Consider the following 144,179-nt stretch of genomic DNA (forward strand, 5'->3'; position numbering starts at 1 on the left):
TCACAGCAGAAGAGAGTAAAGGCGGTGGAACAATGAGATAAACTCAACCTAGTTTATCTCTATCTATTCCTGGAGACGTGAGTATTTCTCTGCACGGCACGGAAAGCAATCCTTATCTTCACCGACCTGAGATTAGAGAATTTAGCTATAAATAGGTCCTCTATTTCTCCAAGCTATCACGATCTTTCTCATAACCTTTCAGAGCAATTCTTCTTCAAACCCTAGAATTCTCTGATCTCTCTCTTCGTCTGCTTCCCTCCCTAAGACCAGCCCTAACCTCTTCCATGTGACGGAAGCAACCTTTGAATGGCCATTGTGCGCGGTTTAGGCAGATACTGCTTGCTCAACCTCCCATATCTCACTTTCAGAAACCCTAGAATCCCACTTTTAGCCTCTCTCAGATTTTAGGTAACTACAAGTTGTTACCAAACAGATTCTTCCTTTGTTGTTTGGAATACGATCCAAGGGACTTATTATTCACGTACGTGACTCTAAAAGTCGAAGGCACATGGATACTGAGGGAACTAATTAGTTAGGGGTAATCTGCTTGGTCTCAACTATACGAAGTTAGTATTAAATTTTGTATAGAGGCTTAATTCTGATATTCAAAACTGGACTAGGTCCCAGGGTTTTTATGCATTTGCGGTTTCTTCGTTAACAAAATCTCGTGTCGTGTTATTTACTTTACTTCCGCATTATAATTGTTTTATATTATAATAAAGTAAATACACTTGTGCGTTAATCCTAATCACTTTATTGATCCTATAGTAAATCGGTTTCGGTCTGTAATTATTACCAAGTGAATGTCAAGTTTTCGTATTGTCTCGACTTAGTCCATAGACGATCACACTTGGTATCGGACTCATAGGTTGATATTTAAAATATTGTGGTGTATTTGGGTACCCTGGTCTTTACAGGATAAGCTTTTAGATAAGACCAAGAAAAGAGACGGTTATAAAAGGGATTGCACTAATCAAATTAAGCTTAATTCTCTCCATTTTATCATGTCATATTGTTATTAGTGTTAGAGCATTGCTCGGTCGAACTCGCATGCTTTGCTATCTCAAGCATGTTTGTCAATGTTAGTGATCAAAACTATAAGTCTTGATTTCTAGTCTATTATAGCTAAGTCTCGGACTAGGATAGAAAGTGTAGTTGACCTCAAGGACTTCATGGAGATTCATCATACAAGTAGAAGAACTACTCAAGGAACCGTTGGAACTTCTCGAAAAAAAGGTATGTGAAGACTTGAACTTATCTGTCACTCAAAAGTCTATTTACTCTATCTCCTACTTCTTGAGACAAAAAGTCGTATGCTATATATATACTTAGATTATACACATTTTGTATTTCGAGCCGAGTATACCTCGCCTATCTATATCTCGAGATATGTGTTGGTAAGATTTTCGCTTCAACCAAGTTTATCTTTACCTAGTGAAGAAAGTCATGATATTTTTCAATCACTTTGAAAATTTCTTTGACGAGAAATGGTGTAACAACTATATAACGTCCTCTAAGAATGTTTCAATGATTGGAATGAGAGTTTAGATTCCATAACCAATGATGGACATAATCGTTGTTGTGGAAACACATTTATGTATAAGTCCTATTCCTTGAACCAAAGTTTTCGAACTTTGTTGATCAAGAGAAACCGGAAGAATGGCTTGTTGCCAAGTCCGCGAAATGCCGAAGTTCTCAAACCCGAGAATTTCTGCTGGAGTTGACAAACTACTTGCGTGATCTAAGTTTGCGAACTCAGTCCGCGAACCGGCGAAGTTCTCATCCCGAGAATTTCTGCTGGAGTTTGTAAACTTTGTCCGGTGTCTTAAGTCCACGAACCTAGTCTGCGAACTTGAGAAGGTTATATATCTGAAGATGATTTTTGAACTTAAACTTTAAAAAGACTAAGGAATGCAGTTTGCAAACCGTGGATATAAAAGTTCATGAACCGATTCAAGTGAATCAAATAATATTTGCTTCAATTGTGTCTTGTGCAGTTACATAAGATTTCCTTGCAATTGAACAACTCTCTAACTAGTTCATTTGAGTCATTTGAACTAGTTATGGTGAAGAAGAACATGGTTGATATGAAACGCTCATATGACTAAACTTTTGGTTAACTATTGTTGAACCAACAATGTACACGTTTGGGTACGGTTAACAAACCTAGAAGCGTGCAGTTCATTTGTGTATAACAAGATAAGTTTTCGATCTAACGGTCGATAAATATTAGCTTGAATCTAAATCAGGTTTTCATCTAACGGTGAATATTGATTGCTTTGTTACCAAGGAAAAACCATGATTTGAAAGATTATATAAAGGAGACATCTAGTATTGTGCGAAACTAATCCCCACACCTTACGTGTGATACTTTGCGTACTAGAGTCGGTTATCCTTTAACCTTGATTTTCTTCTTCTAAAACCAGGTTAACGACTTAAAGACTTCATTGGGATTGTAAAGCCAGACCGATACTACTTTTATCGTAGTTGTGTGATCTGATCTTGCATCTTCTATCGTACGAGTACAATCAGATTGATTGGCTTGAGATTTGATATCTCCGATAGGCAAGATATAAAAAGTAATCACAAACATCTTCGTCTCATTGTTTGTGATTCCACAACATCTTGTTTCGCTACCATACGATTAAGATTGTTGTGAGGTGACTGATAACTCTAGGCTGTTCTTCGGGAATATAAGGCCGGATTATCAATTGGTTCTTGTTCACCTTGATTATTATCAAAAGACGGAACAAAAACTTTAGGGTTTTTCTATGGGAGACAGATTGATCCTTTGATAGACTTGTCTGTGTGAGACATATTTGTTTATTGTCAAAGCCTGCGATTTTGGGTCGTAGCAACTCTTAGTTGTGGGTGAGATCAGCTAAGGGAATCAAGTGCGCAATATCCTGCTGGGATCAGAGGCGTAGGGAGTATAACTGTACCTTGGATCGGTGGGAGACTGATTGGGGTTCAACTACAGTCCAGTCCGAAGTTAGCTTGGAGTAGGCTAGTGTCTGTAGCGGCTTAATACAGTGTGTGTTCAATATGGACTAGATCCCGGGGTTTTTCTGAATTTGCGGTTTCCTCGTTAACAAAATTTCTGGTGTATGTGTTATTTCAATTTCCGCATTGTATTGTTTTATCTTTATAATTGAAATAATACAGGTTGTGCGTTAGATCAATCAATTGGAGAATACGACCTAACGGTTGTTGATTGATATTGATTGACACTTGGATATTGGTCTTTGGTACCATCCAAGTTATTCCTTGTATTTGATTAGTACTCGCAGTTTCTGTTTGAGGAAATTAAATCAGGAGAAAGATATAAACTTGTTGATATACTTTTAATTGATTGAGTCTTGTTGATTCTCTTAAAAGTATATTCGAGTTTGTCCATATAGATTGCTAAGCGAAATATTGGGTGGTATTGTTAGACCCCCGTTTTTTCAATTGGTATCAGAGCAGGCAAACACGTTTAAGACCTCACAAGTCCGTGTTTGTGGCGATCTGACTCTATGGACAGAGGTGTTATCTCTATTAACGTACCACCAGTCTTCGATGGCTCTAATTACATAACGCAAAAAAGCTGGACAGTACCAAAGACCAATATCCAAGGATCAATTAACTACAATCAACAACCAAAAGTTGGATTAGAGAAGTTGATGATCTTAACGCACAACCTGTATTATTTCAATTATATAAAATATAATGCGGAAAAGAAATAACACAGACACCAGAAATTTTGTTAACGAGGAAACCGAAAATGCAGAAAAACCCCGCGACCTAGTCCAGATTGAATACACATTGTATTAAGCCGCTACAGACACTAGCCTACTGCAAACTAACTTCGGATTGGACTGTAGTTGAACCCCAATCAGTATCCCACCGATCCAAGGTACAGTTGTACTCCTACGCCTCTGATCCCAGCAGGATACTGCGCACTTGATTCCCTTAAATGCTCTCACCCACAACCAAGAGTTGCTGCAACCCAAAATCACAGACTTGATAATAAACAGATCTGTCTCACACAGAAAAGTCTATCAAAGGATAAATCTGTCTCCCACAGATAAACCCTAGGTTTTGTTCCGTCTTTTGATATAAAATCAAGGTGAACATGAACCAATTGATAATTCGGTCTTATATTCCCGAAGAACAGCCTAGATTAATCAATCACCTCTCTATAATCCTTCCTGACTACACAAGCGGATTGTCGAGGAATCACAAACAGTGAGACGAAGATGTTTGTGACTTCTTTATCTTGCCTATCAGAGAACTCTCACGATCTCAAGCCAATCAATCGATTGTACTCGTACGATAGAAGATATAAGATTAGATCACACAACTACGATAAAGTAGTATCGGTCTAGCTTCACAATCCCAATGAAGTCTTTAAGTCGTTAACCTGATTTTAGAGAAGAAAATCAAAGGTTATTGGAGATCGACTCTAGCGGGCGCACTAGTAGCACAGACGTGTGGGGATTAGTTTTGCACAACGCTAGATGTCTCCTTTATATAGCCTTTAAATCAGGGTTTTTCCTTAGTTAAAAAGCAATCCTTATTCACCATTAGATGAAAACCTGATTTAGATTCAAGCTAATATTTCTCAACCGTTAGATCGAAAAGCCTAGCTTGTCACACACACTTGGGTATACGTTTACTGGGTTTGTGAAAACCATGCCCAAACATGTAGATGTATGTTGGTTCAACATAGTAACCCAAAATGTTAACCATATGAGCATTTCATATTAACCTTGTTCTTCTTCACCATAACTAGTTCAATTGACTCAAATGAACTAGTTAAAGAGTTGTTCAATTGCTATGAGATCTTATGTAACTACACAAGACACAATTGAAACAAATATGATTCGATTCGATTGAATCGGCTCATGAACATTATAGCCACGGTTTGCATAAAGTATTCCTTAGTAATTTAATGTTTCATGTTCAAAGCACATCTTTAGATCATAACCTCTTAAGTTCACAAACAAGTTCGCGACTTAAGTTAATCGGTTGAGTTTTCCAAACTTAGCAGAAATTCTCGGAAAGAGAACTTCCGCCAGTTCGCGGACTGGGTTCGCGGACTTAGCACACAAACGAGTTTTGGAAAATCCAGCAGAAATTCTCGGTCGAGAACTTCTGACAGTTCGCGGACTGAGTCTGCGGACTGGGTTCGCGGACTTGGCAAGCCAATTCCACAATCCTCCCGATTTCTCTTGATCAACAAAGTTCGAAAACTTCGGTTCAAGGAATACATGGTTATGTAATCTAAACTATTATTTCAATCATGGAGACATTCTCAGAGGAAGCTTTGTATTCGTTATTCACAGACCGATTCACGTCAGAGCAATTCTCAAAGTGATTGAAACTTTTCATGACTTTCATCACTAGGTGAAGATAAACTTGATCAAAGCGAAACGCTTTACCAACACACGATTTCGAGATATAGATAGGCGAGATATACTCGGCTCGAAATATCAAATATGTATGATCTAGTCTATATAGCATACGACTTTTGTCTCATAAGAAGTAGGAGATAGAAGAGATAGACTTTTGAGTGATATATAAGTTCAAGTCTCCACATACCTTTTTGTTGATGAAGTTCCACGGTTACTTGTATAGATCTTCGTCGTTGTATGATGAATCGCCATGAAGTCCTTGAGCTCAACTACACTTTTCTATCCTAGTCCGAGACTTAGATATGTAGGCTAGAAATCAAGACTTATAGTTTTGATCACTAACATTGACAAACATGCTTGAGATAGCAACGCATGCGAGGTCGAACGAGCTATGCTCTAACAATCTCCCCCTTTGTCAATCTTAGTGACAAAACTATTAATACATATGGAATACAAAAAAGATAAACTTTAGTGGCTCCTATTCCATAGTCTAATCTTCAACGTCCTTGAAATCTTCGTCCTTCCAAGTACTCCAATGATCCCAAAGGTTGTAAGTTTAGCACCATCGTTGTTGAATATCCGTAGCTATAACAATGAGAGAAATCGAGATTCTCGATCATTATTATATAGTGTCATAGTACTATTATGTAACATCAAAGTCCAATTGTATCATGACTTTAACAATAATCCTACGGTGATATGTATCACTCCCCCTTAGTCAATACTCCATCTCGATCATGGAAACCACTCCCCCTTACACAATAATCCGAAAACCATATGTATTTGTAGTGTGAACTACAATATTTCTCCCCCCTTTTGTCAATAAAAATGGCAAAGGTACAAGAATGGGATCATAATGAAATTTCCACAAGAGACGTTTCATGACCAAAAGAAAAATACATACCAACTTAATTTAGATGCAATCTAATAGCCGAAGCTAACATCATTCATCAAGGAGTTTTAAGATACAAGATAACCCCTATAAAATTCCACAGCCGCACTCCCCACAAGATATTACCATTAAGCACAAGTTCAAAAGAACTCTCCCCCATTTGATGTCATTCCCGAGAGAACAACAAGAGCGACCTTAATTTCGAAAGAAAAGAAGGATTTTTTATTGGACACCAAAAACCATGAGAATGATTTTCTATATCCAAAACTCAACCAAATTAATCACAAGTAAACCCATGAATAATTCAATTGGAATACACAACTAAATCAAACCACAAAAGTGATCAATTTAATTGAAAGTGCTCACCATAAGTAAACTCACGGAGCTACGACTAAGTCAATCATACGGAGATGGCTAACTTAACCTTTCAAATACTCAACATAAGGAAAACCTTACGGAATATATGACTACATTAACCAATAGAACATGATAGTGTAGCCTTTCATATACTCAACACAAGAACTTGCGAAATATATGAAAACTCAACTAGATTAATTACAAGAGAACCTATAATTAATCCAATTGGAATAAAAATAACCAAACTAATCACCGAAGTAATCAATTTAATTATTTTGGGCTAAACATAAGAGAACTTATGGAACCCCGACTAAGTTCATCATAGAATATGACAACCTTAACCGTACATATACTCGACGTAAGAAAGAAAGAAAACTTATGGAGTACAAACTAAATAACCAAACTAGTTGATTAATTTAGTTCCTAATGCTCGACATATATCATCTCATGGAACAACCAACAAAGCCAAGGTAAATCGACTTAGTTGTAAGGTGCTCAACATAAGACACACAATGGAGCCTTCAAGGTAAAACATAATAAAATGGATCAATGAAGATCAATACCGTGGATAACATACAAGGATCTATTCTATTTTCCATCGTAACGACATAATAGACTTTATCCTCGTTATACAAAAGATTTCATCCTATTTTCCATCCAATACATGACTACATAGGCATAACTTTTGTATATGTCAAAAGTCCATTCATCCTTTCATCAATACGAATACCGATTTATGAACGACTTTACTTTTGACAAAATATGGGACCTTCAAGTTCACGGACGCAAACAATACATATCCCATAAAAATATTGCAATATATGAAACCATTAAAATACTGCAATAACATCATCCTCCAAATATTTTTAGAATTTAAAACCAATAAACCTAAAAAATAACATAAGAAGATGAAAACAAAAATAGCTATGTGTAGTCACAATCATCGCTATTCAAAGCACTAGTTATTCTTCCAACTAATCCAAAAAGAAGACATACTAGGTATCTATACCTCTTAACAATCATTTCACTTACCTTGAATATTCTTCTCGTATTCCCTATATTCTTCAAGCTCATCTTCGATTAGGTCAATCCTTGATTCAAGACTATCCATTTTCTCCTCAAGTTTTTTGGAAGACACTTCAAGTTCATTTTCAGAGCACAAACTTGTTCCAAAACGAGATTCATGGTTAAAGAGAGCTTATCAAACTGAGAGACAGAAGGGTTCTCATTAGAAGAAGAGACATGTTTGTCATAGCACATCTCATTGTCAGAAGAATCGAAACGAATCTTCTTTGAGGGAAATAAAACTGTCCATACATCACTTTCTTTACTTGAAAGACTAGAGGAGGACATGATAGAGAGGATGAAATGAGAGTGCTGAAGAGGTAGAGCCTTTTAAAAGGAATACAGGTGTAGAATTCCCAGAAACACCCTTTTTACCAAACCCTAACAGAAGTTGGTTATCCAAAAAGCTGAAGCCGTTCACGAACAAGACCTGGTAAAAGCACAAAAAAAAAAGATTATATTACAGTCCCCTTGTATATTATGATTCTTGTATAAGAGGAAGAGAACACAAGAATCATTTTTCAACAAGATCACTGAGCATAAGGCCTCCAATCCAAGATTGGACTGGGATAATCTTTGCAAAGAGAGAAACCACCCATTTCACTAGGCTTATCCTTATCCATTGTGATCAGAGTTTTAGAAAACTTGACTGCATATCTTTGCAAATTCTGCATCGTTTTTGAAAACACCTTTTGATGAAAGGTAGGCTTCCTTTTTATTTTCAGCATACTACGGTTAGCCAGGAAGGACTGTTTTGATTTGACGTGCTAAGATGATCCTGAGGTGAACTCAACTGAACGGAGTGATTTGGTAGAATCTTTTCCGATAAACCTCTGGAGTTCAACACAAAATCAGAAGAGGTTTGCTGATCCAACACAGACGGACAAGTCATGAAGGAATCATGAGAATGATTTTCAGCAAAAAGACTGAGAGAGTAATCATAGATTTCCTCAGGACAATAATCAAGAGTATTCATCCATGGTTTAGTTATATCTCTTATCTCCGTTTCATGATTTTTCGAAGAGGCTTGAACACACATAAGACCAGTTTCATTAGTACGGCTCTTCTTGGTATTCTTATCCTTTATATTGACTAACGAAGTTTCCTTTTGAGACTTTCTTTTACTACATCTGAGGATCTTCTTAAGTTTTTGTATAAACAAAGACAACGTAGAAATAAAGCAATTCTCACTTTTCTCTTTCGTCAATTTTGGATGACAAGATTTATGATCAGGAGAGGTGACACGGTTTCCAAGCAAATGATGATCGTCTCTTACCATATATTCGCGATAGAAAATTCTAATTTTTCCGAACAGTGTGTTTCGTGAAAGAGTATTAAGGTTATTTCCTTCAACGATGGCATGTCTTATAGATTCGTATCTGGATGGCAGCGATCGAAGGATTTTCATCACAATTTCCTTTTCAGGAATGGTCCTACCCAATGCACATGATGCATTAACAATTTCAGACAGTTTGTGATAAAAATCGTCGAACGAATCTTCTTCGCCATAGAAAGGTCTTCCCATTCGGAATTAAGGTTTTGAAGCCTAGCTTCCTTTTCACTGGGGTTACCTTCAAATACGCTTTCTAAAGTATCCCAAGCTTCTTTAGACGTAGTGCATGAGACCACATGATGTCTAAGGTCTGGGGAAACAACATGTAGGATGGCGTTCAACCCATCGGAGTTTTTCCTTGCAGCAACTAACTCGGTAGTATTGTACATACATAAATATTTTGGTACAACAACATCTCTTTCCATAACAACGGGAGTCTCATAGCCATTCACAACACATATCCATGATTGGAAGTCACACGGCTGAAGAAAAGTGCGCATAACAACTTTTCACCATAGATAGTTTGAGCCATCGAGGACTGGTGGTACATTATTAGAGATAGCACTTCTGTCCATAGAGTCAGATCGCTACAAACACAGACTTGTTAGGTCTTAAACGTGTTTGCCTGCTCTGATACCAATTGAAAAAGTGGGGGTCTAACAACACCACCCAATATTTCGCTTAGCAATCTGTATGGACAAACTCCAATATACTTTTTATGAGAATCAACTAGACAGTCAGACTCAATCAATAAAAATATATATCAAAGAGTTTATATCTCAATCTCTCGATTTGATCTTTACTCAAGCAAATAGAAATCTGCGAGTCTTTATCACAGAGAGATAACTTGGACGGTACCAAAGACCAATTTCCAAGGATCAATCAACTACAATCAACAACCAAAAGTTGGATTAGAGAAGTTGATGATCTTAACGCACAACCTGTATTATTTCAATTATATAAAATATAATGCTGAAGAGAAATAACACAGACACCATAAATTTTGTTAACGAGGAAACCGCAAATGCAGAAAAACCCCGGGACCTAGTCCAGATTGAATACACACTGTATTAAGCCGCTACAGATACTAGCCTACTGCAAACTAACTTCGGACTGGACTATAGTTGAACCCCAATCAGTCTCCCACCGATCCAATGTATAGTTGTACTCCTACGCCTCTGTTCCCAGCAGGATACTGCGCACTTGATTCCCTTAGCTGATCTCACCCACAACCAAGAGTTGCTGCAACCCAAAATCATAGACTTGATAATAAACAGATCTGTCTCATACAAAAAAGTCTATCAAAGAATAAATCTGTCTCCCACAGATAAACCCTAGGTTTTGTTCCGTCTTTTGATATAAAATCAAGGTGAACATGAACCAATTGATAATTCGGTCTTATATTCCCGAAGAACAGCCTATATTAATCAATCACCTCTCTACAATCCTTCCTGACTACACAAGCGGATTGTCGAGGAATCACAAACAGTGAGACGAAGATGTTTGTGACTTCTTTATCTTGCCTATCGGAGAACTCTCACGATCTCAAGCCAATCAATCGATTGTACTCGTACGATAGAAGATGCAAGATCAGATCACACAACTACGATAAAGTAGTATCGGTCTGGATTCACAATCCCAATGAAGTCTTTAAGTCGTTAACCTGATTTTAGAGAAGAAAATCAAAGGTTAATGGATATCGACTCTAGCGTGAGCACTAATAGCACACAGGCGTGTGGGGATTAGTTTTGCACAATGCTGGATGTCTCCTTTATATAGCCTTCAAATCAGGGTTTTGCCTTAGTTACAAAGCAATCCTTATTCACCGTTAGATGAAAACCTAATTTAGATTCAAGCTAATATTTCTCAACCGTTAGATCGAAAAACCTAGCTTGTCACACACAGTTGGGTAGACGTTTACTAGGTTTGTGAAAACCATGCCCAAACGTGTACGTGTATGTTGTTTCAACATAGTAACCCAAAAGGTTAACCATATGAGCATTTCATATTAACCTTGTTCTTCTTCACCATAACTAGTTCAATTGACTCAAATGAAATAGTTAAATAGTTGTTCAATTGCTATGAGAACTTATGTAACTACACAAGACATAACTGAAACAAAGATGATTCGATTCGATTGAATCGCTCATGAACATTATAGACACGGTTTGCATAAAGCATTCTTTAGTAATTTAATGTTTCATGTTCAGAGCATATCTTTAGATCATAACTTCCTAAGTTCACAAAAAAGTTCGCAGACTTAAGTTAATCGGTTGAGTTTTCCAAACTCAGCATAAATTCTCGGAAAGAGAACTTCCGCCAGTTCGCGGACTGGGTTCGCGGATTGATTTTGCGGACTTAGCACACAAATGAGTTTTGGAAAATCCAGCAGAAATTCTCGGTCGAGAACTTCCGACAGTTCGCGTACTGAGTCTGTGGACTGGGTTCGCTGACTTGGCAAGCCAATTCCACAATCCTATCGATTTCTCTTGATCAACAAAGTTCGAAAACTTCGGTTCAAGGAATACATGGTTATGTAATCTACACTCTTATTTCAATCATTGAGACATTCTCAGAGGACGCTATATAGCCGTTATTCACAGACCGATTCACGTCAGAGCAATTCTCAAAGTGGTTGAAACTTTTCATGACTTTCATCACTAGGTGAAGATAAACTTGATCAAAGTGAAACGCTTTACCAACACACGATTTCTTGATATAGATAGGCGAGATATACTCGGCTCGAAATATCAAATGTGTATGATCTAGTCTATATAGCATACGACTTTTGTCTCATAAGAAGTAGGAGATAGAAGAGATAGACTTTTGAGTGATAGATAAGTTCAAGTCTCCACATACCTTTTTGTTGATGAAGTTCCACGGTTGCTTGTATAGATCTTCGTCGTTGTATGATGAATCGCCATGAAGTCCTTGAGCTCAACTACACTTTTTTATCCTAGTCCGAGACTTAGCTATGTAGGCTAGAAATCAAGACTTATAGTTTTGATCACTAACATTGACAAACATGCTTGAGATAGCAACGTATGCGAGGTCGACCGAGCTATGCTCTAACATGAAGAAGATTGAACGGGTTGGCGTTTAATTTTAGTTTTGAAGCTGATTCAGTGATGAATCGAAGAACTAGGGTTTCTGGTTTTGGGTTTGAAATTCAGACAATGAATTAGTAGATGAATTGATGGTTAGGGGATTGAATTAACAGTGGGTTTGTTCTTAATTGAAGCATAGATGGATGTATTGAGATTCTAAATCAGAAATTAGGGTTCTTATGGTATGGGAGATTTAGGGTTCTTGAGTTGGGTTGCAGGTGGAACAGAGATACGTATGAATCGGAATTGGAGGGAGGCTAAGCATCTGTAAAGGATAATGGGTTGTGTTGAAGGTAATTCTTCTTCAATAAATTGAGTTTCATTAAGATGTGTTATCAAATTGAAGTGAATGTTGTTTTAGTGCTAAATTGATGATTGATGTTGTTGATTTCGATACTCTAGGATGTATGAGTTGATAGAAATTGTAAATGATGTTTGAAATTGAGGTTGTGATGAATTGGGTATTGCTCTGTTGATGCTTTGAAGTTTATGTTATATGATATTGAATTTATTTGATTGTCTACATATGGATTTTGACTGGAAATGAAGAACATGGTGGTGTTGATGGTGATACCGTATAAAATGGAACTGTCGGTGTTGGTGCTCACTGGTGCAGGGGTGGCTTGTTAATGATTATAAGAATTGGTAGAAATGGTGATTCTAAAGTTTGAATATGACTCTCAAATGGAGTCTGGTGCTATTTTTATTGTGTGTGATGGTTGAAGTTATTTGGTAGTTATTCAGCTGGTCAGTGTAGCTTGAAATTGAACCACAGTTGGGAGTAATAAACTGAAATGGTGGTGGTATTAATCTGGTGGAGAAGTATATGTTGTACCATGAGTCTTGGTGGTGTTGTTATAATGGTGGCAGATGAGTTGGAGGTAGAGTTAAGGTTTTGGTGGAGTTTTTAATGGTGTTGTGATTCCATATGAATTGCAGGGCTGAAGTTGTTGGTGTTATGTGAGTTATTGGTTTTGGCATTGTAATTGATCTATGGGATTAAAGTTTATTAGTGAAGTTTGTTATAGCTAGTGGTGTTGGAAATCTTACAAAGAAGATTGTGGGAACAGTTATTGACTTGGAGTTGTAGTTTCTATGTAGATTATTGTTGTAGCAGGATGTAGGTAAAGTGTTGCTTAGAACTGCTCTTGCAGGTAATCTTAATTGAGTGTTGTATTTGGTTTATGAAGTTGTTTAAGATAATTATATTGTTATCGGATTATAGTTAGAGTTTTGATGTTGCACAATGTTTGTGCATTGGTGTGCTTTGGCATGATCAATTGCTCTGGCCTCTGCAAGAGTTTTGGCCTTGTGTCATTCAGCCTAGTCAGACTGTCATACCTTAGATGACTCATAATCTGACTGAGTTAACTCAGTGACCAGACCTGACTCAGTGAACCTTGATTGAGTTGGTTTCTTTGACCATTGACCCTGGACTTTGACCTTTGACTAACGTTGGTTGTTAATTGACTCAGTTTGACTATTAGTGACCGTTAGTTGACTCTACCTGGGCCTTAGGTTAATAAGCTAGATTAGTGGACTTGGGATTAAGGTTAGTTATCCTATTTTGATGATTTGGACCTCTTATGGATTGAATTAACCTTTGACTTCTTTTACAAAGTTGTAGATATTCATAAGACTTAGAAAAGGGGCAATGGAAACAACCTATTTGATTTAGTAGACCCTAGCTATGCTAAAGTTAGAGAATGAAAAGGTGTAGAACCATAAATGGGCTTAGAACCATTAGATAGAATTGTATGATTCTTGTATGAGCCATTTTGGCTAGATTCTTAGAGTTCTTATGTGATTAACAGTTAGTTATTAACAACGACCGATTCAAAGGATGAACCAGTGGATCGTGGATCTCGAGGTGGGCGTGGCTTGTCATCAAAATATGTGGGAATACATTTGACTCTTTTCTAACCATTATTGTTTCTTTTTCCAAAAGTTTATGTTTAACAATCATGCATTGTTTGTTTATGCATTTCATGCTTTATTTAAATTGCATTGTGATGATTCTGTTGATTTGTTAATCTTTCCATTGTTTGGAAAGGACTTGTATTCATTGTTTGTCATATGAATTGTTAAGGGAAATGAGAATTTCCACGTGTGGTATATAGGATACGCTCCTTCATAATTATATCTACATGAATTCAGCTTTTATGCACTATATAGGTCATCAGTTTGCGAGTTCAGAATTGGTGATATCAATAGCTATATAGGTGTGATTTGCGAGTTCGGAATTACAATCATATTATACATTGTTTGAAGAAGGAGTTTGTCCATATACATGTTTGTTTATTTGAATGACTTGGTCACTTGTTAATGCTTGGGAAAACATTCTTGTTTTCCAAATCTTGCCTATGATTACTTAGAAGTTAAATGTTAATTATTCCCTCTTTCAGTTTCAGAGACAGACCAGAGTTGCGCAACGAAAGCTTCAAGGGTTGATTTCGTTAGTTAGTTAATTTTTTTTACTATGTTTATTGTATTTGTAAACCAAATGACTATTGTATATATGTATCGTTTGAGAGGAGTTCTTGTATATATATATATATATTTCTGAGCAGGGCTAGTTTTGGGTTAAGTTTTGTAGCCGATTTCTTAATTGAATGTTTAAGTAAATGATTTAGTTTTACCGTCTCTTATTTAGTTAATCTCTTGGATTAGTCAGCTGCTAGCTTAGGGGGCGCTACGTTTGTTGGTATCAGAGCTCACTATTAGATCTTATATAGGAAAAGATATATATAGCCATTGCCAGTTAGTGAACTAGATTAGTTTAGAAATGGGTTGGGTTGTGAGATAAATCTTAATAACTAAAATCTATCAATAATTAAAAGTTTCATTTGATTGATTGATTTGTTGTTCGATTGTTTGTATATGTAATGAAGTAAAAAAAAATTATAGGGTACACCAATAGCTTCATCTAATAGGGTTTTGAGAATAATTAATCTAAAAAGTATGAACACGTAGACAATATAATACTATATAAATAGTGAGATTAGTATGTTGATAGATCTTTTAAATCACATAGAAACTTACTGAACGCATTGACTTATGAAAAGTAAACAAATTATAATTACATAAATGTTAATAATGTTTTTGGGACTTGATAATTAATAATATTTTTGGCATTTAATAATATTGTAAGGGTAGTTAGAATAATACTTCGACCATCAATGTTAATAGTAAAATATTATAATAGTAAATAGATGATAGTCAAAGTAATAATAATTTAACAAAGTAATGATTAGCATTATCATTAGTACCATTGTGAACTTAGCTTAACTAAAATTTCATTAAAGATACAGAAATAGAATTATGATTAAATAGTTATTGAAGATCTAACAATGATTAATATTAATAATTGTTAGTGACGAATTAAATTAATTACAAATTAGGGATATATTATTTTGTTTAAACTAGATAATTAATATAATACTTGTTAGGCGTTAGACTTAAGAAAGCGATGATATAATATATAAATAAAAAAAGACTCAACTTGTTAGTAATCTTGTAACGAAGTCATTTTTAATCTAACAAATGATCCAGTAAAACTTCTAAAATGAAACAAATACACATGAAGTAGTAATAATAGTATTCGAATGCTTAATGTAATATTAGGATTATCTTTAGTCTAACAAATCGTATATTGTTAGGATTCGTAAATAGATTCAATCATCTTTTGAAATGGAAAATTAGTACGACGAATTTAAACTGTTAGAATTTAGATTAATAATATATTGAGCATAACTTAAATTAAAATCTCATTAACAAATATATAGCGATTAAATAATGATTAGGATTAAATAGCTATGAAAAATTATTAGTGCTTATCTACGATTAAGTTCTGCAAAGTTAACTAATAACAAATTAGAATTATATGTTTTGTGTTTAAAAATCAGATAATTAGTATATGACTTATTAGGTAGGATTAAGAACATGAAGTCATGTAATGCGTAAAATAACGACTAAACTCGTTAACGATCTTCTACCCAGATTATTTTTAGTCAAACAAATGACTAACTAAACCACTAAATTATATACATGAAGTGATATTTATAGTACTTGAATGCTTAATACAAAATTAGACTTAAAGGAAAATAAATTTGTCTATTAATAGGATACGTTATACCAATAGGAAAATGTGAATTATATTAGGATGTATATAATTTTATGAAGACTCACATTTAGGTTTTATTAAATTACCAACGCCAATATTTACCAAGATATAATACACAAACTCAATCTGGATAAACAAAATCTATTATATCAATCCTTACGTGGAAGTAGAATTATATTTACATGATTAGGACCTATTAAAATTAAACTAAGTAGTTTTTCTGGTCATATTTTAGTTATGCTAGTAATCAAATAGAAAAATTGATAAAACGATAATGAATGATAACATAATTAAGACAATTGACTTTTGTTAAGATAAGCAAATAATAATGCCATATATTACTGATTATTATAAAATTTAGAATTATTGTAAATATCATTTGGATAATAATGATAGGATGGTATTAGCAAAATGTAATTTTTACTGGTAGTACAACTTAAGGATTACTTATCAATAATATAAATATTAAGGAAATAAAGTTAGATCAAATCGAATCTAGTATTAATAACAAAATTAAAATTAACATTATGATTAATTGATTACGATTAACTTTTATCGGTCTAAGAAGTAAGAAATAAATGTAATGATAATAATAAAATATTATTATCAAATAACTATGAAAAATTATTAGAGGTTATTTACTATATATCAAGTCACATAATGAAAAAAACAAATATATACAACATTATACAGTAACGTTGGGATAATAATTATAACATTCAGTTATTCTTTAACAGTACATGAATTTAAAAATTATTTAGTTATAATAATATAGTTTCGTTTGGAACTAAAATTCGATTGCATTAAAATAAATAATAATATTAATAATATTAATAAATAAAAATAAAATAAAATAAAATAAAATAAAATAAAATTGGATGATTAAATTGTTTAAAATGACGTGAACTATTTATATATTTTACGAAGTAAATTTATAAGACTTACACCAATTACGATAAAAGTTTAGAGATCAATTAATCTTAGTAAATTAATACTTAGTTAATCCAGCACTGGGGAATAGTGAGGTTGGTAATTCTGATGTGTTCAGGTGATACTTGTTACATAGTAGGCACTGTCGGGAGTCATGCATCTAGACAGGGCAACTGCATTCTTGTATCACTAGGCATTGAAGGGGGACTTGCTTCTTTTAGTGGAATGATAGATCCCAAATTTTACTTAGAAACTTATTTATAGAATATTTTCTCTCGTAATTAGAACCAGTAACTTATTGAAATGGAAATTTGTATTTTGAACCTAGAGCCACAAATTTTAGTTGATAGAAGCCATATAGGTTTGTGCTTTATTTCTTGTTGTTTGCACTTAGGCAAGAGATACAATTATCCTTTAAGGTGGGGAGTTTTTGAAGACTTTAAGGATGATGTGATTTTCGAGGATGAAAATGAATAAGGTGGGGAGAATGTAAAGGCCCTCAAGCTCGTCAATGCTATTAGACTAGTCAAGAGACGTCTTAGTCGCTAATTGCTCTATTAATGTAACTCGAACGTTAATTATTAGAAATTAATCTAACAACGATCTAGATACGACACCAGTACCGTTAGATAGAACTCGAGAAGTTATGCGAAATAGACTACTTGAACGTGGCTTTCAGACACTGGATGAAGAAGATATCACCGGATGAGTATGAAGGGAAGATTAGGCATTTATAGACAAACCGACTTGGCAGTCCTTATCCATGGCGTGTGTGCCTCAGTATTTTGGTCGGCCTTATCAACTCAAACCGAGAGGATACACTCTCATTTCTTCTTTCTTGTTCTTCTTTCTTATTTTCTTTCTCTTCCCCCTGTTCTTCATCTGTTGAGAGTTTGAGAATTAAAAGTGAGGATTTTGAGATCGAATCAAGAGTACAAAGATCAAGGAAAGTTTACTGGAGGTGGTGATGGTGTTGTGGTAGGTTCTGAGTTAAAATCACTGACGAGTTAGAGAAGATTAAGTTAGGGTTTTCTGAAAGATGAAGATTGATTCAGGTTTCGTGGAATTGATTTGTGTATTGAGTTCCTGATGGAAGAAGATTGAACGGGTTGGAATTTAATTGTAGTTTTGAAGTTGATTCAGTGATGAATCGAAGAACTAGGGTTTCTGGTTTTGGGTTTGAAATTCAGACAATGAATTAGAAGATGAATTGATGGTTAGGGTATTGAATTAACAGTGGGTTTGTTCTTAATTGAAGCATAGCTGGATGTATTAAGATTCTAAATCAGAAATTAGGGTTCTTATTGGATTGGAGATTTAGGGTTCTTGAGTTGGGTTGCAGGTGGAACAAAGATACGTATGAATCAGAATTGGAGGGAGGCTGAGCATCTGTAAAGGATAATGGGTTGTGTTGAAGGTAATTCTTCTTCAATAAATTGAGTTTCATTAAGATGTGTTATCAAATTGAAGTGAATGTTGTTTTAGTGCTAAATTGATGATTGATGTTGTTGATGTCGATACTTTAGGATGTATGAGTTGATATAAATTGTAAATGATGTTTGAAACTGAGGTTGTGATGAATTGGGTATTGCTCTGTTGATGATTTGAAGTTTATGTTATATGAGATTGAATATATTTGATTGTCTACATATGGATTTTGACTGGAAATGAAGAACATGGTGGTGTTGATGGTGATACCGTATAAAATGGAACTGTCGGTGTTGGTGCTCACTGGCGCAGAGGTGGCTTGTTACTGATTATGAGAATTGGTAGAAATGGTGATTCTAAAGTTTGAATATGACTCTCAAATGGAGTCTGGTGCTATTGTTATTGTGTGTGATGGTTGAAGTTATTTGGTAGTTATTCAGTTGGTGAGTGTAGCTTGAAATTGAACCACGGTTGGGAGTAATAAACTGAAATGGTGGTGGTATTAATCTGGTGGAGAAGTATATGTTGTACCATGAGTCTTGGTGGTGATGTTATAATGATGGCAGATGAGTTGGAGGTAGAGTTAAGGTTTTGGTGGAGTTGTTAATGGTGTTGTGATTCCATATGAATTGCAGGGCTGAAGTTGTTGGTGTTATGTGAGTTATTGGTTTTGGCATTGTAATTGAGCTATGGAATTCAAGTTTAGTAATGCAGTTTGTTATAACTAGTGGTGTTGGAAATCTTACAAAGAAGATAGTGGGAACAATTATTGACTTGGAGTTGCTGCTGCTATGTAGATTATTGTTGTAGCAGGATGTAGATAAAGTGCTGCTTAGAACTGCTCTTGCAGGTAATCTTAATTGAGTGTTGTATTTGGTTTATGAAGTTGTTTAAGATAATTATATTGTTATCGGATTATAGTTAGAGTTTTGGTGTTGCACAATGTTTGTGCATTAGTGTGCTTTGGCATGAGCAATGGCTCTGGCCTCTGCAAGAGTTTTGGCCTTGTGTCATTCAGCCTAGTCAGACTGTCATACCTTAGATGACTCATAATCTGACTGAGTTAACTCAGTGACCAGACCTGACTCAGTGAACCTGGACTGAGTTGGCTTCTTTAACCATTGACCCTGAACTTTGACCTTTGACTAACGTTGGTTGTTAATTGACCCAGTTTTACTGTTAGTGACCGTTAGTTGACTCTACCTGGGCCTTAGGTTAATAAGTTGGATTAGTGGACTTGGGCTTAAGGTTAGTTATCCTACATTGATGATTTGGACCTCTTATGGACCGAATTAACCTTTCACTTCTTCTACAAAGTTGTAGATATTCATAAGACTTAGCGAAGGGACTATAGAACCAACCTATTTGATTTAGTAGACCCTATCTATGCTAAAGTTAGAGAATGAAAAGGTGTAGAACCATAAATGGGCTTAGAACTATTAGATAGGATTGTATGATTCTTGTGTGAGCCATTTTGGCTAGATTCTTAGAGTTCTTATGTGATTAACAATTAGTTATTAACAACGACCGATTCAAAGGATGAACCAGTGGATCGTGGATCTCGAGGTAGGCGTGGCTTGTCATCAAAAGAGGTGGGAATACATTTGACTCTTTTGTAACCATTATTGTTTCTTTTTACAAAAGTTTACTTTTAACAATCATGCATTGTTTGTTTGTGCATTTCATGCTTTATTTAAATTGCATTGTGATAATTCTGTTGATTTGTTAATCTTTACATTGTTTGGAAAGGACTTGTATTCATTGTTTGTCATATGAATTGTTAAGGGAAATGGGAATTTTCACGTGTGGTATATAGGATACGCTCCTTCATAATTATATCTACATGAATTCAGCTTTTATGCACTATATAGGTCATCAGTGTGCGAGTTCGGAATTGGTGATATCAATAGCTATATAGGTGTGATTTGCGAGTTCGGAATTACAACCATATTATACATTGTTTGAAGAAGGAGTTTGTCCATATACATGTTTGTTTATTTGAGTGACTTGGTCACTTTTTAATGCTCTGGAAAACATTATTGTTTTCCAAATCTTGCCTATGATTACTTAGAAGTTAAATGTTAATTATTCTCACTTTCAGTTTCAGAGACAGACCAGAGTTGCGCAGCGAAAGCTTCAAGGGTTGATTTCGTTAGTTAGTTAATTTTTTTTACTATGTTTATTGTATGTGTAAACCAAATGACTATTGTATATATGTATCATTTGAGAGGAGTTCTTGTATATATATATTTCTTAGCGGGGCTAGTTTTGGGTTAAGTTTTGTAGCAGATTTTTTAATTGAATGTTTAAGTAAATGATTTAGTTTTAGCATCTCTTATTTAGTTAATATTTTGGATTAGTCAGCTGCTAGCTTAGGGGGCGCTACAAGTGGAGTCATGTAAAAAGTGGTGACCATCATGTTTCCATCACGAGGGAAGACTGGTCATCCTTACACCCACTACTCACTTACTGCTCATTAACCGTCCGCCTTTTCCTGACACTTTCTCGTAATGGGCGGGTTGCACGCCGCATGCTGACCAATAACCCAGTGAGTATCCCCTCAGTTTGTGACATGTTTGATGTCTCGAGTATTTTCGTGGAAAATACGCAGCAGATTGCTGAGTGGGTCTTGTGTGCAAGACCTAGCTCTGACCAATCACGTGCAATCTAGGCGGCAGGTGATCATGTGTGGCGAGCTAAGTCATGAGACTTGCTGCAAGAAATAGCGTGTGACGCTATTAAGTTAGTTTGGTTGGTCGCCTGAGATTTAATCTAGGTCTGTCAATTCGGATGGCGAAGTTGGAAGACGGAGATTGTAATTTATGGAAGAGGGTGGTCGTTGATTATGACCACATCTCGTTAGCGCCTGCCAGTGGCTTAATGGCACGGCCACTATATCTTGGCATGTTGGTGTTAGATCCAAATATGACCCAACAATATTGGCTCTAGTTGTCGTATCAAACTTAATACCTTAGGTGGCATTATTTGGCATGAGACGGCATAACGGTCTTAACCAAATTAGGGTTTGGCATGTAAAAGCCCTAATTAGTGTGTGTGGCTATGTTGACATGATGACCACTAGGTGTTGACGCGGTTTGGCTTTATTTGATGAATGTGGCGGGTTTAGAGCGACCTGATTGGTCGATGGAAAGGGAGCCGGAAAGCGGCATGGGGACGGCCTCATTCTAAGGCGTGTGGCGCATTTAGAGCGACCTGATTGGTCGATGGAAAGGTGGCCGACAAGTAGCATGGGGCCGTCCTCATTCTAAGTGCGTGTGGCGCATTTAGAGCGACCTGATTGGTCGATGGAAAGAGGGTCGGCAAGCAACATGGGGCCGACCTCATTCTAAATGCATGTGGCACATTTAGAATGACCTAATTGGTCGATGGAAAGAGGGTCGTCCTCATTTTAAATGCATGTGGCGCATTTAGAGCGACCTGATTGGTCGATAGAAAAGGGGGCCGACAAGCAGCATGGGGCCGACCTCACTCTAAATGCATGTGGCGCATTTAGAGCGACCTGATTGGTCGATGGAAAGAGGGCAGGCAAGCAACATGGGGTCGTCCTCATTCTAAATGCATGTGGCACATTTAGAGCGACCTGATTGGTCGATGGAAAAGGGGGCCGACAAGCAGCATGGGGTTGGCCTCATTCTAAATGCATGTGACGCATTTAGAGCGACCTGATTGATCGATGAAAAGGGGGACGACAAGAATTATGAGGTTGACCTCATTCTAAATGCATGTGGCGCATTTATAGTGACCTGATTGGTCGATGGGAAAGGGGGGCCGGCATGGCAATATGGAGCGTGGCTATCCGGCTACAGGTGGTGCCTGCTAGGGCGAACTGGCCAGCCATGTGTCGCGGCCACGCCTCATCTTGTTGCTGCTCCTATTTTCCGCAACTCCTCTTTTATTTATTTCTTTCTGATTTTTGGTAGGATTTTGCTCCTACTAGTCCATGGCGGATTAATTTCCTAGCTTACCTAGGTTAGGTCTCGACCAATAGGGTTCGAGATATTGCGTAGGGCGCAAAAACCTAAGTTTTTGCAAATTGATAAATTAGATTAAAGAACTAAATTTTGCGGGTTGCCGCAAAATCAATCAATTTTGGGTGAATTTTGCACACTTATACAAAAAATCACTAATTTAATATCAAAGGGCAGCATAACTTTGCGTGCCTCTGATTGAGTACTTCCACAGACATCTTAATCCTGACACTTCGGGAGATTCATGCTACTCGGCTGGGAACGAGCATTAGTCGTCATGTCATGTCAGTATGAAGAGTTCAACTGGGGAACATGGCATAGAATAAATACTCATAAATTTACAGAATATTTGGGGTTGTTGCTACACGCACCATTCTGAATAAATTTCATATAAATATGTTGAATTGCTCAATACATATGTAAGTAAATAGGCTTGCGAATTCATCTCTTTTAAATGGCTCAATCTTCTTTGCAGAATGACGACGCATTAAATACAAGGTTTTACAATTTTCGCCCTGAACTAAAAACCACCATCAACAAAAATCAACTGTCATTAAGGAAGAACAAACTGAAGTTTTAAATAAAGCATCGGACGAACAAAACACAACAATTGTCCGGAGCAAGGATCAAAAGGAAAGATTAAAGTCAACAATAATACAAAATAGACCATTTCAAGAAGAGAACAACTTCTTGAGAGTTATGTATATCTCCTTATGGTCTTAAAGAGGATACACATAAGGAAATGTTCAAGTTGTAATATGATGAGCATGAAGCTCATCAAGGGTGTTGATATTTTCCTTTTCTCTTTATCAACAAAGAACAGAAGTATTATGAGAAATATCAAAAGAATTAACAAGAAAAGGATAGGAGTTACTTGAAACAGCTGCTTTCCTCGTCTTCTTGATCTTGCGCTTGAGACTGTTGATACAAGTCTTGAGTTCCGAAGCACGATTATTGATGTGAATATAATCAGGAACACCCATATTGGGAAAAAGATCATTATTGAGGGGAAGAGAGGAGTTTGGAGATTTTTTCTTTCTTCGAAAACATTTTCTCTTTATAGGCCTACCAGAATTATCAATCATCCATATAACATTGTTCTTTTTACAATTGTAAGTAGAAGTTGTGTTATATTCACAATCAGGAATTGACTCATCACATCACTTTTCTTGATTGTGAGATGGACTTCTGAGTGTACACTGAGAAAAAGGTTTGATTACTTCTTTAGACATCCAGACAAGAATGTTATGAAGTTTTTCATTTTGTAAGCAAATATGACATCTCCTTTCGATGTGACCCTTTTTTCCACAATAATAACAATGGTATGGAATGTTTTTGACTGTTCTCCTATGACCTGTTTTTGAAGGTTGACACTTTTTGTCCTTAGGATCATCATCTATTGAAGATAGTCTTTCACTTTTGATAGCAGTGAAATTTTTTCACTAGGAAGTTTACCATTAGCACAGACAAAATTGATCTTACCAGCACTTGGAGCGTCTATTCTTTTATAGCACGGACCACGTGTATCACGATGTTCTTTACATGCTCCTAGCATACTGGATAATTTTGTATAACTAGCATTGAATCTTTTCAGATTTTCTTCCAGTGATTTGACCTTCTCAAGAGCAACAGCTAGATCAACCTTCAATTTTTTGTCTCTTTCTTTAAAGCATTTTTGTTGAGAGCCATATCTTGCTTCACTTTCAGCAAGTCTATCTTTCAACACAAAGAGATTTCAACGAAGATTATCACATTCAGAATTTTTTGAACGCACATCTTCTTCGTGATCTTTAAGAAGGGATTGTAAGAGTTTTTAACCACAGTCATACCCATTAAAGAGTTTTCTCAATTTCCTATTTTCTTGACAGGGAGGAGACATATATTTAGCCAAGCACGCTGTTGACTTCTTTTTCTTTATGAGATGGTCAAAAAGCTGGATATATTGAGAGACTTCCTCATCAAGATCTTGTCCCCCTTCTGAGTCACATTCATCTGAAAGCTCATCCAACCGTTCATCTAGGAAATTTTCCCCGTTGAACGTTGTTTTTAACAATGGAGAAGATGTGAGGGATTTCTCAGGTGACTCAAGGCTTTGAACCAAATCAGAGAGTTTCTGAACTGGTGTTGCGTTGCCAGAGATAACACTATTGTTCATAGAGTCAGATCGCTACAAACATAGACTTATGGGGTCTTAAACGTGTTCGCCTGCTCTGATACCAATTGAAAAAGCGGGGGTCTAACAACCACACCCAATATTTTGCTTAGCAATCTGTATGGAAAAACTCCAATATAATTCCAAGAGAATCAACTAGACAGTCAGACTCAATCACTGGAAATATATCCAAGAGTTGTCTCTCTGTTTCACAATGTAATCAGCAAATCAAACAGATAGAAATTCGTGAGCCTGATTATTATGTGAAACAACTTGAACGGTACCAAAGACCAATGTTCAAGTGTCACAACCAAAGGTTGGATTCTCTAATTGATTGAACTACGCACAACCTGTGATATTTCTATTATATAACAAAATATAATGCGGAAAAGAAATAATACAAATACCAAAAAAAAATTTAACGAGGAAACCGCAAATACAGAAAAACCCCGGGACCTAGTCCAGATTTGAAGACCACACTGTATTAAGCCGCTACAGACACTAGGCTACTCCAGGTTAACTTTGGACTGGAATGTAGTTGAGCCCTAACCAATCTCACACTGATCAAGGTACAATTGCGCTATTTATGTCTCTGAATCCCACCAGGACTCTACGTACTTGATTCCCTTAGCTGATTTCACCCACAACTAAGAGTTGCTACGACCCAAAGTCGAAGACTTGATAAACAAATCTATCTCTCACAGAAAAGTCTATTATATAGATAAATCCGTCTCCCACAGATAAATCTATGAGTTTTGTTCCGTGTTTTAATAAATCAAGGTGAACATGAACCAATTGATACACCAGTCTTATATTCCCGAAGAACAGCCTAGTAATATCAATCAGCTCACAATAATCTTAATCGTATGGTAACAAAAAAGATATTGTGGAATCACAAACGATGAAGCGAAGATGTTTGTGATTAATTTTTATCTTGCTTATCGGAGAATAAATCTCGAGCCAATCTTAAAGAAGATAATACTCAATATGATAGAAGATGCAAGATCAGATCACGTTTCTGCAATTCACACCAATTATCGCATTTCACTACGTTCTTCATCGATGCGAGAGCCGAGATATCCGTTTCCGAGAGTCATTCGAAGATTGGATTTCGCGCCACCTACCGCTGCATTTCTCCCACCGAGGTAGGAGAAGAGGCATGCTAGTATCCATTTGTTTTTTTCCTTGGCGCTATAGAGAAAATAGTTGGGTCTGGTTTCACAATCCTAATGAAGTCTTCAAGTCGTTATCCTACAGGGTCTCATGAAAACCTAAGGTTAAAGGAGAAGCGACTCTAGTAGCAACTAGTATCACACAGGAGGTGTGGGGATTAGGTTTCCCAGTTTCTAGAGTTCTCCTTTATATAATCTTCAAATCAGGGTTTGCAATCAATATTACCTTGGTAACAAAGAATTCAATATTCACCGTTAGATGAAAAACTGATTAGAATCAAGCTAATATCTTTCAACCGTTAGATCGAACTTACACATAAATGAAAAGTTACTTCATTTAGATATGAGTAACCGTACCTAAACGTGTACACCTTGTTGTCTCAACAATAGTTAATCGAAGTTAGCCATATGAACATTTTCATATCAACCTCATTCATCGTAACCATAACTAGTTCAAATGACTCAAATGAAACTAGTTCTAGAGTTGATCAACTGTTTATATTCTCATAGAAATATACAAGACACAATTGAAGCAAAATCGATTTTGATTCACTCGAATCAAGTCATGAACATTATAGCCACAGTTTGCAAAAGATTGCATTCCTTATTATATTAATGTATTAGTTCATGAACAAACCTATTTTAGAACATCATCCATTTAGGTATGCATACGGGTACGCGTACCTAAGTAGCCGGACCAAGTTTGGGTTTCTCCATTACGCGAACTGGTACGCATACAATCCAAACTCAACAGAAATTTCCGGACCTAAACCTTACGCATACCAGGTTCACGGACTTCTCAAACCAACCAATCCGGACATGGATTACATATATGCAAGTACGCATACTATGCTTAAATCCAATTGTTCTGAACTCTCATTTCAACCATTGAAACATTCTTGGAAGACGGGAATAACTGTCTCACACAAACTATTAGCTTCAAAGCAATTTTCAAGTAATTGAATGATCAATACGAAACATTCCGAGTCTACATCAAATGACTGTTTCACACAAATCATGTAAGATGTTACCAGGCGATTCTCACATGATCATCTTTTGAATTTCGTCAAGAATATAACATGAACTTGGTTAAAGTGAAAGCTTACCAACACATATTTCGAGAAATATGTAAGCGACTTAACTCAGCTCGAAATATCAAATGTGTATAATCGAAGTCTATATAGCTATACGGCTTTTGTCTCAAATAGGAGATAGAGTAGATAGACTTTTGAGTGATAGATGAGTTTAAGTCTCTACATACCTTTTGTTGATGAAGTTCCACAAGCTCCCCTTAGTAGTTCTTCGTCTTCAATCGATGAACGCCGTGAAGTTTAATGCTCAACTACACTTTCTATCCTGATCCGAGACTTAGCTAAAAGTAGACTAGAAATCAAGACTTATAGTTTTGGAAACTAAACTTGACAAGAAGCTTGAGATAGCAACGCTTGCGAGTACGACCGAGCAGTGCTCTAACAGAACTACGCACAACCTGTGATATTTCAACTATATAAACAAATATAATGCAGAAATGAAATAACACACAGACACCAGAAGTTTTGTTAACAAGGAAACCGCAAATGCAGAAAAACCCTGGGACCTAGTCCAGCTTTGAATACCACACTGTATTAAGCCGCTACAGACACTAGCCTACTGCAAGTTAACTTCAGACTGGAATGTAGTTGAGCCCTAACCGAGTCTCACACCGATTAAGGTACAGTCGCATTCCTTACTCCTATAGAACCACGCTGGATTCTGTGCACTTGATTCCCTTAGATGATCTCACCCACAACTAAGATTTGCTACATTCTAAAGTCGAAGACTTATGAACAAATCTGTCTCCCACAGATAAGTCTATTCTGATAGATAAATCTGTCTCCACAGAAGTACCTATGAAGTTTTTGTTCCGTCTTTTGATAAATCAAGGAGAACAAGAATCAATTGATAATCCGGTTTTATACTCCCGAAGAGCAGCCTTGAAATATCAATCACCTCACAATAACTTAACTATATGGTAGTGGAAGAAGTTATTACGGAATCACAAAGAATGAGACGAAGAGCTTTGCGATTACATTTTATATCTTACCTATAGGAGATAAATCTCGAGAAAATCTTAGAGAAGATAGTACTCAATACGATAGAGCAAGTAACATCAGAACATGCAACTACAGAGAAAATAGTTGGGTCTGGCTTCACGAATCCCAAATGAAGCCTTCAAGTCGTTAACCTATAATGGTTTTGGAAAAACCTAGGTTAAAGGAGAATCGACTCTAGTCACAACTAGGACACAAGAAAGTGCCAGGATTAGATTTTTCCAGCTGCTAGAGTTCTCCCTTATATAGTATTTCAAATTAGGGTTTGCTTTCAATCAAAGCTAAGATAGCTTAATAACAAAGCATTCAGTATTCACCGTTAGATGAAAACCTGATTTAAGATTCAAGCTAAGTCTGCTTAAAACCAACACAATATCTCTCCACCATTAGATGGTCTTAGCTTGTTACACACAAATGAAATATACCTTCATTTGGATATGGGTAACCGTACCTAAATGTGTATATTGAGTTGGCTCAACAACAGTTAACTGAAGTTATCCATATGAACACTTTTGTCTTAACCACATTCATCTAACACTTCTAGATTAACTATGATGATCAATCAATCATGAAAGATAATCAAATGAATCTAATTGTGTTTCAAATAGAGTTGTTTAATTGTTCACTATTTCACAAAAATATATATGAACCAATTGAATCAAAATCGGATTGATTCGTACGAATCAATTCATGAACATTAAGCCCCGGTTTGCAAAAATTGCATTCCTTAATTCATAAATGTATTTTTTCATGAGTATGAAAAACATACTTAACCGATTTTAGAAATTAAACCACAAAGTTTGAAAACAGGAACGTAAATTATATTTTCTGGACTTTGGTCTTGTCCACCGTTTGCAAAGGGGTATGCAAACAGCAGTCTCGCACCTAACTCAGATAGAATCTTTCGCATACTAGTATGCAAACAAGGTTCTCGGACTTTAACATTTAAAACCATTCGCATACTAGGTATGCAAACAAGGTTCCCGGACCTGAATCATACCAAAACAGTTTGCATACTAGGTACGCATAATGTGTTGTATCCAGACAAAGGTTTTTGTTTGAAACATCCTTAGAAGACGACAATAGTTGTCTCACAAAATATTAGCTTATAAGTAATTTTCAAGTGATCGAATGATCAATACGAAACTTTCCGAGTCGACATCAAATGATTGTCCCACACAAATCATGTAAGATGTTTAAAGGAAATTTCCACATGATCATCTTTTGACTTATTATTTAGTTTCCAACAAATAAATTTTTTCCAACTAAACTCGTCAAGAATATGATGAACATAGCTACAGAAAAAGCTTTCAACACATATTTTGAGAAATAGATAAGCGAGATAAACTCGGCTCGAAATATCAAATGTGTATAATATAAAAGTCTATATAGCTATACGACTTAGTCTCATTAAGAGATAAAATAGGATAGACTTCTGAGTGATAGATAATGAAAAAGCGGGGGTCTAACAACCACACCCAATATTTCGTTCGGCAATCTGTATGGACTAACTTCAATATAATTCCAAGAGAATCAACTAGACAGTTAGACTCAATAAAGGAAAAACATCCAAGAGTTATATCTCAATTTCTCAATAAAATCTCACCCACAACTAACAGTTGCTACGACCCAAAGTCGAAGACTTGATAAACAAATCTGTCTCCCACAGAAAAGTCTATTATGATAGATAAATCTATCTCCCACAGAAATACCTACGAAGTTTTTTGTTCCATCTTTTGATAAATCAAGGTAAACAAGAACCAATTGATAATCCGGTCTTATATTTCCGAAGGACAGACTAAAAATATAAATCACCTCACAATAACTTACCTATATGGTAGTAGAACAAGTTATTGTGGAATCACAAAGAATGAGACGAAGAGCTTTGTGATTAATTTTTATATATTACCTATCAAAGATAAATCTCGAGCAAATATAAATAGTACTCAATACGATAGAACAAGTAAGATCGAAACACGCAACTACAGAGAAAATAGTTGGTTCTGGCTTCAGAATCCCAATGAAGTCTTTAAGTCGTTAGCCTATAATGGTTTTAGGAAAAACCTAGGTTAAAGGAGAATCGACTCTAGTACATAACTAGTATCACACATGAGGTGTGGGGATTAGGTTTCCCAGTTTCTAGAATTCTCCCTTATATAGTCTTCAAATCAAGGTTTGATAGCTTTGAAACAAATCAATCAATATTCACCGTTAGATGAATACCTGATTTAAGATTCAAGCTAAGTTTGATTAAAACCAAAGCAATATCTCTCCATCGTTAGATGGTCTTAGCTTTTTACACAAAAATGAATTATACCTTCATTAAGATATGGGTAACCGTTTCTAAACGTGTATATTGAGTTGGCTCAATAACAGTTAACCGAAGTTAGCCATATGAACACTTTTGTATTAACCACATTCATCTAACACTTCTAGATCAAATGATAATCAAATGAATATAATTGTGTTACTCATTGAGTTGTTTAATTAATTATATTCTCATAAAAGTATACAAGACACAATTGAAATAAAATCGTATTTGATTTGCAAAGATTGCATTCCTTAATTTATATATGTATTTGTTCATGAGTATGAAATCATATTTATCCGATTTTAGAACATAAACCAACTTAGTTTGCAAACAGGTACGCAAACTTAAGTTTCGGACATTGGTCTTGTCCGACAGTTCGCAAACGGGTATGCATACTGTCGTACCGGACCGCGTCTCAGGTGAAACCGTTTGTAAAAGAGTATGCAAGCTTGGTTCCCGGACTTTGACAGTAAAAACCGTTCGTATACCAGTATGCGTACTTGGTTTCCGGACCTGAATCACCCTACAACGGTTTGCATACTGGTATGCGTACTGTGTTATATCCAGACAATGGTTATTTGTTCTAAACTCTCATTTCAATCATTGAAACATCCTTAGAAGACGACAATAGTTGTCTCACACAAACTATTAGCTTATAAGTAATTTTCAAGTGATCAAATGATCAATACGAAACATTCAGAGTCTACATCAAATGACTGTCTCACACAAATCATGTAAGATGTTTCAAGGCAATTTTCACATGATCATTTTTTTTCTCATTATTTAGTTTCCAACAAATAAATTGTTTCCAACTAAATTCGTTAAGAATAATGATAAATGTAGCTAAAGCAAAAAGCTTTCCAACACATATTTCGAGGAAGATATAAGAGAGTTAAATTCAGCTCGAAATATCAAATGTGTATAATGTAAAGTCTGTATAGCTATACGACTTAGTCTCAATAGGAGATAGAATAGAATAGACTTCTGAGTGATTGATAAGTTTTAGTCTCCACATACCTTTTGTTGATGAAGTTCCTCCAAGATCTCCTCAGTAGATCTTCGTCTTCAATCGATGAACGTCGTGAAGTCTAAATCTCAACTACACTTTATATCCTAGTCCGAGACATAGCTATAAGTAGACTAGAAATCAAAACTTATAGTTTTGATCACCTAAACTTGACAAACAAGCTTGAGATAGCAACGCTTGCGAGTTCGACCGAGCAGTGCTCTAACAGATAAGTTTTAGTCTCTAAATACCTTTTGTTGATGAAGTTCCTCCAAGCTCTCCTCAGTATATCTTTGTCTTCAATCGATGAACGTCGTGAAGTCTAAAGATCAACTACACATTTTATCCTAATCCGAGACATAGCTATAAGTAGACTAGAAATCAAGACTACAGTTTTGATCAACTAAATTTGACAAACAAACTTGAGATAGCAACACCTGCGAGTTCGACCGAGCAGTGCTCTAACAGATAAGTTTTAGTCTCCACATACCTTTTGTTGATGAAGTTCCTCCTAGCTCTCCTCCGTAGATCTTTGTCTTCAATTGATGAACAACGTGAAGTCTAAAGCTCAATTACACATTCTATCCTAATCTGAGACATAGCTATAAGTAGACCAGAAATCAAGACTACATTTTTGATCAACTAAATTTGACAAACAAGCTTGAGATATCAACGCTTGCAAGTTCGACTGAGCAGTGATCTAACAATCTCCCCCTTTGTCAATTTTACTGACAAAACTATCAATACATATGGATTATAAAATAAGTAAACTTTGTAGATTTTCATCCATCATGCTTGATTTCCTTGGTTCTTCAACATTTCTTGAATTCTTCGCCACTCCAAGTACTTCAATGATTCTGAACGTGTTCAACTCATCATCATTGTTGTTGAAGATTTGTAGCCACAACAATAATTAATAAGTTGTTTTCTTATTGTTATACAATGTCATAATATTATTACACAACATCAAAGTCCAATTGTATCACAACTTTGACAATAATACTAAGGTGATACGTATCACTCCCCCTTAGTCAATACTTCCATATCACAATGAAAACCACTCCCCCTTACATAATGATCCGTAAACCATATGTATGTAGTATGAACTACCAAATAATTCCCCCCCCCCCTTTTGTCAATATAAATTGGCAAAGGTACGAAAATTACAGGATCATAATGAAATTCTCAAAGAGATAATTCATGACTAAAAGACAACATATCAACTTTGTTTCGATGAATTCACATAGTTGAAACTTAGAGTATTCATCAAGGAGTTTATAAAGATATAAGATAACTCCCACAATATTCCACATCCGCACTCCCCACAAAGATTTGGCACTTAAGCACAAGTTCAATTAAGAACTCTCCCCAATTTGATGTCATTCCCAAGAGAACAACATGAGCGACCTTACTTTTACAAGAAAAAAAGGATTTGTTTGGACATTAACGAATTACATGGATTTGTATCCAGTAAACTCGAATAAATTAACCACAAGAAGAACTTATTGATTAACTTAATCGGAAACGCTCAACATAAGAAAACTCACGGAGCCATACAGTACTTTCACATAAGAGTGGATCAGGGAAAGATCAATACTGCGGAATACTTTCAAAAGTTCATTCTATCTTTCATCAATATTTGCATAATGACACAATAGACTTAACTTTTGAGTATATATGAGATAAGCACAGTTCACGAACGTAAACACATATATATCTCATAAGCAATTTGCAATATATGAAATCAAAAAGATTAAATACTGCAAACATCATCCTCCAAATAACTTTAAAATTTAAATAAATAAATCTAAAAACATTGCAAGATGAAAAATGTTAAAATAGCTATGTGTAATCACAAATAATGCTATTCCAAACCCTAGTTATCATTCTTAAACACATGAATAAATTCTCATAAGAAGTTTCCTAGGCAAAACAAAGAGACAAACTTGTAGGAAACAAACTCGTAAAGAACATACAAGATGATTTGCCCTTAGAAGGTAGAATCAATCTTTTTCGCACGGATTTACACAAAGAATGGCCAGAAAGGGCGTATAAAAAGATTTTATTAACAAAAAAGAAAATAAAATGTCATTAACGACCACCCACCGTAGTTCACATAAGAGGATTGTGAACATTCAAGAATCTCAAAGTAACGCGTACTACTGCCCATTCTTCAAATTTATTCTTTGTGATTCACCAAAAACATTATTAAAAAAGTTACAAATGAGCTTAGAAGAGAAGTACTCCAATAATCCAAGTGCCCAAGTCCAAGAGAAGTGGTACAAGTGCGACTAAACGGAGCAAACACTCAAAAACAAGAGACGGGACAAAGACCAATCTTAACTCATCCAAATTCAGAAATTCCCATCACCATTTTGAAGAATATTCAAAGAGGAAAAGAATGCAAAAAGAATATGGTCATTCCGAGTTCGGACGAAGAAGTTACGACCAAAACAAGTTTACCGAATATCGATGTCTACAGGCCAGTTCGCAAACAGTGGTCGCAAACGGGATTTCGTGACCTAGAGCTTTTTGCAAACGGTGTTTGCGAACTGAAGTCCCTGGATTTTAATTTTAAATGATGGTATGCATACCTGGTATGTGTACCATGAAGGCCAAACTTCCCGAACTACTATTTTCAAACCTAAACATTTAGGAACCTTAAATACGAATCAAGTTAGGTAGACATGAACGATACACAAGGTACATGGATCATTATTAGTACTTTAAGAAAATAATAAAAATATAAATCTTGCTCAAGTTTATAGACATACCTTTTTAGAGGAATCCAATCGAATTCTACATCCTTACCAAAGATTCAAAATTCTACCTAATACAATATGTGCGCCCCAATTCTCATGCTTCCCTCACCATATACATAACAGGGAATTCCTTGGTGAGGATGCACTTACAACACAATCAAGTTTTGTTGAGGTGAACAATTTCTTGCTCACCACAAGTGACTGGAACAGACTTTTTCTGCAACTATGAAATTTTCACAATCTATAGTTTTTGGCTTATTCTGTTTCTTCTTCCACCAGTTCTTGTGTTTCACTTTTGGATTATCATGAAAGAGATTTATTTTAGTACCTTTCATACCCAAACCCAACTTTCCAAAGAACTTTTTAACTTCCAACATCATGGATACTTCATTCTCCATAGTCATGAAATTTTCTGGGAAATCATTCATTTTCACACTCAAAACATCATTGACTTTCTTAGGTACCCACTTCTGAGTGTGTTTAGGAACAACCGAAACCTTCTTCCCATTACTCTCTTCTAGTATTCTCGGAATAGAATTGGATTGACTATTCTTTTGCAAGTTAGTATTTCTCCAATTGGGAGCATCAGATCTTGTCTTTGTCTTTAAAAAGTTATACTTTTGATAATCATTACAATTGTGAAAAGACTTTGTATGACGTTTTTATAGGCAAATCTAGGTTTATCACAGTACTGATTCCTTTGTCTAAAGTTTGGACGTTCATAACCCATAATGTCAAGGGTGTTATCATTAACATATGATCCAGGCTTAATCACTCTTTTTACACCCAAACAAGAATATCATGAAGTTTTTCATTCCTTATACGAAAAGGTTATCTCCTTTCAGGGTGACCTTTGTTTCCGCAATAATGACAAATATAAGGAATGTTCTTACCCGGATTCATGTGTGTTGATTTTGGAGGTTGATATACTTTTCTCTTGCGAACTTTAACTGTTGGTGAAGGAATTTCACTTTTTCCATCAGTGGAAACCTTTTGTCGAGAAGAGTCACTAGGCTTGACAACTTTTACCTCTTTGCTAGAACTTGGAGCATCTATTCCTTAATAGCTCAACCCTCGTGTATCACGATGATTTTTACTTGCTCTTAGCATAGTGGTTAATTTGTTTGAGCTAGTATTGAACTTTTTCAAGTCCTCTTCCAACATCTTGATTTTATCAAGAGCAACAACTAAATCAGCCTCAAGGCGTTCTTCTTGAGCGAGACAAGCGCTTTCCCTGTCATCAGAACTTATTTGTTGGGGCTTCAGTTGCTGCAAGTTTTTCTTCCAACTTATAGAAATCTTGACGAAGATTATTACATTCAAGTGACCTTTTACTTAGGTCATTCACACGATCTTTGAGCATCAAATCATTAATGTTATTCCAAGAATAAAGACCTGAATAAATTCTTCTCAGTTTCTTATTTTCTCGACAGAGATGGGTTAGAAAAGGAGTGACAGAAGAAGTCATCAACTTTTCCACCAGTTTCAACAACTTAACATACTCTGAGATTTCCTCATCAACATCTCTATCAATATTTGAGTCACCTTCTTTCGAAAGTTCATCCAACTGTTCTTCTAGGCGTGTTTCCCATTTATCAAAAGTTTATACATCATAAGGATGTTTAGATATTGACCTAGATGAGACAGTTCTCACAGGTAAATTTATGCTATAAAAAACATCAGGTAATTTCTGAACTGGTACGTTATTAGAGATAGACTCTTCCATAGAGTCAAATTGCTACAAACACATACTTATGAGGTCTTAGCGTGTTTTCCTGCTCTGATACCAATTGAAAAAGTGGGGTATAACAACCACAACCAATAATTCGTTCGGAAATCTGTATGGACTAACTCCAATATAATTCCGAGAGAACCAGCTTATAAAGCAAGCTCAATCAAGAAATAGATCAAAGAGTTATATATCAATTTCTCAATACAATCAGCAATCGAACAGATATAAATCTGTGAGTCCGATTGATATATGAGAAATAACTTGGACGGTGCCAAAGACCAATGCCCAAGTGCCAATCAATTCCTATCCAACAATCAATGCCGGATTTACCAATTGATTGAACTACGCACAACCTGCGATATTTCAATTATATAAACAAAAATAGTGCGGAAAAGAAATAACACAGACACCATAAGTTTTGTTAACGATGAAACCGCAAATGCAGAAAAACCCCGGGACCTAGTCCAGATTTGAACACCACACTGTATAAAGCCGCTACAGACACTAGCCTACTACAAGTTAACTTCGGACTGGAATGTAGTTGAGCGCTAACCGATCCTCACACCGATTAAGGTACAATCGCGTTCCTTACGCCTCTAGAACCACGCCGGATTCTGCGCACTTGATTCCCTTAGCTGATCTCACCCATAACTAAGAGTTGTTACAACCCAAAGTCGAAGACTTATAAACAAATATGTCTCCCACAGATAAGTCTATTCTGATAGATAAATCTGTCTCCCACAAAAGTACCTAATTTTTTTGTTTCATCTTTTGATAAATCAAGGTGAACAGGAACCAATTGATAATCCAGTCTTATACTCCCGAAGAGCAGCCTAGAAATATTAATCACCTCACAATAACTTAACTATATGGTAGTACAAGAAGTTATTGCGGAATTACAAAGAATGAGAGGAAGAGATTTGTGATTATTTTTTATATCTTACTTATCGGAGATAAATCTCGAGCAAATCTTAGAGAAGATAGTACTCAATACGATAGAACAAGTAAGATCAGAACACGCAACTACAGAGAAAATAATTGGGTCTGGCTTCATGAATCCCAAATGAAGTCTTCAAGTCGTTAACCTATAATGGTTTTTGGAAAAACCTAGGTTAAAGGAGGATCGACTCTAGTTGCAACTAGGACAAAAGAAAGTGTCGGGATTAGGTCTTCCAGTTGTTAGAGTTCTCCCTTATATAGTCTTTCAAATCAGGGTTTGCTTTCAATCCAAGCTAAGATAGCTTAGTAACAGAGCATTCATTATTCACCGTTAGATGAAAACCTGATTTAAGATTCAAGCTAAGTCTGTTTAGATACAAAGAAATATCTCTCCACCGTTAGATGGTCTTAGATTGTTACACACAAATGAAATATACCTTCATTTGGATATGGGTAACCGTACCTAAACGTGTATATTGAGTTGGCTCAATAACAGTTAACCGAAGTTAGCCATTTGAAAACTTGTCTTAACCACATTCATCTAACACTTCTAGATCAACTATGATGATCAATCAATCATGAAATATAATCAAATGAATCTAATTGTGTTTCAAATAGAGTTGTTCAATTGTTCACTATTTCACGGAAATATATATAAACGAACTGAATCAAAATCGGATTGACTCAAACGAAGCAATTTATGAACATTAAGCCATGGATTCCAAAGATTGCATTCCTTAATTCATAAATGTATTTGTTCATGAGTATGAAAAACATACTTAACCGATTTTAGAACTTAAACCACTAAGTTTGCAATCAGGTACGCAAACTATAGTTTCCGGACTTTGGTATTGTCCAGACGTTTGCAAACGGGTATGCAAACAACAGTCACGGACCTAACTCAGGTAGAACCTTTCGCATACTAGTATGCAAACAAGGTTCCCGGACTTTAACAGTTAAAACCGTTCGTATACTAGGTATGCAAACAAGGTTCCCGGACCTGAATCATACCAAAACAGTTTGCATAATAGGTACGCATACTGTGCTATATCCAGACAAAGGTTTTTGTTCTTAAACTCCCATTTCAATCATTGAAACTTACTTAGAAGATGAGAATAGCTGTCTCATACAAATTATTAGCTTATAAGTAATTTTCAAGTGATCGAATGATCAATAAGAAACTTTCCGAGTCGACATCAAATGATTGTCTCACAAAAATCATGTAAGATGTTTCAAGACAATTTCCACATGATCATGTTTTGACTTATTATTTAGTTTCCAAAAAATAAATCATTTCCAACTAAACTCGTCAAGAATATGATGAACGTAGCTAAAGCAAAAAGCTTCCAACACATATTTCGATAAATAGATAAGCGAGAAAAACTCGGCTCGAATTATCAAATTGTATAATATAAAAGTCTATATAGCTATACGACTTAGTCTCATTAGAAGATAAAATAGAATAGACTTCTAAGTGATAGATAAGTTTTAGTATCCACATACCTTTTGTTGATGAAGTTCCTCCAAGCTCTCCTCAGTAGATCTTCGTCTTCAATCGATGAACGCCGTGAAGTCTAAAGCTCAACTACACATTCTATCGTAATCCGTGACATAGCTATAAGTAGACTAGAAATCAAGACTATAGTTTTGATCAACTAAATTTGATAAACAAGCTTGAGATGGAAACGCTTGCGAGGTCGACCAAGTAGTGCTCTAACAACACAAAGCATATACACAATAACCATAGAAGGCATTCAAGGGGGGAGTCTATGAACAATGACATGGTGGGAAAAATTGTTCCAGCGCTCACTCAAGGGGCGGTAGTCATGGTGCGAAGTTAAACCGAAAAAAGGAAAGGCGCAACCACGGGTAATAGAGGATCAACCAACACCCTCATAACAGAAGATACCTTGAATGGATGGAAGAACACAGAGTCAGGTAGCAGTGATTTAATGGGGAAGGATATTCAAGATCTCCATAAGGATTTTAACGTGCATATGTTGAAGCAGCAAGAATTACACGCTAATCTCACACAAATGCAAGGAAAACATCATAACGGAAACTCATCCAAAGGAGGAAGATGTGAAATACCAACCTTAGACGCGCCAAAGGAAACGCCTCCACCACTCACTTCCGAAGACGCTACCGCCACGTACCTAGAAGCACATTATCTCATGATCAAGCATGATAGTCAAGACGCGATGGAGTCACCGTATCCCGGATGACTATACATCACCAAAGTTGAAAATGTACAATGGATAAGGAAACACACAAGAGCACATCAGCCGCTTCGTATCTTCTATGAATGCCTACGCCAATGATCATAATTTATGTTTGAAGGAGTTCCTAAAATCACTCTCTGACTTTCACCTAGTATGACAACATAAGCCAAGAAGCATTAAAACATGGAAATAAATGATCCAACTATTCTTAAAGAAATTTTACTCTACTAAAAAGAAGGTCACTACCACCGATCTAGGGAGATGCACTCAACGACCTGGTGAATATGTCGGGAAGTTCATTACGAGGTTTATAGAGTTGTTTTTGGATTATCATGAGGATATTCCTGAGGAAGCCTTGGTGGATATCTGCGTAAGAGGGATGGTTGTATCCTTCCGCTTCAACCTGGTTAACTACCAATATCCAACCATCATAGAGCTCGAAGAAGGAGCGGCAAGGATCTTGGATTGCGCAGATCTGCTTAGCTTAACCAAAATGGAACAAGCATGGAAGCACTCGGACAATGTAGTTTCTTACGGGGCTCAAGCGACAAGAGCATGACCCATCATGTATCACACCTATAACCGGGAAGGAGAAAAGACGAGGGAGACATGATGGGGCAACGACTCAGTTCCACCAGTCCCGTGCTCAAAGAAACAATTACTAGGGTCGATAAATCAATGGGTAACTAATCGCGAAATCACGTTTCCATGGACACCGGTAGACATGAACCTAGTAAATAAAGCGCACCCGAAGTATTACGAGTACCATAGAAAAGTATTACACCTGAAAATGGAATGCCTTGCGCTTAGAGGAATTTCTTATAGAAAGCTTAACACTGGAGAAATCAATTTAAGTGGACAAAAGATCAATGAGAACCTGCTACCTCAACACCAGGCAATGACAGCTACGCATGACCCTCTAGAAGACAAGTGGCAAGAGTGGGAAAAAGAAGTGCCGCAGAAGTTGAAGAAGCAATGGTTATCGACCCACCAAACTGAGAGATGGAGCAAATCGCGAAAAAATTTCGCACAAACCGTGATAGCACAATAGTTCTTTGATTCATTGGGGATCAACGATGATCAAATTCTTGAAACGTCGAAGGCCTTGGACGTCATAGCCAGCGAACTACCTTATGTACCACCAGTATACCCCAGAAAAGAGTTAACTAACATTATCACCGTATCATACGACGACATCTGCATACCAGGCGAACATTTATGACCATTGTACCTTACCTAGGTTGCCAATGGACAACATCTAGAGCGTGCCTTTGTGGATGGCGGAGCCTCGCATAATCTGATCATGTTATTCACCCTCGAGATGATTGGTGTGAAACGCAAAGCGATACGAGTGCATGAGACCACCATCAGGGGATTAGGAGGAAACACGCAAATCAAGATATAAAGATATTGGTTAAGGATATTTTTTTCATTCACAAACATGTTCTTGTGTTAATAACTAGAATTGATATTTAATCTCTCATTACCAAAGGCCCTAGGATACCTTGATCGCAAGTATATCCCGCAAATCTCCTCTTATCATCAATAAACACATTAAAAGATGTGAAAATGAATTCTATCTAAGAGAACAACCTAACGTGTAAAAGCACTAATCAAGTTTAATTCCCTAGATGCATTAAGTTCTATGAAATCATGCCAATCAATGCAATCGAACGTGTAAAAGCACTAATCCGATTTAACAAAGGTTATAATTCACTTGTGACTACTAGGATGTATCACTACAAGAAATACTCACAATTATGCTACTTGCAATCAGAAATTTATCACTTTTGCGCATAATAAACTCTAATCTAGCAATAAAGATGAAAGCAAACTCAATCGATTCGCGACTCGACTAAACAAGCATTCAAATCATGTAACAACATTAATAGTGAATCATAAACGATAATACTGAGACAAAACTAATATATCAAACAAGGATTCATGTTGTGTGAAATCAATTTTATCCATAACCAACGATAAAAACTAGGTACTCATATTCATGGAGTTCATAACAAGGAGGAAGATAAAACCTATCATGTTTCTAAACCCCTAAAAAAATGAAATAGAAGTGAAGATAATATATAAGGGTAGAGAGGATTCTTTCTTTTTATCTTTCTTTCTCTCTCTGTTTAGGTCATGGCCATCTGCCAAAGACCAGCCCTGAAACAACCCATGAATCAAGCCCAATCTACACTCTATACAGGTCCAGGTCCAGGTCCAGGTCCACTTGAGTCAGCTACCTGACTCGGTGAGTCAACTCGTCGTGCTTTGACCGATCCAAGCTAATTTCAAGCCTTTTACACTTCTGCTCTTTCCCTGCACAATATGCACATTCCATGCAACCAATTTCCTTCACTGCAACATAACCAGCTGGTGCTCCTGTGCTTGCAAACGCAGTCCATACACCACCATCTCCTAAATCTGGACAGTTAACACAAACCTCTCGAGCATTCTACTTCATTGCAGCTTCAGCTTCTTGACTCTCACCTGTAACAGCATCCTTGCACAGCTGCAACTCAACACTACCCATGGCAGCGACACCACCGAATCATTCTGATGCATCACAGCCACATACTCAAACCTGCCAATCCCATCACCTACAGCTCACTGCACAACTCCATCTAAGCTGCACACCTCATAACTGCAGTACCAACTGCAACTTAGCCACCACTTCCAGATGCAACAACAAACAATCCACGACATAATCCACTGCAGTTTGAGCTGCACAACATTCTCTCTTGAACCTGCAATACCCATTCTCCTCCAATATCACTTGACACTGCAAAACTTCTTGTAATGTAACCACCTGAGCGTCACCTCAAAGACATCTCCTTATTTCGTGTAAATACTGAATTTCACACAAGCATACACATTTACCGCCTGGCCATTGCATCACTCCATTTCAGCTTTAATCTCACCTAATCTTCATCACTGACCAATGCACCTGTGAATGCTCACTTCAGCTTCACCAATCTACATCCTCAGTGTAATTTCTGGATCCATAACAACATCATCAGTTCTTTTCTTAAAGCATATCTTAAACTCAGCTCCCTCTGCATCATTACCACTCCAATCAGTTCAGTTCCATATGCTCATAACTTCCATTAGCACCAACTCAGTCTACACACTGCCATTGCAGATTCATTCTCTCCCCTTCGAGTATGAACATCTGCAATTCTAACACATACAACATTTCATAACCTGCATCTCATTCTTCTCCTCCCTGCAATTGCAATCAGAGCTCATCTCATTAGCAGTAACACTGTTGGCTTGACCTATTAGCCACAAACTCAAACCATTTCGAATTCGAGCTGCCAACCACAGAAACCAACTTCCTCCTTTTTAAGCACAAAGCATAACCTGAAACTCCTCATCTGCTTCTCATCTTCAGCTGTCACCATAACCTGAGCACCAGAACTGTCTCCATTGGCATTTAAGACTGCCATTCCAGTTCAATGTAATGTAGCTCCATGTAACTTCAAACTCCACACTGCAGCTGCACCAGTTTGCAACCACTAACTCAACATACTCATATTTGTTCTTCTCTGCAGCAGAACTTAACCCATTAACACAACACCAGCATTTCAGCCTTTGTCGACCAGCTACACGACCTCCTCTTCTTTCACAGACAGTAAACTGTAGCTGCGAACCCATTGTTTCAATTCCACCTTGTTTCAAACACAGAATCATCTTAAACCCTTGTAAAAGGGTGTATTGGTCTTTATCTCAACTCGATTAAGAATAGAAATCCTCTGCCAATCTTCCATTTCACTGAACCATAGTAACAGTTGTTCTCTGAATTTCTCATCTGCAAATTCTTAAGCACACTAACACAAACCCATTTCTCCAATCTGCTGTAACCCTAATTCAATCTTCATCTGTTTAACAGTAACAACATCAATTTCATAAATCCATCGAACCAACAGCCAATACCCATTTCACATTATCATTTCGACAAACCCTAACTCCAAATCGGGAAAACCCCTAATTTCTTCTTCTGATGCTTCAATTGATAGTTACAGCAGCAGCCTCTTCTCCTCTGATAAAAAACCTCCATCGATCTCTCTGTTCATCACCAAATTTGAGAAGGGGATCATCTTAAAGTCTCAGACACCAGCGCCTCTATTTCGCACTTCTCTGAATTTTGAGAAAATGATTGAGAAATCAATTTTCTGCTGAAGTTTATGGCTTGGTAATGAGTGGAATTACTCAAGACACCCACTCTCCAGATAAGGGATACCCATTTCTTACATAGCTTGTCGGTTCTAGTGCACTGACAGCCTATTTTGTTCTAAAACTGGCAGTTCATTCTTAACCTCCTTTACCGCATATCCTTCGCTGGTTTCAAGTATAACTCGCCAGTGAATTGACTTTCTCCCCTTTACGCTCCAAATGGACGTTTCCTCATTCTTTTGCTCATAACGACTTCATTGCACCTAATAAACTCAAAAGTAAACATAAAATACATAATTCACACGAAAACTCGCCAAGAAAGCATAAACAATAGATAAATATTAAGGCGTTTACAATACCTATCAAATTCCCCCACACTTAGACTTTGATAGTCCTCGAGCAAATCAAACAAAACAATTCGATAATATACATACAACTCCGTGTCGTCGAGGATACGGTCACACTTAGCACGTATAACAAGCCTTCAAACCCCTAGGTGTCCCTAGTGGACGCGTTATAGTCTCGTGAGGGTTTACTAAAGATATACCCACAAAACCTACTTTTCCAACTTACTAGTTCTCCGAAATGATAGCATCCAACGCGCTAAGAAGACATAAGGATTCTGCACACTAGTCATAAGAAGTTAGACACATATATGAACACAATCTCATCCTTAAAAGTTGAGAGAGAAATAACCATCCCTTATCGAAAGAAATTCGGTTTCGGAGTGATCGAAAGTCTCGACTCTACCTCACAAGAAAGGGTTTTATGAAGTTGCTCTCAATAATAAATAGCTTTTTATGGGTCACACATGTGTCCAGGTAGGAATGAGGAGAGAATCCTGTGACATGTTGAATAGTAGGAAGGCCAAACCCTCCGAGTTGTTTTGAAAACCCACACCTTTTATTTATTTCGAAAACCCTTTTTTCTGACGATCTCTAAGAAAGGAAATCAACCACTTAACGAAGGTGGGAATATGCTTACTTACCTCGTTATCCGTTCGGCGTGCAGTTAGCACCACTCTCACAGCATCCATAGAAACGTCTTCGATCTTCAATTCTTGTCTTCATCTTCGTTTTCAATCTTCAATTACTGATGATAACTCTTGAACTTCGTAAAATCTTGACAATGTGATTCTTTCCTCTAATTCCTTGTTGCTTGAATCTTCATTATGGATATTTCTTCTTCCATTGGCTTTATTGAAAGAACAAAACTAAAAACAAACCAAATGATACAAACCCAAAATATAATACAAAAGATTTTTCTTGTCTCCTTTTTTTTTTGCTTTTTTTTTTTTTTTTTTTTGCTTGAGACAAGAAAAATATAACAAATACAAAATGAAAAGAAAACAAGATAAAATAATAGAAAAAATGAACCTAAAGAAATTTTCTCTTGTCTTTTCTTTTTTTTTTCATCATTTTTTTTTCATTTTTCTTTTTCATTTTTTTTTAACAAGGGACCTAGCATAATGATGACCATGTCCCAATTTTTTTTTTCCTTTTTTTTTGTCAAGAAAAAATAAATACAAAATAAGATGAAATAAAATGCAAGTACAAAGGCCATGGTGTAAGTACTTTACCGTTTGATTCTTCACAACTTGTATGTCTCGATATCATAAACTTCTTGAACTCATCTTAATAATCTTCACTCTTGTACAATAGTCTTCAACTTGTAAAAATTCTGCTTCTTGTCTTGTTGCTTTACTTGAATCTGAAATCTGCTCATTTCTGTACCGTTGCTTGTAAACCTTGAACGTCTTCAACTTTCCTTCGAATTTGTGATGCTCCTCTTGTTGATGATGATGGTGTTTCTCTGGACCTGTTGGTGTAGAGAGATAAAGTGGATGGTGCTAACTGCGAACAAGATTACAAGTGGTATGTAAGTTAGCAATTCGATGTCACCATCATGATTGACAAAATAACACTCAAGAGATCAAAGTAGTGCTTCTATTGGTGGGAGGTTGGGTAGATCACCATTCTACAAGGAGTTTACGTACGGTGACACACACTCTAAAAGCACAATTTAGACATGTATAAAAAAGTGAAGGTCGGTGCCTCTCATGATGTAACATGGGTAGTCTCCACTATAGGGGATCACAAATCTAATACCGAATTCAGTCTGCACCTCATTTTCCACTGGGATGGTTAAATCCAACTTTAACTATCATACAAGTAAGAAACCCGATCATGTTCTCTGTCATCTCTAAGTTCAGTCACTCTTGTGAGAATCTCGATGTAATCTTAGCAACATGTATACTATGTGACTCTAAACTAACCACAAGTTGGAGTTTTCTTATTCACTATTTTACACAAAAGTTGAAAATTTCATAAAAAATTTACAATGCAAATGCAACCACGCCTCCACACTTAAACTTTACATTGTCCTCAGTGTAAATTGAATCGTCCAAAGAAAGTCAAGGTGGGAAATCCTATATGATAATGACAAGAAATCAGAAAAAAATAAAAAAAAAATAAAAACAAGACAAGAAAAACTAAAAACAAGACAAGAATATAAAAATAAGACAAAAAATACTCATAGTATGGGTTGCCTCCCATTTAGCGCTTGATTTAAAGTCGTTAGCCCGACTTGCAAGACGAATTCCCCATACACCAACAATCTGAAAAGTTGGGGATCCTTCCATGTAACCTTTTTTTGCAAATAGTAACTTCACACAAACATTAGTGTAATAAAGCAAAAGTGAAGCTATAGCCCAATAGAAGTTTCCCCCACACTTATTCTTGTCCACACTTGGAAGTGTATAAAGAACATAAAATTCAGGAACTTCTGTGGTTTCTTCTTTGCAAACTTGCATAGTATGAGAATCAAATGTTTCTAATGGTGGAAATCGAGAAACAAAGTCATTCAACAATATTCTCGAAGCATATACATTCAAACCAACAAGAGGTAATGGAAGAGAAACAACATGCAAAGGGTTAAACAAACCTTGCACAATCTCTTGTATCACGGTATCCTCTTCATCCTTGAAAAACTCAAGTGAATTACTCACCACTTTTATATCATGGTCCTCTATGAAACCTTGCAACCATTCTTCATCCGTTTCTGCCTTAACCAAAGTCTCGACATAAACATCATCATTACAATTCTCTGCAAGCTCAATTGGGTCTTCCACAATATTGGTCATATCGGTTTCATTCTCAACACACTCCTCTTCGTTGTAAGGCACATACTCTTTTGCGGCTCCAAATTTCGTTATAAGGAACTTTTTTAGAAGACTCAAAAATGTAGCATCCTCAAGCTCCACCCTTTGAATAGGCTCTTGATCATTATAAAGATCAATGCTTGAGTAATCTACACAAGTGTCACCATATTCTTCTTCGTCTTCATTTTGATCCCAAAAAGATTCCGTTGTACACCTTTGGGAAATGTCACCATGAGTTGGTTCAAGCGATGTATCTTCATAATCATCATCACTTTCATAGTTAACATAAGATTGGATCTCGCTGAATTTAGTGTTGCTAATCTCAATCTCATCCTTTTGAATAGGTGAATGATCATTATTAAGATCAAGAGTTGAGGTAGCTACACAATTAACAACGAAAGACCCCAAAGGTTGGCCCTTTTCAACATTAGCATCAATCAAATATTCATCACAAACCATAGGCACATTAGAATAGTTATTGTTTTTAAAGAAAAGTTCTTCCTCATACCTTTCTTCTTTGATTTGATCAATACCTCTTTGTAAGTTAGCAATACCTTCACAAAGTTCTTGGAGCTGCTCTTCTGTAGCCTCTTTATCTTTTTGGAACTCTTGTTATACAAAGTTGGAAACTTTTTCTAGAAAGTCAGAGACTTTTTGTTCACGAGTATAAGAATCCTCCCATCCTTGTGGTTGTTCACACACATACCCGCCATAAGGTTGTTGAGGAAAACTATAAGGATCCATGGAATATTGGTCATAGCCAATGAATTGGTTTTGATTATACCCCTGGAATTGTTGGAAGTTGTCATGTTGTTGAGATTGTTAGAAACCGTATCCATTGTTCCAATATGCTCCATCCATGAGAAATAAGTACCTGAAACACGATTCTCAAAACAAGGTTAAAAACCAGAAAATAAAACCAAACTAAAAACAAGAAAATAAGAAACCAAAAACAAGTGACAACCGCTGCCTCCCCGACAGCGGCGCCAAAATTTGATCGCTGTCGTATGCGTCAAAAATAAATTACACTTTCTCACTACTCAAAATATATAATATAACAAGGGTAAGAAAGGATCGTTCACACAGAGAGGTATAGGTTGTCGTTTGTTTCGATTTCTTATATAAACAAAGGTAACAAGGGGGATTTTATGATTTTTATAAACTAAGTTATACTAAAAACAAATAAAGGAAAGCAAACACGCAAATCAAGATATAAAGAGATTGGTTAAGGATATTGTTTTCAGTCACAAACATGTTCTTTTCTTAATAACTAGAATTGATATTTAATCTCTCATTATCAAAGGTCCTAGGATACCTTGATCGCAAGTATATCCCGCAAATCTCCTCTTATCATCAATAAACACATTAAAAGATGCGAAAATGAATTCTATATAAGAGAACAACCTAACGTGTATAAGCACTAATCAAGTTTAATTCCCTAGATGCATTAAGTTCTATGAAATCATGCCAATCAATGCAATCGAACGTGTAAAAGCACTAATCCGATTTAACAAAGGTTATAATTCACTTGTGACTACTAGGATGTATCACTACAAGCAATACTCACAATTATGCTACTTGCAATCAGAAATGTATCACTTTTGCGCATAATAAACTCTAATCTAGCAATAAAGATGAAAGCAAACTCAATCGATTCGCGACTCGACTAAACAAGCATTCAAATCATGTAACAACATTAATAGTGAATCATAAACGATAATACTGAGACAAAACTAATATATCAAACAAGGATTCATGTTGTGTGAAATCAACTTTATCCATAACCAACGATAAAAACTAGGTACTCATATTCATGGAGTTCATAACAAGGAGGAAGATAAAACCTATCATGTTTCTAAACCCCTAAAAAAATGAAATAGAAGTGAAGATAATATATAAGGGTAGAGAGGATTCTTTCTTTTTATCTTTCTTTCTCTCTCTGTTTAGGTCATGGCCATCTGCCAAAGACCAGCCCTGAAACAACCCATGAATCAAGCCCAATCTACACTCTATACAGGTCCAGGTCCAGGTCCACTTGAGTCAGCTACCTGACTCGGTGAGTCAACTCGTCGTGCTTTGACCGATCCAAGCTAATTTCAAGCCTTTTACACTTCTGCTCTTTCCCTGCACAATATGCACATTCCATGCAACCAATTTCCTTCACTGCAACATAACCAGCTGGTGCTCCTGTGCTTGCAAACGCAGTCCATACACCACCATCTCCTAAATCTGGACAGTTAACACAAACCTCTCGAGCATTCTACTTCATTGCAGCTTCAGCTTCTTGACTCTCACCTGTAACAGCATCCTTGCACAGCTGCAACTCAACACTACCCATGGCAGCGACACCACCGAATCATTCTGATGCATCACAGCCACATACTCAAACCTGCCAATCCCATCACCTACAGCTCACTGCACAACTCCATCTAAGCTGCACACCTCATAAATGCAGTACCAACTGCAACTTAGCCACCACTTCCAGCTGCAACAACAAAAAATCCACGTCATAATCCACTGCAGTTTGAGCTACACAACATTCTCTCTTGAACCTGCAATACCCATTCTCCTCCAACATCACTTGACACTGCAAAACTTCTTGTAATGTAACCACCTGAGCATCACCTCAAAGACATCTCCTTATTTCGTGTAAATACTGAATTTCACACAAGCATACACATTTACCGCCTGGCCATTGCATCACTCCATTTCAGCTTTAATCTCACCTAATCTTCATCACTGACCAATGCACCTGTGAATGCTCACTTCAGCTTCACCAATCTACATCCTCAGTGTAATTTCTGGATCCATAACAACATCATCAGTTCTTTTCTTAAAGCATATCTTAAACTCAGCTCCCTCTGCATCATTACCACTCCAATCAGTTCAGTTCCATATGCTCATAACTTCCATTAGCACCAACTCAGTCTATACACTGCCATTGCAGATTCATTCTCTCCCCTTCGAGTATGAACATCTGCAATTCTAACACATACAACATTTCATAACCTGCATCTCATTCTTCTCCTCCCTGCAATTGCAATCAGAGCTCATCTCATTAGCAGTAACACTGTTGGCTTGACCTATTAGCCACAAACTCAAACCATTTCGAATTCGAGCTGCCAACCACAGAAACCAACTTCCTCCTTTCTCAGCACAAAGCATAACCTGAAACCCTCATCTGCTTCTCATGTTTCAGCCGTCACCATAACCTGAGCACCAGAACTGTCTCCATTGGAATTTAAGACTGCCATTCCAGTTCAATGTAATGTAGCTCCATGTAACTTCAAACTCCACACTGCAACAGTTTGCAACCACTAACTCAACAGACTCATATCTGTTCTTCTCTGCAGCAGAACTTAACCCATTAACACAACACCAGCATTTCAGCCTTCGTCGACCAGCTACAAGACCTCCTCTTCTTTAACAGACAGTAAACTGTAGATGCAAACCCATTGTTTCAATTCCACCTTGTTTCAAACACAGAATTAGCCTAAACCCTTGTAAAAGGGTGTATTGGTCTTTATCTCAACTCGATTAAGAATAGAAATCCTCTGCCAATCTTCCATTTCACTGAACCATAGTAACAGTTGTTTTCTGAATTTCTCATCTGTAAATTCTTAAGAACACTAACACAAACCCATTTCTCCAATCTACTGTAACCCTAATTCAATTTTCATCTGTTTAACAGTAACAACATCAATTTCTTAAATCCATCGAACCAACAGCCAATACCCATTTCACATTATCATTTCGACAAACCCTAACTCCAAATCGGGAAACCCCCTAATTTCTTCTTCCGATGCTTCAATTGATAGTTACAGCAGCAGCCTCTTCTTCTCTGATACAAAACCTCCATCGATCTCTCTGTTCATCACCCAATTTGGGAAGGGGATCAGCTTAAAGTCTCAGACACCAGCGCCTTTATTTCGCACTTCTCTGAATTTTGAGAAAATGATTTAGTAATCAATTTTCTGCTGAAGTTTATGGCTTGGTAATGAGTGGAATTACTCAAGACACCCACTCTCCAGATAAGGGCTACCCATTTCTTACATAGCTTGTCGGTTCTAGTGAACTGACAACCTATTTTGTTCTCTTGCTCAACTGTCAGTTGCGCAAAACTGGCAGTTCATTCTTAACCTCCTTTGCTGCATATCCTTCGCTGGTTTCGAGTATAACTCTCCAGTGAATTGACTTTCTCCCTTTTACGCTCCAAATGGACGTTTCCTCATTCTTTTGCTCATAACGACTCCATTGCACCTAATAAACTCAAAAGTAAACATAAGATACATAATTCAGACGAAAACTCGCCAAGAAAGCATAAACAATAGATAAATATTAAGGCGTTTACAACAACTATCTGTGGGTCTCTATACACTGCCAACTTTTCTGAAAATTTTTGTATGCTCTTTCTTGCGCTATTCTATGTACTGGTTGCTTAATGATATAAAATTGGTAATTATTAGACGAACGTGTGGTGTAATGGTAACACAACTGACTTCACGTCAGAAGATACGTGTTCGATTCACGTCGGGTTCACTAATTTTAGTACATAAATTTTTGGGATCAACTTTGGTTGTTGACATTAGATTTTGGGGTCAACTTTGGTTGCTGTCATCACATTTTGGGATCAACTTTGGTTGTTGACATCATACATAATCGAACACGTCAGAAGATACGTGTTAACGTCAGGTTCACTAATTTTAGTACATAAATTTTTGGGATCAACTTTGGTTGTTGACATTAGATTTTGGGGTCAACTTTGGTTGTTGTCATCACATTTTGGGATCAACTTTGGTTGTTGACATCATACATAATCTGAACATTTTCTGAATTTGTAATTTTGGTATCAACTTTGGTTGTTGACAACAGATTATGGGATCAACTTTGGTTGTTGACAACAGATTATGGGATCAACTTTGGTTGTTGACACCAGACATAATCCAAACATTTTCTGAATTTTTAAATCTGGGATCAACTTCGGTTGTTGACACCTTATATTTTTTATTTTTATGATTTTTGGTTTGGGGATCAACTTCGTTTGTTGACACCATATTTTTTTCTTCTTATTTTCCGATTATTTTTTTTGGCATCAAATTCGGTTGTTGACACCATATTTTTTTTATACATTTTTTTCTGGGATCAACTTAGGTTGTTGACACCTCCACCAGCGGCGGTGGGCTGGTGGCGGCGGTGATAGCGGTGGGCTGGTGGCGTCGGCGGCGGTGGTGGCGGACTGGTGATGTTCCGGTCGTGGTGGTGGCGTTCTGGTCATGGTGGTGGAGGGGTGGTGGATATTAGTCGCGATGGTGGTGGTGGTGGAATATTAGTGGTGGTGGCGTTTGGTAGGTGGTGGTCTGTGAGTGGTGGTCATGGTAGATATGTGGTGGTGGAGGTGACAGACTGACGGTGAAGTTTCAAACAAAGAAATTTGTTGTATTTTAAAATAAAAGAAATATTATATGAGCAAGGGCATTAGAGTAATCTATTTTCAAATGGATAAGGTTTTAAAATGATAGGGGTATATTTATTATGGTATAAAGGTATATTTATTGGGTGTCAAAACTAGGGGTATATAATTAATGTACCCTACTCCAAACATATTTTATTACCATATTAAAGTGTTTGTGATATTTCAGATTTCCTTCCTAAGTTAAATTGTGATTTATTCACATAAATACAATATATGTTAAAGTAATTATTTATTTAATTATTTATGCAAGAATATTGTAACTTAGGAAAGACTCCAAAAATTAGGAGAGTCTTGTAAAAGAAAAATAGCTTACCCTTGCTTAGATTTCAAGCTACCTTGTTCTATAAATAAAGGGTTCGTGAATACCACATTTTTCATCCCTTGGAAAATTGGTGTAAGGTTCTTAAGGTTGTTTTCCACGTCTTCTGTTCTTCGTGAACAAGAGTGAGATAAAAGTCATTGCCTTGGGGATCCCAAAGCCGAGTTGATAATAATCTTCGTGATTGTTGCAAAACTTGTAATCTAGGTTTTTCACCTCTTGTCTATTCTAAGGTTTTTTTCTTCTAATATATGACCATTCAAGAGTTGTTGATCATAAACCCTAGGTTTTGATAGATTTCAGGTCTCGATCGTATACCAACTCTTGTTAGTCGAAATCGGAACTAGAAAGAAAACTTCGATTAAGGTATCTCGTAAAAATCCTTAAGAAGTTTTAAATAAGATATCTCTAGATTTATTCTAGTTGTTCTTGTTGTAGAATAATTAGGTTTCTCTTCCATTTTCGAAGAGTATAATAAACCATAATCTACAAGTTTGTTTTGATATTACTTTTACCTAGTAATTGTTTTTCTCAAAAAAAACACAAGATTTTCAAAACCTTGATTCACATCTAAAGGGAAATCAAACCGGTATTTTGTGAAAACAAAAGATCGAAAAGTATCAACGTGTTGTTACATCTTTTAAAGAGAACTAACCTTCTGCTAGAAGATTTTTGAGAGTGCTTCTGAAGAGAACTGTGTTCTGCTAGAATATTTTCGAGAATAACTTCTAAAGAGAATTTGTGTTCTGATAGAAGATTTACGGGAAGAATTCCTAAAGAGAATAGGTCATCTGCTAGGAGTTCTACAAGTGCTTGAATACAGCTGAAGCAGGTATTACATCTAGTCCGAATAGGTAGTAATAAATTGGTGTAATAACTTATAATCAATGTGTGTTTATTCTGGACTAGGTCCCATGGTTTTTCTGCATTCTCGGTTTCCTCGTTAACAAAATTTCTGGTGTTTGTGTTATTTCTTTTCCGCATTATATTGTTTATCTTTATAATTGAAATATCACAGGTTGTGCACTAATCAATCATCGTTGATAAAACCGACCTTGTTTTTTGGATAAGACTTTGGTTGATCTTGGATATTGGTCTTTGGTACTGTCCAAGGGTCTCTTCATATAATCAGATTTACGGATTCAATTTCTATATTTGTTTAAGTTTGTGATTGTTAAAAGAGAAAGAGATAAACTCTTTAGTATTATTCTTTGATTGAGTTTTTACTCTCGGAATATTATTAAGGTTTCGTCCATACAGATTGTCGAACGAAAAAGTTGGGTGTGGTGTAGTACCCCCGCGTTTTGAATCCTTATAGGCACGCCTTAGTCATGCAAATTACGACTAAGACCCACTCTCTACTAAAGACACTCGAGACATCAAACATGTCAGAACTGGGGGATGTTCATCTGGGTATTGGTCTGGCGGATTACAGCATGCGGTGTGCAGTACACCCATTATGAGAAGGTGTTAGGAAAAGGCAGATGGTTGATAAAGTAGAGGGGTGGTGGATGTAGAACCGGCTAGTATTCCCATCACAATAGGGACATGGTTCTCATCACTTCCACACGATCTCCATTTCTTCACTACTCAACAACCTCCATTTCCTACGAGATCAGGGTGTTCGACTATGACTTGATATAAATAAATTTTTAATCTATTAAATTAGGAACTAACACAAAATTTTCTCGAGAACATAGAGAACTAGCAACTTATGTTTTCACAAGCAAGTTTCATCTTCTGAGATAAGTCACAAACAATCACATCTTATGGAGCTTGTCTCTCTGATCTCAACACCTTCTCTGCTTCCCTCTATAAGACAAAACCTCCTCCTTCATTTTGTGACCGAAGCAAGAATGGAACGACCATTTCTTAGTTTATGCCAGAATTGTATAGATTGATCTCTTGAATCTAAAGTACTCTTGTGCATTACATTTGTTTAGGGTTTCCCACTTTTACTTTTTTCTTCGGAATCAGTGTTTGCCCTACTACACCTCCGTAAAACTTTGACAAGGAAAACTCCTCGGGACAAAGCTTAGCAAAGAAAAAAGAGTACGGTATAACTTCTATAAAATAATAAACTTGGGACCAAGAAAATTTATTGTTTTAAAGAAATATTATATAATCGATAATATAATAAATTGTTATTTTAAATAATAATTCTTTGTTATTGTTTGCGCTACTACACCTCCGTAAAACTTTGACAAGGAAAACTGCTCGGGACAAAACCTTAGCAAAGGAAAAAGAGTACGGTATAACTTCTATAAAATAATAAACTTGGGACCAAAAAAATTTATTGTTTTAAAGAAATATTATATAATCGATAATATAATAAATTATTATTTTAAATAATAATTCTTTGTTTAAAGGTTGAATAATAATTATAGACTGTAAGTACAATATCGGCTAATTTTGAAGAAATCTTATAATATTGACTAATTACAGTACAAATACAAGCACTATAACTACCAATAACACTTTAACACTTCTTCTTGCGGTACAAGAATGTGACTCCGGTCTTTTGACTCATTACAAATTATTAGGGATGAAATACAACTTTATTTGAATTTATTAGAAAAAGAAAGCAATACTGAATTGCATTTTGAGAAAATTTAATATGGATGAAATTTATGTTATATTTTTCCAGTATCATTATTGTTTTATATATTACTTGGGACCTAATAATGCTTAAGGGTAATTTTTTAAATGTATTATTTTATGATTTTATCGAATTTATTGTTTTAGCATTAAGGCTCCGAGTTGGGACCAAGAAATTTTATTATTTTAACGGGAATATTGTACAGTCGAGTATTATTTTAGAGAAGTTATATTGTACAATGCGATTAAGTCCAACGGAGATTCTACGAGTTTACTCCCCCTAAAGCGGTTGGTGATTGATAGGTGTCTTAAACACCTTGATTTACTATTTACTATTTATGCTTTCTTTGGTAATTTTCTTCTAAATTAGTATATATTGTGCTTGTTTTCGATTTTGTAGGTACCATGGAATCATGTTATATGAAAGACTAGGACTTAACAGCACGGACGTATTATATTTTTATATTATGCTAGACTATTAATATTTACAGAAGACGGATGATATGTAATATTTCCTCTGGCCTTCATTCTATTTTAGATGAGGATTTAGATTTTACTTTAGTTCAAAAATACTTGAGGGTTCTTTTATTTTCCACCAAACTAAAATAAAATTTAAATCCTTGAATTTACAATAAAATCCTTGAATTTTGTTTTGGAGCCGTAAGCTTTTTTTAAAACATAGCAGTAGTGATTAATGTTTGAAGGCTTTGTTTTATGGACATATGGATGGAAAATTTTGTTTTCTGGACATACGGATGGAAAATTTTAAATATCTTTCTTTTTTCCTAATCTATGTAAAACTCCAAAACCCTCATGTGGAAAAGAGGGAGCAAGTCCTTAGCTTTCGCAAAAACATAGTTATCAATGTTACTGCCTGAGTAGTATTCCTGGGTACTACCCTTATTATCAATTTTGTTTTATTACGTCAAAGTGTAGGTATTTATTTTCATAGAATTCTCCAGTTTGAAAGGAAGGAAACCCGTTTAATTGATAATTGTTCAGATTCAAATATACAACAACAAATTGTTAAACCAAAAAACAGGTTACACAAAAAGCATTTTCTGATTTCATCCTTGTAAGGACACCGAAAGACCCAAACTAATTGTTGAGTGGAAGAAACACAGAACTTATCTTTTATCTTAATGACTCTTTCCGGCTCATTCGCAGAATGGAAACAATGCTAGAACTTACAATGAATCAACTATACTAAACAATGCAAGAACTTAGAATGGAAACCATACTCTAAGATCGTTCCTTATCTTGAAAACTTGAACATGAATACTGTCAACAATTTTCCTTAATGGTTTTATTACGGACGCTTGAGCTCGTCACAAGAAAATCATTGAGAAGCACAATTGGTATACCACAATGCAAAAGGGTTAGGATAAGCCTCGAACCTTCATTAACATCTTACACACATTTCCCCTATTCACGTTCTACATAGAACTTGACACAATTGATATAAGAATATTAAGTAGTACATTCTTAGTCATCACAATCCCCTTCCGTTCACATCTACCACATTCTTAGAAACTGCAAAAATACAACATACCACATGCTTTATTCATTTCAACATACCAGTTAACCAAATACTTGGCAGATCAAATGTGTTCTTTGCATTCACGTGTGATTGATGTCAAACCAACAAATTTTATTAACAGTGAATCAGAAAGAAGTAAGAAAATTTACAAACCTTGAAGAGTGGGATACTGTAATCTTCGGAGTTATTCCACTATCCCACCCTAGGTGAACTTCATTGTATGGACCAAGGCGAATCACAAACTCTTGTTCTTTATATATTCTATGTTATTTAAACCAAACACGACGAATGCCACAGACAACATAAATCTAATGCAAATAGAGAATATTTACAAACCTTAAAGTTAAAGCAGCCATCAGCCAGCGTATAAAGTCAACCACTTTGTGTGCATTTTAGGGGCCCCAGAGGCAATACTTGAACACAAATGAAGGGGTTTACTGTAAAATGAATAAGTTATAATACTCGGTAACCAAAATCACTGTGCCAGAAATCATTCTGAAAAAACGGGGTTCTAACAACCACACTCAATATTTCAATTAGCAATCTGTATGGACTAACTCCAATATACTTCTAGAGAATCAAATAGACAGTCAGACTCAATCTAGAGAAAAGTATATCGAGGAGCTAATATCTCTCTCTTGATTTGATTTTTACTCAAGCAAATAGAAATTTGCGAGTCTTTATCAAATATAAGGATAATAAACTTGGATGGTACCAAAGACCAATATCCAAGGATCAATCAATTTCCAATCAACAACCAAAGGTTGGATTTCACAATTGATTGATACAAACGGACAACCTGTGATATTTCAATTATATAACAAAATATAATGCAGAATATAAATAACACAGACACCAGAAATTTTGTTAACAAGGAAACCGCAAATACAGAAAAACCCCGGGACCTAGTCCAGATTGAACACCACACTGTATTAAGCCGCTACAGACACTAGCCTACTACAAAATAACTTCGGTCTGGACTGTGGTTGAACCCTAATCAATATCACACTGATTCAAGGTACAGTTGCGCTCCTTATGTCTTTGATCCCAGCAGGATACTGCGCACTTGATTCCCTTAGCTGATCTCACCCATCACCAAGAGTTGCTACGACCCAAAGTCGAAGACTTTGAAAAACAAATCTGTATCACACAGAAAAGTGTACGATAATAGATAAATCTGTCTCCACAGAAAAACCTAAGAGTTTGTTCCGTTTTTTGATAGAAATCAAGGTGAACAAGAACTAATTGATAACCCGGACTTATATTCCCGAAGAACATCCTAGAATTATCAATCACCTCACAATAATCTAAATCGTATGGTAGCGAAACTAGATATTGCAGAATCACAAACGATGAGACGAAGTTGTTTGTGATTTCTTTTTATCTTGCCCTATCGGAGATATAATCTCAAGCCAATCTTACAATTGAACTCGTACGATAGAAAATGGCAAGATCAGATCGCTCAACTACAAGAGAAGTAGTTTCGTCTGGCTTCACAATCCCAATGAAGTCTTTAAGTCGTTAACCGACAGGGTCTCGAGAAGAAACCTACGGTTAAAGGAGAATCGACTCTAGCAAACCAACTAGTATCACACAGAAGGTGTGGGGATTAGTTTTTCCAGTTGCTAGACGTCTCCCTTATATAGTTTTCAAATCAGGGTTTGCAATCCAAGTTACCTTGGTAACAAATCATTCAATATTCACCATTAGATGAAAAACCTGATTTATCAAAGCTAATATCTCTTAACCGTTAGATCGAAACTTAGATTGTCACACACAAATGAAATGTATTCATTTAGGTTTGAGTAACCGTACCTAAACGTGTACACTTAGTTCACAAATAGTTAACCAATGGTTAGCCATATGAGCACTTTCATATTAACCGTATGCATCTTTCTCATAACTAGTTCAAATGACTCATAAGAACTAGTTCAAGATTTGTTCAATTGCTTAGATCTTTATACATAGACACAATTGAAACAAAATCGGTTTGATTCACTTGAATCAATTCATGAACAGTATATCCACGGTTTGCAAAGATTGCATTCCTTATTGATTTATTGTTTAAGTTCATGAAACTACCGATTTGAGAAATATAACCAGCTTAGGTACGCGTACGGATACCTGTACCATAGCAACCAGACTTGAGTTTGAAAACTCAGCAGAAATTTTCGGTTTGAAAACTTCCGTGGGTACGCGTACGGGTACGCATACCTAGTTGACTGGTTTTTCAGTTTGCAAACTTCACAAACTACAACAGAATTTTTCGGTATGAAAACTTCTTCCAGTACGCGTACCTAACCTATCTCCTTCACCAATACCGCATGCACACATATGCACGCACTTGGTTTCCGACACATGGATTTATACACTAATGTGCGAACACACTATATATGCTTATATCCATAGTTAGTTACGTAATCTCAAATCTATATTTCAATCATTGAAACATTCTTCCATAATGTTATAATAGTCGTTATACATAAAGAATCGACTATCGTCATCAAAGCTATTTTCGATTGAAACGTCATCATGACTTTCGCCACGGGTAAAGAAGAAAATGGTTAAAGCAAAAGCTTACCAACACATATTTCGAGAAAAAGATAGGCGAGTAAACTCGGCTCGAAATAGCAAATGTGTATGTATGAAAACTATCATACTTATACGACTTTTGTCTCAAGAGTAAGAGATAGAGTAGATAGACTTTTGAGTGACAGATGAGTTCAAGTCTCCGCATACCTTTTGGTCGGATGAAGTTCCACTGGTTCCTTGAGTAGTTCTTCGTCTTCGTAAGATAATTGCCATGGAGTCTGGAGCTCAACTATTCCTAATTATCCTAGACCGAGACTTAGTCATAAGTATACTAGAAATCAAGACATATAGCTTTGATCACTAACATTGACAAACATGCTTGAGATAGCAACACATGCGAGTTCGACCGAGCAATGCTCTAACAATCCTACCCTTTGTCAATTTTAGTGCCAAAACTATCAATACATTTGGATTACAAAATTGATAAAACTTTGTAGCTTCTCGTCCACATGCTTGATCTCCTTGGTGCTTCAACATTACTCGAAAACTTCGTCTTTTCCAAGTACTACCATGATTCCATAGATGTTCAATTCAGCATCATAGTTGTTGAAGTCCCGTAGCCATAACAATGAGAAAACAAAAGATCTCGATCATTGTTATACAATGTCATAGTATTATTACACATCATCAAATTTCTTATAATACAGCTTCGACAACAATACTATGGTGATATGTATCACTCCCCCTTAGTCAATATTTTCGTCTCAACATGAAAACCACTCCCCCTTACATAATGACCCGTAAAACACGTAAATCATATGTATTTGTAGTGTGAACTACATATTAATTCTCCTCCTTTTTGTCAATAAAATTGGCAAAGGTACGAAAACGGGATCATAATGAAATTTCCACGAAGACGCTTCAAGACCAAAGAAAAGTACATATCAACTTATTCAGATGCAATCATAAAGCCGAAGCTAAATGCATTCATCAAGGAGTTTATAAAGATACAATATAACCCCTAAATAATTCCACAGCCGCACTCCCCACAAAGATATGGAAATTAAGCGCAAGTTCAAAAGAACTCTCCCCCATTTGATGTCATTCCCGAGAGAACAACAAGAGCGACCTTACTTTTACAAGAAAAGAAGGATTTTATTGGACACCAAAAACCATAATGAAATGATTTTTATATCCAAAATTCTCAATTAAACTAACCACAAGTAAACCCATGATCAATTTAATCGGAATACACAATCAAATTAAACACAAAAGTGATCAATTTTCTTGAACATGCTCGACATAAGAGAATTTACGGAGCTACGACTATGTTCACCATAAAAGAATGAATAACTCAATCGTTTTATGCTCATCACAAGAAAACTTTATGGAGCATTGCATTATACACATAAGATATGGATCAGGGAAAGATCAATATTGCGGCATATAAAAAGATTCATTCTATTTTCATCACTATTTGCATAACGACATATAATAGACATAATATTTGTTAACAAAAGATTTTAACCTATCTTCCATCAAAGAATTGACATAATAGGCTTAACTTTCGTTTGTCCAAAGTTCATCGATCTATTATCAATACTTGCATATCGACATATAAAAGAGATAACTTTTGACATCGTATGGGACAATAATAGTTCACGGACGCAAACATACATATCCCTTAACATATTGCAATATATAAAACCATAAGGATTAAAATTGCAATCATCATCTTCCAAACCAAACTTTAGAATTTAAACAAATAAATCTAAAAATATGAAGATGAAAACGTCGGACATAGCTATGTGTACTCACAATAATGGCTATTCCGAATTCTAGTTATTCTTCTAGACAACACAAGAAAATAGAAGATTCACTAGACATAAATAGCATTTCACTTACTTTCAGAATTCTTCTCGTATTACCTATAATCTCCAAGCTCATCTTCAATCAGATCAATCCTTGATTCGAGGTTTTCAATCTTCTCTTCCAATCTTTTGGAAGATAGAATCAGTTCGTTTTTCAGAGCACTCACTTGTTCTAAAACGAGATTCATGGTTAAAGAGAGCTTCTCAAACTGGGATCCAGACGGATTTCCATCAAAAGAACTATCGCGTTTGTCGGAGCACAACTCATTATCAGATGAGTCAAAGCGAATCTTCTTGGATGAAAATAGAACAGTCCACACATCACTTTCTTTGCTTGAAAGACTGGATGAAGACATGATAGAAGAGAGAAATGAAATGCTCAGTCTTTGAGAAAAAAAAACTTCTTAAAAGGAGAAAAGATATTTCAAGAAAGTCTTTTGACTGAAACCCTAGACCAAGGGTAGGTAAGAGATAAAAGTTTTGAAAGGACAAACCGTTTATGAACACTCATCGGAAGAGACTATTAATCAAACCTAACAGACTAAGAATAGATATACAACCCTCTCAGTTGGATATGGTCCTTGTTTTAAAAAGAGGGTACAAGAACCATCTCTTACTCTTATTACATAATAAGTTCCTTCCTATCCTGACCAGGATCAGAAGGTCTCCATCTCAAAGATGTACTTTGATTTTGTTCTGCCTTTGAGAGACGAGAATCGAGAGTTTTATCCATTCTTCTTAGAACTGTTTGGAGTGTTCTGATTGTTGATTTTAGTGGGTTATGAAGCCTTGGAAATCTCTTATGTACTATTAATAGTACCAATGAAAGATTTATTTTTCCTCTTTGACAAGCGTTTTTTGATAGAGGAAACAATTTCTTGATTTCGTGTGCTCAGATTATCTGGATGATCCTGTTTTTCACACAAGGTATCAAAATTTTTTGAAACAGTCTTGTGGTTTTCTATATTATTCCTTTCGTTGGATATAGAGTCAGGAGTAATTTGCTGAGAAGAAATAATCGAGTGATGGTATTTCTTATGTGAATCACTATTGCAAGTTGCAATTTCTTGTCTTTGAACAACCAGTTGATCTTCCAAAAGTTCAATCCTTTTCAATAGACTTTCTTCCTTTGAAGTGACATATTGAGTGATTTGACGAGAACTGGACTGTTTGGAGGACATGTGTGATTGTCGGCAAAGAGGTTAACGGAACTTATGCAGACTTCTTCCTATGGACAGTAGTCAAGAGTAGCCATCCAAGCCTTTGTTAACTCATTAACCTTCTCATCAGAATTTTTTAAGTATGAGCACTTCTGTAACACTTTAAATAAGACTTATTTTTATGATTCTTTTGATCTTTATTATTCTCCTTATTGATTGCGTTATTTTTCTTATGAGACTTTCTTTTACTCTGCCTGAGTGTCTTTTTCAACTATTGTATGAACAATGAAAGAGATGAATTAAAGTTATTCTCATTTTCTTCAATCATTTTTGAGCGGCGAGAATTCTTATCAGTTGTGGTAACAGAGTTTACTACCAATTGATGTTTCTCCCGTTGTTGTAATTCAAGATAAAAAATCTTTAACTTTCCGACCAGAGTATTTCTGGAGAGAGTATCAAGGTTATTTCCTTCAATGATGGCATGCTTCTTAGAATCGTATTTAGATGGAAGGGATCTAAGAATTTTCATCACAATGTCCTTTTCAGGAATAGTCGTACCCAATGCAAAAGATGCATTAACAATTTCAGACACTTTGTGATTAAACTCATCAAATGAATCTTCATCTGCCATACGAAGTTTTTCCCAATCAGAATTAAGGTTTTGAAGCCTAGCTTCCTTTTCACCGGTATTTCCTTCGAATACGGTTTCTAAGATATCCCACGCATCTTTAGACCTAGTGCAATTTGACACATGGTGCTGAAGATTCGGGGTAATGGGATGTATGATGGCATTCAAACCGTCGGAGTTTTGCTTCGCAACAAGTATCTCAGCAGCATCGTATTCGCCAATATTTTTTGGAACATTAACGTTACCTACTGCAACAACGGGAGCATCATAGCCATTAACAACATATACCCATGATTGAAAATCACGCGCTTGAAAAAAAGCTCGCATAGCAATTTTCCACCATAAGTAATTGGAGCCATCGAAGACTGGTGGTACGTTAATGGAGATATCACCTCTGTCCATAGAGTCAGATCGCTACAAACACATACTTGTAAGGTCTTGAACGTGTTTGCCAGCTCTGATACCAATTAAAAAAGCGGGGGTCTAAAAACCATACCCAATATTTCGATTAGAAATCTGTATGGACTAATTCCAATATACTTTCTAGAGAATCAACTAAACAGTCAGACTCAATCTAGAGAAAAGTATATCGAGGAGTTAATATCTCTCTCTTGATTTGATTTTTACTCAAGCAAATAGAAATCCGCGAGTCTTTATCAAATACAAGGATAATAAACTTGGATGGTACCAAAGAACAATATCCAAGGATCAATCAATTTCCAATCAACAACCAAAGGTTGGATTTCACAATTGATCGATACAAACGCACAACCTGTGATATTTCAATTATATAACAAAATATAATGCGGAATAGAAATAGCACAGACACCAGAAATTTTGTTAACGAGGAAACCACAAATGCAGAAAAACCCAGGGACCTAGTCCAGATTGAACACCACACTGTATTAAGCAGCTACAGACACTAGCCTACTACAAACTAACTTCGGTCTGGACTGTAATTGAACCCTAATCAATATCACACTGATTAAAGGTACAGTTGCGCTTCTTACGTCTCTGATCCCAGTAGGATACTAAGCACTTGATTCCCTTAGCTGATCTCACCCATAACCAAGAGTTGCTACGACCCAAAGTCAAAGACTTTTATAAACAAATCCGTATAAAGACAGGAAAGTCTACGATAATAGATAAATCTGTCTCCCACAGATAAACCTAAGAGTTTTTTCCGTCTTTTGATAGAAATCAAGGTGAACAAGAATTAATTGATAACCCGGACTTATATTCCCGAAGAACATCCTATAATTATCAATCACCTCAGAATAATCTAAATCGTATGGTAGTGAAACTAGATATTGCGGAATCACAAACGATGAGACGAAGATGTTTGTGATTTCTTTTTATCTTGCCCTATCGTAGATATAATCTCAAGCCAATCTTACAATTGAACTCGTACGATAGAAAATGGCAAGATCATATCGCTCAACTACAAGAGAAGTAGTTTCGTATGGTTCACAATCCCAATGAAGTCTTTAAGTCGTTAACCGACAAGGTCTCGAGAAGAAACCTACGGTTAAAGGAGAATCGACTCTAGCAAACCAACTAGTATCACACAGGAGGTGTGGGGATTAGTTTTTCCAGTTGCTAGACGTCTCCCTTATATAGTTTTGAAATCAGGGTTTGCAATCCAAGTTACCTTGGTAACAAAGGATTCAATATTCACCGTTAGTTGAAAAACCTAATTTATCCAAGCTAATATCTTTCAACCGTTAGATCGAAACTTATCTTGTCACACACAAATGAAATGTATTCATTTAGGTCGTGTTTGGTAGCCTTGATATCCTAACCTAGGTTGGGTTATCTCTTAAGGTCGCGTTTGGCACCTTTGATATCCCATCCTGGGTTGGGTTATCACCAAAATAACCGTCAAAACATGTTTGTCTTCTTTTTATTCTAAGTTTGGCTAGGGATAGCATAACCCTCCTTAGTTTTAGTAGGCTAAAAAAGCAAGGTTTCACTATTCCCTCAAATACCTAGGATACCAAAATCCTAACCCGGAATAGTCAGTTATTTTTCCTTTAAAATTGGTAATTATCCTAATTTTTTTCACTTGACCCATTTTCACATTTATTTTTTAATTTTTCTATATTTTTTCTTTACAAACTTATTTTATAATAAAATTAATAATAGGTAAATCAACCGTTTTGTAGTAAAATTAGTTATTAGACAAACAAAATACAACATACACCCATAAGAGATCTGATGGAAAAACAAACAACATCTTTGCTAAACTGTTTTATGATAATCCTAATTAACTAAGAGAAAACTTTAACCCAGTTAAGTTTTATGTTGTCAAAGATGCCAAACACGGCCTAAATAACTGTATATTGTGTTTGTGTGGGTGCTTATTCCATATCAAGATAAGGATAGTATATCCTACCTAAATTTTAGGAGGCTAAAAAGGTGGAATTTTGGAATTCCATGTAAAGCCTGGAATACCTTAATCCTTTCCTGGGTTATACGGTTACTTTTATAACTAATTTTTTTATTTAAATATTTTGTATGCTCAAAACTAGATAATTATATGGTTTAGTTTTTTATTTTCTTTTCAATTAATTAATTCAGCTTGTATACAAATCTTTTGACAAACAACATACTACACTAACCCACAATGGAAAACAAACACCATTTAAAATAACCATTGCCATGATATTCTTGGATAAACCAAAGAATTTCCTAACCTGGACAATGTATTTTGTATCCAAGCTGCCAAACAGACCCTTAGCTTTGAGTAACCGTACCTAAACGTGTACACTTAGTTGGTTCACAAAATAGTTAACCAATGGTTAGCCATATGAGCACTTTCATAATAACCGTATTCATCTTTCTCATAACTAGTTCAAATGACTCATAAGAACTAGTTCAAGAGTTGTTCAATTGCTTAGATCTTTATACATAGACACAACTGAAACAAAATCGGTTTGATTCACTTGAATCAATTCATGAACAATATAGCCACGGTTTGCAAAGATTGCATTCCTTATTGATTTATTGTTTAAGTTCATTAAACTACCGATTTGAGAAATATAACCAGCTTAGGTACGCGTACGGGTACGTGTACCATAGCAACCGGACTTGAGTTTGAAAACTCAGCAGAAATTTTCGGTTTGAAAACTTTCGTGGGTACGCGTACGGGTACGCATACCTATGTGACTGGTTTTTCAGTTTGCAAACTTCACAAACTACAACGGAAATTTTCGGTATGAAAACTTCCGCCAGTACGCGTACGGGTACGTGTACCTAACCTGTCTCCTTCACCAATACCGCATGCACACATATGCACGCACTTGGTTTCCGGCACATGGATTTATACACTAATGTGCAAACACACTATATATGCTTATATCCGTAGTTGGTTACGTAATCTCAACTCTACATTTCAATCATTGAAACATTCTTCTATAATGTTATAATAGTCGTTAGACATAAAGAATCGACTATCGTCATCAAAGCTATTTTCAAGATTGAAACGTCGTCATGACTTTTGCCACGGGTAAAGATGAAAATGGTTAAAGCAAAAGCTTACCAACACATATTTCAACCTGTCTCCTTCACCAATACCGCATGCACACATATGCACGCACTTGGTTTCCGGCACATGGATTTATACACTAATGTGCGAACACACTATATATGCTTATATACATAGTTGGTTATATAATCTCAACTCTAAATTTCAATCATGGAAACATTCTTCTATAATGTTATAATAGTCGTTAGACATAAAGAATCGACTATCGTCATCAAAGCTATTTTCAAGATTGAAACATCATCATGACTTTCGCCACGGGTAAAGATGAAAATGGTTAAAGCAAAAGCTTACTTACACATATTTCGAGAAAAAGATAGGCGAGTAAACTCGGCTCGAAATAGCAAATGTGTATGTATGAAAACTATCATACTTATACGACTTTTGTCTCAAGAGTAGGAGATAGAGTAGATAGACTTTTGAGTGACAGATGAGTTCAAGTCTCCACATACCTTTTGGTCGGATGAAGTTCCACTGGTTTCTTGAGTAGTTCTTCGTCTTCGTAAGATAATCGCCATGGAGTCTGGAGCTCAACTGTTCCTAACTATCCTAGACCGAGACTTAGTCATAAGTATACTAGAAATCAAAACATATAGTTTTGATCACTAACATTGACAAACATGCTTGATATAGCAACGCATGCGAGTTCGACCGAGCAATGCTCTAACTACATACAAAGCATAATATAGATTTAATTAACCACCAAATTACACAATGTTACATCTGGCCTCAAATTATATGCGCAGAATTAGTGATTTTTGGTCTACTCGAAACTTTAATCTACATGTTACTGATTGGGCGTAACTACAAAAGATCGCCTAAGATTGCAGGAATGTGTGAAGTCAGAACATATATTCAACACATGATTTGTAAGTGGTAACTAAATTGGGAATTTAGTACTAAGGAAGTGGACCACAGGACTCACCGATAATTTCTTGAGGATAATGATACTCCTATCGAATTAGAAGGACAACACTTTGGATCTTAGAAAAGTGAAACTGTGCTCGCACCTCTTGCATCACAATTTGTATTTGATGAAATCCGACACTGTACGACTAAGGATAAGGGAACACTGAAGAGCATCATAATGGAAGGCTGAAATTTCAAAGCATACAAAGCATTGGAAGTCAAATAAAGGACCAAAACCATATTTAAACCCCAAAATGATTTGGACATTATTGGCCACGGTTAACTACGATTAAATAAAAATGGAAAAAAAGACTCATCAAAGGACTTACGGTAAAAAAAGCAGAAATCGGTGTAAAAGAAATATTTTTAAATGTCGTAAAATCTCACATCAAAAAATACTAAAAGGAGGAACAAAGGCTCACTAGTGTGAGGTAACCTCCAATGAAACGGGGAAAAGAACAATGAACATAGGTGGTTATACCAAAGATGAGTTGCACATCGTCGACCGAGGTTAATGACGTCGAATCAAATGAGAAATCCCAACCAAAGTAAGTGTGGTACAAAGACTGTTGTAACCCAGTTTCACAAATTATTGTAACATTGCGTTACGGTGGAATTTCACAGTATAGAAGCATCCCAAAAAGAAACTACTCAATCCAAGAAAAAATACTTCTACTTGATTTGTCTGCCTACATCGGCCTGCCTACCGAGTAAACATATATTTTATACCGATAAAAAAAAATATTTGATACGTAAAATTTGTACGTTGAATTTAGGTCGATGAGTTTGTTGATGTAAAACAATTACATAATGGAGCGAAAAAATGATAATATACATTTATAAGGATTTTGATGGGTATATGTTAATAGAAATAAGAAAAATTCATAAAGTTACACCCGGTTTAAAGATGTACATATCTTCATCTTTGACATCTAACAAAACTCTGTAATTATTTTAATTGACCTTCCTAAGATGGGTTCAAGCATGTTTAGTTACACATTAAGGCCTTATGTTCTGCACTAATATAAAAATCCAGGCATTTGTTATAGAACCTATATCACCAAAATCCAAACTTTTAGGAAAAAGTACCTCAAAACCCATACAAACTCTATTAGTTACATCGTTGATAAGCATTATAGGTAAGACAAAATTTCCAAAATGAAACTGAATGGATACCTTAGCATCTCTCTCGATTAGTTGCAGACATGTGTACAGAGATAACAGAGATATCAAAACCTAAAACAAATAATGAATCATTAATTATTAAAAAGAAGTAGGAAATGTACTTTGTAGAATCAGAATCTCGCAATAACGACACGCTTGCGAAATTACTAGCAATACATCACGAAGACATCGCAGAATGATTTCAGAAATGACATAACAGATGACATCAGCTTAAACATGAGAAAAGTATGATGATCGTGCGAAATTTAGGATGTCTGCGAAATTGACATTTGTAAGCTTGCGAAAATACCGCAAGCCAGATCTGAAAATAGGGGAAATATGAGCTGTCATCCACTATGTAAACACCTATATAAAGAGAAGAGCAGGAGAGAGAAAGGAGGGATACACATTTTAGGATGAGAGAGGGAGACACAATTAGAAAGAGAGAAAACAGAATTTGTATTATTATTATCTCCTTCTTCTTCCTTCTTCAACCAAGAGCTCCAAATACTCATTAATGGAGTCTGAATTGTAATTCATATGTAATTACAAACAATCATAGTGAAACCTAACCCCATGGATGTAGATCACATTGATCGAACCACGTAAATCTTGCGTCTCTGTTTATAATGTTAGCACTTTTATCTTTATTTTCATATCAAACAAGTTTAGATCTAGAAATCATAGTCATGATAATAAAAGGGGTGTGTTGTAGGATTTCCTGCAACTACATTTTGGCGCTAGAAACAGGGAACGAGTAAAGGATTTATCCTTCCTGTAACTTGTTGGACCAAGAAATTTTCATGAAGATTAGCTACTGTTCATATTTTTCTAGATCTACAAAGTTTAGGTTCAAAAATGAAAATTTTATGGAAGAAATCACACTTTCAGGGAGTAAACATCATCAACAATTCAAAGACATGAAAGGAGTGAGAGAAAAAATTAGTTGTTGTGGTGAAATTTAAGGAAAAAATGGAAGTTTCAGTGGAAGATTTTCATGTTCAGGAGAAGAAGGAAAATGTGAAAGAAGTTAAGGAAGGACGAAGAAAAGATAAGAGGCAGATGCTGCGATTTCTATCATAAACAGAAATTCGCATAGATGGTTCAAGGCTGAGCGAATAACAAATAGGTCACGGGTTCGAATTCGCAGAGACACATATTTTTCATTTTCTTCTCATTTGCATGGGAGAATAAAAGAATAAGGAAAAAAGTTATGCGTTAATTTCGCAGAGAGGTTCTTGCAAAATTGGTCCAGAGAGCAGTATGTGCGTTCGTGGTCGCAAGTTCGAATTCGCCCGAAGAAATGAATAATTTCGCAAACAAGAGGCAACACAATTGGTCATCTGCGAAGTTAATGAGTTCATGGTCGTGTGATCAAGTCCCAACACCTGCATATTTTTTCGCACAGATATTTCTTTGGTTATTTCGCACAGAAGAGAGTTGATGATAATTTCGCAGAGATATTTTGCAAAGAAGAAGCTTGCACAGTTGGTCAGGAGGCATGAATGCAAGCAGCAGGTCGCGGGATCAATTCTTGCTTCTCGCATGTTTATTTTTGTTACGCGAAATTTATACAGAAGTGCCTCTCACACAGTTGGAATTTGATTACTTCGCAAGAACTTTGATTACTTCGCAAGAGAGGCTTAGCACAATTGGTATGGTGCGAGAAAATCCAAGAAGCAAGTCAAGGGTTCAAGTCTCACTTCTCACACTTCTTTTTGCTGCGCGAAATTCATACATTTCAAGGCATTTATTCACTTCTTTGAAAACAACATCGACTCACATGAAAGATAAGTACCACTTCCTTGAACATTTTAATTTATACTAAGAACGAATAAAAAGATTTTTGATTTGATTTACAAAAAGAGATTCAATCGCACGATTACAAAGATTTCAAGATCTCAAAGATTATAAAGATTATTAAGATTTCAAGATTACAAAGACTTCAAAATTACAAAGATTGCGAGATTTCAAAATTACAGAAAACTGAGAAAATTCAATTTTGTATGTTTCTCTAGAATATTTCTTTTGCAGAGAATAAAAAGATTTTTGATTTGATTTACAAAATGCGAAACAATCGCAGAATTACAAAGATTTCACAATTACAAAGATTTCAGAATTATAATGTATTAGAATTTCTCTTGAATATTTACTTTGCTTCAAATGATATGATATTATTTGAATGAAAAAATGGATGAAAGAAATGACATAAATGAAAGAATGAATGAAAGAGTAAAGAAACGCGAAAATTTCGCAAGACAATCTAAGATCCATAAAAATATAAGATTAGAATGGGGCGGACCTTTATGGCGTACACCCTAGTTCGCGAATAAAATTTCGCAAGAGGCAAATGTAAGACCTAAAGTACGTCATAGAAGGGGGTACCTATTGCATGACTCAGCGAAAAGGTTACACCTCCCCTGGAACCTGAGTCATGGAGATTTGGGGTCAATAAAGCCCATCCAGGAGAGGTACCTTGGATTTTCAACCTAAGCTTTGCTTTAGGTTGGACGACTAGGGGTCTCTTCTAAGGAGTGCAGAATCTTATCAAGGCGCCGAGGTACACGGTTGAGTCAAGAGTGCCAGGGGCGTCTGGAGAGTACCTTTCCATTCTTGAAAAGTCTTGGATTATACTGCACTCGGCCCAAAGAAAACCCCACTTAGGGTGCAGTCTCCTAACCATACGCCCTATAGGTAAAAGGGACAAGAGGCTGCGAAAACAATTGGTTGTTGTTAAGACCGGATGGGAGGAGCTAACCTTGTATTGTAGAAGTACGCCTCCTTGAAGGGGAAACCATGGGGGAGATAAGGGCGGCACCCTCCATTAGGGAGCTGATAAGTGTCTTAAGACGCAAATGTCATGAGGCTTTTTACTCGCAAGGGTATTAAGGCTTGTCATATTTGTGCGACAATCCTGAAGAGACAATAATACTAGAGAAAAAGATAAGACAAGATCAATGGGTCATTAAATGAAAGTGTGAAGACGTCCTGCGATTTCGTCGCAAGACGGCAATGTCATGGGGCTTTATTTTCCCAAGAATATTTAGGCCTGTCATATTGTCGCAACAATCCTGAATAGGCAATAATACAAAAGAAAAAGTTAAGGCAAGATCAATGGGTTTTTGCATGAAAGTGCAAAAACGTCCTGCGATTTTGTCGCAATGACAAGAGGTGTCAAAATAAGACCTTTAACTAGGAAGGAAAAATAAGACCACATAAGAAAATGAGTAAGCAAGTAAGCTTGCGAGAATGATTATATGTAAGCAAACAAGCTTGCGAATATGTACATGGAAATGAAACTGAGGCAGTGAAAATGCCGCAGACTTGATATTATGATCATACTGTTATGAGATACTAATAGTGCAGGAAAGAGGGAAGATGAAACACAAGTAAGAACTTGTGAAAAACAATAACTACACGAAGAAGAATGCATACACTAAAGAAAAAGGCAGAGAAATGAAGAACGGAAGCAATTTAAAGCTACATCAATTTTAGACGGCAAAATGAGCTAAGTAACACAAACCTTAACTATACATTGCAATAGATAAGCATTCTCATCATACAAGCATCATACTCGCATCATAAAAGCATTGCATAAGCTTTTCATGGCATAAACATCGCATACACATTTCATAACATAATCATCACATAAGCATTATGTTCGCGTAAGTACTTTACAAAAATGTACGGAATAATATTGCAGAATTTCGCAATAATATCGCAGAATTTAGCAGAATTATTCAGGATTATTCAGATTTTCACAGGATTATTCAAGAATTTCGCAAGATTATTCAGAACTTCATAGAATGATTCAGAATTTCGCAGAATGATTCAAAATTTCGTAGAATGTGTTAGAATTTCGCAGAATGTGATTCTTCCGAATGATGTGATTATCTCGCTCAATTATTTCGCACAATTATAAGCAACTTGAAGATATTATACTATCGCATGAGCACAAAACATGAGACAGAGGCAAGATAAGAATGAAGAAACAACTCGTACATTCAACATTTTCTCAAGGATTCTACCCTCATAGATAAAGCACAGAGGCAACTATGGATTACCAAGAAAATATTTTATGTTCTTTATCTCCTCGGCAAGAATCATTTCCAAAATGGACGTTCACTAATGAACAACAAGAATCCTCACCAAAAGTGGGATGATAATTTCGCACGAATAGAGGCAATACTTGTTATTCTGATTCAAGGACGGATACTTCTTATATTTCGAGGATTGAGTACTTCTTATACTTCTTCAAGGATACTTCATACTTCGCATACTTCAAGGGTTGATACTTCTTATTTACTTCGCAACGCTTCGGAACTTCACAAAAGAATAGAGGCAAGTACGTACTTTTCAAGTCCAGTATTCTTTCACTCGTTCCTTCATCAACAAAGATCGAAGACTACTCCAACAACACGTATCTCGCTCCAACAACTACAACAACGGATTTTTTTCCTGAAGATCGCTCTTCAAGCAATATTCAAGAAAAAAGAGGCAAGATGTAGGATCAGAATCTCGCAACAACGACACGCTTGCGAAATTATTAGCAATACATCACAAAGACATCACAGAATGATTTCAGAAATGACATAACAAATGACATCAGCTTAAACATGAGAAAAGTATGATGATAGTGCGAAATTTAGGATGTTTCCGAAGTTAACATTTGTAAGCTTGCGAAAATACCGCAAGCCAGATCCGAAAATAGTGGAAATATGAGCTGTCATCCACTATGTAAACACCTATATAAAGAGAAGAGCAGGAGAGAGAAAGGAGGGATACACATTTTAGGATGAGAGAGGGAGACACAATTAGAGAGAGAGAAAACAGAATTTGTATTGTTATTATCTCATTCTTCTTACTTCTTCAACCAGAGCTTCAAATACTCATTAATGAAGTCTCAATTGTAATTCATATGTAATTACAAACAATCATAGTGAAACCTAACCCCGTGGATGTAGATCACATTGATCGAACCACGTAAATCTTGCGTCTCTGTTTATAATTTTAGCACTTTTATCTTTATTTTCATATCAAATAAGTTTAGATCTAGAAATCATAGTCATGAAAATACAAGGGGTGTGTTGTAGGATTTCCTGCAACTACATACTTGGTGCTCCCTCCAAAATCAAAATAAGACCCAGAGTCCAGACCCACAAATTAACAAAGAAGACGTCCTCTATAGCCATCAATACCCTATGAACCACAAACCAATTTGCATGGTAAGTGGGAAAGAATAATCTCAGAGATAACCACCATCGGATTTCTCATAATCATCGATAATTTCAACCAAATACAAAACTCAAGAGCCAGATAAAGAAAAAATCTTCCATATTTCACTCCTAATTTTTGGAGGTTATCCTTCAATAGCCGCATTAAGTGCTCAATCGGTTTCAACCTACACAAAATCGGAAAACATTATGCATATTCAAAATCAAACTAATACATCAAGAGGAGGAGGTAAAAAGGTACTTGGGAATCGATGGGATGCAAAATGATGATGATGGTGGGTAGGAAGGAATGTTAATGAGTGAACTGAAGGTTCTCTTTACATGACCAGCGTTTCTGAACTGTAAAACATCAGCGAAACAAAAACCAATCATTCTGATCAATTCCATGAACTTGAATTTGAGACCAAGAGAACACATAAGGGGAATCTTTACCTCCTCCTTGATTCATAAATGGGTTTGATCCTTCAATTCTTCTGTTGTTTTTTGTTCCTAGGATTTGAGCCGCAAAATCGCTAGGTTTTTCAATCTTTCAGTTCTCGAACATGACCAGCGTTTTAGAACTCCAAAACATTTGCCCTTGCTTTTATTGTTTTTTCTCATGATAATAACATTTTTTGAGAGGACGAAGAAATTGAGGGAGGAGGATTTCGGCAGTAAGAGCTTCTCCAATGGGTATGTGGTCAGTTTCATATTTGGCAATATAGAAAGACATCCTTTGCCGTATTCTACGACCATTTTTCCCAAATATAAGGAATAAAAAAATTTCTTCTCCAACCCACTCGCTTCTTAACCATTTTTTCTCCTAGCTGTAATCTTAGTTTTGCGTTGATTAAAGATCTTATTTGATAAAAATAATCAAAAGTTATCGGCCGTGAAAAAGACTTGAATGAAAAAACGCGAGAAGGCAAAACATTCTCGGTGATCAACTTCTTTCCTCGCGAAAATTGCAACAAAGGACTAAAATCTTAATTCTCTCACAAATAGTTGAATGATTGATTGATTAATAAAGTGAACCGAAATTAATTTTCCCTTGCATAAAGACCAAGTTCAAACTACTAGTATTTCCTTGTTCATCAATGGTACCAAATGAATGAACAATACCCACTACTGTTAATTCATGTATTCTTCTGCACCAACCAATTAAAAGGGATGGTTCAGTAAGATAAAGCTAATGGTGATTATCCGATCATTCAAACCCCATAACAAAATTTTCTTATATGATCATACAAATAAATTCATTCTTTGTTGATTAAGTTCAAAGTGTAAGGTGAATGTGAATCATGGAAGCATGTCCCGATTGAAAGATGATTTTTTTTTGTAAGCATCTGATTGAAAGATGATGTATCAATAAAGTATGATTGATTTATCGAGATAATATGACTTCATGGCTGCCCAGAAAAAAACAAAGGGAAGAAAAGTTTTCGCTGCCCAGAAAAAAAACAGGAGATAGGAAAAAAATTGTGATAAACTCTAGATTTTGATTTAATATGATTTTAGTTTATAAATAATTTTTAATATACTAAATTTATTTTAATTAGAAATAGATGACTGTCATAGTTACACATCCTCTTGGTGAACCTCTGAAACAAGAGGTTGATCAAGAGGATGTCTACATGAATTTATGCAATGTCACTTGCATGCTAGTCAACAAGGTTAGGGTTGGAGAAAGAATTTTGGAAAAATAAATCTGGATCCTACGTGGATGATGACTTTTTCTTCACACACGTTCCATTGGAGAGGCTCTAAGAGCTAGTCCAATGATAATATGGTCAGTTTCATATGTGGCATTATGGGAAGACATCCTTAATCCTATGTGGTAATTGATTTTCCTAAAATCGATTTTCATATGTGAAAAAAAATCTTTCTCCAACCCATATATCTTTTAACTTCTTCCTTACCAAGTTATCTTCTTAATTTCACAATTTATTTGATTTGATAACAGCATAAGATATACGAAACTCTCTATTTTTCTGGCGTTGGTCGATACATATGCAAACCCACATTTCTTTTCCGGACTCCAATAAAGTAATAACGATTGCTCCTGCACCACCGGCTATATTGATCACAATTGCATGGGCTTATATTCAACACAAAATTGGTTAAAAAGACCAAAATCAACAATTTCTGGGTGAAAAAGATATCTAAATTTTGATACTGTTTAAATGGACAAAAATTTAAAAATAGCCAGGATATAAACAGTTTCATGCTATCCGTTTTCAAATACTTTTTCTTATTTTTAATTTACATCAGGATGCATCCAGTTTCATCCTCGCTATTTTTTAAGTTTAAGCCAGGATGAATCCAGTTTCATCCTTGCTATTTTTTTTCTGTCCATTTCACCCATACTAATTTTTACTCTTCCATTAGAACCATGTTTTAAAAATATTTGGACAAATGACCCATTTTCCGTATATTCAATTACCTGCATCACAAAGAACGATTTTCTCCCGTGGCTCAATATTTGGACTATCGAAGGGAGTCCTTCTATGTGTTCACTATGGGGGAAAAAAATGAAATTGCACGCAACGCTTTTTTTCAATTTTTCATCGTAAAAATTGAACGTCGATTAGTGTTTTTTCTACGAAATTGGATCGACGATCGGAGAGTCATCAACCCCGGCTATGGTTAGGCGCAATCAAAACGATCGGAAGTCGAGTCGACTGAAGGTAAATGCTGCGTGAAAATGGCAAAAAAACCGTCACCTATACTCTTAATTTTAATCCTGACCATTGATTACAAGAAAAATTCAGCCACATGATCTAAAACTACGTTGTTATTACAAAATTGTTACAAAATAATTATCATATAAATGTTACACTTATAAATGTTATTAAAGTATTGTATCCAAAATTGTTGCAAACAGTGTTACGAAATTGTCATAAAAACCCATCCCATTAGAACTCCATCGTAGCACTCCCAAACTTCGGTCGGCCCCCACCGCATTGCGGTAATCTAGTTTAGAACCAAATGTGAACCAAAACATGAAGTTCCAGTTATATGACAATCAGATTATTCTTTCATGTTCGCATTAATTCTGCTTGTGGAAACATTCGATGATACTGCCTTGACTTATGAATAAGGCTATCATTCACAATAATATAATAAATGAACCAAAGATTGGCTTTGTACATTCAAATTTGTAAGCCTTACGATCACTTGATCATTTTTCCCATTACGAACACTTGATTTTGTTACTGGTTTATGTGCATATACTTGATTTTAAAAAGTTTTTTTTTTTGAAGTTACGGATTTTGGTTGTCGCAACGGAGAAAAGCAAAAAGGGAAGAAAGGGTGAGAAGAAGAAAAGAAATGAGTCATGGAAACAATGGAAATGAAATCTGATTTGGTATAATCTGAACTTGACTTGATTTAAAAATAAGAACTAATTAAATCTAATTATTTTTAATGGAAATTAGGATTTTTAATTACAAAAATGTTGATTAGGATGGATACACATCCTCTTGGTGAACCTCTAAAACAAGAGGTCGAGCAAGAGGATGTCTATATAAAAACATGTCGTGTCATCTACATGTTAGTTAAAGAGGTTAGGATTGGATATGTATTTTAGGAAAAGTGGAAGTGGATCCTACGTGGACAGAGACTTTTTTCCTCACACACATTCCATTGGAGAAACTCTAAGATAGCGAGAGAGACGATTGGGCATACACGGTTACTCATTCCTCCCTTTTAAAGCTATGGCACACGTGTAGAAAAAGGTTTGGTCTGGACAACCCCAGCCATGGATTTATCTTTGTCAAGGACAGATCCTGACCACTCTTTACATAGGCAAAGTTATCCAAACTGTGTCATGTATTCTTGAAAAATAAATGCTTACGGCATTGTTTCGAAGCGTTGGGCACAAAGTGCGAAAGAATACAGGTCTATGTTGCGAAGGAAACTCGAATTACTAGAGCACCAGAAGATTACTGCTCAAGGCAGACATATAGAAAAGCCATTTAATTTGGATGAGAGCAGAAGAAATTGGATTAGGGCCACCTCCTCTAACCACCTTAAGCAGCTAGGCCACGATTAACAATTCAGTTTTCTTCTTACTGAATCAAGTAGACGCTGCACCAAGGGTCTACACCGGCAAGCCCAAGTCTGATGAGTTCTAGGGTCGGTCGGAGCATATTTTAGAAGCCGGGAACATCACGGAGAAAGTGGTACAAATTGTGGAAATTCTGGGTTTAGTTCAAACAGAGAATGGCCAGAAAAACAGGGAGAAATGGATGTCATCCGCCACTGATTCTTGATGATGAATGGTGAAGATTAAGAAGCAATTGGAGTCTAGTTTGATTTTGAAGCGGGTACGATTTGTAATCTAAGTTTGGTTGGATTTCAGGCGAAGATTGAAAAAAATTTAGTGTCGTGAAAACAACATTGTTGCCATTGATTTGAGAAGAAAGTTCTGAGTATTCCAGAGTTTCCATAGGTTTATGAGAATGGGTTTGTTCTAAAGGTGTAAAGAAATGCAGGGAAGGAGATAAAATGGTATTAGAAATCAACATCATGTTCATATCTTCTTCACCACCAGAAAACACGCATCTAGTGTTCGTGAAAAGGCCTAAACGAGTAGTTCCACAACTCAAGTATAGTTGCGACCAGTTTTACTGCCTATTTGCTTTGCTGGCGGTCTTCCATGATTCTCGAGGGTCTAGTGGGTGTTTGCGGAGGGTGTATTAGAGGTTCTAAGGTTGAAACAGAGACGAAACTTCTAATGAGTGTTGCAAAGATATATGGAAAGGATTTCATAGCGAGAAATAGTAATCGCTTGGTTGACATTCAGTTGAGACTCATTAAACCAAATTTCTATCGTTGATTGAACTAGGGGATAAATGGTTGCGATTGAATAACTTTGAGAGTCCCGACTGGTATAATATAAAATTGGTCGAGCAATCAACTAAAGATTCTTGATGAAGAACTCAACAATACCATGATGAGTTTGCACATGTGTTATTTAATGCTCGGCATAACACCAACTGAAAGAAGAGCATCGAAAGCCTTATATTCACTATCAAGATAATTGGGCTTAAAGAGAAATTCCAAAAATGACTACGCAAGTAAACAATTTTCACAATTAGCTTGACAAGCATAACATTATGTATTAATCAAACAAGAGACGATCAAGCGGATGCGTCTAGCAATACCGTAAAATATTCAAAACTGTCCACATTGCAAGGTAAATAAGTTCTACAAATTCCACCATGAATCCTTTGCAGGAATGTTGGTGATTTAACGGGTTATCACAATACCATTGTTAATGCTATTTAAAGAACCAAATGTTTCAAAGAACAAATAACACAATTTACGTCCCACTTCAATAAAAGCTTCAGATTCTGTAAAAAAATTATGTTACCATTTTGTATCATTCTACTCATCTTGTTAGAAACTGGGTGTCCAACCAGGCATGCTTAAGAAAGAATATTCAAGGTCGTTACACTTATCATCAATGTCGACGTGAGATCCAACTGTTTGAATTCTCATATAGCATATTCCATAATATAGATCATTAAGCTTCTATACAACGTGCATTTGGCACAAGATGGATGAAATGATGAATACTTCACGAAATGATAATTTATTGTTTTAAGATAGTGAAAACTCAACAGATTCTTCTGGAACCTAGCAGAATATAAGGCGTTATTCTGGAACCTAGCTGTGTAATAATACCTTTTACACTGCTAGAGTGATACACAACTCTTTCAAGGACGTTTATCATATTATTCGAACTCGGAATTATATTTCACATTTTCCAAAACTTTTACAAGGATATAAGATGGTTAGAAAATTTTTGTTTGTTGTTCCGTGTTTTCTTAGACAAATATCTCAATCGTCTATTTAATATACTGGATAGATTACTTCTGGAATATATACTCTTTAACACAAATAGACGGGGTAAAGATAACATAGTCATTAACAAAAGCAACTGATAACCGTGAGTCATCTTGAAACTAGGAAATTCATGAATTATTCCTGAAATCGAATTATTTTCATGGACTACTTGTGGAGTCTAATTTTACGAATTACTGCAAGAATTCACGACTTCTATGTTGGATCATTTCTGAGATCAACAACATCTCATGGATTGCTTCAAGAATCCATTATTTACGAAACAAATAACTAAAACAACATTAAGTGTAAAGAAGATGCATAAAAATACAGACACATGCGGCACCAATATAATATCAATAAATCTTCATTTTCATCACCTTTAGGGTCGACATCAATTTATAATCGTGCACATGGATATCTTTGTTATGGTAAAAATTGCTTCAATATCTGTCCAGGTTACATCAAGAACTGCACTTTGTCACGCGTCACTTCTGGGACTGATCCGACTAGCTGAGCCTGCGCCTTGTGTATTAGCCTCTATGTCACACAATATTCCAACTTCCGATGGAATGAATTCAAAATTTCTGGTGATTATTACAGCCGAGAAGACCAAATTTACATCATCCTTCAGGGATGCAATAATTTCTCGCTTTGCCGGTATTAAAATCGTTAGTATATATGATAAAATGATAAAGAAAAGTATCCAACTTCGCGGAGTTAACATTCTCACCTTTCCCATACTTGCCAAAAAAATATAAATTTATATATCTGTATTATAAGGGACAATGGTGGTTTTCTTATTTGGACGGTCATCTATAGTTTGGACACATAAAGGACGGCCACGATCAAATCAATGATATGTGTTTTAAATAGACAGTTTAGGAACATAAAGGACGGTCACGATCAAACCACTACTATGTGTTTTTACATATGGATGGACATCTATAGTTTCCTCACAAATGGTATAAAGAACGCTCCAAATGGTATGTCGCCATTATTTAAGGCATTGCCATTACAAATTACCATTATTTAACGGTTACAAATTCCTATTAGTATTTATCTTCATTAGTCCATCATCGGTTATACATTCCCAATATCCTGTTTTAGTAGTCTGGTGCGTGTCGTAACCACAACAAATTAATCAAGATATTTCTCACTAATTATCTGGTAATATAGCGGTAGTAAGGATCGTTCCCACAGAGAGCTGTGTAATCGATATGTTATTTAGATAACAAAACAAAGTAAAAGGGGGGTTGCTTTATGAATTAAATAAAAAGATATTAAAAAGAAAATAAGATGAAAGGGATGATCAAGGAGTCCTTCGCCGTTACCAAACGTTGACTCAATAGTATACTTATCTATCTTCGTTAGAACCATTCATCACCAACCGTAGGAAAGCATCTAGAACAGTGCTATCGCCAAAGTTCCTCTTGTAACCGGATACCGAAGCACTCGCATATCAAGTTCTATCCAACTGAACCACGAAGTAGTAGCGCACTCAAGGTGTAACCCAACAGAAGCTTTAAGTTATGTTAACTTAGGTTGATCCTAGCAGTTAGACTCTTAGCGCAAGGTCCACTTACTAGTGTTGTCTTCACACACGATTTCTCCACAGAATCCCTCTGCGAGGCCTCACGTTCTCTACTTGTGTAAGGATTATTCAACAATTACACGGATATCCTAACCCTTTACTAGCAATACAATGATCAAAAGATTAATCCAATTGTACACTTGAACAATCTAATTAATCAATCATAAACCCTAGGAATAGTGAAAACAAACGACAAGATGATAAAACTCTGAATAGATTTGTATAACAATAAAGCTTCACGCTAGAACATTGAATTCATCCTTAATCAACAAAAAATTTAGTTTCTCATGATTACATAATTACCCGGTTTCCCCCTAAAGGGGTAAACCCTAAAATATTAATGAAGAACAAAAGTGTATTATGAGATGTAGAGATATGAGATATGATTTAGGTTAAGAAGTGTCTCTTAAATAGTCTCTAAGTTGTATCAGCGCCCGTGTATCGAATCCCGTGCAAAACGGTTGCCATAACTCGCTAAAACTTCCAAAAAAATTAAGCACACGTCCAAGTCTGGCCGTGTAAAGAATATAGAGAACCATCCAAATGGGCCTGCTTTAAGTCCAGCCCAAACTCTTCAGTAGCTTGTCAATCAGACGAAACTGACAGTCTATTTTCTGCTTCTTTTATCACGGCTGGGTTTCCTATACGGAACTTCTCCTGTAACTTTTCGAACTCTTTTTCTTTCTATCACGGCTAAGATTTCTAGCCGAAACTCCTCCTTGATCTTTTGCTCCTTTTCTCTCGTACTATCACTCGATAAACACCAACGTACAGCTCAACTTTGTCGCGTCCCTGACTTCCATCTCTTCTCAGCTAAACTCTGTTTTCCATCTTTATTCCACAACAGCAGCCAACTACCAATCACTCACCGGTTCATCATCTATTGTCGTCTCTCCAAATAATCTACTCATCGTTCTTCCCTTGCTCATTAGCCACAGCGCCACCAATCTCGACAAACACATTATCTCTCCGTGAACTCAACTGAGTTTGAATGATATATTCACTAGAAACTCTTTCATGGCTTTCCATTAATGGCATCATCATCAATCTTTCTTCCATCGACCCATTTTCATCACTGCCATGCTCGAGCTCTTCTTCTCTGTTCTCCATGCCATCGATCACCATTCCCTGTTGTCTAACTCGAGATCCATCAGTTCATCAACGTCCCATCTGCCATAAATGGCAGCAGTCCAACAACAGTAGCTTCATTCTCGAGCTCCAGCAGACTTCAGTTCTTATCCATCTTTCATTTGCCCCTTGATCTCCACCTTTCTATCTACGGTAAAACCCAACAGCACAGCTCCATCGCCAGCTGCATCGATAGTTACCACTGCTCAAATTCATCTCCTTCCTGCCAGTAACATCATCACTTCCATCAAGTTCTTCTCATACGTCATCAACGTCTACTTCCAGCAACAGCTCCATACCGATCACCACAGCATCGTAGAATCTCATCTCGGTTCAGCCAACTCAATTGTCCCTTACAGTCCATCTCGAATTCAAATCCATCACCGTCTTTTAATCAGCAGCAGACTTTCCCATCAGTCACCGGTAAGAACTACGAACGGCAACTCCATCTGCAGTTTCCGTGAATAGCCATGAACGTCAGGAAAAACCCTAGTTATGAAGATGATGGTAGCCCCTAGCAAATGAACTGGTGCCTTTATAAATTGCCATTCAACTGTCAGTCTTCCGAGACTGACATTTCAGTTTCTTGCATCATTCTTATTTTGCTCACAAATTCTTCTTATGATGTCGGAATGACTCCATTCTTTCGTTGTTGGTTTCGTCTTTTCGTCCTCTTCGAGATGATATCAAGGACTCCCAGATATGAACGAGCTCTACTTGGTCTTTGGCCCTTCTCCACTTGTAGCTAACTTCTTTTATTGCACAATTACGTACAAATTCACTTCTTTCGGATGATTCACCTAATGAAACATAAATAAGAGAAAACAAGAGTAATATACAATAATTCGCAAGAATATATAGCAATTACTAGCATGGATTAGACACTAAATATATGCAAAATATGCACTTAACATAGTCTCATCAATTACCCCGTGGGCCCCCGTCAATAGCGATGTAGAAAAACCATTGACCAACAGAAAGAAGCCTATATAAAGTTGCACTGAGCATTTGTGATTTTCCAAAAAGTAAGAGGAATGTAATAACTGATCATGTTTCAATCTCACGTATGAATTTTGGTTGCTCGATCTTCATTTATCTTCCCAATTTTTTAGAGTGGATGCTCTAAAGCACGTTGAGCTTTTAAGAAGTATCTTATCTATTACACAAGGACACACTTTAGCTTACAAAGAAGTCCCTGCAAAAATCCGCCTATTTACTTGAAAAACTTTGTGCCAGATTAGTTGGAGAATATATTCAGTCCATCCGTAGATTTTTCTTTTGCTTAAACCGTAATCAGGTGAGTCTGACCATACTCCGATTCTCTTAACATGCAAACCTGTTAAACAATTTGCGCATAAACCTTTTAAGATTTTAAGAACCTGGCTGATTCATGAAATTTTTTTCTGATATTGTTGCTAAGAATTGGAATTGTAATATTAATGGTTCTTTTGCCTTTAAAAATTCATAAAAATCTAAAGAATCTTTCTTATACGCTTTCTAAATGGAACAAAGATGTTTTTGGAAACATCTTTCAAAATATTGATAAACTCAACAAGAAAATGGAATATCTTCATTCCATTAATCCTTTACCAGTGCTTGAAATCAAACATACCCAAAACAATTTGGATATCTGGTATAACAGAGAGTATGATTATTGGAATCATCTCTCTAAAGATAAATGTATTAAGGATTTTGACAGAAACACTAAAGTTTTCCATCAAACTGCCAACAATAAGAGAAGAGTCAATCATATTCATACTCTTAGGGATGATAGTGGTCTTCGGATAGAGGATAATACTCAAATTCATAATATGCTGATAAAACATTTTAAGAGTATAAGTACCTCCTGTAATCCAAAAAACCTTGACATTTTAAGTAGCCTTATTGAGCCATGTATCCAAAATGATGAAAATGTAATGCTCACAAACATTCCTGATGAATGTGAAATTAAGAATATGCTTTTCAATATGAATCAATGGGGCTCGCCTGGGCCATATGGATATCCACCTGGGTTTTTTAAAGCTCACTGGGACATTGTAAAAACTGACATTATCAATCTTGTTCAAGATTTTTTCAGGAAAAAGTACATTCTTAAAGATTTGAACTACACTTATATAACTCTAATCCCTAAAGTTCAGAATCCTTCCACTCCTAGTGACTTTCGACCGATTAGTTTAAGTAATACTACTTATAAAATTATTTCTAAAATCTTAACTAATAGACTAAAACCTTTACTGCCTAAGCTTATTTCTCAAAATCAATCTGCCTTTATTCCTGGTCGTCAAATAACTGACAACATTATTGTTGCTCATGAAATCCTTCATTCTATGAAAATTTCTAAAAACAAAAATGGGAATATGGCTTTAAAAATTGATTTATCTAAGACTTTTGACAGGATCGAATGTGATTTTCTAAATCAAACCCTTCTTTCTTTTGGTTTCTGTCATGACTGGTGTCATCTTATTATGCAGTGCATTACTACTACTTCCTTTTCTGTTTTGTTAAATGGTGTCTCGGGTGATAAATTTGTCGTGTCTAGAGGTCTCAGGTAAGGAGATCCTCTATCTCCTTACCTGTTTATTATTTGTATGGAGGTTCTCTCTAAGTTCCTCTTAAAAGCTGAAAAAGATAAACTAATCTCTGGGATTAAAGTTACTAATATTGCGCCTTCCGTTTCTCACCTTTTGATTTGCCGACGATTGTTTTCTTTTTTCTAAAGCTAATCTTAATGAAGCTAACAATTTAATGAACATCCTTAATACTTTCGGTGAAATGACTGGTCAAGTCATTAACTTTCAAAAATCGGGCATTTATTTTACGCCCAAAATGCATAATAAACACTGTAAAATCATCTCAAAAATCGTTAAAGTTAGAAAAATCTCTAAAAATGACAAGTATCTTGGGACTCCTCTTTTCTTTGACATAAATAAGGTTAACAACTTTGAACCCTTGCTTAATAAATATTATGGTGCTCTTCAAGGTTGGATTAGGAAAATGTTTAACCATGCTTGCCGTACTGTTCTCATAAAAAATGTGCTTAGCTCTTATCCTAATCACCAAATGCAATGTTTGTACTTTCCTAAAAAAACTTTAGACAACTAAGACAAAGTTCAACGTGATTTCTGGTGGCAAAAAAAGAATAAAAAGAAATGTTATTATCCTAAAGCTTGGCCTAGTATAACTAAAGATATTCGTCAAGGTGGACTAGGAATTAGAAATCGTCATAAACATAATCTTGCTCTTATTACCAGATTGGCATGGAGATTACTTCATAATCAGGATCAACTGTGGGATAGAATTCTAAAACACAAATATTTTAGGAATCACAATCCTTTAAGAAAAAACAGAAAGCATAGGATATCCTGGATTTGGTCTAGTATTAGAAAAGGCCTTGAGGTTATTAAATCGAACTATACTTGGCAGGTTAATAACGGTTTAGAAGTTAATATTTGGTCTGATATTTGGCTTCCTAATCAAAATACTCCCCTTATTCCTATTATTATTGATGATAATATGCCTAAAATTGTTCATGATTTGATCTGTAATGATGGCACATGGGATTTTAACCTTATATCTAAATATGTTGATTATAATTCTCATAATGCTATAAAATCTGTTGCTATTAACCTTAATATGCATGATAGGATCAGATGGAATTCTACCAAAAATGGTGAACTCACTACTAAGTTTGCTTACAATTTTCTTACTGATCTGAATATTGATAAAAATGAAGCTAAATTTTGGAAGCAAATTTGGAAGTTAAATGTTAAGCCTAAAGTTCATATGTTCTGCTGGAAACTTGTATCTGGTGCTTTAACTTTAAGACATAGAATGTCTAAGTATGTTACTACTTCGAATGCCTTCTGTTTGTTATGTGATTCAAATGCTGCTGAAGATGAATGCCACCTTTTTGTTAATTGTCCTTTCACTAGGAAAATCTGGGATATTTTTCATTTGGGTGATATATATAAGCTGCAAGGTTCCTATGATGTTATGATGTGGTTTAACTACTGGATGAATGCAAAAAATTTTCTGAAAAACATGATAAAATATCTTATGTTATATGGTCCATTTGGAAATATAGAAACAATGTGAATTTTGACAATGTTATACCCTTGCCTTAAAAGCTTGTTGATTCCATTAAAATTTCTTATCAGAATAAAGTTTATCCTAGTGACAACACTTCTAGGCATGCTTCTCAATCCTTAAGAAATCCTGGCACTGATATGCATACCAATTCCAGTCACAGCTTTGATTGGTTCATTCATTTTGATGCTTCTTTTTTTGAGGATAATTTCACAATGGGTTATGTTATCTCCATTTTGGATAAAACAGGAAGCAGAAAACAATGTCGTGCAGGCGGAAACTGGACAGCTTGCCCCCTAGATGTTGAAGCAAAAGCAAAGCTTGAAGCTCTTAATTGGGTGAAGGAGATAAACCTCAACAATGCTTGTTTTATGATTGTCAGACCTTAATGAAGATCATGGATGGAGTGTCTAGTCCTGAAGACCAGCTTTGGAGAGCCCAAATTAGCATCAATAGATGCAGATATTCCCCATATATATGTAATTCGGCTTTGTTTTTGTATAAACCTAGAAAGTTTTTGGATTTCGAAGATAGACTTGCTAAGGAAGTGAGAATTAGGGATATAACATATTTCTCTACTGAGAAAATGAGCTTATATGATAGAACTAAATTTCTAGAAAGGAATAATCTGAGATTAGATCCTATTATATGTAATATGCACTCTCCTTTATAAATAAATAAAAGTCTTCTTATCAAAAAAAAAAGTAGAGGCAGATTTTTGAAAAAAAACATGTACGAGTTTGTGCGTATTACCCAAATATTCACCTATCCAAATCTGTTCTTTTGTTAAAATTTTGAAGGGATTTTTAATAAAGTGGCCATGTTTTTGTAATGTATTTCACAAAATGGCCGTTTTTTTAATGTTTATATAAAGTGGCCGAGATTGACCTTTTCCATCTCTTTTTTTTCTTCAAAAAACGGTTAACAGTCGTTAAATGCACGCGTGCCAGTTAACTTCCTTAGTAAAAGACATTTTAACCCTCGGTGAGTCAGTCTGGATTGGTAAGTCAACTCGCCTGAGCCATATTCAAGCCATTATACTCTTCACCCGTGCACAATCCTAGCATACATCTAAGTCATTTCTGTAGCTTCTCTGCAACACAACAACACATTATTTTGTTATCTTGGACCTGCAACCCATTGCACTTTCATTTCAGTTACACCGACACCTATCAGCTCCACTAAAACCACATCAACCTTCAATAGCACCACAAACTCATATACTGAAATTCCAACACCACCAAAACTACTTGATTTCTCTTCAGCAAAGACTCATTCAAACAAAGCCATCCTCTTACTCTCCTTCTCATCTTAACTGACATCGAACCTAGTTATAACACTAATGTCATCTCAGCTTCATCTTCCTGTAAGCAACAAGAGAAACAAATCAAACCCATTAATACTTGCATTTTGTTGAACTTAGAACCCCTGCAACAACTTCATGATCACAACATGAGCCAACAGATGCAACCACTTCTCATCTTAACAACCACCAATTGCAACTGCACCTGCAATTTCATTTCAGCAGCAACACCATCTTCTTATCCAATCAACCACAACAACTCTTCTTCCTTTCTAACAAACAACAACACCACATGAGCTATCATCTCAACTCAAAACTACTCACAACTTGAGCTCAACTCAAGCAACTTTTCATAACCTAGTTATTGCTTGGTTAACAACTATTCATTTTACATCCTTGCCAGTGACTACCAACACCTGCTCATCATAAACTAAAGCAGCAAAACATCAAAATCTCTTAATACTTGTCAATTTGAATTTAAGAACAAACCCATTGCTTCAAATCTGTCACAGATACTCAACAACTACTTGAACTGCACTTCAAACCCTGATTTTTGTCAATCTCCCCAATTTCTTTCATGTCTTATATATATTCCATTTCACATCATCTCGACAAACCCTAACTTCCTAGTTCATCAAAAACCCATGGAAATCAACATTCACAGCTTCTTCTTATATTCGAACACGATCCTGCACTTTTCTCTTCTTGAGTTCAGATAATTCAAATCAATCAGTATTTGTTCCTCTTTGTTCTTCTCTACATCGATGATTCAATCACAACTGCAAATCAAGTCAATTGATTAAAAAAAAAAAAAGGAAAGAGCCCCAAACCTTAGAATTCAAACAATCGAAATCAATTGATTTCACCATCCAAACATGTGTTTTCATTAAAGACTAAGTTAATTAACGTGTGGGTTCTAAAATTCTTACCTGGATTTTGATTTCTTCATCCCCGATTTCAACTTCATCTTCGATTTGTACTTCAGCTTCGCTGCTGCATCCATTAAAACCCTAAAAACTTCAAAATTGCCAAATATCACTAATAAACCATTCTTCTTCTTCTTCTTCTTCACTAATAACCACATCTTCGGTATTGACTGCTTGTGAGATCACTTCTATTTTCATCAATCATCTGAGTTCGACGAGAAGAATTGAGATACAGAGAGAGACAAACATAAACAAGAAGAAACGAATAAAAAGAAGAATCGATAACATAAGGGTGAGGATGTAGTGGTAATTTTAAGTCCCATGATTGACTAAGTCAGCTTGGTGGACCATTTTGGTGGGACCAGGTGTTATATCTAACAGAAAGGCCACTTTATAAAAGATTTAAAAAATTTGGCCGGTTTATTAAATATATGGTAGGAAGCTGGACACTTTGTTAGATTGTCCTAGTGGTTGAAATGACCCTGCCCGTCCACTAACTAATGTTGTTTTTCAAATTCATTGCGATCTTAACTGAAGTACAATTGTGAACGGGAAATATGTTCAAAGTAAGTGGTTAGTTCAAAATTTGCATGTGTATTCAATTTTTTTTTTTAACTTCATCATTTACATTTTATACGCATTTTTAGTTTTGTGTTGTACAATTGTCCAGTTCATTGTAATTGAGCATCAAATATTAACATACAATGGTAAAATGTTCATCATTTACGGATAATGGTCCAAATTTTGTTTTTCATTTCCATTGGATACCTTCTGCCTAAGGTGTAAATTAATGGTGAATTTGTTTTTTAGGTTGTCCAGTTAGGTAGGCATGTGTATTTTTGATATTATTAAAATTATTTTTCTTCGCATATATCCATATTTATGGTACATATGTATCACTCCAATTAACTTGATATTCTATTTTATCTATAATACAAAACAGAAGGGGTTTTGGGCCTTGGACGGTCGGATAATATTTTGAGAGACAAACATTGCATCCGACCATCCAGATAAAGATATCCGACGGATGTAAGATTTGTAACCTCCATCAATTATGGATACATGCGTTAACCCTCATAATTAGTTCATTCAAAAAAAATAATGTGCCAAAAAAAATCCTTACAAATTAATGTTACAACAATGTAAAACTCGCATTTTTTTGTTGAAGAGAATTTTGAAAAAATTTGACTCGTATCTTTTTAAATTCGAATTAGCATTTTATAACTAATGATAAAAATTAGCATGTGTAAATTGCAAGACTACACATTGGATTCCCGACACATTTTATCATTTTCATCAATGATAAAAATTTGACTCATATCTTTGACTCACAAGTTCAGCATTATTAGATGAATTTTGGTGTATAAGGTGGGAGTGGCAAAGATTCATGAAGGAAACTTCAAATTGCTTGAGATATCTTTCGGAGAGAAGTAAAACTTGAAGATGAGCTCTCTCTCTCTCTAATAAGATTTTTAAGGGTATTTTTTCTATTTTGAGGACTTAATTAACCACAAAAAGTTTGTCTTTTGCTTACTTGTATAGTTAGAACTAAATCAAACAGTGCAAGACTAAACTTATGTCTGTGAATGAAGCGCCAATGATATAGCTCTTCATCTGGAGGAAGTGTGTGCATATTTTAAATTATTAACCTTAGCACTGGAATGTCTAATGATTATTAAAAAATTGTTTTGAGTTAATTTAACCTTAAAAATCTGCCTCAAATTGCCAAGCCTGTTATGTGTGCATGGTTTTGACTTCAAGATCTTTGCATTTAAAGTTTTGTAAAGTAATTCAGACTATTTGTTAGTTTACTTGTGATGTTGATGAGGAATTTGGAGTTAGTTGTTCAGCTGCAGCAGCAGATGCTTGTATCTTTTAGAGTTATCAGGGGATAGGTACATCTTTTTGCCGAAGATTTTTATCATATAATATGCAGTATAATCATTGGTAATAGGCTCATTTTCTCTAACTGTTCAAAAAATGGGTACGGCCTCAGCCATTCCGAGAGGATGGAGCTCTACAGTTAGAGGCCCATTGAGGCATGTCCGCTGAATAAACTTAGGCATAAGCCAGACATACTAAGGAGATAAGTTCGGTATTATGGATCTGATTACAGGTCACAAAAGTAGAAGCCAGTGGCTACCATGTAAAGAGGCACCTCTTAGACTAGAAACTTATAAACCTTCTTACATCAGTTGAACTAACTAATGTCATGGACTATTCAATTTCCTCCTCCTTCTCAGCGTTGAGATACCGCATCACTGAATTACCAATGTCACTAAAATCTTAGATTGCATTCGTAATAAACTAAAAATAACTCTTAATCTTTTTGTATAAGTAGAACTCTTCTACACTAGAGTACACCAAGGTTTTGTTTTCGCAACATTAAGTACTTTATCACTTAAAATTGTCTTAATCCACATAAAACTAATATGAGTATATCTTTGCTTTCTATAACTCAAGAAATGGTGTGTATCCCATTACATGCCTGAACTTCACCAAATTATAGAGGAGATGGCATCGTTTACATAATAATTGGCTGATTTTAATTTTCTCCAATACCCTAACTATATTTCTCAAGAATTAATTATAGTTTTTGAAAATTCTTTTATCTTCCTTACTTCATATATTCATCACCAAACCAATTCAATAGTTAGCAGTGTGGATGCTTTATATTCCTTCAAATTATTTGTACGGATCAACAAATCAATCAAGAAATGAAATATGGCTAGCACAATATTAATTAATGAGGGCTTTGTGACCGGCGACCGCACATGAGAAATAGGTTGTCGGGTACAATCAGTTAGCAATTTAGCATGGACTTTTAATGAGCTAAAATCGGTTGCATCATTCAAAGTTTACCTTGCCACATTCAATTCTTCGCAGGAAAATTATTAAACTAACCGAATTATTTTATAGAACATTTGGAAATTTGTATGCATCTCGATTATTTTGGAGTAAGTTTTAATAACTTTTGCAAAGAAATCAAAACAACACAATCTTTATATAATTCATAAGATGAATCCAGGAAGGGGTTTATGAGTGAATCAATTCTTCGCAGGAAAATTATTCAACTAACCGAATTATTTTATTGGCACTACCAAATTTACAAAGATTTGGATTTGCAAACTTGGTGAAAATGTTGTAAATCATAAATATTTTAGACATCTCAAATGTTTGTTCCATCTTTGAGGGGTACAAGTCTTTACTCTCTCTTCTTTAATCAATAACATACTATCAAAAAGTAGAAACATATTTATTTGGATTGTAGGCTCCTTTCTTCATTAGTAACCCATTTTTACTAGTGTCCCAAATATTTTATCTAACACTTGAGGACCTATTGATACACTGATATAGTCTCTTGAAGTTCAGACATGTGATGGGGTGCATGCCATCTCTTATCCACTATGAATTCAACAAAATAGGAGCAAGTTGCACATGCTTACTGGATATGTAGAAGAAAGTTACATATGGTAATTGAAAGAAAAACATATTCAGAATTGGAAAAAGTTATATTTATGTGTAATTGAGAGTTACACATGCTAATTGGATGTGTAGAAGCAAGTTACACATGCTTACCGGATATGTAGACGCAAGTTGCACATGCTAATTGAAAGAAAAAACAGACTCAAAACTGGAAGAAGCTATATTTATGTGTAACTCTCTAATTGAATGTGTAGAAGCAAGTTACACATGCTTACTGGATATGTAGACGCAAGTTGCACATGCTAATTGAAAGAAAAAACAGACTCAAAACTGGAAGAAGCTATACTTATGTGTAACTCTCTAATTGGATGTGTAGAAGCAAGTTACACATGCTTATTGGATATGTAGACGCAAGTTACACATGCTAATTGAAAGAAAAAACATACTCAAAACTGGAAGAACCTATATTTATGTGGAACTCTCAGTTACACATGCTAATTGGATGTGTAGAAGCAAGTTACACATGCAAATTGGGTGTATAGACGCAAATTACACATGCAAATTGGGTGTGTAGACGCAAGTTATAACTAATGATAAAAATTAGCATGTGTAGTCTCTCAATTACCCTAGCATTAGAGTTTCTTCTTTTAAATTAACACGTTGATGTAGTAAATGTTGGTTAAACAGCTTATTCTTCTAAGATGCATTTGTGTCGGCTCAATCATCCTTGATAGTGCCATTTTAGATATGCAGGATGTTTGGTAGCAGTGGTAATCCAAAATTTGGTTGTGTTTTATTTCTAAAAAATGTTCTGGGTTTCTCCTTGGATACTACTTGAAGTTGACATCCAGCTGCGAATGGCAATTATTTGCTAAATGTTGATTGTAATCGTTGTCGAATATCCAAAGAATCCCACTAAATTAGTGCTTCCGGAACATTGAATTCTTAGATTAGAATCATTAGATACAACATGCCGTGATTTTTATTGCAAATTGTGGTTTCCAACAAGAGAGTCGATTCTGTAGGATCAACGAATCGCTGAATTTTCAAACAAATAAAAATCTTTAATATTTGCATTAAACCCCGGCATAACGGTTATGGAATCCCTTCATGTCCATGACTCACTCAAGCGGTTACGGATAAAAGAGTCGTCACCGTGGTTACAAATATCCAATATTTACTCGCGATAATCTCCAAACTTTTTATAACAAGGTGAGAGCACCGAGTTGTACGGCGACTGCCGCACTCTTTGAAATGTAGGGGTGAATTTTGAAATGGATATTTGCATTCTTAAACTATAAAAACAACCGTTATTTGAGTTCCCAATGTGGTAACAGATATAGATGTTCCTAATGGAAGCACGTTCACGGAAATTATAATTTTACAACAGATCTAGGAATGAAAAATGTGTTTGACCATAGTAGTAGTGATACATGTGGTACATGAAAAACACGGTGGTACACGGGAAAATACAACGACACGCCAAAATGGTTGGTGTTTTAAATTTAGGGTTGTCATTAAAGGGAGAAATACCGTCATTTGCACCCACATAACTATTACAGACTCCCAATTTTTGTACCCACATAACTAGCAATAATCCTTCACAACGGTTACAGATTCCCAATATTTGCTCTCGAAAATGACGGCCATACCTTCCAAATTCATGTACCATATCAACTGATAAGTAAACAACCTAAAAGGTAAAAGCACTAATGGTAAAAGTAAAACGCTTTCTTAGAGAAGGGAACTGAAGAAGGGTATCATCTCTAATAGGACTAATTTGAAAAGACAAACTCTCACCACTAAAAGGTAATTTCTTTTCTTAGGACTAATTGAATCTTATAATGAACAAAAATATGGTGAATACGTTTCGCTAGGTGTTGAGGTAGTTAAATCATTGAATTGTTAACTACCTCCATTTCAAAATAAATTTACACACAAACCTGACTATTTTTTAGAGACGGAGGGAGTATTTCCTAACTTCGGTTCATATTACATAACCGATACAACCTTCAAAATAATAACATATCAGATAAGAACAATGAGGAATATCCCCCAGTATCCTGCATTTTAGGAATGAAAATTTATATATATTTCAAACCTATTATATTAATGGATTTAATTAAAAAACGTGTACATATAACCGGGAATTGAGATTAAGTTACATCTATTGGGACGCACGTTAACATCTATAATAACAACAATCAACAACTCGTGTCGTTACGGCACGGGTCATACCCTAGTATATATATATGCTAAAAGTGGTTAAGTAAAATAATTTTCTTAACAATCATAATAATAGTAACAATTAGTAAATTTAATATTATATGTATCTATATTGAGTAGTAAAATATTAATTATTTTTAAAACCAATAAAATCGTATAAAACTATTTTCAAAGATATGTCTGTTTTTGTCATTTGGTACAATAACAATGGTTGAATTTGATATTTTACCAAACACATTTTGACTGTTTTTTTAATCAGCTTTAACTTTAGTTAATATTTTACCAAACGTCAAACTGTTTTTTTCTCACAGCACAGCACAACAACGCACAGCAGAAAAGTGCTTTTACAAAAGCTGCAGCAATACCAAACTAAGCCTTAATCATCTAATTTAGAAACTTACAAATATGTATTTGCACTACTTCCCTTGCATTCGCATATAATTAAGGAGAGAAGTACTCCCGTTAGGGATGAGCAATCGTCGTCTGACCCGCTTACCTAATTCGACCTGGTCCAATCGTATTGGAGATTGGACACCTGAAGGGATTTGATGCGGGTCTAAGTCGGAGAATCGCATCCGTATAGGAGGGATAAATGCTAAGTCATATTAAAACCATTAATCTGTGCTGCAGAAAAATTACTTTCAGGAAAGATTTTGTAATCCGAAGCTTATTTTTTTCACATACCAGTCTTTTTTTTTAAACGTGGATCTAATTCGAAGTTGTTGCTGATTATCTAACATCATTGTGCATCTTAGTCTTTGCTCAGTTAAAAACCCTGTCTCATAAAGAATTTAGTGTTTTTGTCGGTGACATTTGGTTAATCAATAGTATGATTTGGATATATAGCTGGATCTGTGCCAGGTGATGGATCCAGAGCTGTTGTGGGTTGAATTTGGTGCCATGAAAATACGTCTTACGCAATGGGAAGCTCAGCAACAAAGGAAATGAAGCGTCGTACGATTGCAGTTCTCTTGAATGTGATGTCATCATCTGATAGTGTGAACAATTAATAGTGTCAATCAGTTAGTTGGTCCTGGACTTGAGTTTAGGTATGATGTTTTTATCTACATGCAAAAGAAAAATAGTGAGATCTTAGTCATATTAATTTCTCTAGACTAATATGTATCTGCATTTGCAATTTTTCGGAGAGAGACCACATGTTGGAGCTATCCTAGATGCTGCATAATCGTCTACGTATCTCTTACTTTAGCATTACATATTTGCAATTCATACAAGTTAAGTAGTCATTGTCGCATTCCACTGTTTCCGCAGTCCACTGTATCTTATACTTTAGCCATTCCAAAAGAGACCATAACCTTACTTTAGCCATTCCAAAAGAGACCGTAACCTTCTGCAGGTTAGCCTCTCATTATGGGGATTGTGGGATTCAACTTACACTATATGTGTTATAGGGTATGACCCGTGCCGTAATGGCAAGGGCGTGGGGTTAATCTGATCTTGTTGTTTAACTTTTTTTTTTATTTTTCTTTTTTGAAGGTAACCGGAACTTCCATCCTGTCATTTAGTACAATTTGATATCGGTAACTCCCATCTTATTGTTTAATGTTATCTCACCCCGATTACTCCATATTTTTCTTATAATATTATATTTTTATACGATGCATTTTATTTATTTTTTCCAATAGTAGTTTTATAAATTTCAGTCTCCATAATACATTTTTGGATTCTGTTACAGGAGGTCTCAGGTTCGAGTCTATAGCACAACAACCTGTTCAATTAATATAGTAGTACGTTGTTGGAGCTTAGCTTGTTAGGATTCCAAATAGTTGATGTAATACTTCTCCTGTAGGAGGATCCTTTTGCCTTGAGGAATGTTTCCCGCACCTTCTATTAGTGGACTGCAGAGGTTAAGCCTCTCGATTCCATGTTTAAGTAGATTTTCCTGTAGTAGATCCTTTTGCCTTGAGGAATGTTTCCCGCACCTTCTATTAGTGGAATGCCGAGGTTAAGCCTCTCGATTCCATGGTATTAAGTTTGGATGTGTTGTTGGTTGATGAAAATGTAAGTAACTTATAATGTGTTTATTTTTTGGACCTTTTTTCCCCTTATTACAGCTACCATTAAATTTAATGCAGATGTGGTTGTGTCTAGGATATTTTCCCCTTTCCTGTAGGAGGACTCTTTTGCCTTGAGGAATGTTTCCCGCACCTTCTATTAGGCATTAATTTACCTTATCTGGATGTAGGTTTATTCGGTGGGATTTTACAGTCCAATTATCCTTATCTTTCGATAAGCTTTTGGTTCATTAATCCTTGGCTCGGTCTCTTTTGTGACCTGGAGTCTCTTATTTTAACTTACAAGCCTCAAACCCGGTGCATACGCACCGGAATTGTGTGTAAAATTTGCAATGATTGATCCTACTTTAAAAATTTGAACTATAGCCTCATGTCCTTTGAGTCGGCCTATTCAATTAGTATTCCTGCTGGTACCATTTTATCATCGTTTTAGGCTAAGTTTGGTTCATCTTTGGTGATGAAGGAACAAAGAAATAAGCGCATGCGGAATCTCTCGCTTTTGCAATTGGACGATATAAATTGTTGAAGAAAATAAATAAATACCTGCCCAACCTTGAAGAATGTTTTTCCTTCTTGCAAGTCCTTCATTAGTTTATTTAATTTAATCTTGAGACAGTGTTAGGACAATCTTCATTTTTTGAACTGGCATTCAATTCAGAGATTACATCCGGTCACATTTGAATCTTATGAACAAATTTGTGGATCCCATAAATCTGCACATAGCCATTGGATTATTTTCCCCTTTCCTGTAGGAGGATCCTTTTGCCTTGAGGAATGTTTCCCGCACCTTCTATTAGGCATTAATTTACCTTATCTGTATGTAGGTGGGATTTTACAGTCCAATTATCCTTATCTTTCGATAAGCTTTTGGTTCATTAATTCTTGGCTCGGTCTCTTTTGTCACATGGAGTCTCTTATTTTAACTTACAAGCCTCAAACCCGGTGCATACACACCGGAATTGTGTGTAAAATTTGCATTGATTGACCCTACTTTAAAATTTTTAACTATAGCCTCATGTCCTTTGAGTCGGCCTCTTCAATTAGTATTCCTGCTGGTACCATTTTATCATCGTTTTAGGCTAAGTTTGGTTCATCTTTGGTGATGAAGGAACAAAAAAATAAGCGCATGCGGAAGCTCCCGCTTTTGCAATTGGACGATATAAATTGTTGAAGAAAATAAATAAATACCTGCCCAACCTTGAAGAATGTTTTTCTTTGTCGCAAGTCCTTCATTAGTTTATTTAATTTAATCTTGAGACAGTGTTAAGCCAATCTTCATTTTTTGAACTGGCATTCAATTCAGAGATTACATCCGGTCACATTTAAATCTTATGAACAAATTTGTGGATCCCATAAATCTGCACATAGCCATTGGATTATTTTCCCCTTTCCTGTAGGAGGATCCTTTTGCATTGAGGAATGTTTCCCCCACCTTCTATTAGGCATTAATTTACCTTATCTTTATGTAGGTTTATTCGGTGGGATTTTACAGTCCAATTATCATTATCTTTCGATAAGCTTTTGGTTCATTAATCCTTGGCTCGGTCTATTTTGTCACATGGAGTCTCTTATTTTAACTTAAAGCCTCAAATCCGGTGCATACGCACCGGAATTGTGTGTAAAATTTGCATTGATTGACCCTACTTTAAAATTTTTAACTATAGCCTCATGTCCTTTGAGTCGGCCTCTTCAATTAGTATTCCTGCTGGTACCATTTTATCATCGTTTTAGGCTAAGTTTGGTTCATCTTTGGTGATGAAGGAACAAAGAAATAAGCGCATGCGGAAGCTCCCGCTTTTGCAATTGGACGATATAAATTGTTGAAGAAAATAAATAAATACCTGCCCAACCTTGAAGAATGTTTTTCTTTCTCGCAAGTCCTTCATTAGTTTATTTAATTTAATCTTGAGACAGTGTTAGGCCAATCTTCATTTTTTGAACTGGCATTCAATTCAGAGATTACATCCGGTCACATTTGAATCTTATGAACAAATTTGTGGATCTCATAAATCTGCATATAACCATTGGATTATTTTCCCCTTTCCTGTAGGAGGATCCTTTTGCCTTGAGGAATGTTTTCCGCGCCTTATATTAGGCATTAATTTACCTTATCTGTATGTAGGTTTATTCGGTGGGATTTTACAGTCCAATTATCCTTATTTTTCGATAAGCTTTTGGTTCATTAATCCTTGGCTCGGTCTCTTTTGTGACATGGAGTCACTTATTTTAACTTACAAGCCTCAAACCCGGTGCATACGCACCGGAATTGTGTGTAAAATTTGCATTGATTGATCCTACTGTAAAATTTTGAACTATAGCCTCATGTCTTTTGAGTCGGTCTATTCAATTAGTATTCTTGCTGGTACCATTTTATCATCGTTTTAGGCTAAGTTTGGTTCATCTTTGGTGATGAAGGAACAAAGAAATAAGCGCATGCGGAAGCTCTCGCTTTTGCAATTGGACGATATAAATTGTTGATGAAAATAAATAAGTACCTGCCCAACCTTGAAGAATGTTTTTCCTTCTCGCAAGTCCTTCATTAGTTTATTTAATTTAATCTTGAGACAGTGATAGGACAATCTTCATTTTTTGAACTGGCATTCAATTCAGAGATTACATCCGGTCACATTTGAATCTTATGAACAAATTTGTGGATCCCATAAATCTGCACATAGCCATTGGATTATTTTCCCCTTTCCTGTAGAAGGATCCTTTTTCCTTGAGGAATGTTTCCCGCACCTTCTATTAGGCATTAATTTAACTTATCTGTATGTAGGTTTATTCGGTGGGATTTTACAGTCCAATTATCCTTATCTTTCGATAAGCTTTTGGTTCATTAATCCTTGGCTCGGTCTCTTTTGTGACATGGAGTCTCTTATTTTAACTTACAAGCCTCAAACCCGGTGCATACACACCGGAATTGTATGTAAAATTTGCATTGATTGATTCTACTGTAAAATTTTGAACTATAGCCTCATGTCATTTGAGTCGGCCTATTCAATTAGTATTCCTGCTGGTACCATTTTATCATCGTTTTAGGCTAAGTTTGGTTCATCTATGGTGATGAAGGAACAAAGAAATAAGCGCATGCGGAAGCTCTCGCTTTTGCAATTGGACGATATAAATTGTTGATGAAAATAAATAAATACCTGCCCAACCTTGAAGAATGTTTTTCCTTCTCGCAAGTCCTTCATTAGTTTATTTAATTTAATCTTGAGACAGTGTTAGGACAATCTTCATTTTTTGAACTGGCATTCAATTCAGAGATTACATCCGGTCACATTTGAATCTTATGAACAAATTTGTGGATCCCATAAATCTGCACATAGCCATTGGATTATTTTCCCCTTTCCTGTAGGAGGATCCTTTTGCCTTGAGGAATGTTTTCCGCACCTTCTATTAGGCATTAATTTACCTTATCTGTATGTAGGTTTATTCGGTGGAATTTTACAGTCCAATTATCCTTATCTTTTGATAAGCCTTTGGTTCATTAATCCTTGGCTCGGTCTCTTTTGTCACATGGAGTCTCTTATTTTAACTTACAAGCCTCAAACCCGGTGCATACGTACCGGAATTGTGTGTAAAATTTGCATTGATTGACCCTACTTTAAAATTTTGAACTATAGCATCATGTCCTTTGAGTCGGCCTCTTCAATTAGTATTCCTGCTGGTACCATTTTATCATCGTTTTAGGCTAAGTTTGGTTCATCTTTGGTGATGAAGGAACAAAGAAATAAGCGCATGCGGAAGCTCCCGCTTTTGCAATTGGACGATATAAATTGTTGAAGAAAATAAATAAATACCTGCCCAACTTTGAAGAATGTTTTTCTTTCTCGCAAGTCCTTCATTAGTTTATTTAATTTAATCTTGAGACAGTGTTAGGCCAATTTTCATTTTTTGAACTGGCATTCAATTCAGAGATTACATCCGGTCACATTTGAATCTTATGAACAAATTTGTGGATCTCATAAATCTGCATATAGCCATTGGATTATTTTCCCCTTTTTTGTAGGAGGACTCTTTTGCCTTGAGGAATGTTTCCCGCACCTTCTATTAGGCATTAATTTACCTTATCTGTATGTAGGTTTATTCGGTGGGATTTTACAGTCCAATTATCCTTATCTTTCGATAAGCTTTTGGTTCATTAATCCTTGGCTCGGTCTCTTTTGTGACAAGGAGTCTCTTATTTTAACTTACAAGCCTCAAACCCGGTGCATACGCACCGGAATTGTGTGTAAAATTTGCATTGATTGATCCTACTGTAAAATTTTGAACTATAGCCTCATGTCCTTTGAGTCGGCCTATTCAATTAGTATTCCTACTGGCACCATTTTATCATCGTTTTAGGCCAAGTTTGGTTCATCTTTGGTGATGAAGGAACAAAGAAATAAGCGCATGCGGAAGCTCTCGCTTTTGCAATTGGACGATATAAATTGTTGATGAAAATAAATAAATACATGCCCAACCTTGAAGAATGTTTTTCCTTCTCGCAAGTCCTTCATTAGTTTATTTAATTTAATCTTGAGACAGTGTTAGGACAATCTTTATTTTTTGAACCGGCATTCAATTCAGAGATTACATCCGGTCACATTTGAATCTTATGAACAAATTTGTGGATCCCATAAATCTGTATATAGCCATTGGATTATTTTCCCCTTTCCTGTAGGAGGATCCTTTTGCCTTGAGGAATGTTTCCCGCACCTTCTATTAGGCATTAATTTACCTTATCTGTATGTAGGTTTATTCGGTGGAATTTTACAGTCCAATTATCCTTATCTTTCGATAAGCTTTTGGTTCATTAATCCTTGGCTCGGTCTCTTTTGTCACATGGAGTCTCTTATTTTAACTTACAAGCCTCAAACCCGGTGCATATGCACCGGAATTGTGTGTAAAAGTTGCATTGATTGACCCTACTTTAAAATTTTGAACTATAGCCTCATGTCCTTTGAGTCGGCCTCTTCAATTAGTATTCCTGCTGGTACCATTTTATCATCGTTTTAGGCTAAGTTTGGTTCATCTTTGGTGATGAAGGAACAAAGAAATAAGCGCATGCGGAAGCTCCCGCTTTTGCAATTGGACGATATAAATTTTTGAAGAAAATAAATAAATACCTGCCCAACCTTGAAGAATGTTTTTCTTTCTCGCAAGTCTTTCATTAGTTTATTTAATTTAATCTCGAGACAGTGTTAGGCCAATCTTCATTTTTTGAAGTGGCATTCAATTCAGAGATTACATCCGGTCACATTTGAATCTTATGAACAAATTTGTGGATCTCATAAATCTGCATATAGCCATTGGATTAATTTCCCCTTTCTTGTAGGAGGATCCTTTTGCCTTGAGGAATGTTTCCCGCACCTTCTATTAGGCATTAATTTACCTTATCTGTATGTAGGTTTATTCGGTGGGATTTTACAGTCCAATTATCCTTATCTTTCGATAAGCTTTTGGTTCATTAATCCTTGGATCGGTCTCTTTTGTGACATGGAGTCCCTTATTTTAACTTACAAGCCTCAAACCCGGTGCATACGCACCGGAATTGTGTGTAAAATTTGCATTGATTGATCCTACTGTAAAATTTTGAACTATAGCCTCATGTCCTTTGAGTCGGCCTATTCAATTAGTATTCCTACTGGCACCATTTTATCATCGTTTTAGGCCAAGTTTGGTTCATCTTTGGTGATGAAGGAACAAAGAAATAAGCGCATGCGGAAGCTCTCGCTTTTGCAATTGGACGATATAAATTGTTGATGAAAATAAATAAATACCTTCCCAACCTTGAAGAATGTTTTTCCTTCTCGCAAGTCCTTCATTAGTTTATTTAATTTAATCTTGAGACAGTGTTAGGACAATCTTTATTTTTTGAACTGGCATTCAATTCAGAGATTACATCCGTTCACATTTGAATCTTATGTACAAATTTGTGGATCCCATAAATCTGCACATAGCCATTGGATTATTTTCCCCTTTCCTGTAGGAGGACCCTTTTTCCTTGAGGAATGTTTCCCGCACCTTCTATTAGGCATTAATTTACCTTATCTGTATGTAGGTTTATTCGGTGGGATTTTATTGTCCAATTATCCTTATCTTTCGATAAGCTTTTGGTTCATTAATCCTTGGCTCGGTCTCTTTTGTCACATGGAGTCTCTTATTTTAACTTACAAGCGTCAAACCCGGTGCATACGCACCGGAATTGTGTGTAAAATTTGCATTGATTGACCCTATTTTAAATTTTTTAACTATAGCCTCATGTCCTTTGAGTCGGCCTCTTCAATTAGTATTCCTGCTGGTACCATTTTATCATCGTTTTAGGCTAAGTTTGGTTAGTCTTTGGTGATGAAGGAACAAAGAAATAAGCGCATGCGGAAGCTCCCGCTTTTGCAATTGGACGATATAAATTGTTGAAGAAAATAAATAAATACCTGCCCAACCTTGAAGAATGTTTTTCTTTCTCGCAAGTCCTTCATTAGTTTATTTAATTTAATCTTGAGACAGTGTTAGGCCAATCTTCATTTTTTGAACTGGCATTCAATTCAGAGATTACATCCGGTCACATTTGAATCTTATGAACAAATTTGTGGATCCCATAAATCTGCATATAGCCATTGGATTATTTTCCCCTTTCCTGTAGGAGGATCCTTTTGCCTTGAGGAATGTTTCCCGCACCTTCTATTAGGCATTAATTTACCTTATCTGTATGTAGGTTTATTCGGTGGAATTTTACAGTTCAATTAACCTTATCTTTCGATAAGCTTTTGGTTCATTAATCCTTGGCTCGGTCTCTTTTGTCACATGGAGTCTCTTATTTTAACTTACAAGCCTCAAACCCGGTGCATTCGCACCGGAATTGTGTGTAAAATTTGCATTGATTGACCCTACTTTAAAATTTATAGCCTCATGTCCTTTGAGTCGGCCTCTTCAATTAGTATTCCTGCTGGTACCATTTTATCATCGTTTTAGGCTAAGTTTGGTTCATCTTTGGTGATGAAGGAACAAAGAAATAAGCGCATGCGGAAGCTCCCGCTTTTGCAATTGGACGATATAAATTGTTGAAAAAAATAAATAAATACCTGCCCAACCTTGAAGAATGTTTTTCTTTCTCGCAAGTCCTTCATTAGTTTATTTAATTTAATCTTGAGACAGTGTTAGGCCAATCTTCATTTTTTGAACTGGCATTCAATTCAGAGGTTACATCCGGTCACATTTGAATCTTATGAACAAATTTGTGGATCCCATAAATCTGCATATAGCCATTGGATTATTTTCCCCTTTCCTGTAGGTGGATCCTTTTTCCTTGAGGAATGTTTCCCGCACCTTCTATTAGGCATTAATTTACCTTATCTGTATGTAGGTTTATTCGGTGGAATTTTACTGTTCAATTAACCTTATCTTTCGATATGCTTTTGGTTCATTAATCCTTGGCTCGGTCTCTTTTGTCACATGGAGTCTCTTATTTTAACTTACAAGCCTCAAACCCGGTGCATGCGCACCGGAATTGTGTGTAAAATTTGCATTGATTGATCCTACTGTAAAATTTTGAACTATAGCCTCATGTCCTTTGAGTCGGCCTATTCAATTAGTATTCCTACTGGCACCATTTTATCATCGTTTTAGGCCAAGTTTGGTTCATCTTTGGTGATGAAGGAACAAAGAAATAAGCGCATGCGGAAGCTCTCGCTTTTGCAATTGGACGATATAAATTGTTGATGAAAATAAATAAATACCTGCCCAACCTTGAAGAATGTTTTTCCTTCTCGCAAGTCCTTCATTAGTTTATTTAATTTAATCTTGAGACAGTGTTAGGACAATCTTTATTTTTTGAACTGGCATTCAATTCAGAGATTACATCCGGTCACATTTGAATCTTATGAACAAATTTGTGGATCCCATAAATCTGCACATAGCCATTGGGTTATATTCCCCTTTCCTGTAGGAGGACCCTTTTTCCTTGAGGAATGTTTCCCGCACCTTCTATTAGGCATTAATTTACCTTATCTGCATGTAGGTTTATTCGGTGGGATTTTACAGTCCAATTATCCTTATCTTTCGATAAGCTTTTGGTTCATTAATCCTTGGCTCGGTCTCTTTTTTCACATGGAGTCTCTTATTTTAACTTACAAGCCTCAAACCCGGTGCATACGCACCGGAATTTTGTGTAAAATTTTCATTGATTGACCCTACTTTAAATTTTTTAACTATAGCCTCATGTCCTTTGAGTCGGCCTCTTCAATTAGTATTCCTGCTGGTACCATTTTATCATCGTTTTAGGCTAAGTTTGGTTCATCTTTGGTGATGAAGGAACAAAGAAATAAGCGCATGCGGAAGCTCCCGCTTTTGCAATTGGACGATATAAATTGTTGAAAAAAAATAAATAAATACCTACCCAACCTTGAAGAATGTTTTTCTTTCTCGTAAGTCCTTCATTAGTTTACTTAATTTAATCTAGAGACAGTGTTAGGCCAATCTTCATTTTTTGAACTGGCATTCAATTCAGAGATTACATCCGGTCACATTTGAATCTTATGAACAAATTTGTGGATCCCATAAATCTTCATATAGCCATTGGATTATTTTCCCCTTTCCTGTAGGAGGATCCTTTTGCCTTGAGGAATGTTTCCCGCACCTTCTATTAGGCATTAATTTACCTTATCTGTATGTAGGTTTATTCGGTGGAATTTTACAGTTCAATTAACCTTATCTTTCGATAAGCTTTTGGTTCATTAATCCTTGGCTCGGTCTCTTTTGTCACATGGAGTCTCTTATTTTAACTTACAAGCCTCAAACCCGGTGCATGCGCACCGGAATTGTGTATAAAATTTGCATTGATTGATCCTACTGTAAAATTTTGAACTATAGCCTCATGTCTTTTGAGTCGGCCTATTCAATTAGTATTCCTGCTGGTACCATTTTATCATCATTTTAGGCTAAGTTTGGTTCATCTTTGGTGATGAAGGAACAAAGAAATAAGCGCATGCGGAAGCTCTCGCTTTTGCAATTGGACGATATAAATTGTTGAAGAAAATAAATAAATACCTGCCCAACCTTGAAGAATGTTATTCCTTCTCGCAAGTCCTTCATTAGTTTATTTAATTTAATCTTGAGACAGTGTTAGGACAATCTTCATTTTTTGAACTGGCATTCAATTCAGAGATTACATCCGGTCACATTTGAATCTTATGAACAAATTTGTGGATCCCATAAATCTGCACCTAACCATTGGATTATTTTCTCCTTTCCTGTAGGAGGATCCTTTTGCCTTGAGGAATATTTCCCACACCTTATATTAGGCATTAATTTACCTTATCTGTATGTAGGTTTATTCGGTGGGATTTTACAGTCCAATTATCCTTATCTTTCGATAAGCTTTTCGTTCATTAATGCTTGGCTCGGTCTCTTTTGTTACATGGAGTCTCTTATTTTAACTTACAAGCCTCAAACCCGGTGCATACGCACCGTAATTGTGTGTAAAATTTGCATTGATTGACCCTACTTTAAAATTTTGAACTATAGCCTCATGTCCTTTGAGTCGGTCTCTTCAATTAGTATTCCTGCAGGTACCATTTTATCATCGTTTTAGGCTAAGTTTGGTTCATCTTTGGTGATGAAGAAACAAAGAAATAAGCGCATGCGGAAGCTCCCGCTTTTGCAATTGGACGATATAAATTGTTGAAGAAAATAAATAAATACCTGTCCAACCTTGAAGAATGTTTTTCTTTCTCGCAAGTACTTCATTAGTTTATTTAATTTAATCTTGAGACAGTGTTAGGCCAATCTTCATTTTTTGAACTGGCATTCAATTCAGAGAATACATCCGGTCACATTTGAATCTTATGAACAAATTTGTGGATCTCATAAATCTGCATATAGCCATTGGATTATTTTCCCCTTTCCTGTAGGAGGATACTTTTTCCTTGAGGAATGTTTCTCGCACCTTCTATTAGGCATTAATTTACGTTATCTGTATGTAGGTTTATTCAGTAGGATTTTACAGTCCAATTATCCTTATCTTTCGATAAGCTTATGGTTCATTAATCCTTGGCTCGGTCTCTTTTATGACGTGGAGTCACTTATTTTAACTTACAAGCCTCAAACCCGGTGCATACGCACCGGAATTGTGTGTAAAATTTGCATTGATTGGCCCTACTTTAAAATTTTGAACTATAGCCTCATGTCCTTTGAGTCGGCCTCTTCAATTAGTATTCCTGCAGGTACTATTTTATCATCGTTTTAGGCTAAGTTTGGTTCATCTTTGGTGATGAAGAAACAACGAAATAAGCGCATGCGGAAGCTCTCGCTTTTGCAATTGGACGATATAAATTGTTGAAGAAAATAAATAAATACCTGCCCAACCTTGAAGAATGTTTTTCTTTCTCGCAAGTCCTTCATTAGTTTATTTAATTTAATCTTGAGACAGTGTTAGGCCAATCTTCATTTTTTGAACTGGCATTCAATTCAGAGATTACATCCGGTCACATTTGAATCTTATGAACAAATTTGTGGATCCCATAAATCTGCATATAGCCATTGGATTATTTTCCGTTTTCCTGTAGGAGGGTCCTTTTGCCTTGAGGAATGTTTCCCGCACCTTCTATTAGGTATTAATTTACCTTATCTGTATGTAGGTTTATTCGGTGGGATTTTACAGTCTAATTATCCTTATCTTTCGATAAGCTTTTGGTTCATTAATCCTTGGCTCGGTCTCTTTTGTGACATGGAGTCTCTTATTTTAACTTACAAATAGTAGTACGTTGTTGGAGTCTCTTATTTTAACTTCAATTTATCTAGTAGTACGTTGTTGGAGCTTAGCTTGTTAGGATTCCAAATAGTTGATGTAATACTTTTCCTGTAGGAGGATCCTTTTGCCTTGAGGAATGTTTCCCGCACCTTATATTAGTGGAATCTCGAGGTTAAGCCTCTCGATTCCATGTTGAAGTTGATTTTCCTGTAGTAGATCCTTTTGCCTTAAGGAATGTTTCCCGCACCTTCTATTAGTGGAATGCCAAGGTTAAGCCTCTCGATTCCATGGTATTAAGTTTGGATGTATTGTTGGTTGATGAAAATGTAAGTAACTTATAATGTGTTTATTGTTTGGACCTTTTTTCCTGTTATTACAGCTACCATTAAATTTAATGCAGGTGTGGTTGTGCCTAGGATATTTTCCCCTTTTCTGTTGGAGGATCCTTTTGCCTTGAGGAATGTTTCCCGCACCTTCTATTAGGCACTAATTTACCTTATCTGTATGTAGGTTTATCCAGTGGGATTTTACAGTCCAATTATCCTTATCTTTCGATAAGCTTTTGGTTCATTAATCCTTGGCTCGGTCTCTTTTGTGACATGGAGTCTCTTATTTTAACTTACAAGCCACAAACTCGATGCATATGCACCGGAATTGTGTGCAAAATTTGCATTGATTGACCCTACTTTAAAATTTTGAACTATAGCCTCATGTCCTTTGAGTCGGCCTCTTCAATTAGTATTCCTGCTTGTACCATTTTATCATCGTTTTAGGCTAAGTTTTGTTCATCTTTGGTGATGAAGGAACAAAGAAATAAGCGCATGCGGAAGCTCTAGATTTTGCAATTGGACGATATAAATTGTTGAAGAAAATAAATAAATACCTGCCCAACCTTGAAGAATGTTTTTCCTTGTCGCAAGTCCTTCATTAGTTTATTTAATTTAATCTTAAGACAGTGTTAGGTCAATCTTCATTTTTTGAACTGGCATTCATTCAGAGATTACATCCGGTTACATTTGAATCTTATGAACAAATTTGTGGATCCCATAAATCTGCATATAACCATTGGATTATTTTCCCCTTTCCTGTAGGAGGATCCTTTTGCCTTGAGGAATCTTTCCCGCACCTTCTATCAAGCATTAATTTACCTTATATGTATGTAGGTTTATTCGGTGGGATTTTACAGTCCAATTATCCTTATCTTTCGATAAGCTTTTGGTTCATTAATCCTTGGCTCGGTCTCTTTTGTGACATGGAGTCCCTTATTTTAACTTACAAATAGTAGTACGTTGCTGGAGTCTCTTTTTCAACTTCAATTAATATGTAGTATGTTGTTGGAGCTTAGCTTGTTAGGATTCCAAATAGTTGATGTAATACTTTTCCTGTAGGAGGATCCTTTTTCCTTGAGGAAAGTTTCCCGCACCTTCTATTAGTGGAATGCCGAGGTTAAGCCTCTCGATTCCATGTTGAAGTAGATTTTCCTGTAGTAGATCCTTTTTCCTTGAGGAATGTTTCCTGCACCTTCTATTAGTGGAATGCCGAGGTTAAGCTTCTCGATTCCATGGTATTAAGTTTGGATGTGTTGTTGGTTGATGAAAATGTAAGTAACTTATAATGTGTTTATTTTTTGGACCTTTTTTCCCCTTATTACAACTACCATTAAATTTAATGCAGGCGTGGTTATGCCTAGGATATTATCCCCTTTCCTGTAGGAGGATCCTTTTGTTTTGAGGAATGTTTCCCGCACCTTCTATTAGGTATTAATTTACCTTATCTGTATGTAGGTTTATTCGGTGGGATTTTACAGTCCAATTATCCTTATCTTTCGATAAGCTTTTGGTTCATTAATCCTTGGCTCAGTCTCTTTTGTGACATGGAGTCTCTTATTTTAACTTACAAGCCTCAAACCCGGTGCATTCGCACCGGAATTGTGTGTAAAATTTGCATTGATTGACCCTACTTTAAAATTTTGAACTATAGCCTCATGTCCTTTGAGTCGGCCTCTTCAATTAGTATTCCTGCTGGTACCATTTTATGATCGTTTTAGGCTAAGTTTGGTTCATCTTTGGTGATGAAGTAACAAAGAAATAAGCGCATGCGGAAGCTCTCGCTTTTGCAATTGGACGATATAAATTGTTGAAGAAAATAAATAAATACATGCCCAACCTTGAAGAATGTTTTTCCTTCTCGCAAGTCCTTCATTAGTTTATTTAATTTAATCTTGAGACAATGTTAGGCCAATCTTCATTTTTTGAACTGGCATTCAATTCAGAGATTACATCCGATCACATTTGAATCTTATGAACAAATTTGTGGATCCCATAAATCATCATATAGCCATTGGATTATGATAGTGTTGTAAAATGTATCTCGGGCCTTTCGTAAGCGAAGGTGGTATAACACAATCCTTTTTTCCAGCGGATGCAGGTGATGTAACACCTGACATGACTGCATTTTCAAACCGTTCGTTGTAAAGTTAATCTTACTGACACTTTTAGATTCTTGATCACGATCTTTTACCATTTTGAACCCTTGTTCATCTTGGGAATGCAATCGACAAGTTACTTAACTTGTCGATTTCCATTCTGAACACGTTGGCTTCTAACATATTCGAGTTGGCCCTGTCAGTGTGTATTTTAAATATGATATTGCATTGGGTTCAATAGTTGCATCTTAGATGTGTGTTTTTTTTTTTTGGTATTATGAGCAATGACATGAACTAAATGCAATCAAAAAACATTTCCAACTATATGTATTTTGGATCCATCAAGAAATATATTCGGCGAATGTCTGAAGTTATATTTGACAATGAAACAACTTTAACAACCCAAAGCCCGTGTCGTAACGGCACGGGGCTATGGGTTGTTTTGGTGTTGGTTATATTTTTTTTTCTTGGGAGAATACCATGAGCTGAGCATGTGAAATTTGGGGAATGATAATCTTTCTTAAATTGAATTCGAAGATTTGATCGATATATTAACATCAGCCAGAGCGATTTCTTATTAAATGGTGATTAAGATGTCCATATATTGATGTACATTGATATATATATATATATATCAATGTACATCAATATATGTATATATATATATATATATATATATATATATAATGTACATCAATATATGGACATCCTAATCACCATTTAATAAGAAACCGCTCCAGCTGATGTTAATATATCGATCAAATCTTCGAATTCAATTTATATATATATACAATAGGGAGTAATATTTTTGGTGGTTAAGATATCCAACGTAAGCGTGTACACTGGAACTCCACCCAGTTTCATTTATGGTAATTGATATAACCATCAATTCATGGTTCAAACTTGAAAACCTAATGTCCCAAGCGGGATGACCTGTGCCCATCTTTTAGTGCATCATACCTTGGGAATAAAGTTGTGCACCATGAATCCATTGATGTTAAACAAAAATTAAAGAGAAAATCTAACAACAATGATCCAACTAAGAGTATGAACAGTTAAGAAATGCTATTTAACGACCCAAGTTAAGGACATAACAATGAAACAGTCGTTTTCTTCGTCATTTATTTTCACTCCATGTAAATCCTCTGATTTTGGCCTGAAAAGGTCAAAGTCTAATTGGACAATTCCCTACCTAGAGAAAAAAATTGTGTAAAAAAATAGAAATTAAATAGTATGGTATTAAAAAAAACTTAACATAAGAATGAAAACAAATAGATAACAATCATATTTGATCAGTATTTTTTGACTGCAAATGAAAAACAAATTTGGGATAAAAAATGAATATTGATGAAAAAACAAAGAGAAACTAAACTGATCAAATACAATACTTGATCAGTATCTTTTGACTGCATAAATGACATAAAACTTAGGCGTGAGACACCATGAATCCAACCAAAACAATAGTGAATCATACCTTGGGAATAGAGTTGTGCAAAGGATGAACCTTAACAATAATGAATCATACCTTGGGAATAGAGTTGTGCAAAGGATGAAACTTTGGGAAAGGAATTTGATTATAAAAAGGATTATATTAAAAGTTAAGTTAATGGGAGGAATAAAAATAACTCTCAAATAAATGGACAATTCCCTTCTTTATATGCCTAAATGGGAGGAATAACTCCCAAATAAATGACATTAAATTAATGGGCAATCAATTTAAATCCATTATCTTAGGTAAAATTAATATTATGTGAATTAATCTGGACCCTTCTTTATATGCCTAAAATATAGATTGAAAATCTTAAATATGTAGATCAATCTGGACCCTTCTTTATATGCCAGAAATGTAATTGAATAACTTAAATAGGTGCCTCAATCTGGGTCGTCCTTTATGTGTCCAAACTGTAGATCTCCGTCCAAATAGAAAAACACCATTGTCCTTATACTATAGATATAGAGATCTGTGAAACTCAAAAATTCCACTGACTAATGTTTTTTTCATTGTTAGGAAATAATATCACTCATCTATGTTTTAGGTAGCTGCATTTGATTGTTATAATATTTTTGCACATAAAATATTGAGCATCTTTTACCGTTTAGTAATAAATTTTATTTTATGTCTTTTTTTTTTTTTTTCAGTCTCCAAATTCGTGCTTTACTTATATTGTTAGCTTTTTTTAGTAAATTAAAAAATTTGCTTACATCATGACTCATACCGAGCTTTGGTTGGTAGCCTACCAACAAGCTGAGCTCCAACACCTTTCTGAATAACAATGCTTAATCTATAAAAAATAAAACTGCCCAAACCACTACAAGCATCATTACTAACATGACAGTTTTTCAGACGCTTAAAAGCCACAAAGTATCTTCACTAAACTCTCCTAAAATAGAGAAAGCTAGAACACCCAAACCATAACCATGTGAGACACATTTGTCCAGGTATTTAATACGTTTGCGCGAAACAACACTCAAAATGGCTTTATCTGGAACAAAAGCACGGATACCTTCACCTACTGTTGTTTTATTTATGGAATTAATGATATTAAGAAGAAAAAAAAAGTAGAATTTTGTTTCATAATGTCTTCTTCTAGCCTCTTTTTTCTTTTATTTCAAATATCTTAAATATCAATCTTAAAAGATTCGGTATTTTTTTACCATGCATTTTATTGTATGTCTAAAATCAAGGAACAATGAAACTTTAGCAACGAATTCCCAAATTTGAACATAAATATATATCCAAATTTTAAGGAAAATTTTACTAAATATAGGCAAACCATATTGTTTGTCAACGATAGTACTTTTTTTTTTGTAAATTTTGGTAAACAACCTAAACTAACTCCAAAAATAATATCAAAAAGATATTTCTTTCCTAAACTGATTCTTTAAATTTAGGTTAACTTAAAAATTTACTTGCCCTACCAAATATTTAAGCAAACCGTCAAAGACTTTTTACCCTAAGCAAACCTGCAAAGATCCTTTTACCTTAAATTATTTCGATAATTTTGGCTTCTTAATTCTTTTAGATTTTGAAGATTATATAAATACTAATTTAGAGATTTTTACCCGTATAAAATTATTTAAAAAAAATGTAAATATCAATCTATTTTTTTTAGATACTCGAAATATAATATCAATTTCGGGTTGTAAATAATATAGTAATTTTCAAACTTTTTACCTACAAACGATCCAAAAACTATAAATATAATTTTTTTGCCCCTAAATATGTTTATTTTTGGATTTTTATCAGAATTATCAGAAATTGATATAATTTTTATTTTTGGAATAATCAAAATTAATATAGTAATTTTTAGATTTTTTACCCTACAATCGATCCACAAATATAAATTTGATTTTTTTTACCCCATAAACATGCTTGGATTTTTTGGATTTTTATCATAAATGTCCAAAAATCAATATAGTATCTTTTTATTATTTTTTGGATTTTTATCATTAATACTTGAAATTAATATAGCTATTTTTAGATTTTTTACCTTACAAACGATCCGAAAAACATACACATGATTTTTTTACCCCATATAAATGTTTACTCGATTTTTTGGATTTTTTTCATAAATTTCCGATATTAATATAATAGTTTTTTTATTTTCTAGATTTTTATCATAAATACGTGAAGTTAATATAGTAATTCTTTTAGAAAAATTCGACCATTTCCATTTGTGCCGCCACACTCGGTTAGGGTTAGGTTTTGAGTTGTTTTTTTTCTTCCATCTTCTTCATCGTTTTTAATCGTCGATTCAAAAATATCTTCGTCGATTACCCCAATCTATATATAATAATGCCTTCACGAAAGAAACCCCCGCAATCAAAATCAAAATCAGTTGCTCAACAAAAACAAAAAGAAAGAATCAATCGGATTACCGAAGAAGAAGAAGAAGAAGAAGAGGAGGAGGAGGAGAACTCGGACAATCAACCTCTGGTAAACATGGCTTCTGTGAGGAGGTAAGTGATTTTGAACTAGTTTATAAGTGTTTGAATCGATTTACAGCAGTGGGTTTAGGTTAGAATCGCGAGCCCTATCTCAAACAGTTGAGTTTCAGTGAGTATCGGCATTGGAATTTGTATAAATACAATGAAGGTACTTAGTTACGACATTCAATTTAGTATGAAGGCAATGCCGATAGATTTTTACATCATTGATTTTTGCATGAATACAATGTCGTCTACAAAGCTAAAATCACCTGAGACTGAATGTTTTGTACTTGCATTGAAATTAGGTTTAGAACTATGCCGGTAGTGTGTTACGGCATTGGTTTACATTTATTCGATTATGCCGGTATTGCTCTTTTGGTATCCAGGAAAACCCTAGAAATGGTTATCAGTACCGGCACTGAATTCAGGTTAATTCCATGCCGACACTTGGTTAAGGCATGGATTTTAATTCTTACGTTTGTGCCGGCAGTGCTCTTTTGGTATCCAGGAACTGCCTGGGAATTACCTAAGACTATCGGCATTGTCGATAGTTATTGTTCACTGCCGGAATAGTGTACCGGCATAATGTATTTGCTAAATTACTATGTCGTTTATGGTCTCGGCATGGTTGATATTTCGTGAATCAATGCAGGTACTGATGATTCTATGTCGTTATTTAGTATATCTATGTCGGTATTAAAAATGAAAGTGAGTTGTCTTATATTCATTTCGTGTGTCTTTGATATATGGCTAGAGCCAAGGAAGTTAACAAAGGAAAAACTAAAGATGCTGGCATTAAGAAAAGAAAAAAGGACCGTCTTGGTACTCCTCAGTCTCTGCCTCCTCGAGGGAAAGAACAAGGTCGCAACAAGCGTTTGGGAGCGAATACAAGAGGGGAAATTTGGGAGAGTGGTGGTGACCGTAATCGACTCGTAATCCGTGAACCTACTGGAACAATTGAGCAGAATGAGCAAGATGAAGAGGAAAGTGAGGAGGAAGATAATGAGGTTGATCCAAGTCAATTAGCAACCCAAAGCGAAGTTTTAGAGGAAAATGGCAGGCCAAGTCAACAACCGACACAAGGCAACGGCAAAGGCAAAGTAAAAGTTAAAGGTTCGAACCTTCCTGATACTGATGACATGATACAAGACCTTGATCGTGGTAGTATTTGGGGTGACATTGACGATCCGAGAATGCTATTTTGCTACAAGGACACATGGGCTCGTACTATCTATCAAACCTATGTAAGAATTTTTTATCTTGTGCATATGTATTTTTTCATATTTATGTAAAATCTCTTAATTGTATTATCTCCTAATTGTAGGATCATAAGAATATTATGTGTGTTTGCCGAAACCAAATTGCGTCTCATTGGGATTTTTCTACGGAATGTGAAGAGGTCCAAATATTAGTAAGGGATTCTGGTCTATATTGTTTAGTTTAAAATTATGTGAAGTGTGATTCCGTGACAGTCAATTGCTTCGTCGGAAGGTATCATGATGAAACTGATACCATGCACTTCCCGTTTGGGGAGATGACCTTGATCCCTGATGATGCTTATCACATTCTAGGCTTGAGTGTTACCGAAAAATCAGTTGCAAAAAGAGATAAGTTTCCGAACCTAGAATGGTCGAAGTTGCACGATCTCACTAACAAACTGTTTGGGTGGGACTACAAAACTTCTGTGGAAAGCTTCTATGTATCTAAGAATAGTAGGGCAAAGACCATCAAACTGACGTTGCTTAAAAATACCTTTTAAAAAACAAAGGCAAGAAGTTTGAAGGATGGATGGGACCCTGCACAAATTCGTTATACAGCAGTTGTGTACCTGTTATTCATCTTGGGCACTAAGGTATTCCCTGACGCTAGTGGTAACAGGGTTAGTGCAAACCACCTTCGATACTTGTATCCGTTGGAAGAGGTCCATCACTATTCTTGGGGCACCGTGGTAATGGCGCATTTGATAGCGGAGATAAGAAGGGCCTCCAAGGCTGTTAGAAACCAATTTGTCGGGAATTTAACTCTACTCCAGGTAATTTTGTTTTTAAACTTATGTTCTTATATATATTGTTCACATGTACCATTATTATGAACTTATAAACAAAATTTACTGCTTCTTATATGTATCATTCCACATTGGTATAGGTGTGGGCTTATGAACACTTCTAAACATTGTTCAAGGACTACCCCTTCTTGAAGATCAAAAACCTTTCCGAACCCGAGGAGCATAGAGCTAAGAGATACGAGTTCAACAATATTCTGAATCCCGGTAACAATCGTCGACTGACAGATATGAGATTGGATCTGGACGCGATGACTACCAAAGAGGTTGTGTTCGACCATCACAAGGAGGCTAGAGAAAACCACCAAATTTTGAGGTATCATAACGTTTCATTCTACAATGGACCCTTGTTCCACCCAAAGGGATACATTATGGTTGATCCCCGACGTGTCATGCGACAACTTGGATATAAGAAATTACCTAGATTCGAGACAGCTTCCATTGGAAGGTACACTATTGACCATTCTCGGAGCTTTTCAACTAAGCTGAAGTTGAGGGTAGAGTATGATCCAATTCCACAACCAACACATTGAAGGGATAGGGAACCAAGTCGTTTGGTAGATATTAGTATCTGGGATCTTGCGGAAAACGATGATGAAGCTCATCCCGACTACATGTTTTATTACCTGCAACGCTCACATCCTTTTCTCGTGAGCCCGGACAACGTCAAAGTTCCACCCCAGGAAAACCCTCCCGCTCCAACTCCTACAGAGGCACCCTTTACGATGGCCCAACTTAATAAGACTGTTGGATTGCTAGTAAGTATTGTTAATTGCTTAGTCGTTTAATGTATACATAATCTTATATTAGCATATATATACTAATTACGTGTTGGATGTATGAAACTAACGATGTCGGCTTGGCAAGTTGAAGAAGATGTTTGGTTGCAAGTACGAGAAAGGAGAGGTGCTATCCCTTGAAGAAATGAAGGAAGTCGAGGAAAAGCTTGGTAAAATGGAAGACCCAAGTGCAAAAGCTTTGTTCGGGGAAACGAGGAAGGTGGCCATCCATAAGAAGCAAAATACCAAGTGATGAACTCTTTAGTTGTGTTTCTTCATTTGGATGGTGGTTGTTACATTTTGAACAATTCCGAACTTGTTTTTTTTTGTACCTCATGATTAACTCTTTAGTTGTTTGGTTTACTTTTGGTTTATGATACCTAGATTAAGAATATTTAAGCACAATCAGTTGTTGGTTTAGGTTGAACATGTTTAGATTTCTAGTGAAATGTTTTATTTGTAAGTTTTCTTTACACCAGAGGTGCCGGCATTGAAATGTTTAGGTTCTACAGCGCCGGGACTGTTTCCGACATGTAAAAGTAATTATAATTCCATGTCGCCACTTGTACCGGCATTGAATGTTTTTTCTAAAACCATGCCGGAAAGTGGGGATGAAAGGGTCCAAGTTCCTGTATAGAATTTGGACAGTACCGACATTGAAATATTTATTGAATCTATGCCGGAAATCTGATTTTCTTACACTTGGATAGTTTTTCCAGAAAACCGGCATTGGTTTGGATAAAACTACAATGCCGGTATTGATTATAGACACTCTGAATGCTCTTTTATTTCATTCCTAAGTAATCTATTACATTAGATTTGAAACTTTAAATTAAAACATACTAAAAAACATGCGAATTGAGTACTTTTGGTTTAAGATGATCTCATAATCTATTACCATCCCTTTTCAACAATTGCGGAACCTTTGAGCCTTTCGCGAATATCTTCGAAGACATCGTCTGAAATCTCGATGTCAAGGACCATATTCATTGGTTCATCTTCTCTTTCAACATATTCCTTTCCCTTCATATAACACCCATCACACCCGCATCAATAGGCTTGCATTGGCCTTTGTGTTTTTCTCTTGATTCCGATAGTTCAATAGCTTTGTCTAGCCATTGAAACTCTTCGCATTTTGGGTGATTCAAACACCTTGGAAAGATTCTTCCATTTTCAGCATCATCAGTTTTTGCAATCCAAAACCAGCGTGTCTCATCACAATTTCTACACTTCGAATAAATAAAAGGACAGTCCATGCTAGATGAGAAGGTGACTTGTAAATTTGACAGGTGTAATGATGAATCTGTAAGAGAAGATTATATTAGTGATACGTCCTAGTAGAAAAGATTTTAATTGTCAATATATTGTTAGTAATGTTGAATCTACTTACTTTGCAGGTATATCTTGATGGTGGTTTGCAAATAGAGCTTGTTGATGAATCTCCCATCGCTTGTGAAGCTTGAACCGTTCTTGTTTGATCTATTTTTTGAGGCTTGCTTTCTTAAGAGAAGGATTTTTGTTATTTGGTGGGTGCTTTGTGTAAATTTTTCCAAAGGAATGCATGTGTGTGGGGGGTAAGGGGGTGGGTGGGGGTATTATATAGAATGAAGCTCCAACGGTCTTATTTTTCAAAAAACTAGTTTTTTTTTCTGAATTCATAGGTACCTGCATGGTCGCAGAAATATAATCACTGCCGGTAGTATATGCCGGCGTTGTACGCTGTTGTTAAAACGATGTCGGTATTAACTGCAGATTTGACCCCTGTAAAAAAAAATCAAGTACCGACGTGGATACTTAACGGTAATCTGTACCAGAACCATGTGCCGGCGTCTCAGTTCATATTAACTTCAATGCCGACACATGTGATTTCAAAAAAACTAGTCGTTGAGGTTTTTCTCTATATAAAGAGAGATAATACTTGGACCCAATTGCCCAAAACTCGTGTGTTCTTATATATATCCTTGAGACTCTTAACTTATGAAACTCTAAACCCTAGAAGAGTCATCTATAAATAGCTTAGTATAGAACCTACTCGCACATAAAACAAATGGCATCGTTTGACTCCGAGGAAGATTTAGCAATCACCCAAGCATGGTACGCCGCAACTCGTCCTTCAACTATAGATAGCAGTTCACGGGATTCCATGTGGTTGAAGATTCTTAACAAATTTACTCACGATTATGGTAACCCGACAGGAAGAACTGCTCAACAAATCGAGCAACGACACGACATCATCCTAGATGCGGTGGTTGACTATTTAAAAATCAAACACCGGATCGCGCATGGTACCCACAATAGATTGTCCCCTCAACAACTTGTAAGTATCTTTGTGACTAATTCGACACAACCCACTCTTTTAAATTTTTATGTAACAAACTAAGTTTGTGTGTTGTTTTTGTAGCATGAAGCCGTGAAAGCGCGTTACTTACAGAAAAAGGGGGAAGCATTCATGTTTGATGAAAACGTGAACCACATGGTAACCAAAGTCACGGAGTACCACCAGCTGGGTGAACCGGAGACGGATTCTTCTTAATAAGATTGATAGGTTTAATGTTTTTGGTTAGGTTTTTAGGGTAGTTTTTGGTAAGGTTTTGTGGGTAGATCTCTATGTAAACCCTCACGAGATTATAACTCGTCCACTTGGGTCACCAAGTGGTTTAAAGGCTTGATGCACGTGCTAGGTGCATCCGTGCTTCCTGCGACAAGGATTACATTTGAAATAAATTATAGTTCTGGCATACTATGTTAACATAATTCAATGCCGGCATAGATATTATACATAATCCTATGCCGTAATTGAGTGTCAAAATGTTATGGTTTCTGTGTGTAATAAACCATATTCCGGAATTGTCTTTATATATGTTTGTATGCCGGCACACTCTACCGGCATTCTGTTTGTCCCCCGTTTAACGCCGGAATTAAACATTCAATGCCCAACGACTATTTTTTTAAACCATAAACCTGTAAAGGAAACTGCCGTCGTGGATGTTAGGTTACTGACAATGCCGGAATGATAAAGTGGAAAAAGAGCCGTTGTGTCCTCATCTATTTAAAGCAATGGATACACCCATTGTACTTCATACCTCCAAAAAAAAAAAGCTCCAACACATATTTCCAATGGAAAATCCGTCACCAACTACTGTTTTCATCATTGCCATGGAAAAATAAAAAATTAAGAAGAACAAATTATCCACTCCGATAGGAAATCAATCATCATCCACCACCAACTCAATTGTCATTATACAAGAAAAACTTAGAAGGAAGGAAGAAACCACCAAGTCAATTGCCGCAATGGAAGAAGAGATACTTAAAAGGAAAAGAAAAGAAGAAGAAGCAGCAATAGAAGCAAAATATCGCAAAGAAACTAAGGAAATATATGAACGTGTAAAACGAGCGAAGATAGAAGCGGATGTTGAGGAATAAACCGGATGGATTAAAAATTTCTACATAGTATCGGATCTCCCGAAGATCACCGCCCTTTAAACCTTTTTTGGGGTCTTGTTACGGATGGTCCTTATATGCCGAAGTTTGTGGACGGTATGTGCAAGAAACGCAAAATGGATTACGGGGATGAGTTTGTAGATAATCGAACAATTGCCCTCATAAAATTATGTCGCAAATACAACGAGTTTCTCGCAAGATACAGAGGGAATAGGTTTCAACCTCAGGACGCATATACCAAGTGGCGAAAAGAGCCTTTTAGGCATTTCGAAGCCGCTTTGTTTATTGAATCTCGTTCCAAGAAATGATGTTAGTTGCAATTATCTTAAGATCTTTCACTTTATGTGGAACGTTGTTTATGTGTTTAATGTTTTTAAGTTTATTCGGTAAGATTAATACGAATGCCAGTTTAGGTCAGTTTGCTTGCTTAAACCTTTGGTGGCTACTTATTTTGGTGGTGAGTAAGTCGGCATTGATTAATAACCAAATACTATGCCGGTACAAGTACCAGCATTGAAGTTTAATCAACATACATTGAAGTTTAATCAACATACATTGTCGGTACTCTGGACTCAATTTAAACTTATTGTCAGAATGCCGACATTGTATTGTCCCATCTTTCCATACCGGCATTCTGACGGTTACAAACTCCTTTATTCCAGTTATGTGGCGGTTATAAACTCCTTTATCCCACTTATGTGACGGTTACAAACTCCTTAATTCCATTTATATGTCGGTTACAAACTCCTTAATTCTATTTAAGTGACGGTTATAGAAAGGAAGTATTCCATCTTTCCATCTTTGTCCTAAGCCTTGTGAGGATGATCCACCTGCTCGGGCTGGTTGAGGAGGTACATATTTTTCCCACTCTTCATCTTCACTGCTGCTTGTGTTCCCCGTACACTCCCGAATGATGATCTTACCACGTTCCGGATCAGATCGACTACGTCGAGGCCGAGAAGACTTAGGTTTACGCTCTTCAATAGCTTTTCCCTTTCCTTTCTTGATTTCTGCTGCTCTAGACTTACGTCCCAATATATCAACTGAGTTATATACATAAATCCGGCATGGATGGTAAACATAAAAGCAGTGCAGGAAGATGTGTCGGGCTAGTAAACAACTGAACAACAAATCCGGTATTTTGGGAATTTTGTACAGAGATTTAACAAAAGAAGGAAATCAAAACCGGCATGGATATTAAACAAAAAGACACTGCCGGAAGCAGTGCTGGCGTTGCAAATTACAGATAAACTATGTCGGTAATATGGGAAATTTTTACAGAGATTTAACAAAAGAAGGAAATCAAAACCGGCATGGATGTTAAACAAAATGACACTGCCGACAGCAGTGCCGGCGTTGCAAATTACAGATAAACTATGCCGGTAATATGAGAATTTGTACAGAGATTTAACAAAAGAAGGAAATCAAAACCGGCACGGATGTTAAACAACACGACACTGCCGGCAGCATTGCCGGCGTTGCGAATTACGGATAAATTAAGCCGATAATATGGTAAATTTGTACAGAGATTTAACAAAATTAGGAAATCAAAAAAAGGCATGGAATTTATGAAATATACAAAGCCGGCACTTTGTACCGGCAATTCTATTGATATGCCGGTAGTTTCATACAATAAAAGGGGGATACAAGACATATAATCCGGTATGGTATTCAAATTGAATTCCACGTCGAAACTAAATTGTAACTGAATTTCAATTGACTACATTGCAATTTCAAAATTTTCTTTTAGTGTAGTAAAAAGCCTAAACATGCAACTATCAATTTGTGTTTTCTAGTATGGGATAAACCCTAAACATGCTTTAATTTAACATAGATATCACTTACCGCATCAAATTTGTTATTTCCTCTTCATCTTTTTCATCTTCGTGCACTTGTTGCGTTTTTGATTTCGATTTTCCACGATCATCAATAGCCCCTTCAGTGTGGTTGAAGTTGAATCCGGTGAGAAAAAGGAAAAGGGACCCGCAACCCACCTTCCTAAAACAAATGACATAATTCCAGACCGCAAAGACGGCAAACAGTGGGGTGAAGCGAGAAACCCGTAACTCTTATTTGACTACAAGCATTCTTGGGTTCGTTGGATCTATCAAACTTATGTAAGACGTTTGCATCTTGTTATTATATTATTTATCTATGATCAAGTGAATTTAATTTAGTTTGGTGTTTTTGTAAGGCCACAAGAAATCCTTCCGTGTTAGCCGCCATCAATCAATGGATATATGGCCTTTGGATCTTGAGTGTGAAGTTGTTCAAGAATTAGTCAGAGCATCAGGGTTGTATCCCGCGGTAGAAAATTATGTGGCCACTGATCAAGTCACATCGAACTGCTTTTTGGAGAGGTTTTTTGGTGAAAGTGATACCATGCATTTTCCTTTTGGCTAGATGACCATTATCCCTGAAGATGTCTAAAGAATACTAGGTTTAGAGGTTCTTGGGAAAGCCATTAAGGAAGGAGATCACTGTAAGGACCTAGAATGGGCCAAGAACTATGAGCTGACTAAAAAGTTGTTTGAGTGGGACCAGGAAACGACTATGGAAAATATGTACAAGACAGATCGTTCCCGGACAAAGACTATCAAATTCGTCGATCTCGTTCGATTGTTTGGGAATATGAAGGGCAGGGAATTGAATCCTGAACAAATTCAGCAAACTGCCGCTGCTTATCTGTTGTTCAACTTGGGCTCCGCAATATTCCCTGACGCTAATGGTAACATGGTGCATATGAACAACCTAAAATACTTGGATCCCTTGGATAAGGTTTATGAGTATTCATGGGGCATTGCTTTCTTGGCACATTTTTTGGCAGAAATGCGTAGAGCTTCTAAGGCGAACGCCTGTCAATTTAATGGGAATTTCACTGTAATTCAGGTATAGTGAACTAGTTATTTTGTGATCATTGTCGTTAATTTTGTTAGTTTCCGATTATTTTTTTTCTTATACATTTCATTGGAACGATCTTTCATCGGCATAGGTGTGGGCTTATGAACACTTCCCAACATTGTTCCCGAACTATAAAGGATTGAAGTTAGTACGTGAATATCAACCGCAACAACCTCTAGATCAGAAATACTTTTTCAAAAATTCCTTGAAGCCCAATAACAAGAAACGGTTATTCACCATGAGATTGGCTTTGGACTCCGCGGTTGCCCAAGATGTTTTGTTTGACCCATATAGGAATGCCAGAGGAGTTCACTTTGTAAGGCGTGACAATGTTTCATTTTACAATGGAACGTTACTTCATCCAAAAGGATTTGTTATGAACAACCATCGTCGTGTAATACGCCAACTTGGATACAAGCAGAAAAGCTTTACAGATACATCTTATCAGAAATTCTCTCATGACTTTCCTCGATGCCAAGCAAATGAGAAGCATACTCTGGTAGTTTACGACCCAAATCCCATTCCTGCACATTGAAGGGAAAGGGTAGAACGAAGACTTGTGTTAGATAGGGTTGGTTGGGAATTGGCGGAAAACGTTTATGAGACCGAACCAGACTTCCTCAGAGGTCATTTGAGGTACTCGCATCCTTATGTTGTACGCCCAGCTACCTAAGAAGTTCCTCCACAAGCAAAACCTCCCTTCACAACTCCGGCTGAAAATATTGTACCTGGACTACAAAAGATCCTTACATTGTTGGTACGTACTTGTTGTTCACTTCCTATTCTTTTAATCTATATCTATGAACTTATATAAGTGTACATACTAAGTACATGTTTAAAAATATGACAACAACGTCAGCGGATAGAAAATTTGTCAAAGTTCTTTAAGAAAAAGAACAAGAAAGGAGATGTGTTGACCCTGAAATAAATGGAGAAAGTCGAGCAAAAGATAGAAAAAATTGAAGATCCAGAGGAAAAAGACTTGTGGGAGAAAGGAAGAAGAGGGTACACAAGAAGCCAAGGGCCGAGTGATCGTGTGTTTCTTCTATAGTATTAGTTAGATCTTGAACAATCTAGTGCTGGTTTATGTTTTTTTGTGTGTCTTGAACAATGTGTTTTTTTGTGTGTCTTGCTAAACTCTTTGGTTGATTTGGTTTATGTTTGATTTGTTTTCAGTTTGGAACCTCTTAGCTTTGGAGATGGTTTTTTAAAACAATCTAGTGTTGTTATTTGATTTACCTCTTTGCCGGTATATTTTTGGAATGCCGGCACTCTGAATTTTCAAGATCACAGAAATTTCAGAGTTTTTATGGCAGTACCGGCATGGTAAAAAATAGTTAAAACAATGTCGGCACTCTGAATTTTCAAAATCACAGAGTTTCGGCATTGAAGTTTTTTTTGCTACCATGCCGGTAGTCTGCATTTTCCAGGCGCAAAATATTTTTGTCATAGTATCGACACGGTTTGTAATTTAACTTCAATGCCGGAACGTTTACTAATTTCTCTGGAATTCCGGCACTGTTCCAAAGTTCAGTTCTACGCCGATACAGTCTTACGTCGTTGTAGTATTGAAACATAACCATGCCGGCATTGGCATAAAAATATGATTTAATGTTTACAATTCACACTTCCAAAAAACAAAATGTTGCATATTAGCGAACCACATATATCCAAATTACTCATCATCGCTTCCACACGTATGAAATTGCATCTTCTCTTGGAGAGGTTTTATTGATAAGGCCAACGCATCCTAAAATTTGTGATTCTCCCCATACAATGCCATCCATTCCTTCCAGAGATTTGGATCTATATCCTTGTTTTTAGTCATCCCACAAACCGGTGGTAATGGACAATTATCCTTGAGCTTCAGAATAATGAAATGATTCCCGTTCACGAACACCAAAACAACTCTTCTCTTCTTAAGAGATCCTTCGCACTTTTTCCAATTTGGTGTATATATTGCTTGTATGGTGGGGGAAAATAATGAACAACACAATTAAATATATCCACCACTAGATGCCCACAAACCGCCATTCTCATCCAATATTGAGTAGGGAGGGATTTCATCTCGTTCTCGGTCCCTAACACTCGAGCATACAAACTATCAAAATCTTTATCATCACCAAGCAATTGCTCATAAAAGCTTTTCTTTTTAACAAGTTGAGCGGCCATCCTCATTCTAGCGTATCGGCATGGTGTCATCCCTTTACTAACTGTCGTCTCAAAGATTCCTAATTGTTCAGTCATGGCATGATAGCCACAATTTCCATATCCATCGACATCATCCGTATATATAATATACTCGCGAATAACCTCGGGAAGTTGATCTACATAAGACTCTATTTTGGTATGGTAATGTCTATAAGTCTTACCTGTTTTGGAATACTTAAACATCTTCATATTACCAACTGGTATCTTTATTATCTCCAATCCATCCTCTGCAAACTCTAGGCTTTCAGTTGGTTGAATATGTGATGGGAGTGCGTACTTCCTTGGCCTACCCCTTCGCTTTGGAACCGAAACTACATCAACTTTGGTTGTGTCTACGGAGTTGTCACCATTGTGTTGTTGTTGACTAGACATGGGTCCCTTACCTTTGCCATCACTTATCTTTGGTATGGCTTCTGAATTTTCACCTTGATGTGCTTGACTTGATGTAGGTTCCTTATTCGTCCTTCCTTTTTTGTTTGGCACCGCCGCCTCATCAACTATGGGTGTGCCTTCGGAATGCTCACCTTGTTGTTTTTTGTCACTTGATGTTGGTACCTTCCTCGTCCTACCCCTTTTTTTTGTAACCTCCGCTACATCGACTCTAGGTATGGCATCCGTTTCATCAGCTTGTTGTTCTTGTTCAATCGATGTGTGTACCTTCTTCGGCCTATCCCTTTTCTTTGGAACCTCCGATCCACCGGCTTTTGGTGTGGATACGGAATCCTCCGTTTGTTGTTGACTTGATAGCGGTTCCTTCCTCGGCTACCCTTTTTGTTTGGAACCGGAGCTTCCGCGAACCTTGCTTCTGAAATCTCACATCCGGTTGGATCTCGTTTGTTACTTGCCTCGATTTCACATTCACGTTGACTCATTTCTTTCAATTCTTTCCTTTGTTTTCTCCTTTCCGTTTTGGTTTGTGGTCTACCGGGAGGATCTCCCTTTATTGGCTCTTCACTTTGTGTTGTCCATGGGAGTGTAATTAGCCTTAGTTGGCTGAAAAAGACTTGCCGGCTAGCTGAATTTCCACGTGAGTAAGCTTCAAAGAATTCCCTTGCTTCGTTCGTATCTCATGGTGATTGTCCGTGAGCTTCCATAGGGGGAGGGGGTGAAAGATAGTTGCTTCCAAAACGGATCAATAACCTCAATAGGTATCACTTCTTCATACTTCACAAGCATATGACGACACAGAATCCCCAATAAAGACATGTCGGGACAAATACACACGTCACCCGGTTTGCCATAGTTTATCTCCTTTTGCATTTCTGTCATCATACGTTTTATTGACCAATGAGAGACGTTGAATTCTATTCTTCGGAGTAACTTACCATATTGAAAATATGAATACATCCTTTCCATTGAGCTTTTCTCAAAATCCTTCTTGATCCTATCGATATCACTCTTAAAGTATTTCTCCATTGCCTCGGTGACTGTAACCACGTTTCCTTGGTCGGACTCGATGAGATCTTTAAATCTCCCATGAGCGGACTCCGCTATACTAGTTGCTTCATTCCCGTAGTGTCTATACCGGTTTTTACATGCACACACAAATTTTTCCTTGAACTTATCCAACCATTGACTCCGACAATACGAGACGGCAGTTGGATAAACTTCATTCCAATTGGCAATAAACTTGTCCAAATTCTTTTCGTACCTATCCTCGGTAAGAGACCAACAAAATTTCTCCAAATCTCTTAGAAATGCCAGCCACTTTTTATGATTTTCCTCATGTTCTTTGTCCACTCGCTCTTTGATCTTGACTCTTTCATCTTCTTCTTCTTCGGGTGATAGTTTGTTCTTGCGAACGTCTTCCTCTAGTTGAATAATCATTCTCTTCTTAATATCCTCCTTAGTGGGTTCAAACAAGGCATGACAAGAATTTATCACATTATTACATATATGATATGTACATAGGAAATTTTTTGAATCCGGGAAGACGTCGGATATTGCATTCATTAATGCGTCATCTTGATCGATTATTATGACCCTCAGAAGATGATTTTCCCGGAAAAATAATTCCAATTGTCGTAATGCCCAATTATAATTATAATCCCTCTCATTTTCCATTAAACACCAAGCCAATGTGCATGATACCTTGTCCGATGTTTGCCCCACGATGTTGAACAACGACATATTGTATTTGTTTGTCTTGTAGGTGCAATCCATCATAAGAAAACCGCAACATGTATGAGCCAATTTTGCAAGCAAAGGATACGAAATGAATGAAGGGGCTTGTTGCTCGACTCTCTTTTGATGATACGCGTGTAGTTGTGATCCCAAAATATCTTCTCAAATTCTTGCATAACGCTCCTCCCTTCCCATTCCACCATTCTAATACTTGCTTGTGCGCTATAAATTGTACTTAGAGAAGGCACGTTCGTCCGATCCTTTTCCTTGAAACCTCTGAGAATTTGTCTCGGTTTGATAAATGCTTTGGTCAATCTCTTTACATCCTCTATTTCATGAGGTTTTAGCTTCGCAACTAGGGAGTTACCAACAAAATCTTCCGGATCCGGGTGGTTATGACGACCAAACCACACCGTACAATCCCATTCATTGTCCTTGTCTCTTAAATGGAATACAATCTTAAAAGGGTAATTATCCTTCCTCGTACGAATCTTGTATACCCTATTAGTCTTCTTTGCATATACATAACCCTTTCTCTTGTGGCTATTCTTCTCCTTGTATTTCCCACTTCTCTCGCAAGCCATCTCAAAATGGAACTTTGAACCTTGGGTATTCCTCACCAACACACACATGCTCTTAAGAGCCATCTCTTCAGCCCAAGAAATTGCTTCCTCTTTAGATTTTATTCCCTACATAAGGACAACAATGGGAGATTATAAGGCTCATTACAAGCAATCCATTATTAAAGTTCAAGATACTAGGTGAAAAGTATTCTTTGGTAACATGCCGGAGGCATTTTATAGTATTCCGACGTATCCCGACCAAGCGGTCTTGCTTTTGTTGGATCAATATATGTCACAACCTAAGGATCGAATGAAAAGAAAATAAATTAGTTCAAAAAAAAAATTAAAATACTATGCCGAACCATAGTTCCGACATGCTCGACCAAAGTTCCGGGATGGTCGAACTGAACCGAAACTGAAGACCAAATTTGAGAAGCTTGCTGCATTAAAATTTCATTTGAAATCAATGCCGGAAACACTGGTGCCGGCATGCTCGTTACCTATGGTTCCACACCGGTACAGAGTGTCGGCATGCTCGTTAATTAATCAACTACGTCGGTATTTAGCTTTGGAAGACACTGCTTCTTGTATGTTTTTCAAGAGATACCGACATGGTAACCTTAGAATTGAACCTTGCCGGTAGCATATTCCGTAGAATATTCCGTGGTAGGTAAAAAGTAACTTTTGTACCGGCATAGTTTTTTGGTTGAATACTATGCCAACTTGAATTTCAAAATGGGGGATATCGAGTGGTCGGCATGGCCGTAGTATGAATACCATGCCGGTATGGCTGCTTCCGGCATTGTATTCATACCACGTCCATGCCGGCACCGAGATTTTTCATCTGCAAAAATGGTGGATTCAAAGAAAAAAATCAAATTTGTACCCTCTTAGCAGCTTTACCTGTGTATTGGGGATGCTTGTATGTTGTGCTAGTTTACTTTCTTGTGTAGGTTCTTCAAAAAACTCTTCGTGCTCGTAAAAATCATCATTCAATGGTGTTGGCTCAACAAAGAATTGCAATTGTGAGTTGTTGGCATTAGTTGAAGATTCAAGATATGTTCCTTGTTGTAGTTGAGCTAAAGATTCAGCAACATCAATTCTCTATTCACAATCATCCTCCATTTTCACCAAAAAAAAGTTTCTCTCAAATATTTTTTCCCTCCTTCTACTCTCACCTCACTCACCCAAATACAAAAAAAAATACACACTAATCATTTAACAAATACTTAAGATTTTTCCAAATTATAATTAAACACTAAACTTGATCAGTGAGGGCTATATTAGAAATTACATAAAATACTTAGATAAGGGGTGACCCTGATTTGATATTTAAATCCAGTTTTTTTACTTTTCCTCCATCCCCCAATTAGTTTTAGTATCCGCTAATCGTGCATGGAAAACCATGCTGGCATAATCGGGGGATATTTTATTGTCCATGTCGGCATCGAAAACCATGCCAGCATGAACAGTAAAATATCCCCGATTATTTCCAGTATACCCCAATTAATTGTTCATCCATAAGACTTTGCCGAAGACGGGAACCTCCACCACTCTGCTATTCTTACCACATGTGAAAATCTCCACGTGCAAATTTCAACACTCATTGGAGCATGGTTTTTAAAAGCGTACGCTTCACGCTTCGGAGCGTACACTTTGCTTCAAATTTCAGCATTTCGCTCTGAAGCGGTCATGTGAAGCGCATCTTACATGAAGCGTACGCTTCACTTCAAATTTCAGCATTTCGTTCCGAAATGGTCATGTGAAGCGCATCTTTCATGAAGCTTTAAATTTTTCGCCTAATTTTTAAAGCTTTTAAAAGGAAAATTTGAATGTTTTAAGGGGGAAATTGAACACCCCACCTCCCAGTCATCTGGATTAGGTTGAACTGGTGTACACACGCTTTGTTTTTGGAAAAAAAAATAGACTTATATAAAATTTATATAGATATTATCTTCCTAATAAATTTATAATTACTAGTTACGACTAATTTATTTATAAGAAAATATCCGCTTCAAACATCAACCATGAAGTGACGCTTCACGCTTCGACAAACACATCGCTTCCTAAAAACGAAAAACGCTTCACGCTCAGCTTCACACTTTCAATACCTTGCATTGGAGATTTTTTTTTCTTGATGTCCGCTTTTAGACATGATGGAACCGATCTAACCAATGAAGACCACCTGATGCTCCGGTTCGCTTAGGACGCATCAAGCGGGCCGAAGGTAGAATGAAGCGTAAAGGACGACCGAAATTGACATGGGATGAACTGATTATACGAGATTTGAAGGACCGAGGCTTGGAGAGAGAGTTGGCGCTCGACAGAGCAGCGTGGAGGGCAGCGATCCACGTGAAAGAGGTATGTACATGAGGTATATGACTAGACCCTCTTACTTTTGAATCTCTCTTTTTAGTAGGACCGTGTAAACCGCGAACATGTAAACCGCCATAGCAGAATTGTGAAGGGGGGACTCCCCTCCGTAGCTCTGCAGCTCGCAGGATTGTGAAGGGGAATCACCATGTAACCCTGTAGCCAGGACATGGAGTATGTGGATACACCACCTAAATGGTTGCGAATGCGTAATCCCATGGAAGCGATGGGCTACTGCACCCTCTGTATCGAAAACGAAGAACTATTTTTTGGGGACTATTCAAAAAAGGTACTTTGTGATAGAAATGTCCACCCTGCATCATAAGGGGTGTCCTAAAAGATTATGGAAGACTAATCTGCCCTCACCCTAATTAAGGTTATAACTAATCCTAATAACCCACTAATTTAACCCACTACCCACTAATCCAACCCACTAATTAAAACCTAAATAAAACTGATTTTAATCAGTTTCAAAACTAAAACCCATCCCTATTCCTTCTTCTTCTTCGTATACATCAACATTAATCGTTGATTCGAAAAAATTTCATCGTCGATTAACCAATCGTTTATAAACAATGCGTAGCAAGAAAACTCCAAGAGTTCCAGGATCAAGTCCGGGACTTGCAAAAATAGCCAATCTTCCAAATCAAATTCAAACTGATAGACTACTTGAAGCAAAGTTGAGAGACCAAATCAAGCATCCAAAGAGAAAAAAGAAGTCCGATTCGAGTCAAATACAAATCCGCGGGTAATTTCCTTCGTATCCATTATTTTTAATTCATTATTTTTTGAAGAAATCGATTAGGATTTTTTGTCAAACCCTAGATTTTCTAACCGAACTTCCAAAAATAAGAACAGTTCGTTTAAGTAGACTAATATCTGGTCACTGAATTACATAGTTCGGTGTGCTCGCAAAAATAAATTTCGTAACCGAACTCAGTTTTTCCTTTGAAAGAATGGGTTCGGTTTTGTCGATAAATTTTTTGGCTAACCGAACTTTTGAAATATGTAGTTCGGTTAATTCTCTATTTTTATCAAGTTACCGATCTTGTGAAATATGTAGTTCGGTTACCTCGCAATTTTTATCAGGTAACCGAACTATAGTCTGTTAACTCCAAATGTTGTGTTTACTTCATTCTTTAGTTCTATTTGATTTGATAACACAATATTCTATTATGTGTAGCTAATACTTTGGTTTTTGTTCTTTAGGAACAAAGGAAAAAGATTGAAACTACACCTAGATGGGGATTTGAAAACTCTCACCCTTCGTGGAGAAAAATATTTAGATTTCCGAAACCGTGGTGCCAAAAATGCTAAACATGGAGGGGGCTCGTTACCGGAAGTGAACCAAGAGAATTTTCGTGATGTAATCCAAGATGTCAATGAAGAGGTGATGGAGAATACAATTGATAATGTCATTGAAGAAGAGCAAGGAAATGAAGAGGTTGAACAACAAAGAGAACACGTTGAAAATGTAGAGGAAGGAGAACAAGGACGGGGCAAAGAAGGAGAAGTACACGAGGAAGACAAGGATGAGGAGGAAGAGGAAGAAGAGGAGGAAGACGAAGAAGAGGAGGGAGAGGATGAAGAGGAGGGAGAGGAGGGAGAGGAAGAAGATTAGGAAGAGGAGGAAGAGCAAGAAATTTTTCCTGTTAAAGAGAAAAAGAAGCTGAAGCCGCATAGTGCTAGATACTCACACATTCTCCCTGATAATTTGTGTTTGTCACCAAGGAACCCAACTTATGGTACTCCAAATGATGGAGGGGCAACAATTGTCTGGCTATAAACACTCATGGGTTGCGAAGATCTATGCGACAAAGGTATTCTTTAAGTTTATTCTTAACTAACAAAACGTTGTTTTTTTGGGATATTTTTCGTCAAGTATTAATAGTGTTATGTTCTTTTCGTAGGATCATAATGATGCAGTTCGTCTTATTAAACGTCAAAAGGCGTCCAAATGGGATCTAATATTGGAGTGTGACGAGTTTCAAGCGAAGGTTAAAGAACGTGTGTTATGGAGAGCTATTGAGTACGCAGATGTGGAATTTGACGTTGTTGCCGTATCCGCATTTCTTGAGAGGCATTATCCCGAGACATATACAATGCATCTTCCATTTGGCGAGATGGGAATTACTCTCGATGATTGCCATAGAATCACCGGCTTACCAGTGGAAGGTAAATGTCTTCGAGAATGCTACAACCCATCGATGAGTTATAAAGCTCTTGAAAAATTGGCTCTAAGATGTCTAGGATGGGATGCAAGAAAAGCTCAATCTGAGTTTAGACGTTCTGTGAGGTCCCCTAAACGTGGTGATGAGTATAACCCAAGAGAGGCAAATGGAGCATTGAGAAGAAGGTGAAAAAAATTCAAGTTGGTAAAGTTGAAGGCAACATTTGGAGGGACAAAAAAGAAGGTGGAGAAAGGAAGGTTGGTGATGGATAAGGAGACCCTTAGGCATCATGTCACCTTTTTTTTTTAAAAAAAAAACGACTTTATTAAAATTCAGAGATCAAAATATACAAGGCCCATTATAAAAGGAAGAAAAATATAAGGGAACCTAAACTAAGCATCACAAGAAAGAATGACTAATCAAACCTATAGTAAGGTTGGCCAGGGAATTCCATATGACTAAGAGAAGTAGGTTTATCACTGTATCTCTGAAATTGACCCTTAGGAAGATAAACTCCCTTCTTAGCAAAATGATCAGCTGAAAAGTTCACCTCTCTATACACATGTCTGTAGCAAATGTGATGAAGCCGAATAGTTACTCTTTGCCATGTAGCTACTGATAGGTTTTTAAAACACCTAATTTAATATCTAGTATTTATGCTTTCTTTGCGAGTTTTCTTGTGAATTATGTATCTCATGTGTGAATTTGAGTTTATTATGTACAATGGAGTCATTATGAGAAAAGAAGAAGAAATCACCCGGTTTGAGAAAAAAGGGCAAAATTATCATTTCACAGGCAGACGGTATTGGGAGCCACAAAGTTAAGGGACGACTCTATTTTGGAGGAGTACTAAAGACAGTCAGTTGTGGTTAAGGGGAAGCCAGTTTAGTAGCCCTTATCCAAAAGATGGGTGTGCTGTTAGCACCCAAGTCCAGCCTAACCCTATATCGAGAAGAATCCTCTTCTTTCTCAATCATTTTGTCCATCTGAAATTGAGAAACGAAGAAAAGCAGCGCAGCTGCCGCTGTTATAACCAAGAAACAGATCGAGAAATTGAGAGAAGAGGAGCTGAAATTCAGGGACGAGATGAAGTGAAGAAATTGAAATGGGTTTGAGATGATTGAACGTCTGATAAGCAAGAAAAAAGATATAAAACAGATTCAAGGTGGGTTTGGTTTGATTTAGAGATTGGCAGTGGTGTTGAGAGTGAATCTGAGATAATTAGAAATTGGGGTTTGCTATTAGAATCTCGGAGAAGGACTTTGAGTTTATTAAATTCAAAGTTGAAATTACAGAGATGAGTGGGAGTTGTTCTTGCTGCTGTGACGAAATGTGTTTTGCAGGGTATGAAATGAGGTTGATGTGATGTTCTGTGATGCAGTGGTGGTGTTGGCGGTTACAATTGAGATCTGAGCTCATAGAGGAGATGGTGATGTTCTCAGATTGAAGAATCAGTAAAAGAAGGGTTTTGCAGAGTTTGATTTGATTCAGGAATTTAAGGAAGATTGATTGAAGGATTTAGAAGAAGAATTCGATGATAAGTAAAGATGGGTTTTCTCTAATTTGAGGTAGAAATGATTGTGCTGCTAGTTGAGTGGGTTTGAATGAGAAATCAGGGTTTGAAATGATAAAAGAGAGAATACAATGGATGATTGAGTTCTGAGATGGTCCTGAGTTTGAGATTAGAGACCTGAGATGAATGTGTTGGATGAGCTGAAGTTGATGGAGGGACTCATTTGTCTGTGAAGATGTAAGCAGTGGTTGTTCTAATGGGTCAAGAGAGGTTGAGATCAAGATGAACTGGTGGAGTTCTGAAGCTGCAAAGCCAGAGGAAGATGGATTTGGTCGTTGAGAAAATGGGTTTGTGTTGGTGTGATTGACAATTTGCAGATGAAAATGAAGGGGATGAACTTCTGTTGGTTCATGAATGGCTTGTGTTTGTAAATGATGATTGTTGCCTGGAAGTGTGCAGCTGATTATGTGGCAGAAGATGCAAAGCAAATGGAAGTTGTGTGTGGATGTCCTGCTGCAGAAGGCATTAGAGCTGCAGCTGGTGGTTGAGTTCAGTGATTCTGTGGTTAGATGTATGTTAGGACTACAGCTAGAGACTCAAAGCAAGAGTAGGTGTTGGTGCTAGAGCTAAGATGGCAGATGGCTAGAGGAATGGGCGAGCTACGAAGCAGTGAATGGATGAACAGAGAAAGAAGCTATAAATAGATGTATGCTAGGCTGTCACAGGGAAAAACTTTGAAATGATTGAAAATGGCCTGGAAGTTGGCCTGGAAACAGTCATTACAGCCATGACTCGGTTGGATTCCGATTCAGACGAGTTAACTCAGTGATTCAGGTGGGTTTTGGTGGACCAATTGGAGATGGGTTTTGAGAAAACCTAAATTTGGAAAGAGTATCCTTTTGGAATGGGAGAAGCATATAAATAGAAAACTCTTTCTCTAAACCTAAAATATCTTCTTCTACTTTGTGTTCTAGGGTTTAGAAGCATGAAACCTTTTCTCTTTCTTTTTGTTATGAACTCCTTGAGCATGAGTACTTAACTTTATTATTGGTTATGGAATAGTTGGATTTTATATAACATGATTTTGGGTTTAATGAATTAGTTTTGTCTCATAATTATCGTTCATGATTCTCTGGAAATATAGTTATATGATTGACGTATTATAACATGATTTGATTGTTTGTTTTTTCAAGTTGCAAATTGGTAGAACTTGTAATCACATCTATTGCTAGTTTAGGATTAATCATCGAGCGATAATCCTTGAACACAAGTAGCATAAATATGATTGTAGGTTATAGTGATATATCCTTGTAATCATATGAGAACCATGACCTTTGTTCGAATTATTTACGCAATGTATTTCAATTGCGTTGATTAGCCTAATTTCTTGAATCTTAATGTGGGAATTGAACTTGATTTGCGCAAGGCGTTAGGTTATTCTTTTGGTAAATTCATACTTGCATCGTTTTACATGTATGTGTGATGATAAGAGGAAATTTCATGATATTTTCGACTAGGTATCTTAAGGCTTTTGATAATGAGAGATTAAATATCAATTCTAGTTATTAAGACAAGAACGTGTTAGTGAATGAAAACGAAATCCTTGACCAATACTTTCACATCCTTGATTTGCGTGTTTACTTTTCATTGTTTTGCTTTTATTTTATTTTAGTTTATATAAAAATCAGAAAAATCCCCCTTGTTACTTATAAGAAACCATAACATATTGACAACCTAGACCTCTATGTGGGAACGATCCTTTCTTTCCCTTGCTTCATAATATATTTTGAGTAGTAAGAAAGTGTAATTATTTTTGACGCCTACGACAGCGATCAAATTTTGGCGCCGCTGCCTCCTTATTTTTATTTTTAGTTTCGTTTTAGTTTTTCTTATTCTCTGGTTTTTAACCGAGTTTTGAGAATCTCGTTTCAGGTACCAATTTCTATGGACAGAGCATATTGGAGCAACCAATACGGATATCAACCTCGACAACATTATGACAACTATCACCCTTGCGGGGAATACAATCAATATCAATCCTTTGGTTATGGTCAATATTCCACGTACCCTTTGAGTTATTCTCATACATACCAACCTTTTACGGTAGGTATGTAAGTGAGCAACCACAAGGAGTGGAGAATAGTTGTGCTCCTATTCATATTTCTTTTACTTTGGTAGATGAGATGCAACAATTCATGGTGGGCATGGAGTCAGTTTGTAGACAACCAAGCGTGGAACCAATTTCGTCGACTGAATATGCTCATAGTATGTTTGGCCCAATTTCTGATCGTAGTTATGATCATTCACCCATTCAAAGGGAATATAATTGGCCTAGCAATACTGAAGTAAGTAATTCTACTTTTGCCTTGTCGAATGAGCTTTACAAACAAATGGAACACTATATTCAGAATTTGGATGGATCATTCCAAGAGCTTCAAAAAGGTGTTTCCAACTTAAGAAAGGGCATTGATGAATACAAAGAGGAAATAGATGATTGTGTTGAAAAGGTCCAACCTTTGGGGTCTTCCGTTGATAATTGTGTAGTTAGATGAACTCTTGATCTTAATAATGATCATTCACCTATTCAAAAGGATGGGTTTGAGATTAGCAACATTAAATTCAGCGAGAACCAATCTTATGTTAACTATGAAAGTGATGATGATTATGAAGATACATCGCTTGAACCAACTCATGGTGACATTTCCCAAAGGTGTACAACGAAATCTTTTTGGGATCCATATGAAGACGAAGAGGAATATGATGACACTATTGTAGCTTACTCAAGCCGTGATCTTTATAATGATCAAGAACCTATTCAAAAGGTAAAGCTTGAGGATGATGCAAGGAGTGTTCTAAAGAAATTCCTTATGGACAATATTGTATCCGCAAAAGAGTATGTGCCTTACAACAAAGAGGAGTGTGTTGAGAATGTGACCGTTATGACCAATATTGTGGAAGACCCAATTGAGCTTGCAAAGAATTGTAATGATGATGTTTATGTCGAGACTTTGGTTAAGGAAGAAACGGATGAAGAATGGTTGTAAGGTTTGATAGAGGACCATGATATACAAGAGGTGAATAATTCACTTGAATTTTTCAAGGATGAAGAGGATTTCGTGCTACAAGAGATTGTGCGAGGTTTGTCTAACCCTTTGCATATTGATTCTTCCCCTTTACCTCTTATTGGTTTGAATGTATGTGCTTCGGAAACATTGTTAGATTCTCATACTATGCAGGTTTTGGAACAAGAAACCATGGAAGTTCTTGAATTCTATATTCTTTACCCACTTCCAAGTGTGGAAAAGAATAAGTGTGGGGGAAACTTTTATCGGTCAACAGCTTCGTTTCTGTTTTATGTTACTAATATTTGTGCGAAGCTAGTGTTGGCAAAACAGGTTCTATGGGAGGATCCCCAACTTTTCAGATTATTGGTGTATGGGGAATTCAACTTGCATGTCGGGCTGACGAATTTAAACCAAGCGTTGCATGGGAGGCAACCCACTAGTTTTGTATTTCTTATCTTTTAGTTTTTTTCTTGTCTTGTTTTTATTTTATTTTTGATTTCTTGTCACATATCATTATAATATTTCCCACCTTGACTTTCTTTGGACGATTCAATTTACATTGAGGACAACGTAAAGTTTAAGTGTGGGGGAGTGGTTAAGCATTTGCATTGTAAATTTTTCAACTTTTTTGTAAATTAGTGAATAAAAACTCCAACTTGTAGTTAGTTTAGAGTCACATAGTATACATGTCGCTAAGATTACATTGAGATTCTCATAAGAGTGACTGAACTTAGAGATGACAGAGAACGTGATCGGGTTTCTTACTTGTATGAGAGTTAAAGTTGTATTTAACCATGCCAGTGGCAAATGAGGTGCAGAATGAATTCGGTATTAGATTTGTGGTCCCCTATAGTGGAGACTACCCATTTTACATCATGAGAGGCACCGACCTTCAATTCTTTGTACGTGTATAAATATGTGCTTTTAGAGTGTGTGTCACTGTATGTTAATTCCGGGTAGAATGGTGATCTACCCAACCTCCCACCACTAGAAGCACTACTTTGATCTCTTGAGTGTTATTTTATCAATCATGATGGTGACATCGAATTGCTAACTTACATACCACTTGTAATCTTGTTCGCAGTTAGCACCATCCACTTTATCTCTCTCTACACCAACAGGTCCATAGAAACACCATCATCATCAACAAAAGGAGCATCACAAATTCGAAGGAAAGTTGAAGACGTTCAAGGTTTACAAGCAACGGTACAGAAATGAGCAGATTTTAGATTCAAGTAAAGCAACAAGACAAGGAGCAGAATTTTTATAAGTTGAAGACTTGTGTACAAGAGCGAAGATTAGCAAGATGATAGTTCAAGAAGTTTATGATATCGAGAAATACAGGTTGTGAAGAATCAAGCGGTAAAGTACTTACAACATGGCCTTTGTACTTACATTTTTATGTTATCTTTATTTGTATTTTATTGTCTCTTGTCACACAAAAAAAATCAAAAAAATCAAAAAAAAAAAAAAGACTTGGGACATGGTCATCAATATGCTAGGTCTCTTGTTAAAAAAAAATTTGAAAAAGAAAGAAAAAAACAAAAAAAAGACAAGAGAAAATTTTGCTAGGTCATTATTAGTTTTATTGTATTATGTTGTTTGGTTTTTATTTTGTATTTGGTTTATTTCTCTTGTCTCATAAAAAAACAAAAAAAAAAAAAAAAAAAAAAAAAAAAAAAAAAAAAAAAAAAAAGAAGAAAGAGACAAGAAAAATGCGTTGTATTATATTTTGGTTTGTTTTTAATTTTATTGTTTCAATAAAGCATATGGAAAGAAGGAATATCTATAGTGAAGTTTCAAGCAACAAGGAATTAGAGGAAAGAATCACATTGTCAAGATTCTACGAAGATCAAGAGTTATCATCGACAGTTGAAGACCGAAGACGAAGATGAAGACACCGATTGAAGACCGAAGACGTTTCTATGGATGTTGTGAGAGTGGTGCTAGCTGCAAGTCGAACGGATAACGAGGTAAGTAAGCATATTCCCACCTTCGTTAAGTGGTTTATTTCCTTTCTTAAAGATCATCAGAAAAAAGGGTTTTCAAAATGAATAAAAGATGTGGGTTTTCAAAACAATTCGGAGGGTTTTTGTCTTCCTACCATTCAAGGTGTCGCAGGATTCTCTCTTCATTCCTACCTGGACACATGTGTGACCCATAAAAAGCTGTTTATTATTGAGAGCAACTTCATAAAACCCTTTCTTGTGAGGCAGAGTCGAGACTTTTAACCACTCCGAACCCGGATTCTTTCGATAAGGGACTCTCAACTTTTAAGGATGAGATTGTGTTCATTTATGTGTCTAACTTCTTATGACTAGTGTGCAAAATTTCTATGTCTTCTTAGCGCGTTGGATGCTATCATTTCGGAGAACTAGTAAGTTGGTAAAGTAGGTTTTGTGGGTATATCTCTAGTAAGCCCTCACGAGACTATAACTCGTCCACTAGGGACACCTATGGGTTTAAAGGCTTGTTATACGTGCTAAGTGTGACCTTAGCCTCGACGACACGGAGTTGTATGTATATGTTTTAGAATTTCTTTTGTTTGATTTGCTCGAGGACTAGCAAAGTCTAAGTGTGGGCAATTTGATAGGTATCTAAAACACCTAATTTAATATCTAGTATTTATGCTTTCTTTGCGAGTTTTCTTGTGAATTATGTATCTTATGTGTGAATTTGAGTTTATTAGGTGCACTGGAGTCATTATGAGAAAAGAATAAGAAATCACCCGGTTGAGCAAAAAGGAAAAATTATCATTTCACAGGCAGACGCTATTGGGAGCCACAAAGTTAAGGGACGACTCTATTTTGGAGGTGTACTAAAGACAGTCAGCTGTGGTTAAGGGGAAGCCAGTTTAGTAGCCCTTATCCAAAACATGGGTGTGCTGTTAGCACCCAAATCCAGCCTAACCCTATATCGAGAAGATCCTCTTCTTTCTCAATCATTTTGTCCATCTGAAATTGAGAAACGAAGAAAAGCAGCGCAGCTGCCGTTGTTATAACCAAGAAACAGATCGAGAAATTGAGAGAAGAGGAGTTGAAATTCAGGGACGAGATGAAGTGAAGAAATTGAAATGGGTTTGAGATGATTGAACGTCTGATAAGCAAGAAAAAAGATATAAAACAGATTCAACGTGGGTTTGGTTTGATTTAGAGATTGGCAGTGGTGTTGAGAGTGAATCTGAGATAATTAGAAATTGGGGTTTGCTATTAGAATCTCGGAGAAGGACTTTGAGTTTATTAAATTCAAAGTTGAAATTACAGAGATGAGTGGGAGCTGTTCTTGCTGCTGTACTAAATGTGTTTTGCAGGGTATGAAATGAGGTTGATGTGATGTTTTGTGATGCAGTGGTGGTGCTGGCGGTTACAATTGAGATCTGAGCTCATAGAGGAGATGGTGATGTTCTCAGATTGAAGAATCAGTAAAAGAAGGGTTTCGCAGTGTTTGATTTGATTCAGGAATTTAAGGAAGACTGATTGAAGGATTTAGAAGAAGAATTCAATGATAAGGAAAGATGGGTTTTCTCCAATTTGAGGTAGAAATGATTGTGCTGCTAATTGAGTAGGTTTGAATGAGAAACCAGGGTTTGAAATGATAAAAGAGAGAATACAATGGATGATTGAGTTCTGAGATGGTCCTGAGTTTGAGATTAGAGACCTGAGATGAATGTGTTGGATGAGCTGAAGTTGATGGAGGGAATCATTTGTCTGAGAAGATGTAAGCAGTGGTTGTTCTAATGGGTCAAGAGAGGTTGAGATCAAGATGAACTGGTGGAGTTCTGAAGCTGCAAAGCCAGAGGAAGATGGATTTGGTCGTTGAGAAAATGGGTTTGTGTTGGTGTGATTGACAATTTGCAGATGAAAATGAAGGGGATGAACTTCTGTTGGTTCATGAATGGCTTGTGTTTGTAAATGATGATTGTTGCCAAGAAGTGTGCAGCTGATTATGTGGCAGAAGATGCAAAACAAATGGAAGTTGTGTGTGGATGTCCTGCTGCAGAAGGCATTAGAGTTGCAGCTGGTGGTTGAGTTCAATGATTCTGTGGTTAGATGTATGTTAGGACTACAGCTAGAGACTCAAAGCAAGAGTAGGTGTTGGTGCTATAGATAAGATGGGAGATGGATAGAGGAATGGGCGAGCTACGAAGCAGTGAATGGATGAACAGAGAAAGAAGCTATAAATAGATGTATGCTAGGCTGTCACAGGGAAAACTTTGAAATGATTGAAAATGGCCTGGAAGTTGGCCTGAAAACACTCATTACAGCCATGACTCGGTTGGATTCCGATTCAGACGAGTTAACTCAGCGATTCAGGTGAGGTGACCAGGTAACAGTGCCGTTAACTTGACCGTTAAAGATGACGACGACTACAGAAGACCGTTAGTTTGACTCAGGCGACGGAGTAGCATATTCCAGTGACTGTCAGGGTATATTCAGTTCAACTTCCGGCCTGCGACACCGAATTCCCGACGACCAGTTTTGACAAAGATTTTCACACGGGTATTTTCCACACATGGGCTTGGTGGACCAATTGGAGATGGGTTTTGAGAACACCTAAATTTGGAAAGAGTATCCTTTTGGAATGGGAGAAGCATATAAATATAAAAGTCTTTCTCTAAACCTTTCTTCTTCTACTTTGTGTTATAGGGTTTAGAAACATGAAACCTTTTCTCTTTCTTCTTGTTATGAACTCCTTGAGCATGAGTACTTAACTTTATTATTGGTTATGGAATAGTTGGATTTTATATAACATGATTTTGGGTTTAATGAATTAGTTTTGTCTCATAATTATCGTTCATGATTCTCTGGAAATATAGTTATATGATTGACGTATTATAACATGATTTCATTGTTTGTTTTGTCAAGTTGCAAATTGGTAGAACTTGTAATCACATTTATTGCTAGTTTATGATTAATCATCGAGCGATAATCCTTGAACAAAAGTAGCATAAACATGATTGTAGGTTATACTGATATATCCTTGTAATCATATGAGAACCATGACCTTTGTTCGAATTGTTTGCGCAATGTATTTCAATTGCATTGATTAGCCTAATTTCATGAATCTTAATGCTCCATGGGAATTGAACTTGATTTGCGCAAGGCGTTAGGTTATTCTTTTGGTAGAATTCATACTTGCATCGTTTTACATGTATGTGTGATGATAAGAGGAAATGTCATGATATTCTTTCGACTAGGTATCTTAAGGCTTTTGATAATGAGAGATTAAATATCAATTCTAGTTATTAAGACAAGAACGTGTTAGTGGATGAAAACGAAATCCTTGACCAATACTTTCACATTCTTGATTTGCGTGTTTACTTTTCATTGTTTTGCTTTTATTTTATTTTAGTTTATATAAAAATCAGAAAAATCCCCCTTGTTACTTTTAAGAAACCATCACATATTGACAACCTAGACCTCTCTGTGGGAACGATCATTTCTTTCCCTTGCTTCATAATATATTTTGAGTAATAAGAAAGTGTAATTATTTTTGACGCCTACGACAGCGATCAGCTACCAGGAACCAAGGTATTTTATTGTTCATCATCATAACAGCACAAGCTTTAGAACCTGTCTGTAAAATCACCTTGAATCTCTAGTTATTCAATGCCGATTCCAAAGCACTAATATTTGCAATAAATTCAGCCAAGTAGTTAGACAGAATCCCCAAACCAACTTATTCAGCATAAACAAAATCACCTGAATGGGATCTAAAAATAAAACCATAACCAGCCTGCCCTGGATTTCCTCTTGAGGCACTATCACAGCAAAGAAGAATTTCATCCACATTAGGGAGATAAAAGAAAGTTTCAATAATTCTTACTCTCTTCATTTTACTGTATTTTATCTGGAAGAAATTCAGAATTTGATTCTCAATAACAGAGCCTCACATAGTGCCTTTCATTCTTATTTTGCAATCTTGAACAGTTCTCATGATTTTGTGTTTTATTTTTGTAAAATTTGGCTTATCATTCTCAAAACAGATGTTGTTCCTTAAGAACCACAGTTCAAACATGAGAGTGAAGGATAAAATAGAAAATACCTCTTTTATCATAGGGCTTGAGGATTTGCAGCTTTTAAGAACATCTTCAAATGAAAGAGGCTTGAGGAACTGAAAGATAACTCCCAGCTAGCTCCATGACTTCCTACTGAAATTGCAATTCCATAAGATGTGGTTCAGGGAATCAGAATTAGCAAATGTAGCATCTTGAAACCAAATTAAAACCCTTTTTGATTAGATTTTCATCAGTAGCACAGGCTTCTCTTGTAATTTTCCAAATATTGGATAAAGTAGAGGGCAATACTGCTTTATTCCAAAAAAAATTATACCAGTGTAGCTTTGGCAAGGGAGAACTAATTTTCCTCATTGCATCAACAACTGTGAAAATGCCAGAATGAATGTTATTCCATATTAAAGAGTCTGCACCATTTCTCAGAACAGGGAGTTGCTCAACATGAAAAATCTGGAGGAGACCTTCAGGAATCATCCATTGACCATTTACAATTAAACTGCTTACTTTTTGATTAGGATTTTGAAGAATCGGAGGATGATTTGGATGTGTTTTACTTATGGGTTCATCAAAAATCCATTTGTCATTCCAAAGAGATATTTTCCTTCCATCACCAACTGCCCATCTAGTAAGATTATTAAAATATTGAATTACCCATTTAATGTCAAGCCAAATGGAAGATCTTTTATAGTAAGAAATCCAATTGCCAAACTTATCAGTGTACTTTGCTAAAAAGAACAGGGCCCATTCATCTTCAGATTGAAGCATTTTCCAGAGGAATTTCATTAATAAAGCTTTGTTCATGTCTTCTAGCCTCATGATCCCCAGTCCACCTTCTTCAAAAGGAGTACAAACCTTGCTCCATTTTAGAGTGACACATTTTTTATCTTCAGCATTACCAGACCACAAGTAGTTTCTAATAATTCTTTCACATGTTTTTACTACTTTTTTTTGGCCATTTGTAAATGGACATGTTGTATACTGGAATACTGCAAAGGACAGATTTAACCAGAGTTAATCTAGCTTGGAAACTTAATAATCTTCCACTCCAAGTAGAAAGCCTTTTTTGCATATACTCCACTAAGTGCCAAAGATGAGATGACTTGACTTTTCCTTGAACCAGCATCACACCAAGGTATTTGTCAGGGAATTGAGAGATATCCATATGGAAAAAACCAGTAATTTGTCTCTTTCTAACAGAAGAAGTACCACCCACAAAACACCTACTTTTAGAAGTATTAATGATCTGACCAGTTGCAGCTTGGTATTCCAATAAAATATTTCTGAGATTAGTAATGCTTCTCAAATTTCCATTGCAGAACAAGAATATATCATCAACAAAGAATAAATGTGTGGGATGAATTCCATTTCTTATCACCATAAGTTGAATTTTTTTCTCTTGAACCAGTTTGTGAATATTTCTACTTAAAATGTCTTCAGCTAGTATAAAAAGAATTGGAGAAAGAGGATCACCTTGCTTGAGTCCTCTGCGAACTCCAAAGAATCCAATAGGGCCTCCATTTAGCATGATAGAAATTTTTGTAGTGTTGAGCAGCACCATAATCCAGTCACAGAACTTACTAGAAAAACCAAAGCTTATAAGTGCTTTATATAAGAAATCCCAACTCATGGTATCATAAGCCTGAGAAATATCCAATTTTAGCCCCAAGTTGACTCCTCTTCTTTTAACAGGTAATTCATTAACAAGTTCAGAAGCAAGCAAAACCTGTTCATGTATATTTCTATTTTTGATGAAGGCACACTGCTGAGGAGACACTAATTTTGGTAAGTGTAAGGACCCTCAAGTTCGTCAACGCTATTAGACCAGTCAAGTGACAAATTAGCCGCTAATGACTAGGGCTTCACAAGACCCGCCCATCATACCCAAACCCGCCCGTACCCGCTAAACCCGTGGGTTTTTAATCTGAACCTTCCCGTTGTGGGTGCGGGGTTGGTTATGAAAATAAAAACCCGATATCTATGGGTGCGAGGTTGGTTTTAGCTAATA

The sequence above is a fragment of the Papaver somniferum genome, unplaced genomic scaffold, assembly GCF_003573695.1.
Source record: "Papaver somniferum cultivar HN1 unplaced genomic scaffold, ASM357369v1 unplaced-scaffold_35, whole genome shotgun sequence".
In the NCBI taxonomy this organism is placed as follows: Eukaryota; Viridiplantae; Streptophyta; class Magnoliopsida; order Ranunculales; family Papaveraceae; genus Papaver; species Papaver somniferum.